General features: G+C 36.9%; 10 protein-coding genes, 4 long non-coding RNA genes and 1 pseudogene across 67 annotated transcripts; 10 read left to right on the forward strand and 5 right to left on the reverse strand.

Annotated features, from left to right (window-relative positions):
- Positions 1–9,181: 9,181 nt before the first annotated feature.
- Positions 9,182–9,595, reverse strand: LOC114286292 (cytidine deaminase 1 pseudogene; annotated as a pseudogene).
- Positions 9,596–10,029: 434 nt separating this feature from the next.
- LOC114323097 (protein SIEVE ELEMENT OCCLUSION B) lies at positions 10,030–18,161 on the forward strand. Its single transcript, XM_028270575.2, has 7 exons — positions 10,030–10,294; positions 10,410–10,508; positions 14,991–15,445; positions 15,528–15,637; positions 15,726–15,874; positions 16,137–16,655; positions 17,234–18,161. The coding sequence occupies exons 1-7, from the start codon at positions 10,100–10,102 to the stop codon at positions 17,891–17,893; spliced, it is 2,187 nt and encodes a 728-aa protein (XP_028126376.2). The 5' UTR covers positions 10,030–10,099; the 3' UTR covers positions 17,894–18,161.
- A 2,777-nt stretch (positions 18,162–20,938) lies between these two features.
- Positions 20,939–24,437, forward strand: LOC114323098 (protein SIEVE ELEMENT OCCLUSION B). The gene is made up of 7 exons (XM_028270576.2): positions 20,939–21,371; positions 21,481–21,591; positions 21,704–22,152; positions 22,250–22,359; positions 22,478–22,620; positions 22,712–23,203; positions 23,586–24,437. Exons 1-7 carry the CDS (start codon positions 21,159–21,161, stop codon positions 24,234–24,236), a joined length of 2,169 nt encoding a protein of 722 aa, XP_028126377.2. The 5' UTR covers positions 20,939–21,158; the 3' UTR covers positions 24,237–24,437.
- A 2,576-nt stretch (positions 24,438–27,013) lies between these two features.
- Positions 27,014–47,861, reverse strand: LOC114323099 (TATA-binding protein-associated factor BTAF1). Of its 19 annotated transcripts, XM_082901238.1 has the most exons (6): positions 47,497–47,787; positions 47,206–47,355; positions 46,541–46,585; positions 46,390–46,458; positions 45,103–45,207; positions 44,486–45,005 (listed from the first exon to the last, which is right to left on the reverse strand). In XM_082901238.1, the coding sequence occupies exons 2-6, from the start codon at positions 47,206–47,208 to the stop codon at positions 44,823–44,825; spliced, it is 405 nt and encodes a 134-aa protein (XP_082757364.1). In that variant the 5' UTR covers positions 47,209–47,355; positions 47,497–47,787; the 3' UTR covers positions 44,486–44,822. The 19 variants fall into 19 exon arrangements, 6 of the variants coding, with proteins under 6 accessions (XP_082757364.1, XP_082757374.1, XP_082757389.1 ...); XM_082901248.1 differs by having other exon boundaries at positions 46,390–46,889; positions 47,223–47,355; positions 47,497–47,785; XM_082901263.1 differs by having other exon boundaries at positions 47,223–47,785.
- LOC145805888 (protein SIEVE ELEMENT OCCLUSION B-like) lies at positions 38,529–41,909 on the forward strand. The gene is made up of 7 exons (XM_082901227.1): positions 38,529–38,861; positions 38,961–39,071; positions 39,184–39,632; positions 39,730–39,839; positions 39,958–40,100; positions 40,192–40,683; positions 41,055–41,909. The coding sequence occupies exons 1-7, from the start codon at positions 38,649–38,651 to the stop codon at positions 41,703–41,705; spliced, it is 2,169 nt and encodes a 722-aa protein (XP_082757353.1). The 5' UTR covers positions 38,529–38,648; the 3' UTR covers positions 41,706–41,909.
- Positions 47,862–50,692: 2,831 nt separating the features above from the next.
- Positions 50,693–54,049, forward strand: LOC114323100 (protein SIEVE ELEMENT OCCLUSION B). Its single transcript, XM_082901301.1, has 7 exons — positions 50,693–50,977; positions 51,077–51,187; positions 51,300–51,748; positions 51,846–51,955; positions 52,074–52,216; positions 52,308–52,799; positions 53,171–54,049. Exons 1-7 carry the CDS (start codon positions 50,765–50,767, stop codon positions 53,819–53,821), a joined length of 2,169 nt encoding a protein of 722 aa, XP_082757427.1. The 5' UTR covers positions 50,693–50,764; the 3' UTR covers positions 53,822–54,049.
- Positions 54,050–69,338: 15,289 nt separating this feature from the next.
- Positions 69,339–70,222, forward strand: LOC114323101 (uncharacterized). Its single transcript, XR_014348171.1, has 2 exons — positions 69,339–69,620; positions 69,839–70,222. It is a non-coding gene; the product is annotated as an uncharacterized LOC114323101 (long non-coding RNA).
- A 1,441-nt stretch (positions 70,223–71,663) lies between these two features.
- Positions 71,664–72,881, reverse strand: LOC114298399 (retrovirus-related Pol polyprotein from transposon TNT 1-94). The gene has a single exon (XM_082922130.1). The coding sequence runs from the start codon at positions 72,879–72,881 to the stop codon at positions 71,664–71,666; it is 1,218 nt and encodes a 405-aa protein (XP_082778256.1).
- A 3,983-nt stretch (positions 72,882–76,864) lies between these two features.
- Positions 76,865–78,444, forward strand: LOC114323102 (protein SIEVE ELEMENT OCCLUSION B; the record flags this gene model as incomplete). Its single annotated transcript, XM_028270583.2, is given in 3 exon segments — positions 76,865–77,222; positions 77,225–77,355; positions 77,620–78,444. Coding segments are annotated over 3 exon segments (1,137 nt in total), but the record flags the coding sequence as incomplete, so codon positions are not given.
- Positions 78,445–79,514: 1,070 nt separating this feature from the next.
- LOC145805906 (uncharacterized) lies at positions 79,515–83,681 on the forward strand. The gene is made up of 2 exons (XR_014348186.1): positions 79,515–80,021; positions 83,396–83,681. It is a non-coding gene; the product is annotated as an uncharacterized LOC145805906 (long non-coding RNA).
- A 1,700-nt stretch (positions 83,682–85,381) lies between these two features.
- Positions 85,382–89,581, forward strand: LOC114323104 (uncharacterized). The gene is made up of 5 exons (XM_028270588.2): positions 85,382–86,062; positions 87,540–87,576; positions 87,692–87,928; positions 88,034–88,081; positions 88,868–89,581. The coding sequence occupies exons 1-5, from the start codon at positions 85,761–85,763 to the stop codon at positions 89,348–89,350; spliced, it is 1,107 nt and encodes a 368-aa protein (XP_028126389.1). The 5' UTR covers positions 85,382–85,760; the 3' UTR covers positions 89,351–89,581.
- A 251-nt stretch (positions 89,582–89,832) lies between these two features.
- On the reverse strand, positions 89,833–93,321 carry LOC114323103 (glycerol-3-phosphate dehydrogenase [NAD(+)]). Of its 2 annotated transcripts, none has more exons than XM_028270585.2 (11): positions 92,907–93,321; positions 92,720–92,796; positions 92,550–92,622; positions 91,946–92,163; positions 91,744–91,851; positions 91,432–91,495; positions 91,305–91,342; positions 91,082–91,202; positions 90,914–90,968; positions 90,774–90,822; positions 89,833–90,308 (listed from the first exon to the last, which is right to left on the reverse strand). In XM_028270585.2, the coding sequence occupies exons 1-11, from the start codon at positions 93,094–93,096 to the stop codon at positions 90,168–90,170; spliced, it is 1,134 nt and encodes a 377-aa protein (XP_028126386.2). In that variant the 5' UTR covers positions 93,097–93,321; the 3' UTR covers positions 89,833–90,167. The 2 variants fall into 2 exon arrangements, with proteins under 2 accessions (XP_028126386.2, XP_028126387.2); XM_028270586.2 differs by having other exon boundaries at positions 91,946–92,112; positions 92,907–93,232.
- Positions 93,322–94,797: 1,476 nt separating this feature from the next.
- On the reverse strand, positions 94,798–98,725 carry LOC114323105 (mitochondrial inner membrane protease ATP23). Of its 2 annotated transcripts, none has more exons than XM_028270589.2 (5): positions 98,482–98,725; positions 98,238–98,359; positions 97,304–97,441; positions 97,120–97,203; positions 94,798–95,261 (listed from the first exon to the last, which is right to left on the reverse strand). In XM_028270589.2, the coding sequence occupies exons 1-5, from the start codon at positions 98,588–98,590 to the stop codon at positions 95,127–95,129; spliced, it is 588 nt and encodes a 195-aa protein (XP_028126390.1). In that variant the 5' UTR covers positions 98,591–98,725; the 3' UTR covers positions 94,798–95,126. The 2 variants fall into 2 exon arrangements, with proteins under 2 accessions (XP_028126390.1, XP_028126391.1); XM_028270590.2 differs by having other exon boundaries at positions 98,268–98,359; positions 98,482–98,706.
- A 7,678-nt stretch (positions 98,726–106,403) lies between these two features.
- LOC114323106 (uncharacterized) lies at positions 106,404–119,721 on the forward strand. Of its 33 annotated transcripts, none has more exons than XR_014348274.1 (14): positions 106,404–106,589; positions 109,686–109,734; positions 111,570–111,756; positions 111,879–111,947; positions 113,512–113,575; positions 113,686–113,760; positions 113,887–113,944; positions 114,035–114,133; positions 114,223–114,329; positions 115,625–115,762; positions 116,884–117,277; positions 118,200–118,295; positions 118,798–118,949; positions 119,405–119,721. It is a non-coding gene; the product is annotated as an uncharacterized LOC114323106 (long non-coding RNA). The 33 variants fall into 33 exon arrangements; XR_014348200.1 differs by lacking the exon at positions 114,223–114,329 and having other exon boundaries at positions 116,884–116,963; positions 117,056–117,277; XR_014348295.1 differs by lacking the exon at positions 118,798–118,949 and having other exon boundaries at positions 115,625–116,963; positions 117,056–117,277; positions 118,190–118,295.
- Positions 119,722–125,235: 5,514 nt separating this feature from the next.
- LOC114280924 (uncharacterized) lies at positions 125,236–133,930 on the forward strand. Of its 2 annotated transcripts, XR_014348068.1 has the most exons (6): positions 125,236–125,290; positions 125,433–125,646; positions 126,776–126,840; positions 132,622–132,667; positions 132,812–132,865; positions 133,548–133,930. It is a non-coding gene; the product is annotated as an uncharacterized LOC114280924 (long non-coding RNA). The 2 variants fall into 2 exon arrangements; XR_014348069.1 differs by lacking the exons at positions 125,236–125,290; positions 126,776–126,840 and having other exon boundaries at positions 125,480–125,646.
- Positions 133,931–142,721: the final 8,791 nt, after the last annotated feature.

Here is a 142,721-nt window from a genome sequence, read left to right on the forward strand (position 1 = left end):
AGAACTTCATGTGTCATTCAAATGAAATGCAGTCATATTGGTCAGATAAATTCTCATTCTTCATTATTGGATGGACACGTGATCATATGGTATTTTTTAAATATTTCAAAATTTCTTGTGTCTCACTTTCTATTATCTATTTAGCATAGAACAAAAGAATGACTTATTTGGATCTATCTAAACAGAGTTATAAATGTGGATTGTACAAAAATATCATGTGCATAAAATCAAAACACAAATAAAAATTCAAGAAATGCATCGTGTGATCAAAATATATTCTAAACACATGATCATGTGGAATATTTTTGAGATAGTTAAATAACTTCTTGTATCTTACTTTATGTTACAAAGGGGTGCGAATTGTATAAAAGTATCATACACATAGAATCAGAACAAAGAAAAAAATATAAGAAATGCATTGCGTGATCAAAATATATTCTGAACACATGTGACACTTAATGACTTTTTGTATCTCATTTTATGTTACATAGAGGTGTGAATTGCACAAAAATATCAATCAAAACAAAGAAAAGAGTGCAAGAAATGCATTGTGTGATCAAAATATGTTTTGAAATCATATGATTTATTTTTGAGACATGAAATAACTTCTTATATCTCACTTTATGTTATCTATAAATGGCATTGAATAAAATAGTAACTTATTTGGGCCAGGGCCGGTCCTGAGATTTAGGGAGCCCAAGGCGAATTTTGGAAATGGGATCCTCTTACATTGAAAAAAAATTAAAAAATTTATAGATAAAACGATAAATTACAATTTTTTATTTGTTTGCAGCCACAAAAAAAATTTCTTGCACATATAATCATTAAAATTATAAATAAAAATTTACTTTTATATATTAAGATATGAAGCAATTATTACAAATACTTAAAAAAAATAAAAATCTAGTCTTGTTGCTTTTTTTTGAGCTCCATGTTCAATTTGTTGGGATCTGGGATCCCGCCCAAGACCTTATAGAAATCATTGCAAGCAGAAAAACACACCCACACACAAGGAGACACAATATTTTACGTGGTTCGGCCCAATGCCTACGTCCACGGGAGAGTAACCGGTTATCACTATACCAATGGGGAGATTACAGAAAGATTACAATAGAGGAGGAGCTCACACTCTCCTCACTCAGCCACTCACCCGTCTCCCTCGCTCACACCGAGGGAGACGGTCTCTCCGCCTCACATCTCTCACTCTCTTTGTTGTCTCACGGTTTGCTCACATTTTGCTCTCTCCTCTCAACCTCCATTTATAGGTGAGGGAGTAGGTGGGAGAGCCTTTGGGTAGCCTCCATTCTTGACCCTTGACATGGTTGGTGGCCACCAAGCTTGACTTGGTTGGTTGCCTTCCATTGTTGACCAAGGTGTGTTCCCATGGAAGAGCATCACCTCCTTCACATGGGGTGAATTCAACAAATCACCCCCTCAACCCATGTGAGGTGATCTACTGCACATACTGCTGTTAATCTTGTCACGCCCAAATTCAACATAGTTTGCATCTCCTCACTGAGACGCTGCATCCCCTGAAGCTAGAGATAAAACACCAGAGATACAAGAGGAGGAGGGAATCCGACATCCTCAACTCAACTCACACCACTCTCTGATTTGGAGAGAGCCACTGCTCCTATCTCCCACAGATCTCTTCCATGCTTCCTGTCTTGGATGTCTATACCTGCTATGCTTGAACTTGCGCAACCAAGATATCCGACACCCCCTGATTGGATGTCCTGCACCCCCTGCTTGGATGCCCTTGACTATCATGCAACTCCTTGCATGATGAACACTGGAGCAACTAGAAAACTTCAGAGTTTGACACATCAACATCCTCAAGTTTCCTTGCTCGGAGCTTATTTCTGAACAACCAGCCTTTGCCCTTCTGCACTTCTGAACAACCTCCTGGCGTTTCCACATACGCTTGTTGTCTGTGCTGCAATCCCTGATGTTCGGTTCTGTCTCACTTGTCAGTACTGATGTTTGACAGTTAGCCCTTCTGTCAAGACAACTTCCACCGGTCTGTACAAGTTACCACTATGCAACTCCGTGCATAGTGCTCGCACCCATGGCTTCTGGTCTCCCTGCGTCAAGCTTGCTTGAGAGATCTGCATCAACTCTATCATCTGCTGCCATGGAACTAAAGAAACCACCATAGAGAAATAAGACTTGCCACTCATTGGCACGCACTCTTGCGTTTTACCTGTCTCAATTTCTCTGTCTGGAAGTTCCTGTGAACTGTCAACAACCCGCTGCTGCACACTCTTCTCGCGCCTCTGTACGACACTCTAGCGTACCCTTGCACTGTTGCACGTCTGCAATTGTACTTCTGCGCTTAGTATGCTCCTCTGCAACTATTGTTCTACATGTCCACATACCATTAGTACCTTCTCGTATACAGTAGCTCCAACAGCCACAGTATTTCCTTGAGCCTGTACTGGTTGCCAAATCATCTATCCGTCGATGAATGGTCTTCTCTTTTGATTGAACCAGATCCTCCGATCACCTCAACAACCAGGAAAGTTCCCAGGAAAGACTGGTGGGGTCACAACCGGTCCCACTTAAGAACCAGTCTCCTTAGACAGTGTCTTTTTGACAGAACTTTCCTAGACCTTTGATCTTGAGATAATCATGTCTGCAATCCTCTGATCGCCCCTGACCAATCCTGATCTCCCTCGATCTGCCATTTGATCAAGCCTGATCTCCTCTGGTCTTCAATGATCTATCTCAATCTGTATCTGGTTGTCCAATCTGGTCAGAATCTGCCCATTCTAACCTCTTCAGTGAATCCGCAGCGTTCCACAATATCCGGCAACCTTCCTTCGAGTATTGAAGATGACAAACTCCCATGTTTTGACAATCTTTCCAAACCGTTCAGAATTTCACTATTCTGACCTCGCGGTTGCGTCCGGAGCGGTCCGTTTAGCTAGGACCAACCTTCGCTGCACTTCCAAGGACCTCACTGAAAACTTTCCCCGAAAGCTGGGCCACACCACAATTTTCTGAAAATGTTGGGCCAAATTGCAATTTTCAGAAGTTCAGGGAATATTTCGTGTTCCAACAGAATATTCCGTCCACTGTCCCTAACGCCGTCTGCCACTTTAATCTGCCTTCCTTTTACAGAAACACCGTCTCCAAAATCTGACCATACAGATGTGTCCGGAATACTCCAAATAGTCGGAAACCACTATTGGATCACCAAAAACGGACTCCAAATGGCTCTGATCTAGCCAAAACATTTTGTACGCCTCAGATCTGCGGCTGTACCTTCGCCGCGAAACACAGGATTCTTCCTCCTGCGGATGACGTGGCAGCTGACGTGGCTGCTGACGTGGCACGCGCGTGCCATACACGCGCCTCTCCCCACTTGCCTTCTTCCTTCAGCCGCGCGTGGAGCGCGTGCTTGAGACTGGGACCACGCGCCGGTTGCCTGAACGGCGCGTGTCGGCGCGTGCGGCGACTGGGCCTCACTCTCCTTCTTCAGGTAGCGCGTGTGGGCGCGTGGGACCTCCTCTGGGTGTCTGCTTTATATGGTTGGACTCCTCTTCTCGAGCCCTTGCTCCTGGTATGCTCAAAACCTGATTTCGAGCAACTTGATTTCTGGGCAGTTTCGAACACCACGCTGTTTTTGTTCCGAAACGCCACCGACGAGGCTCTGATACCACTTGTTGGGATCTGGGATCCCGCCCAAGACCTTATAGAAATCATTGCAAGCAGAAAAACACACCCACACACAAGGAGACACAATATTTTACGTGGTTCGGCCCAATGCCTACGTCCACGGGAGAGTAACCGGTTATCACTATACCAATGAGGAGATTACAGAAAGATTACAATAGAGGAGGAGCTCACACTCTCCTCACTCAGCCACTCACCCGTCTCCCTCGCTCACACCGAGGGAGACGGTCTCTCCGCCTCACATCTCTCACTCTCTTTGTTGTCTCACGGTTTGCTCACATTTTGCTCTCTCCTCTCAACCTCCATTTATAGGTGAGGGAGTAGGTGGGAGAGCCTTTGGGTAGCCTCCATTCTTGACCCTTGACATGGTTGGTGGCCACCAAGCTTGACTTGGTTGGTTGCCTTCCATTGTTGACCAAGGTGTGTTCCCATGGAAGAGCATCACCTCCTTCACATGGGGTGAATTCAACACAATTGGGCCTATAGTATTTGGGCATTTTTTTTTAATATTTAAAATACAAAATTATATTTGAGACCCCTTATTTTCAACCCAATTTTGGGCGCCCAAGGTGCAAGCCTCTCTTGCCTGCCCTCCAGGCCGGCCTTGATTTGGGCATATCTAAAGAGAGTTATAAAGAGGTGCAAATTCCACAAAAATATCAATAGTACAGAATCAGAATGGAGAAAAGAGCACAAGAAATGCATTGCGTGATCAAAATATATTCTGAACACATAATCATGTAATACATTTTTGAGACATTTAGGTAACGTTTGATAACGTTTATTGTTTTTTTGTTTATCTTTATGAAAATTTTGTAAATTGATTTTTGTTTATTTTTAGAAAAAACAAAAATTACAAATACCTTGGGTTTGAACAAAATATTTAAAAATTTAAAAAATAAAAAATGAAAAAAACATGTTTAGCTTAAAATATTTGTATTTTTTTTTATATTATCTATGACAATAAGGATCATACAAATCATAAGATTAATAGCCCCATGACTCTTCCAGTCTGTTGATTATAACTAATTATGGTATCTTATTTAGATAAGAAAAATAAAGAAAATAATTGTGTTTTGTCACTAATATATTTGGATAAGTAAAGAAGCAAAATATGTGATATATAAAAAATTATTTAATAGGTCACGAAGACCACGTGTTAATATACCCAACCAATGAAATGTTATAGTTTGCCCACAATTTCTTTTTTATTAAGGCCATATAATCATTTAGCCCCTTACTATTGGTTGGGCATACAGTTGACATGGAATTTTTGAAAGATATGATAATTACTTGTGATATAAAAGTACGGGTGGGATTTTTTTTTTTCCTTTGTATTTTAATAGGCAATCTTGTTATTATGAAAACTATATAACTAATCAGCTTGTTTCTTACTTAAATCTCATTGTTTTTGGTTATAATAACATAGTTTTATTTCTCATCATTTCATATTATTTCTCACCTAATTTATAAATTAAATAAAAAAAATAAAAAATAAAAAAGTTCACAAAATGTTAGTCTCGTTTTGTTGGACTTATGAATTACCAATCCAATCTCACGAGGGATGAACTAAACAAACATGGGCATGGAGATGAAAATAAATATAAGAGTAAGGTATAAAAATATCAATTGAAGATCGGTTCCCAGCAGGTTCGAACCTTGGCCAAAACGTCTGCATAACTTCCGCATTATTTGGGGTACACTATTTCAACACATTTTTTAATTTTATTTGAGCTGTATCACCTCTTATTTAGATTATATCATCTCTCTACCACATTTACATTGTACATCTTTTCATAAAAAATTAAAAAATATATTTATTTAGATTATCCTATACAAACTTACTGTTGCTCCACACTTCTTCTTCCATTTTATGTTTATAAACTAATGTAAACAACATTTTTGAGTCTACATTTTTTAGCTCAATTTAAAAAGAGTAATGCTATGTATCATGAAAAAGTTTTATTAAACTAATTTAAGAGTGATTGCATAACATACAATAAAATATTACAAAAATATCATGAAAAACTTTATGAAACTAATCCAAGAGTGATTGCATAACAAACAATAATAAATACTACAAACTAATTCAAGGGTGAAGAATCTTCAAGCCTAACAATGTTGATCTAAAAATTGAGAACACCAATTTACAAACACAAAAATTTACCGAATAAGTTTTTATGATAGATGTTTAAATTTTTGTAAATATAAACTGAAAACTGTAAACATAATGGTTACCAAACGTATCCTTAACTTTTTCTTTTTTTGAACTCCACATTTAGCGTAGAATAAAAGGAGAAAGATTCCCTACAGTCTAAATTTTGGCCCGTGAGGCTCACTACGGGTCATATTTCGATGATTCGAATCGTTTATTTTGTCGGACACTTCGTATATTTTATTCACAAAAAAAAAGAGATTAGGTCGATTTGATATTTATAACTTATTAAATTTATTACATTTGTCACTAAAAAAATGTATAATTTATTTTTAAAAACACAATTATTATCTATTTTTTTAGTGCAAAATTGAATAAGTTACTCTTATAGGATCGACCTAATTTTTTTTGTAGATGAAATACACGAAGTACTCGATAAAATAAATAATTTAAATTATCAAAACAGGATTCATGTAGACTTTATGATCCAAACAACGTGTTTTGGACTGGAGAATAATAACTTATTTGGTCCGACCTTGGAGAGTGAGAAAGGGGTGAATTGCACGCCAAAAAAAAAGAAGAGAAAAAAGGGGTGAATTGTACAAAAATAATCAAAACAGATGTAAAATAAATTGATGTATTTCTGTATTGTATGTGATACTTTCAAAGAGGAATGAACTCTCTCTTTATAGAGAGAAGAATGGTTACATTGGATACCAAAGTGCTCCACTATCACCGAAAGCAAAAAGGAAAGCATAAACCTATACAATTAATAATTATACTAAAGCTAAAGATTCAATTAACAATTTAACAATTATATTAACAGCCCCCCTCAAACTCAAGGAGGATAGGTACTAGCCAACTTGAGTTTGGAGAGAGTAACAAAACAGAAAAATAAGCTGACAATTAAAAATGGGATAGGAGACACTGTATGGTCGTGTCGGACCGTTGTAGCAGACAGTTTACGGGGTCATGTCGGACCATTGTAGCAGACAGTTTACGGGGTCATGTCGGACCGTTGTAGCAGACACTGTGTGGTCGTGTCAGACCGATGTAGAAGACAGTTTATGGGGTCATGTCGGACCGTTGGAGAAGACAGTTTATGGGGTCATGTCGGACCGATGTAGAAGCTGACCGGAATCAATGTCGGGACAGTTTATGGGGTCATGTCGGACCGTTGTAGAAGATTGTGGTGGTGCACCAAGGGGGCGACTTAGGGAGTGCGCCATGAGGTGGCTTGAACATGATACTGTGTATAACCCCCCCTCAAACTCAAATAGGTGTGAAGATAGAAACCTATTTGAGGTTGAAACAAAGGGATTGATAAAGCTGACTGGTGTAGAAGACACTGTATGAGTGTGTAGATAGGCTGCCCAAAAGAGATACATGGATGTAGATATCGAGCCCTCAAAAGTCGTGCCCTCAAAAGGTGTGCCCGCACCCTCAAAAGGCGTGTCATCAAAAGGCGTGCCCGAGTCATCAAAAGGCGTGCCATGAAAAGGCGTGCCAGGTTGTCGGCGTCAAGAGGCGCGCGATGCGCGTGGCTGCCTCGGCTATATAACCAAGACTGAACCTGAGGCTGAGGCAGAGGCTGAGACAAAAAACCTGCGAATTTCTCTGAAAAACTCTTCGTTGTGCTGAGAGAGAGAGTCTGGAACACTCTGTTGCGAGAGATAGTCTGTAATACTCTGTTGCCCAGAAAATGGCTTCGTCTTCCCGCGGGCTGCTTACCCTCTTTCCCGACCTCAACGAGTCCACAGGAGAGAGAACTGGTGCGGTGGCCAGTGAACCTCAACCAAACACCGCTGGGTGTGCTCCGCTGAACTTTCCGATGCGGTCTGTGGAGCAAAAAATGGCTGTGCAGTCGGATGTGGAGGCCAATCAGTATACTTTGAAGTCATGTGTGGAAACCATGACTGCGGTGACAAACTTGTCGAACAGGCTGCAGAGTAGGGCAAATGAGGTGCAGCAGTTAAACGCCCAGCTGGCTCTGCTCCAACGCATGTATAAGGATGCGCGAGCAGAGATAAGCGTGCTAAGGGCAGAAAACAAGGAGCTGAAGCGGAAGGCCACCGTGATGTTCCGATTTGGAGGGCCGCCATATGCTGCAGTGGAGGAGCAGGGAGTAGTGATCGTGCCCAGTGGAATGGGAAACACGGAGGCAACACTGTCAAGGCCCGCTCAGGACGGAGGCAAGAAGAAGAGACCGGCGGCAGAGTAGAGATAAAAAAAAAAAAAAAAAATCTCACTGTGGGGTGGTTGTTTTGTTTGTGTGTTGGTTTTGTTTTTTTTTTTTGTTTTTTTGTTTTTTTTTTTTTTTTTGTTTGATGTAAAAATGGTGAACGGGGTGAGCCCCGACATGAATAAAAGGAGTTTGGTGTGCAGGTCATCTTCGTCTGCTTCTTCTCTCTTTTTTTGTTTTTGTTTTTTTTTTTTTTTAATAATAATAAAAAATAAGAATAGATTAATGGGGAAAGCATGTGCGCAGATGGGTTGGAAAGTGAAAAAAAAAAAAAAATGAGAGAGAGAGAGCGTGGGGTACATGATGATAATGTTGGGTCATGGAGAGAGAGAGAGAGAGAATGAGTTGTGGGATTAGGAGAGTGTCAGTCCATTGAGAAAAAAAATAAAAAAGAATGAGTTGTGGGATTAGGAGAGTGTCAGTCCATTGAGGAAAAAATAAAAAAGAAAGGTGTATTTTAAAAAGAGAGTTGATGGGTGGTTAGTCTCGTGGGTCAGAAGAAAAAGAGGGAGTGGGTGATAAAAAAAAAAAAAAGAAAGTGAAAGTGAGTGAGAATATATTGATAATGAAAAGTGGGAAAGGTGACAAAGTGAGGGATGTCCGTGAGTGGAGAGAAAAGAATAAGAATTATGATTATTATTATAAAATAATCAAAGTTTGCTTCTGGGTCTTTGTGGTGGGTCTGTGAAGATTTCCATTGGGTGCTTTGAGACTGCCTCTGTAATGCAGTGTGGTAATTTCACTCGAGAAGCAACAATAGAGGAGAGAACGATGATGGAACACAGATAGAGCCCCTGCGGTGTGTATTCAACACACACTGGTGTTGTGCTTTCTTCTGAATCTTCTCAACTACACAGGAGGAATGTTAGAGAAAGAAAAACCCTTGGAACCCTTGTACGCATAGTACGCAATCCGCGTATAATAGAACCCCGGAATGAACAGAACCGAACCCAGAATCGCAAAGAAAATCCCGTGAGCAGTGTCGCCGCCGACTCGATGGAAGGCCATGATGGGGCTGAGAACGATGCCTAGGGTTCCGAAAACGAGGAGAGAGACAGCGAGAGCGATCTCTTTGATCGGAGGGCGGTTGTTGTAAGAGGAGTCCGTCATGATGTCTTCGTCGGAAATGGAGAAAGCTGGAGCTCCTCCATCTGTCTGTCTGATGTGATGAAGAGTTGGAGGTCGGAGGCGTGGCGGAGCTCCTGCAGGAACTGGCGGAAATGGCCGCAGGGGGCGGCGGAGACGGCGAGGGCGAGTAGGCGGGTTCGGCCGTGTACGACGAGGTCGGTCACGAGAAATTGCTCGGCGTGGACGGAGTGGTGGAGGGGGAGACCAGGGAACTCAAGGTTGACGCCGACGCAGATCCGACGGCGCCGACGTGGTAGTCGGAGAGAGGAGGGCGAGCTAGGGTTTGAGCTGATTTGACGAAGGTAGGGAGGAGTTGGAGGAGAGAGAGGCCTGAGTTTAGTCGCCATTGATGAGGCCTCTGATGCTTCAATTACAAATCTGGGTCCATCCATTTCCAGCGGGCAGCGAAGGCAAGATTGCCGGCCGGCTGCCCGCCGGTGAGAAAAAAAAATACAAGCGTAAATCTTATAGCTCTGATACCATGTAAAATAAATTGATGTATTTCTGTATTGTATGTGATACTTTCAAAGAGGAATGAACTCTCTCTTTATAGAGAGAAGAATGGTTACATTGGATACCAAATTGCTCCACTATCACCGAAAGCAAAAAGGAAAGCATAAACCTATATAATTAATAATTATACTAAAGCTAAAGATTCAATTAACAATTTAACAATTATATTAACAACAGAAAAGGCAGCAAAAGAAAGAAATGCATTCCGTGATAATAAAAAAAAAAAAAGAGAATAGAATAAAGCAATAACCACAACTAGAAGCAACATAGTTTGATTCAAGTGAACTCTATTCTGTTTTTATGACTATAAATAGATGGGCCACATCAAACCTTCATTAAACTAGCCAAGTTTTTCATTTTGTCCATCTCTAGAGCACACAAAAATGGCGAAGCAATTAACAACAACTGGTAACCGATTCAAGTTGACAATCTCCGATGAGAATGTCACCTTAAAGAAAATCCAGGAAACCCATTCTCCCGATGGCCGAGTCTTTGATGTCAAAACTCTTCTTCAAGTCGTTGAGGACATCTTTAATCGCGCTGAAGTCACAAGCACGGATGACACTCTAGTACTGCGGGTATAAATAAATATAAATATGCAAATTCTATTTGTATAACATTATTTCCTTTCTCGTTCACATATTTTTTCTTTGATTGTTAGAGTTTTCTAATCAACTTTTACTTGCATTGCAGAGCTCTAAACATATTGTTGAAACTTCGGAGACTCCGTCAGCAAGCTTCGATGACATGCCCGAGCCTTTAGCTTACGCCATTGATAAAATTTCCACCGAGGCATTGAAATATACAACCCCTCTCTCTCTCTCTCTCTCTCTCTCTCTCTCTCTCTCTCTCTCTCTCTCTCTCTCTCTCTCTCTCTATATATATATATATATATATTAGTGAGTCGCACATGTAATGTGTTTGTAATTCAAAGAACCTAAGCCCCGTTTGTTTGGGATTATGGGGAGGGAATTGGGTTTGATAGTGAGGAGGGGATTGAAAATGGAGTGTTTGTTTTGAGAGATAGGGAGGAGATTAGTAATCCCTTGGTATTAGTAAGGAGGAGGAAGGGGGATTGGTAAGGAGGAGGTAGAGATGACATTAGAAAAATAGTGAGGGGATTAGAAATTTTTTTATTTATTTTTATTTTTATATATTGAGAATTTTTTTAAAAAAATATATTGTTTATTTTTTTATATTTTTTTATTTGTTTTATTATTTTATATAAAAATAATTTAACAATTCCTCACTATCAATCCCCTCACTATTAATCTCCTCACTAACAATCCCCTCATTATCAATCCCCTCCATTCTATCTCCCAAAACAAACGGGGCCTTAAGGGATTGGGATTCATAGTGAGGTAGAACCTACTAATATCATGTTTGTTTTGAGAGATGGAGAGGGGATTCGTAATCCCCTCCGGACTACGAATCCCCTTGGGAAGGGGATTAGGATAGACCTGTAGGACTTGGTATTAGAGAAATAGTCCGGCAGACTAAATTTTTTTTATTTTTATTTATTTTTTATTTTATTTTTTACATGTCGGGTATTTTTTTTTGAACATTAATGTTTAATTTTTTGTATTTTTTGTTAAGTAAAAATCATTATTTTATTTATTTTATTTTTTTTGAAATTTTTTTGTTTTATTTTTATTTCTTTAAATTTTTTTACATGTTGGGTATTTTTTTTAAAACATTAATGTTTAATATTTTTGTATTTTTTTATTTGTTTTTTTATTTTATATTTATTTTATATAAAAATAATTTAATAATCCCCACACTAACAACTATCATAAAAACAAATACAATTTTACTTAATCCCCACACTAACAATTCCCTCCATTTTATCTCTGAAAACAAACAAGGCCTAATAGTATAAGAATAATGATAAAAAAATATGCAAATATATTGTGTGTTGCTCAAATAATAATAATTTATTTTGTCAAACTAATGATCTTTGTTTCGAGTCTTGTCTCTTCTTTTTTATATATCAAATTCCATCTTTTTTCAAAAGTTTTAGTTTAGTTTAACCTTCGTTGCCAAACTGTAAAATCAGCTATTGATTGGTTCATATATTTCTCTTGCAATACCTTCATGTTGTATTTGACTGTAAGATTTGTGAATGGATTTGGAAAAAGAAAGGAAAAATGTGTGGAAAACTAAATGAAATATTTTATTCACATTTCTTTTTCAAATTCTTTCTCAAATCTCCCAACCAAACACAACGTCAATGTGCTTGATAAATGTTCCCATTCTCCCACCCACTTCCAGTCCTCCCACCCCCAACCCAACTGCTCTCCATTATTTTGTATTGTGGATATGCTGATTTGGGGTTTTTTTGGGGTTTTGATTTTATGTGTGCGTGTGTATTGGTTTGGGTGCTTTTTGTGTGTTGATTATGCAACCATTATTTTGTATTGTGGATATGTTGATTTGGGGATTTTTTGGGGGGTTCTAATTTTATGTGTGTGTGGGTTGGTTTGGGTGCTTTTTGTGTATTGATTATCCAACGAAGAGGAATTGGTGGCTGATGGGTAGGAGTAAGAGTGTAAAAATGGCCCGTGGCCCATGGGCGGCCCGACTCGATTAGGTCCAGTTAGGCTCAAGCCAAGCTCGAGACCTTAGGCCTGGGCCAATGGGCCATCATTTATTAAAGCCTGCTCAGCCGGTGGGCCCAGCTCGTGGCCCGACCCATTGACCTACATAAGGCCCACTAAAAACTCGTCCCGACTGAGGCCCAGTGCCATTTCTTGTAGGAAAAAATAAATTTTAGTGAAAAAAATAGAAAAAAATGTTCAAACCTTGTCCGAGCCCAGGCCCAAACCTGAGGCCTGACCCGCTGGCCCAAATACCCCATAGGCTTGGGCCTAATTTTCTAGCTCGTGGGTTCAGTCGATCTGAATTTTGGTGGAAGCCATGAGCCTGGGTGGGCCAGGCCGAGCCAAATTTACACCCCCAGGTAGGAGGTGCCAATGGTTGGTGGTTTTAGTGGGTGGTAACTAATGGAGGTTGGTGGTGGGTGGTGGTTTTGGGTTGTTTTAACAGGGAGAGAAAGGAAAAAGAATTGAGATGTAAAGGGTAATAAAGCAATTCATCATTGTAAGTAAGGGTATTAAGGTCATTATCTATTTTTTGTTACATCTATTAAGATGCAAAAGTCTGATAGGGGGTGCAGTGTAATTTTTCAAACATGGAGGAGGAATCTGTATTAAAGTTAAACCTCAAGAGGTGTCAGTATAATTTATCCATATATTATATATATAATTTTTGGATATTACTAGTTTAATGTAAAAGTTACTTTTTAAACCCAGTAATATAATAATCAATTAAAATATTTAGGTCAACCTTCTTTTATATTTTCTCTAATAATTATCTAATTATCTCTTACATATCATTCAATTTAAAAAGTTAGCTTATATATTATTTTTCATATTAAACAGAGTAATAATAGTTTCACACGCCAACTTTGGACCAATTTGGGAATATGGTTAAAAGTCAATTTTTGGCTTTTAACCTATTTTGGATCACATTATTTCTCTCTACTTTTTTTTTATATGTTTTTTCAAAAAAAAAAAAAAAAAACCCAGCTTTTAACCAACTTTCCAAAACAACAGATCCAAAATAATTGCAAATAATACTGTTATTAGCATCCGATCAATTATTTTGGCCTCTCCATTTCTTTAGATCCCTATTTATAAATTTTAAAACCCTTAAAATTTCTTTTCTTTTCCTAAATAATACCAAAATTATCCTTGTGAAAACATTCAACCCATTTAATTGAATGCACACCCCCACACCAAAAAAAATCTCTCCCAAAAATCGTAGCAAAACTCACGAAGGTGATTATTATTTCATCTCCACTTACTTGATCATGACCTTACTGTAAGAAAATAAATATAGGGTTTTTAATCTTCAATCCTTAGAATTTATCAGTAAGAAATTGTTTTGGGATTTTTGTACTTGAGAAAGAAGAAGAAGAGCCAAGTGTGATTACTGTCAATTGCCCTGATAAGACTGGCTTAGGTTGTGATCTCTGCCGCCTCATTCTTTTTTTCGGTTTGACCATTGTTAGAGTTAGTTATTTGTTCTCGAACAAATAAGAAATGTTCGATTATCTGTTTCTGAACAAATAAACAATGCTCGGGCCTATGTTCCTGAATTTCAGTCTTATGTTTAGGAGTTCAGTCCTGAAGAAATAGCGAACAGTTTTTATTATTTTTGTTATTTTTTTTCAAGAAACTTATCTTTATAAGGCTAATCTCTTCTGAGCTAAGAAGACCATCAAAGTTATGAACCTTTTCTGAGCTTTTCTTGTTGTACTCCTCTCATTTTATGGAGTTGTGGTTGCCAGAAAAACTTCTATTTATTGTCATTGCCGAATAAATGGTTGCCAAGGGTTTTTAAGATTTTGAGAGTGAGTAGGTTTTGAAGGTTGGATTTGGGGAAGATGGATAGATGGTGATGGAGGTGGGTGCTCTCACAAACCCTAATTCACGATGTAGTGGGTGTGTGGGCTTAATTGTGAGATGGAGTTTTTCAAAATTATTGATGTCCTTTTTAATAATTTTATTTGAGATTATTATTATAAAAAAAAATAAAACAAAAAATGAGATATCCAAAATAGTTGATGGGATACTAATAGCAACATTCAATGGGTAAAAATGACGTACCCTTTTACATATTTCTTTCTAATCTCTTCTTCATTCTCTCTCTTCTGTAAACCTTAACCCACTTGCAAACCCTATACCACTATTGGTTAGCTCCAAAATCTAGCATCGATAGCTCTTCTCTCACCCCTTCACGCTGTTGTTAGCCTCTACCCTCTTTTGTCCTCCGTTACCTCTTACAGTTCATCTCCACCCTCTCCAATCCCCAATTCGAAGCCCTTATTGCCTTGCCTTCCCCTACATTTGTCCTTCTCTGCATGGTGTGACTCTAGCTCTCGCAATGACAACCAGTTATGACGTTGGCACTAGATCACGAAGAAGACCAAATTGCCAAAACCCTAAACCAAATCATAATCACAATCATAATCATAATCATAATCATAATCACATGGAAAGGAGAAAAGGTTGAAGGGTATTTTTATAATTTCATATATTTTCATGGCCATTTTGCAATTACTTTGAATCCAACTTTGTTTTTGCAATTGTTTTTTGGTCTTCCCATTTTTGTTTCCCCCAAGTCTCCCTTGTGATGATATCTTAAACCTTTCTCAGAAGGAAAAAGGTCATTAAGTGCAATATATTTATATTTATAATTATTGCATGACAGTTCTCGTGCAAGTGTCATGATGGGGTAGATACACATGCAACAACAATGTCAGTGTTGAAAATGTTAACGAGCTATTCATGGGAGGCCAAAATGGTGCTAGCCTTGGCTGCATTCGCGGTGAGTTACGGAGAATTCTGGCTTGTTGCTCAGTTCCAAACCTCGAGCCAACTTGCCAAATCGGTGGGAGTCCTCAAGCAAGTGCATTTCATCTTGGAGAAATCAAACATATCGAAACCCCAATTTGATGAAATCAAAAGTCTTCTAAAAGACTTGCTAGCCATTACCAAGTGCGTCGTTGAGTTTACGGACCTTTCATCTCGGTACACGACCACCACGACAGATCTACTAGATATGTCCACTGTCGTTTCCCAGATCGCCACTGCTACCTATTGGACTATCAGAAGTGCTGTAGCTTGTGCTTTTCAAATTGCTAGCCTTATGGGGATTGACCATGAGTACGTTTCATTTTCATTTGAAAAAAAATAAAATAATAATAATTAATTTATTTTTTTGACTTATAATCGAGTAATATTTCAGGCACAGAGTAGGAGCTATGGAGGGTTGGGAACTACCACACTTGGCTCGTAAAATCAGCATCGTACACAACCTCCTCTCTGTTCGTCTGTCTACCTTCAACCAACGCATCGGTGAGAGAGAGCATATAATGTTTTTTTTTTACTTTTTGATTCTTTATATATGGGCCGATCGAAGAACACTAATTAATTTTTAATGCAGAGGAAAAGGAGCAAAAGGATATGTATGAATTGCTTGTAGAATTGTTTAAAACGACTCAACTTGAAAACATGACGGTTTTCAAGGTATTTTTTAGTACTAGGGACGGTTTAATAAAACTTCTCGATGGTTCTGATGCTAGAAAGATAAGGGTATGTGCTCTTGATCTTTTCTTTTTTTTTTTTTTTTGTAATTTTTTATTGTAGCATCATCATCATTATTATTAGGAAATTCTCAAAAACTCTTAAATGAATTTCTTAAACCATTACGTGTAAGTCGGTTTGTGTGTAGATCATATGTATGCATGACAATCTTAAAGTTCAATTGTAATGCTGCTCATTAATAATGCTGCAAAGCAAAGTGTTGTCTCAATCTCAATATTTTGCCTTTTGTTTTGAAAATTGAGGGAGACAGGTAAACATTGAGGTGCTGAGAGCAAAGCATGTACTGCTGCTGATATCAAACCTAGAATTCCCAAATGATGAATTGGTGATACTGGAACACATATACACACAGTCGAAGCAGCATCAATATGAAATTGTGTGGGTACCGATAATTCGCCAAGATGATAATTATTCAATTAGTTGGAGTGACATGGAGCTAAAGCTATTTCAGCAATTTAGGGGTAAAATGCCATGGTACAGTGTGGAGGATCCTTCATTGATACAGAGGGCAGTGGTGAGGTACACCAGGGAGGTTTGGCACTTTGGAAAGAACCCTATTCTTGTGGTTGTCGATACAAAAGGCAAAGTTACATGCCCAAATGCACTCCATAGGATGTGGATTTGGGGGTGGATTTGGGGGAGTAACGCTTTCCTCTTTCCAAATGGAGACGATGATCCCTCTCCAAATGGAGACAATGATCTCTGGATTAAGCAGCCTTGGAACCTCGAGTTTTTGGTTGCAGATGTCGATCCAACAATTAGTTCTTGGGTATAAAATTTGTTTCATATGCACATTTACTCTACTTATATGATTGTCATATCTTAATCATATTCATTTTATATATGTTTATTATACTTATACTCATTGCACATCCCAAACATATATATATATATATATATATATATATATATTTTGTTCTAAAATATGATTACACACTTTCATCTTTGTTCTAAAATATGGTGATTATTATCGTAAAGTCTCCTTGAAGAATCGAAAAAAAAAAAAAAAAAAATCAAATATATATGTAATGTAATGAACTAAAAATTTAGAGAAAAGAAAACAAAGTTTTCAATAATATTAATTCTCTTAGAAATTTTGTTCTTACATTATTAATTTGAATAGAATAGATTACATTTTATTAAATGTCTAATTATTAAAAAAATGATAGAGAAATGTAACCTGTATAAGACTACTTTTATATGATTACCACATTCGGTTACCATTCCCATTCAACGTACCGTAATTTCCAATAGTAACTTAAATTTTTTTCATAGGAAGATATTATTGTCATGTGTTTTTAATATCATTCAATTATTGGGGGGACTTAAATTTGATGTGATGATCAGATTACACAAGGAAAATACATATGTCTGTATGGAGGAGATGACATGGATTGGATCAAGCAATTTACAACCACGGCGCGAGATGTAGCACAAAAAGCAGGCATTTCCTTGGAGATGGTTTATGTGGGAAAGAGGAATTCAAAGGAAAAATTTCTTCGGACGATCATAGCAACCATCAATGATGGAAAACTGAGTCACTTCTTGCCAGAGCCGAGTTCAATTTGGTACTTTTGGGTGAGAATAGAGAGCATGTGGCACTCCCAGAATCAGCTCGGAAAATCAGCTGACATTGACCATGTAATGCATGAAATCGAGAAAATGATGATTTTCGGTAGCAGTGAAGGTGGATGGGCTCTGCTCAGTAAAGGAGGCGCATCGGCAGCAGAAGAGATGATCACAGAAAAAGGATTTTTTATTCAACATTGCTTTTCGAAGTATGAGATGTGGAAGGACAATGTTGAGCCTTTGGGTTTTATGGAAGCACTACGAATATTCATCCAACAAAATCGCCTCCCCCCCTCACCCTTACGCAACTGCAGCATACTACTGTTTCCAGGTCCCGGCACTAATTCTTATAGGCTTCCAAACAAAGTGGAATGCACCGATTGTGGGCATGATATGGAGAAATTCATCATGTATCGTTGTTGTCATGACTACCTGTGACAACATATATATTACTATTACTATTACTATTATGATTACTATGTATGTGTGTTTGCCTACTAAATAAAAAATTACAAAATAAATGAAGTGTAATGTAACTCTCTAGCTCCATAGCTGGATTGAAAGCCAATAATAAGAAGAAAAAAAAAAGTGTGCCTTGTGTGTAAGAGAGAGGAGATGTGATTCCTCTCGTACTTTGAACTTTCTGTACTGTTGTTGAACATCACATTGTAATAAAATGACAACTCATGTCATGTCTTTATTATTATTATCGTTATTTTGGTCTTTTGAATGAATGAATTGTTTTCTTTGCTTACGTATATGTATAAATAAATTTCTGGAATAGGAAGTGCCCATACAATCTGAAATAATAGTTTGAGAAAGTGAGAGAGGATAGAGAGAGAGAGAGAGAGAGACAATATATTGTTTGTCTGTCAATAATGTATGTATTACAAAGAGAATGCACTCTGTTTATAGAGAGAATTATGGTGCATTGGATGCCGATGCCCACCGAAAGCATAAACATAAAGAATAAAGTGCTAAAGTTATTAATAATTAAAGCTATTAACAATTATACACTAACATAACAATTATACACTAACACAATCATTGAACAAAACAGGATTCAAAACAGCTGAGGACATGGTTCTTGTGCAAACAAAACTAGCCCAGATGACAAAGACCACAGCTGGCGCTTTCTCTTCGGCCCAAGGAAACCAAAATAAAATTGGCTTCTCTGTAGCAAAATATTTGTGCGAAGAGTTTTGTCTGTAGAAAACTCAATCACACCAACATTGACAATGAATATTGAGAACAAGAACCAAAATAAATACAAGCAAAAAATATAGAGAACAAAAGAGAAAGAGACAATCACACACAAGACGTGAGCAATCAATTAATTATGTGGTTCGATTATGTGGAAAATATATGATTTTCCACAAATAAATCAATCCATGAAAATAAAAACTAAAACAGAAAAATTAAATCAATAATGACACAAAATTTTTTGCATGGTTCCCTTAATGTAAAGTACGCTCACGGGATCGAAATTCGATTCTACTATTAATCATAAAGTTTTTAACATTCTAAATAATCACAAATAATTAAGAGGAAATGTCTCACTAAATAGACGAATAAAAGTTTTCAAAACAGATTATAGAAGACCCAAAATAATAGACCCAAATCAGCTTCACCAACCAAAGATTCACCCAAATAGAGAAGCAGGGAATTTCCTCTTAGACATGCACTGCCAAATCGCTTCTTTGTGCAACCAAGCAAAATACCACCGAATTAATCAAAAAGCTGCTGCTCCTCTCCACCAAGTCAAACGGCTGCCATTTTGTTTCGGAAAAAACAAAACAATCCCAAATATATTGTAAATTTTGGGGTTTTTTTAGTCAAAACTCTGACGGTTATCAAACTGATTATAAAAATTAGATATAATATATTAAAAATATATTATAATTAATACCAAATTAAATTAATAAAGTGGTATACCCAACACTATCTTCACCGAAAATCACACAAACACTCTAAATAACTACAATATTGAGAGAAACAAACTAAAATTTTGTTTTATTTTTTGTTGTTGAACGTAATAATTAATCTTCAGATTAGGAAAATAGAAGCAAGGAACCAAATCTTTCTCTTTTTTTTGGGCTTCTTTTCACTTTTAGTTTTTGTTAGAACCAAAAAGAAAAAGCAGGAAAACATTCTCGATAATGTTACTACATAAAAGAAAAGCGGAGCTGTTGCAGAGCTCTAATTAGAGCTTCTGGAGTACAGCTCTAATGAGCTGTCCAGCAATTAAAAAAAAAAAAAAACAGTGAAGTAAAAAACAAAAAAAAGAGAAGAAAAAGACAAATTAGAACTCTATTAGAGGTCTTTTTTTAGAGGTGTATATCATTTTTCAAAAGAAAAGCATAGGCACTGCCATCCCACATGATTTGTGTTGCTGACATTCCACGTCAAAGACATGGAATCAATTCATACAGTAAAGTTTCTCTTTATTGCTAACTCTTTAACTTGAAATGCTTTGCACCAAGGATTTGTTTTTTTATTTGTTGATCCTTGGATTTGCTGATTTATGATAATTTTAAGAAGGAAAAAAAAAGACCACAAACATGTTGGGAAAATAGGCACAAATTATATAATTATATATATATTATATATCTGAATATTTCTAAAGTTTCTTATAAAAAAAAGAATATTTTAATTAATGTTAACAAAAATGTACAATTTATAAAGTTAAAGAATGATAGATTAATATGTAAGAATCTACATTTATTTATGGGCAAATTTCCTTGGTAGTCCTTATATTTCGATCATTGTGTCATTTTGATTCATGTAATTTTAATTGACTCGATTTTGATTCTAAATTTATAATTTTATCTCAATTTGATCCAGTTGATTAAAATGTTAGTGTTTTTTAAATGAAAATGAGCACATGAGCGGTATTTGTCATACTTTCATAAGTGAAATTGTAAATTTCTTCAATTCGATAACTAAGCTTCATCCAACTCAGCTACTATTTTCCTTCAAAAATCCTAATCGGCGCTATCAATCAAAACTAAATTGATACAAATCTAAAATTCAAAGTTAAAATCGAGCGAATTAAAATTAAATAGACCGAAGTGACGCAAGAGCAAAATATAAGGATTACTGATATAATTTGTCCTATATTTATTTATTATTATCATCTTCTAAATTATTTTGTTTAGATTTGGAAATGCATTCCATACGTCGTGTTACCCTTACCTGACCGAAAGTGTTTAAATCTAAAATAAATAAATTCCATGACGTGTTTAGCTGTCAACATATATCTAATTATCAAAAAATATCCACCAAGTGTTGGTGTCAAATACCAACACATCATATTCTTAAAAATATCTGTACTTCTTAGGTTATTACTGTTTTGTAAATGGGTCGAATTCTGAGAGCCAAACAAATAATTTATCATATGTTAACCTTCACAATACAAGTCACAGTCGATTCACTATTGAAAAGTGAAGATGTAGGGTGGGGTAGAGGGACCAACAAAAATTTGAAAAAAGCCCAGGCAGTCTTCAACTTAACGTTGGGGAATTTTATTTTCATTGTTAGCAAGCAAGGAAGTTGATTCAGCATCTGCTTTTCTTTTTGTTTTTTATTCCATTTCTGATAGCTATATAAAGGGCAAGTCAGATTGCAAGAAGAACACACAACACAAGCCTTCCTATTTTTCTCCTCTCTCTTAAGAGTTTTTGCATTGTCTTTCTTTAACAACATGGCCATGAGCAAGATGACACCAGGTTCCATGCAGCAACTGATCAAAGGCGACCGAAGCATGCTCATGTCGTCCGACGACAATGTTCTGATGAAGCAAATTCAGGGTACCCATAACCCAGATGGCCGTGAAATCGATGTCAAACCTATTCTCGATATCGTCGAGGACATCCTCAGCCGCTCCACCATTCAAGTCGAAACCAGCATTGTCCCGGTATAACAAATTCTACCTTATAATCATCCTCGATCCTGTCCCCAAATCTTTCTGTTTTCTAAGTTTTTTTGTTGATAAAATTAATTTAGTTGCGATTTGAATACTGTAGAGAAAGGGAGTCCAAGGACACATGGAGACTTTGGAAGAGAAAGGCCAACAAGCTGGCGTCATTAACATGCTTGAGGCACTGTCCTTCATAATTGATCGACTTTCCAGCGAGGTTATTACTTTAAGCACATACATAACTACTATATTTTGTAACACATTTTATCCAATTCATTGCATCTAGTGACTTTTAATTTTAAAAATCTAATTATAATTTACATTATCAGATAGCATACAAGTGTCTGGGTGGCATGGACGGCCATCAAATAACAGTCTCTCTGTTCACCGTGCTATCAAACTATTCATGGGAAGCCAAGCTGGTGCTTGCACTAGCAGCTTTCGCTTTGAACTACGGAGAATTCTGGCTCCTGGCTCAGATCTACACATCAAACCAACTCGCAAAATCAATGGCGCTCCTGAAGCAATTACCGGTCATCATGGAACACTCTGGCCCACTGAAATCCCGGTTTGATGCACTGAACACTCTGATCACGGCCATGTTGGATTTGACCAGGTGCATTGTGCAATTGAAGGATATACCCTCTTCATATGTCACACAGGAGGTGCCTGCCTTGTCCGCGGCCATAGCCACTATCCCGACTGCTGTCTACTGGACTGTTAGAGGCATCGTTGCTTGCGCTACCCAGATCACTAGCCTCACTAGCATGGGCTTTGAGTACGTTTAATGATTTGTTACAATGTTAACTCATTTAAGTATCAAGTCTTTATGTATGAATATCTAGTTTTCCTGATAATAATATCAATGTTTGCAGATTCGTAACATCTGCTACAGAGGCATGGGAGCTATCGACCTTGGCCCACAAGATCAACAGCATACATGACCATCTTAAGAAGCAACTCGAGCTCTGCTTCCAACTCATAGGTAATTAAGCTCTAACCATTTCAAAAAAGTTTAAATCTACACCATCCACTTCACTTTCGCCATAAAAATTCATGATACATAACTATTGTAAACTAAACATTACGATTGTTTGATGCAGAGGAGAAAAGGAGCCTTGAAGCTTATGAGACACTGGTGCGTCTCATGGAAATGATACACTTAGACAACATGAAAGTTCTCAGGGCGCTGATTTATGCCAAGGATGATCTGCTGCCGCTCTTTGATGGTTCTGCTAAGAGAAGGGTACGTTTTAACATGGACTCTAATGGTTTTGAACATTTGTAGCTATTATTGCATGTTTATTAATTTCTTTCATCTCCATGGCCGAAAACAGGTTAGTCTGGAAGTTCTGAGGAGGAAGAATGTTTTACTGCTGATATCGGACCTCGACATCTCTATGGATGAGCTTTCAATTCTGGAACAGATTTATAACGATTCTCGTCATCAAGGAACAAGGTTGGATCACCTGTACGAGATGGTGTGGATCCCAGTTGTGGATCGGTCGGTGCAATGGACTGATCCAATGCAAAAGCAGTTTGAGAGCTTGCAATCCACTATGCCATGGTACACGGTGCACCACCCTTCGTTGATTGATCGAGTGGTGATTAGGTTCATCAGGGAGAAGTGGCACTTCAGGAACAAGCCAATCCTAGTGGTGCTGGACCCACAAGGTAAGGTTGTGAGCCCCAATGCCATCCACATGATGTGGATATGGGGAAGCAATGCATTCCCTTTTACTAGCGCGAGAGAGGAAGCTCTTTGGAGGGAAGAGACTTGGAAGCTTGAGTTGCTCGTGAATGGTATCGACCAAACAATTCTCAATTGGGTAAACTTCATCTTCCTATATCTTAATAATCATTGTTACACAAAAATGATGAGGCATCAATTTTTTTTATTTTTTATAATTAAATGTCATTTAAATAAATATTTTATTTTAAAATGATAGGTCATTGACATCATTGAACATGCAAATTTTATATATTTCATGACTCATAAATTAAACATACATATATATAATTCCCTCATATAGTGGTTGTATTATAATAATGAAATTGATATTAATACACACGTATTGGAATTTGGCTTGATTTTGACTTTATTAGTAATACCCCTACTTCATGATTTTTTTATTATTTATCGACTCTTACATATCGAAATTTTAGACTTTCAATTGTTATTCATCAATACATCGATGTCTTTTATTACAGGTTAGAGATGGAAAATACATATTTTTGTATGGAGGGGATGACCTTGAGTGGATACGAAGATTCACAACCAGAGCAACTGCGGTTGCACGTGACGCGCGCATCCCTCTGGAGATGGTCTATGTGGGAAAGAGTAGCAAAAGGGAGCAAGTTAGGAGAGTCATTCAAACCGTCAACAACGATAAAATGGGGGTTGCCTGGCAAGAGCCTATGATATGGTTCTTCTGGACTCGGCTAGAGAGCATGCTCTTCTCCAAGATTCAACTTGGCAGGGTTGATGATTACGACCCCATGATGCAAGAAATCAAGAAACTGCTTAGCTACGACAAGAGTGGAGGATGGGCAGTGCTTTGCAGAGGATCAGAAGTAGTGGTCAATGGGCACGGGACCACGGTGTTGCCTACCTTGGTGGAGTACGAGGACATATGGAAAATAAATGTGCCCACCAATGGGTTCGATAAATCGTTTAAGGATCACCATGACAAGCTTCATGGGATTACGCACCCGTGTTGTCGATTTGAGTTCCCGAGCGTGGCAGGAAGGATCCCAGAGAGCATGAAATGCCCGGAGTGTCTCCGTGTCATGGAGAAGCACATCACCTTCATATGCTGCCATGATGATAGTGCTACCACCAACACCAACGTACTCTACTGAAATAAGATTCAACCATGTTGAATAATAATGCTATGAATAATACTGTGTGTGTTTTATATATCTACTTTTGTTTTTTCTTCTTTCTTGTGTAATAAGATTTAAGTGTCAAATGTAATTGTCAAGGTCACTCATGTGGGTGGGCCTTCATGTAATCGGTTGTCTAATATTGTTAAATAAGAGATACTTCCATGTTTTATGGTATAATATTAGTGATAACATATGGGATAACATTTCTCCACTTAAAATTGCTCATGATAGTATTTTCTTTTTTAATCATTCTTTCACTAAATCAAAAGAGAATTTATTTGGACATTGCAACAAGAGTAATGCTATAATTGTTACTTTATTATATCACTTTTAATGTGCCATATATCTCATGTATTATTAGCATATTATTTGATATTAATACCAGTGACGAGACCCATTGAACTAATAATGGATTGACACATGAGATGATATATTGAAAACAATATAAAAAGGTGATAAATATAACATTATTGTTGCAACAATACCTACTATATACCTTTTTCATCCACTCGATGTGTGGAGGAGATAAGAAGGGTTTATGTTTCAATAAATGGTTAAAAGTTCATTAACTTTTGATTTGAAGATTGGAGATTAGTTATTAGGGATTTATGAGTTTTTAAAAATAGTTTTATGGGGGAATTACTTACTAGTTAAACAAATAAAATAAAAAAAATTCTAAATATGGAGGGGTGTAAGTTTTACTTGTACCCTCCACAGTTTTTTATTTGTACCCCATCACATAATCACTTGTACCCTTAATGTTTTTGTAATTTTTTGTTTGGATAAATTATCAATAGGTCATAATAGTTGGACTTAATTCCCATCAAGTCTTATTGAAAATAAATTCTTGTAAAATTGTCGTTAAAAATAATTTTCTATGACTATTTTTTGCATATATCGCTAAAAATTGACAATTAGTAACTTTTTTTTGTCATGATTTTTATAAATTGATGCTAACATTTATAATTAGTGACGTTTTCTACGATGAATTTTTCAAACTATCGCTAAAAGTTAAAAATTAATGATTTTTTTGTGATAATTTTTTTATACTATCGCTAAAACTTATCATTAGTGACATTTTTTGTGACAATTTTCGAACTATCGTTAAAACTTAACAATTAGTAATTTTTTTTTAATAGTGTTTGATAAAAAATGTCATTAATTATTATAAAACCTATTGGACAATAAATCCACCTATTAGGACTTATACGTATGTCCTTTTTTTTTCTTTTTCTTTTTCTTTTTTCCTATCCCACTAATAACTAATTCTCCCTAATTTTATTGGTTAAGGTTTTATCCTTAATTACCATCCTTCTTTGTTCGATTAAATGATGATGTGTATATTGTCATGAAAATCATTTGAAAAATTGTAGAAATATATAAATTTAATTATAAAATTAGGCATAATCATCTTGAATTTATCATAGAATAGAAGACAATCCTGTTACATAAAATAAACTATGTGAGAAAATTATATCTATGATTAACTCATTTAAATGAAGCATGAATTGGGTGTGTACTTAGAATTTTTTAGGAGAAAGGTTATGGATAAATCCACCTAAAAAATTCTGAGTAAATGGCTAGATGGCAGAGATTAATTTATGTAATATAAAGTCTATATTTAAAATAAATCTAAATTATAAGATATAAATTTTAAATAATTTTTGAATTAATAAGGATAAGTTCATAATATTACTTATTTTTTTACATCTACTCAGGAGTAGTATTAAAATGGGTGTACTTTTTTTGGGGCAGATAAAACAGACAGATTTATTTGCGGTAATTTTTTCTAAGCTTAATCTTATATATTTTGTGGTCTCGAGTAAATGATAGAGGATAATATTTGAGATTTAAAAAAAAAAATTCTACAGTAATGCAGTATAACATCGGTTAAGTTTTGATTTATTAGACACTGAACAATATATAGATCCAAGTTTTACTACAAAAAAATTGACTTTTTGCGACGGTAAAATACCGTTGATAATACTCCTAATGCCGTCGCAAAAATTTTTTACGACGGCAAAAATGACTTTTTGTGACGGCAAGAGGGGGTCACAAATGGAGGGGTTGCAAAAGAGTTTTTGCGACGGCACAATGCCGTTGCTAATGTTTTTGCGATGGCATTTGTGTCTTTTGCGACGGCACTGTGCAGTCGCTAATAATGTTTGAAATTTCTTGACTTTTTGCGACGGCACTATTTTACTGTCGCTAAAAATGTTATTTGAGACAGCAAAAAATACCATCGCTAATAGTCTTTTTTTTGCAACGACAAAAACACTGTTTTTGCAACGGTGTGGTGCCGTCGCAAAAAGTATTAAAAATATGAAAATTTTTATTTTTTGCGACAATGTAATGCCGTCGCAAAAAGTATTAAAAAAATAATAAAATTTCTATTTTAAATAATAAAATTTCTACTTTTTGAGACAGTTTAGCGTCGTCGCAAAAAGTAAAACCTGTAACCAAATCAATAAAAAGAATAAAATTTTCTGTTTTTTGCGACAATGTAGTGCCGTCACAAAAAAGAAAAAAAAATCCTCCGATAAAATTATTAAAAATATTAAAATTTCTCCATAATAATTACATAATAATATAAAAATTCCTGTATAAAAATAACAATTTTTTCATAATAAAATATTCTTTCATTCATAATTACACATCAACAAAATTATCCCACTACATAATGTTCCATAATTATCCTCCGATAAAATTTTAAAATATAAAAGAAATGAAAAAAATAAACACAATATAAATGAACATAAATTACTTTTTTCTCCATTTATAAATTCACGATTCAAACAAAGTAAGAGTTCACAAAGGTAATTTGTCAAAGAAAATAAGACTCGCATAAAAAAGTTTGTCAAAGGCAAAGTAAAGATTACTTTGTGTTAGGCAAATATCAAAACTCTGTGCTGGCCAACACTAACACAGCCTTCAGAAGATGAGGCATCAACACTTATTCCACACTCTTCCAGAATCTCCTGAAGAGCAACTAATTTTGGAGAGTGGTGGAGTTTATGTTCTGAAATAATGTCAGAATTCGCAGGGAAAAGTTCTGACAAAACGCATGAGAATGTAGCGGAAATCTTTTCACCAATGACAAGCAATGGATGACCACAAAGTTTCAGCAAGTATTGAAGTGCCTGAACCAGAAAACCGCTCATAAAGTTTTAATTGGACAGGACTCAGGTCACAATATCTATCCTGAATAATTTTCTCTGGCAGATTAGACAAGACCTCATCTTTTGTTCGGCGGAGGAGAAAAGGCATGACCTGATTCATACAAAATCTTTCAGCCAGAAGTGAAAGCATGGAACTATTTGATTCTTAAAAGTTATCACCAGCTTAAAAAAGTGTAAAGAGAAGGCATCTGCTTGTGTAATGCTTCCATGGCAAGTGCCCCTGCTTCAGCATCCTTGGTTGAACATTTAGAATCCCTAGCTGCCAGCAGTGGTTTTCCATAAGTGGCTTGGAACTGTCAAAGTGGTCCAATGAATTATCCTCAGTCTCATAACATAACTAGAAATTAAATTTAAACCAATGGCACATGGAGATAGAATCACTGCATATATAGGGATTTCTACACCTATATATATCTATCTTTATTATGGGAGCTAGCAATCCCCTACAAATACACATCTACATATCTATCTATCAATCTATATATACACACATATATAGTCTAATATTTCAGTTCTTGCCAATAGCTTCCTTAAATGTATCATGCAACTCAACCTGGAAATGAACGTCTTATGAAGGTGGCTAATTTATTGAGCAAACTTACCTGCAACAAGACATTTTTGGTATATAATGACACTTCTACATGTTATTCCATGACGCAATGAGGCCATAAGAGCCATAGAGCAATGATATGCACCAGTTACAAGTGATCCAAAACCAGTATGTTAATCAACCATTTACAGTAGTACTTGACTGACTGGAAGAAATAATTTTAAGAACATGCAAAAATCAAACAAGTTAATTCCACAAAAAATCCAATGGCTTTACCCACAAAATAAAAATGTAAGTATACAACAGAATGCGTGGATGGCAAATGCAGTCATATTCAATCTAGATCAATTTCCATATATTTGTTCTTCTAAAAATCTACATGCAAAACAAACAAAGGCAAATTTGTAAGGGATAATAACTGATATGTTGCCCACAACCTTCTGTGGCAAGGTGAAGACACATATATGCACTGTACGATATCCAATGATCAATTCGCAGATAATGTGGTGCATAACACAAATAATTTCCTGACATCATTCAATATATATACAAAAATTTGTCTTAGCTAATGCAATATTTACTATCATGCTAATTTATCAGGATAAGTTTTAAGTTTGAGAAACATAATACAGGTCTGAGAGTTCAATGTACACTCATAGTTCAAATCCGTATTGCAGTCCATAATGGAGGTGAAATTTCACATACACCAGGCCCAGCTTCTTAGCCATGTGGTCATTAAAATATCTTATTTACATCCTTCCTATACATTTATGTATTGCTTTATAACATTCACATTCTTCATGACTAAGACATCCAACAAACAACAAATGAAACTAGGAACAGATACCTCATGCACTAAATGTTCAATAAAAACTTACTTCAGGATAACTACATAGAAACATAACACAGATGGAAAAAAACATGCCTGTCTCTCAGTTCCAAGAAATCCTGGCATTAGAAAGTCAAATAGGGACCACAAATCCAAGACATTATTCTGCAACACGAGGCAAATCATTTGTCAGGAAAACTTTAAAACTATTTTTCAATGCTCACCAAGTATTTACACTAGCAACAACCTGTATTGGTGTTCCACTCAATACGAGGCGGTGTTAGGCCTTCAACTGTTTCACAGCACAAGTGATTTTAGACTTAGAATTCTTGATGATATGACCCTCATCTAAAATACAATAGTTCCAGAAAAGCTGTCCAAGATAATCAATGTCTTTGCGGACCACATCATATGATGTTATAATGACATTATGCTTATCAAATTGACTTCGAAGTAAAATTCGCTCTTGAGCAGAACCGGCATATTGAAGTGTGGTTATTAAAGACGCATCAATGAACTTCTCTATCTCATAGACCCAGTGTCCAACAAGCGTTGATGGGCAAACAATTAGTGATGATGGAGGATCCTTGGATTGTCTTACCAACATCAGGAGATAGTGAGAAAGATAGAATTAGAGAAGAATTTCCACACAAAAAAAAGGAGGAGAAAAAGGAAATAAGAACGAAAAGAAAATAGAAGAAAGAACAACATAGAAGTAGTGTAGGAGATTTAAGCAGAGTATTTAGGGGAAAAGAGAACCTCCGGGGATTAGTATAAGAAGGGCATCACGAAATCACGGCCCTTGTACATAGGATATATACAAAAAAGACCCAAGTGTGTCAACTGGAGCATATAAATCTCCCAAAAGTTCCACAAAATGAATAAAGAAAAAGAAAAGGTGAAGAAATTGTACCATGTCTCAGTGCTCACTGTTAAAATAGATTGAGATGTATATTATTGATTGATGTGTATTGATTGATGTGTATTTACAATGTTTACAATTCCTATATATAGAAGAGAGGGTGGTAGTAGGTGTAGGTGGGTGGTAGTTTACATTTTACAATTTACATTTTACATTAATAGCCCCCCTCAAACTCAAGGAGGATAGGTACTTACCATATCATTGTAAAAAAATGTGATTACGTGGCATTGCTATAATAGAATTTTTCTAAATAAAAACAAGAAACAAATATGGGACTCTGGGCTTCTTCCAAAAAAAAAATCTTTATAAAGTGTTTGATTTGATTTTTAAAATATGATTTGAATGAAAAAATTAAAAAAATTTGTTTAATTAACTAATTTTTTACCCATTTAAAAAAAAAATAGTTTTTAAACTTTAATTTCATCTCTCCTATCTCCTTTTATTATTATTATTATTGACAAATCAACCCATCAATTTTTCTACCTCCACTCCCACTCTCTCACATTTTATATATAAATTAATCAAATTTTTTCTTATACCTATATTTAACTAAAAATAAATAAATAAACAATTATAAATGATTCAAAAAATATTTTCAAAATTTAAAGCCAAATAAATTTTTCATTTTCAAAACCATTTTAACAACTCATTTATCAAATCACAACTCAAAACTCATCCTAAAAAAAAAAAAAAAAATTGTAGCCCTTGTTTCGAAATTTCAATTCATGACCTTTGCGTATGAACTCGTTGGGTTCTTTCCAGCTTCAATGGCCTCTCTTCTCCAGAAAATACTGACAGAGCAATCTGCCAAATATGTAAATCTCGGCCCTTTTTCTGGTCTGGTCTTCCTAAACCATAGGGGATTCGATTTCTCGTCCTTCCCAATCTTTCCAAATCGGGTTTCTTTCTTTAAACCTTGTTCTTTCGACTGGGTTACACCGACAATCCGACGATGAAGAAAAGAGAGAGGTTCGTTTAATCTTGTTTGTTGTTCTGATTAACCTGGGGTTTTGTATCATATTTAATATTGATTCAAATTCAATGAAAATGAGTAATTTAGGGCCTCTCGTTTTCAGTTTATATTTATGAAAATTTTATAAATTGGTTTTTGTTTATTTTTGAAAAACATAAACTACAAACGCGTTTTGTTTAGACAAAATGTTTAAAAAAATTTAAAAATATAAAAAAGAGTGAGAAATGACAAGTACTGGTGGGTGGCGGGTGGAGACGAGTTGTGGCGGTGGAAGACGGTAGTGGAAAATGATAACGGGTGGTGGTGGTGGTGGTGGAAGACGGTGGTGGAAAATGGTTGGGTGGGTGACGGTGGCGGGTGGTGGGTAGTAGCGAGTGGGTGGTGGTGGCGGTGGCGGTGGCGGCAGGTGGGTGGGTGGCGGAGGGCGGGTGGTGGTGGGTGGGTGGTGGTGGCAGGTGGGTGGGTGACGGTGAAGGGTGGTGGGTGGTAGCGAGTGGGTGGTGGTGGTGGTGGTGGTAGCAGGTGGTGGGTGGTGGCGGTAGGCGGATGGCGGGTGGTGGCGGGTAGGTGGCGAGTGGTGGTGGTGGGTGGGTGGGTGACGGTGGTGGTGGTGGCAGGTGGTAGTGGGTAGGTGGCGGGTGGTGGGTGGGTGGGTGCTGGTGGCGGGTGGTAACAAGTGGGTGGTGGTGGTGGTGGTGATGGTGATGGTGGTGGGTTGTGGTGGCAGGTGGGTGACGGATGGCGGGTGGTAGCGGCGGTGGTGGGTGGGTGACGGTGGCGGGTGGTAGTGGCAGGTGGGTGGTGGGTGATGCTGGTGGTGGTGGTGGTGGTGGGTGGCGGGTGGGTGGCTGGTGGTAACGGGTGGTGGATGGTGGTGGCAAGTGGGTGGTGAGTGGTGGTGGCAGGTAGGTGGCGGGCGGTGGTGGTGGTGGTGGTAGCGGCGGCGGCGGCGAGGGGTGGGTGGCAGGTGGGGGGTGGTGGTGGTGGTAGCGGTGGCGAGGGGTGGGTGGTGGCAGGTGGTGAGTGGTGGTGGCGGAAGACGGTGGTGGAAAATGGTGGCGGGTGATAGCTAGTGTTGGGCGGTAAAAAAAAAAAAACTTAAGACTCAAAACGTAAACTCATTTTTTGAGTTTATATTTTTTGGCCAAATTTTATAAACTGAGACCATTAATTTATAAATCAAAAATTTACCAAACAAGTTTTTATTTGAGTTTTAAAATTTTTTGTAAATATAAATTGAAAATTAAAAACGTAAGCGTTACCAAACGGCACCTTAGTATCTTTTATTATCTGTCAGTTTTATTGTTCATTTTGCTGTCACGAATGTTGGATTTCTATAATGTTTTAACAAAATGTAGTTTGAGGCAGTTCCTGTAAATTGATGTGGCACTAGAATAGAATTTGACTCATCTTCCTACTATTTAAAAGGAAAGCAATTAATAATTGTCAAATTAGTTTGTCAAAAAAAATTGGAAGTTTTATTAGTTTGTATATATATATATATATATCGTCGTAACAATATGCAAATGTAATAAATTATTTTTATTTGCAAATTTGGTATTCAATATAAGAAATCAGGTTCCGAAGTTGTTTGGCAAAGAGTATTAGAAGGAAACACAACAGAAGTCTCTCTCTCTCCTGAATATTATGAGGTCAAGACATTTTGTTGGGATTTGTTAAAGACCCCTAGAATGTTTTATATCAAGCTGAATCTTGTGAAAATGAAATGTATGTTCATTAGTACATGCTTTTGTTGTGAAGATTGAGAGTACAAATACTCATTTGTGCTTTTTTTTAACAAAATTCCATTAAATTTTATACATTGTTATTTTGTTTTCTTTTTTAAACCATTAAATATTGAACTTCAGATGAGGTTGTGGATTGCTCTCATGTCATGGTAAGCAACTCTGGGAACTGTGTAAAGAGAAATACAAACCACTTTGGCTTAAAGCGATTTAAAGCTATATCCAGAGTGTATAAGGCATATGAAGAAGTTCATATCAACTGTGGAGAAATCACCTTCCCAGAGATACAGTTCTAGGAAGAGCACAGACCAGTTTGAGCAGCCTCGGAGGAGCACAGATGTTTTCGAGGCTTCAAGGAAAAGCACTGACCGGAGAGAGAAACCAAGACACAGCACCAAGTGTTGGTGTCTAATACAAACACATCACATTCTTAAAAATATCTGTACTTCCTAAATTATTACTGTTTTGTAAATGGGTCAAATTGTCAGAGCCAAACAAATTGTTAATACTATGCCTATAATATGTTAATAAATACTATATTAATCTGTATAGATCTATAGCTGAGTTGTTGCTAGCCTAGCACAGATAGACACCTTCTTTTTCTTTTGCTTTCAGCCATCTTTCAGTGGCCTTTCATTTGTATATTTCCTTTGTTCATCATTTTGTCTTGTAAAACATCTCCTATATAATGGAGGTTCCATTTGGTTGCAATACACATCAAAAACATAGAGCTAATATTTGCTCTCTCAATCTCTCTCAATTTCTTATATGGTATCAGAGCACAGGTTTTCTGCCTAGCCTCTTCTTCCAACATATTTTTTCTGCAGATTGCATTTCATCTGTATCCCTTTTTCGTCCATCTCTGAAATACAGTTTTCACCACACCAGATCTGTATCCCTTTTTCGTCCATCTCTGAAATACAGTTTTCACCACACCAGAGCCTTCGTCTCCTCCGGACGATTCCAACGCCACCAATTTCAGCCCAATACGACGTTACACGCGCTCTCACGCGCCACTTCTGTGAACGGCGCGTCGCCTGCCTCCGCCTTCCGCCTCACACGCGCTCCACGCGTCCTCCACACTGTCCCGTGCTAACGTGCACCGCGCACTACCTTGCTAACGTGCGCCGCGTGTTTCTGACGTCAGCACACGTCAGCACTCTCTGCTACCGTGCACTGCCTGGCCTGTTTTGTTAACGTGCGCCGCGCCCTTTGCCTCTCATTTCTGTGCCTCTGTGGTCATATTTTGGGTCGTTTCACTCCTTTTCCCACTAATTTCGGCCTTCTGAATTCACTGGTAACCTCGGTTTTTTCAGATTCTACCTCCATTGTGCTATTTTTCCCTCATGGATCGCCCGGATTCCTCTAATCACCCTATTTCCGTTATTCTTGACGGGACTAATTATGTCCTTTGGGCACAAGCCATGTCTGGCTTCCTCAAAGGCAAGAAACTTTGGCGTATCATTACTGGGGATGTGTGCAAACCAGTCCCAGCAACCACGGAATCCGCTGCCACGGACTCCGCTGCCAAATATATCGACCGACTAGAAGATTGGGATAGTAAAAACTATCAGATCATCACCTGGCTTCGCAATACTTCTATTACATCCATCAGCCTTCAATTTGGTAGGTTCCAACTTGAGTCTGCTTCCTCTCCAGCCAAGGCCATCTGGGATTTTTTGCAAGAACGCTATCAGACTACCGGTCTTGCTCACCAATATCAGCTTCTGAGTCATCTTCACCGTATGCGCCAAGAAAACACTCAGACCATTAATGATTTCCTCTCCCAAATATATTATGTTTGGGATCAACTCGCTCTTTCTGAGCCTCCATGGCCTCATACTGAGGATGCTACCTTGTTTACTACCTACCGTGACCAACAGCGCTTGGTTCAGTTTCTCATGGCTCTCACTCCTCGTTTTGAGCCCGTCCGCGCATCTCTCCTACATCGCACTCCTTTACCCACTCTTGAGCAAGCCGTTTCTGAACTCCTGTCCGAGGAAACCAAGTTTGGTACTCTCCATCCACACCCTGTGGACTCTGTTCTTGCTACTCCCCAGATTCGGAGTTCTCCTTCACCACAGCGGTCCACTACCTGCAACTATTGTCACAACCGCAATCTTCCATCGACTCATCTTCTGGTTCATTGTCCCGTTCGTCTTTGTCGATTTTGCAACAAGACTGGCCCCGGTCATCTCCAACAAGATTGCTTCCGCAATCCTACCCGTGCCTCTCGCCATGGTCCTTCCACCGGGAATTTTTCCTGCAGCAACTCTCACCGTTCTGGGACTCCATTTAAAAACATGCCTGCTCCACGCACTGCTGCTGCCGCCTCCGAAGCTTCACCTTCTTCTGTCCCTGTAGATCCTTCCACTCCGGTCTTCTCTCATACCGATGTTGAAGCCATGTTTCAACATTTTTGGCAGCATTCCGGTACTCCTCCATCTCCTGCTTTGTCTACCACCGCAGGTAACACTTCCTGGTACTTTGACTCTGCTTGTTGTAATCACATGACCTTTGATCCTACTATTTTTACTCCTCTCTCTTCGACTCCTCATGTTCCTTCTATCCATACTGCTGATGGGTCTCTTCTGTCTGTAAGTCATGTTGGGTCTGTTTCCACCTCTCACTTATCTTTATCCCATGTATATCTTATGCCTGCTCTCACTTTAAATCTTATCTCCATTAGTCAATTATGTGAGCATGGTCTAACTGTTACCTTTTCCCATACTGGTTGTTTGGTGCAGGACCCTCGGACCAGGCAAACTCTTGGGATAGGCCGTAAGCAAGGACGTCTCTACGAACTTATCCATCTTCATGTTCCGGATTCCTCTCAAATCACTGCTCCTACCACTGCTACCACTGCTCCTCCTTTATCTCATTTTCAGCTTTGGCACTATCGTTTGGGCCATCTTTCTGTTGGTCGTTTGAAGTCTTTAATTTCTAGTGGTCATTTGGGTACTGTAAGTTCTGATGCTTTCAATTGTGTGTCCTGTCAACTTGCAAAACAACCTGCTTTGTCGTTTAATAAAAGTGATTCTGTTTCTCTTGCGCTCTTTGATCTCATTCATTCTGATATTTGGGGACCCTCTCCTACTCCTACTATGGGAGGCGCACGTTATTTTGTTGTTTTTATAGATGATTTTTCTCATTTTACATGGTTGTTTCTTATGAAAAATCGCTCTGAACTCAAACAACTTTATTACAATTTTGCTGCAATGGTTAAAACCCAATTTTCTAAAACTATCAAGATTTTTCGCTCCGACAATGCCATGGAATATAAAGATTTTGACTTTCTTTCCTTCCTTAGGAGTCATGGTACTCAACCTCATCGTTCCTGTCCAGGTACGTCCCAACAAAATGGCCGTGCTGAACGAAAACATCGGCATCTACTTGACACTACTCGAGCCCTCCTTCTCTCTTCCTCTTGTCCAGAAAATTTTTGGGGTGAAGCCGCTCTCACTGCTGCTTACACTATCAATTGTATCCCTACACCGGTCATTCATAATCACACTCCATATGAGCGTTTACATGGCACCCGTCCCCCTTACGACACCCTTAGGGTTTTTGGCTCTGCCTGTTTTGTTCTTCTCCAACCTCATGAACGTACCAAACTTGAACCTCGTTCTCGCCTTTGTTGCTTCTTGGGGTATGGTATTGAACATAAAGGGTATCGCTGTTAGGATCCTCTCTCCCAGTGTCTCCGTATCTCTCGTCATGTGGTCTTTTGGGAACACACAATGTTTTCCTCCCTCTCTCAATTCCGTTTATCCGTTCCCTCACCCTCTCTGTGTTTTACTAACCCTTCTGCAGATCTGTTTTCTGATGAGCTTCCTCCACTGCCCATGCCTGACTCTCTTGAGACTGCCTTGCCTACTGGTCTTTCTTAAGCACCTGCCAGCTCTGATGGTCTTGATCTTGCTCCCTCGGACTCCTCACCCTCTGTTGAGTCTCTTCCTCTGGCTCCTCCTCCTCCTGCTCGACCACACCGGGTAATCCAACCTTCTACTCGTCTTCGTGACTTTATTGTTGGTTCTACTGCTTTTTCTACTTATGAACCCACCTCCTATCGGGAGGCTCGCTCTAATCCTCTTTGGCAGCAAGCTATGACTGATGAATTACAGGCTTTAGACAAAACTCACACTTGGGACATTGTTGATCTTCCTCTTGGCAAGACTGCCATTGGCTGTAAATGGGTATACAAAATCAAAACCTGTTCTGATGGCTCTATTGAGCGCTATAAAGCTCGCCTTGTTGCTAAAGGCTTCAATCAAGAATATGGGATTGACTATGAGGAGACCTTTGCTCCTGTTGCTCGTCTCACCTCTGTTCGCAGCCTCATTGCAGTTGCTACTACCCGACACTGGGATCTTTATCAAATGGATGTGAAAAATGCCTTTCTTAATGGTGTTCTTCTTGAGGAGGTCTACATGCAACCTCCCCCTGGGTCTACTTATCCACCTCATAAAGTCTGCAAACTTCAACGTGCTTTATATGGTCTCAAACAAGCTCCCCGCGCTTGGTTTGCCAAGTTCAGCTCTACTATTCATGACTGTGGTTTCACCTCCAGCTCTTATGATACTGCACTTTTTATCCGCAAAACTGCTCAGGGGACCACCTTGCTTCTTCTTTATGTGGATGATATGATTATCACCGGTGATGATGTCAATGGTATTCTTCATCTTAAACAATTTCTTAGCCATCATTTCGAGATGAAAGACCTTGGTCCTCTCAGCTATTTCTTGGGTCTTGAAATCTTCCATGATTCCACGGGTTCTTTTCTCTCTCAGGCTAAGTACACATCTGATCTTCTCACCCGTGCTGGTCTTACCGATTGCCAGACTGCCTCAACTCCCCTGGAGCCTCAGAGTCGTCTCACACCTCTTGATGGCACTCTTCTCTCTGATGCTACTCTATATCGTCAGCTGGTTGGCAGTCTTGTCTATCTCACTGTTACTCGTCCTGATATTGCCTATGCCGTCCATATTGTCAGCCAGTTTATGTCGGCTCCTCGTACCACACATTATGCTGCATTACTTCGTATCATTCACTATCTCAAAGGCACCATGTTTCATGGTCTTCATTATTCCGCCCGCTCCTCTCTCCAGCTTCGTGCTTTCTCTGATGTTGATTGGGCTGGCGATCCTACTGACCGCCGCTCTACTACTGGGTTTTGCTTTTTTCTGGGTGATTCTCTTATTTCTTGGCGCAGTAAGAAACAATCTCTTACTGCTCATTCTAGTACCGAAGCCGAATACCGTGCCCTTGCTGATACTACTCAGGAGCTTCTCTGGCTTCGTTGGCTTCTTGCTGACATGGGTGTTACTCCCTCTGGCGCTACTGCTCTCTTTTGTGACAATCACAGTGCTCTTCAAATTGCTCACAATGATGTTTTTCATGATCGCACCAAGCACATTGAGATTGACTGCCATTTTATTCGGCAACACGTTACTCATGGTACTGTCCATCTCCATCCGATCTCTTCTGTTGATCAACCTGCTGATATCTTCACCAAAGCTCATTCTCCTGGCCGCTTCGTTGACCTTGTCTCCAAACTCAAGTTGGTTGATGTTTGTCCTCCTTGAGTTTGAGGGGGGATGTTAATACTATACCTATAATATGTTAATAAATACTATATTAATCTGTATAGATCTATAGCTGAGTTGTTGCTAGCCTAGCACAGATAGACACCTTCTTTTTCTTTTGCTTTCAGCCATCTTTCGGTGGCCTTTCATTTGTATATTTCCTTTGTTCATCATTTTGTCTTGTAAAACATCTCCTATATAATGGAGGTTCCATTTGGTTGCAATACACATCAAAAACATAGAGCTAATATTTGCTCTCTCAATCTCTCTCAATTTCTTATACAAATAATTTATCATATATTAACCTTCACAATACAAGTCACAGTCAATTCACTATTGAAAAGTGAAGATGTAGGGTAGGGTAGAGTGACCAACAAAAAATTGAAAAAAGCCTAGGCAGACTTCAACTTAACGTTGGGGAATTTTAATTTCATTGATAGCAAGCAAGGAAGTTGATTCAGCATCTGCTTTGCTTTTTGTCTTTTGTTCCATTTCTGATAGCTATATAAAGGGCAAGTCAGATTGCAAGAAGAACACACAACACAAGCCTTCCTATTTTTCTCCTCTCTTAAAGAGTCTTTGCATTGTCTTTCTTTGACAACATGGCCATGAGCAAGATGACACCAGGTTCCATGCAGCAACTGATCAAAGGCGACCGAAGCATGCTCATGTCGTCTGACGACAATGTTCTGATGAAGCAAATTCAGGGTACCCATAACCCAGATGGCCGCGAAATCGATGTCAAACCTATTCTCGATATTGTAGAGGACATCCTCAGCCGCTCCACCATGCAAGTCGAAACCAGCATTGTCCCGGTATAACAAATTCTACCTTATAATCATCCTCGATCCTGTCCCCAAATCTCTGTTTTCTTTGTTGATAAAATTAATTTAGTTGCGATTTGAATACTGTAGGGCATGGGAGTCCAAGGACACATGGAGACTTTGGAAGAGAAAGGCCAACAAGCGGGTGTCATTAACATGCTTGAGGCACTGTCCTTCATAATTGATCGACTTTCCAGCGAGGTTATTACTTTAAGCACATCCATAACTACTATATTTTGTAACACATTTTATCCAATTCATTGCATCTAGTGACTTTTAATTTTAAAAATCTAATTATAATTTACATTATCAGATAGCATACAAGTGTCTGGGTGGCATGGACGGCCATCAAATAACAGTCTCTCTGTTCACCGTGCTATCAAACTATTCATGGGAAGCCAAGCTGGTGCTTGCACTAGCAGCTTTCGCTTTGAACTACGGAGAATTCTGGCTCCTGGCTCAGATCTACACATCAAACCAACTCGCAAAATCAATGGCGCTCCTGAAGCAATTACCGGTCATCATGGAACACTCTGGCCCACTGAAATCCCGGTTTGATGCACTTAACACTCTGATCAAGGCCATGTTGGATTTGACCAGGTGCATTGTGCAATTGAAGGGTCTACCCTCTTCATATGTCACACAGGAGGTGCCTGCCTTGTCCGCGGCCATAGCCACTATCCCAACTGCTGTCTACTGGACTGTTAGAGGCATCATCGCTTGCGCTACCCAGATCACTAGCCTCACTAGCATGGGCTTTGAGTACGTTTAATGATTTGTTACAATGTTAACTCATTTAAGTATCAAGTCTTTATGTATGAATATCTAGTTTGCCTGATAATAATATCGATGTTTGCAGATTCGTAACATCTGCTACAGAGGCATGGGAGCTATCGACCTTGGCTCACAAGATCAACAGCATACATGACCATCTTAAGAAGCAACTCGAGCTCTGCTTCCAACTCATAGGTAATTAAGCTCTAACCCTTTCAAAAAAGTTTAAATCTACACCATCCACTTCACTTTTGCCATAAAAATTCATGATGCATAACAATTGTAAACTAAACATTACGATTGTTTGATGCAGAGGAGAAAAGGAGCCTTGAAGCTTATGAGACACTGGTGCGTCTCATGGAAATGATACACTTAGACAACATGAAAGTTCTCAGGGCGCTGATTTATGCCAAGGATGATCTGCTGCCGCTCTTTGATGGTTCTGCTAAGAGAAGGGTACGTTTTAACATGGACTCTAATGGTTTTGAACATTTGTAGCTATTATTGCATGTTTATTAATTTCTTTCATCTCCATGGCCGAAAACAGGTTAGTCTGGAAGTTCTGAGGAGGAAGAATGTTTTACTGTTGATATCGGGCCTCGACATCTCTATGGATGAGCTTTCAATTTTGGAACAGATTTATAACGATTCTCGTCATCAAGGAACAAGGTTGGATCACCTGTACGAGATGGTGTGGATCCCAGTTGTGGATCGGTCGGTGCAATGGACTGATCCAATGCAAAAGCAGTTTGAGAGCTTGCAATCCACTATGCCATGGTACATGGTGCACCACCCTTCGTTGATTGATCGAGTGGTGATTAGGTTCATCAGGGAGAAGTGGCACTTCAGGAACAAGCCAATCCTAGTGGTGCTGGACCCACAAGGTAAGGTTGTGAGCCCCAATGCCATCCACATGATGTGGATATGGGGAAGCAATGCATTCCCTTTTACTAGCGCGAGAGAGGAAGCTCTCTGGAGGGAAGAGACTTGGAAGATTGAGTTGCTTGTGAATGGTATCGACCAAACAATTCTCAATTGGGTAAACTTCAGCTTCCTATATCTTAATAATCATTCCCACACAAAAATGATGTGGCAGTAATTTTTTTTATAATTAAATGTCATTTAAATAAATATTTTGTTTTAAAATGATAAATTGTCCCAAGAAATGACATCATTGAATATGCAAATTTTATATATTTCACGACTCATAAATTAATCATGCATATATATAATTCCCTCACATAGTGATTGTATTGTAATAATGAAAATGATATTGCTATACATGTACTAGAATTTGGCTTGATTTAATGTCCTCACTTCATGATTTTTTTACTATTTATCGACTCTTACATATCGAAATTTTAGACTTTCAATTGTTATTCATCAATACATCGATGTCTTTTATTATAGGTTAGAGATGGAAAATACATATTCTTGTACGGAGGGGATGACCTTGAGTGGATACGAAGATTCACAACCAGAGCAACAGCGGTTGCACGTGACGCGCGCATCTCTCTGGAGATGGTCTATGTGGGAAAGAGTAGCAAAAGGGAACAAGTTAGGAGAGTCATTCAAACCGTCAACAACGATAAAATGGGGGTTGCCTGGCAAGAGCCTATGATATGGTTCTTTTGGACTCGGCTAGAGAGCATGCTCTTCTCCAAGATTCAACTCGGCAGGGTTGACGATTACGACCCCATGATGCAAGAAATCAAGAAACTACTTAGCTACGACAAGAGTGGAGGATGGGCAGTGCTTTGCAGAGGATCAGAAGTAGTGGTCAATGGGCACGGGACCACGGTGTTGCCTACCTTGGTGGAGTACGAGGACATATGGAAAATAAATGTGCCCACCAATGGGTTCGATAAATCGTTTAAGGATCACCATGACAAGCTTCATGGGATTACGCACCCGTGTTGTCGATTTGAGTTCCCGAGCGTGGCAGGAAGGATCCCAGAGAGCATGAAATGCCCGGAGTGTCTCCGTGTCATGGAGAAGCACATCACCTTCATATGCTGCCATGATGATAGTGCTACCACCAACACCAACGTACTCTACTGAAATAAGATTCAACCATGTTGAATAATAATGCTATGAATAATACTTTGTGTGTTTTATATATCTACTTTTGTTTTTTCTTCTTTCTTGTGTAATAAGATTTAAGTGTCAAATGTAATTGTCAAGGTCACTCATGTGGGTGGGCCTTCATGTAATCGGTTGTCTAATATTGTTAAATAAGAGATACTTCCATGTTTTATGGTATAATATTAGTGATAACATATGGGATAACATTTCTCCACTTAAAATTGCTCATGATAGTATTTTCTTTTTTAATCATTCTTTCACTAAATCAAAAGAGAATTTATTTGGACATTGCAACAAGAGTAATGCTATAACTGTTACTTTATTAAATCACTTTTAATGTGCCATATATCTCATGTATTATTAGCATATTATTTGATATTAATACGAGTGACGAGACCCATTGAACTAATAATGGATTGACACATGAGATGATATATTGAAAACAATATAAAAAGGTGATAAATATAACATTATTATTGCAACAATACCTACTATATACCTTTTTCATCCACTCGATGTGTGGAGGAGATAAGAAGGGTTTATGTTTCAATAAATGGTTAAAAGTTCATTAACTTATGATTTGAAGATTGGAGATTAGGTATTAGGGATTTATGAGTTTTTAAAAATAGTTTTATGGGGGAATTACTTACTAGTTAAACAAATAAAATAAAAAAAATTCTAAATATGGAGGGGTGTAAGTTTTACTTGTACCCTCCACAGTTTTTTATTTGTACCCCATCACATAATCACTTGTACCCTTAATGTTTTTGTAATTTTTTGTTTGGATAAATTATCAATAGGTCATAATAGTTGGACTTAATTCCCATCAAGTCTTATTGAAAATAAATTCTAGTAAAATTGTCGTAAAAAATAATTTTCTATGACTATTTTTTGCATATATCGCTAAAAATTGACAATTAGTAACTTTTTTTTGTCATGATTTTTATAAATTGATGCTAACATTTATAATTAGTGACGTTTTCTACGATGAATTTTTCAAACTATCGCTAAAAATTAAAAATTAATGATTTTTTTTGTGATAATTTTTTTATACTATCGCTAAAACTTATCATTAGTGACATTTTTTGTGACAATTTTCGAACTATCGTTAAAACTTAACAATTAGTAATTTTTTTTTAATAGTGTTTGATAAAAAATGTCATTAATTATTATAAAACCTATTGGACAATAAATCCACCTATTAGGACTTATACGTATGTCCTTTTTTTTTTCTTTTTCTTTTTTCCTATCCCACTAATAACTAATTCTCCCTAATTTTATTGGTTAAGGTTTTATCCTTAATTACCATTCTTCTTTGTTCGATTAAATGATGATGTGTATATTGTCATGAAAATCATTTGAAAAATTGTAGAAATATATAAATTTAATTATAAAATTAGGCATAATCATCTTGAATTTATCATAGAATAGAAGACAATCCTGTTACATAAAATAAACTATGTGAGAAAATTATATCTAATCTTATGATTAACTCATTTAAATGAAGCATGAATTGGGTGTGTACTTAGAATTTTTTTAGGAGAAAGGTTATGGATAAATCCACCTAAAAAATTCTGAGTAAATGACTAGATGGCAGAGATTAATTTATGTAATATAAAGTCTATATTTAAAATAAATCTAAATTATAAGATATAAATTTTAAATAATTTTTGAATTAATAAGGATAAGTTCATAATATTACTTATTTTTTTACATCTACTCAGGAGTAGTATTAAAATGGGTGTACTTTTTTTGGGGCAGATAAAACAGACAGATTTATTTGCGGTAATTTTTTCTAAGCTTAATCTTATATATTTTGTGGTCTCGAGTAAATGATAGAGGATAATATTTGAGATTTAAAAAAAAAATTCTACAGTAATGCAGTATAACATCAGTTAAGTTTTGATTTATTAGACACTGAACAATATATAGATCCAAGTTTTACTACAAAAAAAATTGACTTTTTGCGACGGTAAAATACCGTTGCTAATACTCCTAATGCCGTCGCAAAAATTTTTTGCGACGGCAAAAATGACTTTTTGTGACGGCAAGAGGGGGTCACAAATGGAGGGGTTGCAAAAGAGTTTTTGCGACGGCACAGTGCCGTTGCTAATGTTTTTGCGATGGCATTTGTGTCTTTTGCGACGGCACTGTGCAGTCGCTAATAATGTTTGAATTTTCTTGACTTTTTGTGACGGCACTATTTTACTGTCGCTAAAAATGTTATTTGAGACAGCAAAAAATACCATCGCTAATAGTCTTTTTTTTGCAACGGCAAAAACACTGTTTTTGCGACGGTGTGGTGCCGTCGCAAAAAGTATTAAAAATATGAAAATTTTTATTTTTTGTGATAGTGTAATGCCGTCGCAAAAAGTATTAAAAAAATAATAAAATTTCTATTTTAAATAATAAAATTTCTACTTTTTGAGACAGTTTAGCGTCGTCGCAAAAAGTAAAACCTGTAACCAAATCAATAAAAAGAATAAAATTTTCTATTTTTTGCGACAATGTAGTGCCGTCACAAAAAAGAAAAAAAAATCCTCCGATAAAATTATTAAAAATATTAAAATTTCTCCATAATAATTACATAATAATATAAAAATTCCTGTATAAAAATAACAATTTTTTCATAATAAAATATTCTTTCATTCATAATTACACATCAACAAAATTATCCCACTACATAATGTTCCATAATTATCCTCCGATAAAATTTTAAAATATAAAAGAAATGAAAAAAATAAACACGATATAAATGAACATAAATTACTTTTTTCTCCATTTATAAATTCACGATTCAAACAAAGTAAGAGTTCACAAAGGTAATTTGTCAAAGAAAATAAGACTCGCATAAAAAAGTTTGTCAAAGGCAAAGTAAAGATTACTTTGTGTTAGGCAAATATCAAAACTCTGTGCTGGCCAACACTAACACAGCCTTCAGAAGATGAGGCATCAACACTTATTCCACACTCTTCCAGAATCTCCTGAAGAGCAACTAATTTTGGAGAGTGGTGGAGTTTATGTTCTGAAATAATGTCAGAATTCGCAGGGAAAAGTTCTGACAAAACGCATGAGAATGTAGCGGAAATCTTTTCACCAATGACAAGCAATGGATGACCACAAAGTTTCAGCAAGTATTGAAGTGCCTGAACCAGAAAACCGCTCATAAAGTTTTAATTGGACAGGACTCAGGTCACAATATCTATCCTGAATAATTTTCTCTGGCAGATTAGACAAGACCTCATCTTTTGTTCGGCGGAGGAGAAAAGGCATGACCTGATTCATACAAAATCTTTCAGCCAGAAGTGAAAGCATGGAACTATTTGATTCTTAAAAGTTATCACCAGCTTAAAAAAGTGTAAAGAGAAGGCACCTGCTTGTGTAATGCTTCCATGGCAAGTGCCCCTGCTTCAGCATCCTTGGTTGAACATTTAGAATCCCTAGCTGCCAGCAGTGGTTTTCCATAAGTGGCTTGGAACTGTCAAAGTGGTCCAATGAATTGTCCTCAGTCTCATAACATAACTAGAAATTAAATTTAAACCAATGGCACATGGAGATAGAATCACTGCATATATAGGGATTTCTACACCTATATATATCTATCTTTATTATGGGAGCTAGCAATCCCCTACAAATACACATCTACATATCTATCTATCAATCTATATATACACACATATATAGTCTAATATTTCAGTTCTTGCCAATAGCTTCCTTAAATGTATCATGCAACTCAACCTGGAAATGAACGTCTTATGAAGGTGGCTAATTTATTGAGCAAACTTACCTGCAACAAGACATTTTTGGTATATAATGACACTTCTACATGTTATTCGATGACGCAATGAGGCCATAAGAGCCATAGAGCAATGATATGCACCAGTTACAAGTGATCCAAAACCAGTATGTTAATCAACCATTTACAGTAGTACTTGACTGACTGGAAGAAATAATTTTAAGAACATGCAAAAATCAAACAAGTTAATTCCACAAAAAATTCAATGGCTTTACCCACAAAATAAAAATGTAAGTATACAACAGAATGCGTGGATGGCAAATGCAGTCATATTCAATCTAGATCAATTTCCATATATTTGTTCTTCTAAAAATCTACATGCAAAACAAACAAAGGCAAATTTGTAAGGGATAATAACTGATATGTTGCCCACAACCTTCTGTGGCAAGGTGAAGACACATATATGCACTGTACGATATCCAATGATCAATTCGCAGATAATGTGGTGCATAACACAAATAATTTCCTGACATCATTCAATATATATACAAAAATTTGTCTTAGCTAATGCAATATTTACTATCATGCTAATTTATCAGGATAAGTTTTAAGTTTGAGAAACATAATACAGGTCTGAGAGTTCAATGTACACTCATAGTTCAAATCCGTATTGCAGTCCATAATGGAGGTGAAATTTCACATACACCAGGCCCAGCTTCTTAGCCATGTGGTCATTAAAATATCTTATTTACATCCTTCCTATACATTTATGTATTGCTTTATAACATTCACATTCTTCATGACTAAGACATCCAACAAACAACAAATGAAACTAGGAACAGATACCTCATGCACTAAATGTTCAATAAAAACTTACTTCAGGATAACTACATAGAAACATAACACAGATGGAAAAAAACATGCCTGTCTCTCAGTTCCAAGAAATCCTGGCATTAGAAAGTCAAATAGGGACCACAAATCCAAGACATTATTTTGCAACACGAGGCAAATCATTTGTCAGGAAAACTTTAAAACTATTTTTCAATGCTCACCAAGTATTTACACTAGCAACAACCTGTATTGGTGTTCCACTCAATACGAGGCGGTGTTGGGCCTTCAACTGTTTCACAGCACAAGTGATTTTAGACTTAGAATTCTTGATGATATGACCCTCATCTAAAATACAATAGTTCCAGAAAAGCTGTCCAAGATAACCAATGTCTTTGCGGACCACATCATATGATGTTATAATGACATTATGCTTATCAAATTGACTTCGAAGTAAAATTCGCTCTTGAGCAGAACCGGCATATTAAAGTGTGGTTATTAAAGACGCATCAATGAACTTCTCTATCTCATAGACCCAGTGTCCAACAAGCGTTGATGGGCAAACAATTAGTGATGATGGAGGATCCTTGGATTGTCTTACCAACATCAGGAGATAGTGAGAAAGATAGAATTAGAGAAGAATTTCCACACAAAAAAAGGAGGAGAAAAAGGAAATAAGAACGAAAAGAAAATAGAAGAAAGAACAACATAGAAGTAGTGTAGGAGATTTAAGCAGAGTATTTAGGGGAAAAGAGAACCTCCGGGGATTAGTATAAGAAGGGCACCACGAAATCACGGCCCTTGTACATAGGATATATACAAAAAAGACCCAAGTGTGTCAACTGGAGCATATAAATCTCCCAAAAGTTCCACAAAATGAATAAAGAAAAAGAAAAGGTGAAGAAATTGTACCATGTCTCAGTGCTCACCTACGGAAGCTGACTCATGTTGCTCAAAATCACGAGGAACGAACCCAAACCCTGGGATTCTCGCAAATATGTCATGTACATCAGGTTCAACAACAACATTCATTTTCTCTTGGAGATACAAGAAAAAGGCAACCTGCACTTTGGACACAGAGCATACTCTTAAAATGGCCACACATGAAACATATGAATAACTATACAACTACACATAATTTTTGATGAAGGAATCAACATAATCTCAGAATATCCTCCAAACTTTCAAGGATTCAAAACCAACATCACCGACTGATTCCGATTTCCTACTTCTACGCCTAGAACTCCTGCTCTTCCTCTTCCTCCTCGACCGTGAATCATCCGAATCAACGTCTGAAACAAATTGAGACGGAGAGAGAGAGAGAGACGTAAGAAGAGATTAGGGATTTTGAGATTGGGGATTTTGGTTCAAGAGATTGGGGATTTTGGGTTTGGGTTTGGGTTTGGGGTGGGGGGAAACCCGAGCGGGAATGGAAAAGAGGAGGGGGGAAGAGATTACGGATTTTTGAGATTGGGGATTTTGGGTTTGGGTTGGGGGGAACCGAGCGGGAATGGAAAATGAAGGGGGGAGAATGGAAATTTTTTTGATTTTTTTTTCTGATTTTCATTACAAATGAATATTTAAAAAATAAAATGATTCCTTTTTTTTTTTTTTTTTGCAACGGAGGATGTCATTGTTAAAAAAAATTATTTTTTATTAAAATAATTTGTTTATAGTTAATGAATTTTTATTTTTATTTTTTCATTTAGTAAGGTTGAAAATTTATTTGTTTCATATTTATTTTAATGAATACAAAATTATTATTTTTTTTTTATTTGGTAGAAGTAGGGATAATATTTTCTATTAAAATAAAATTAATTTTTTGTGGCCAATGAAAAATATTTTTTTGCGACCCTTTTTTTTTTTGTTAAGTAATGGTGAAAGAGATAAGTGGTGAAGTTGTGGTAATGGTAGAGGAAATAGAATAGCGATGGTAGAAGAGAGGTAATGGTAATAGTAGAGAGAGAGAGAAGAGCGAGAGACAGACAAACAGACACAAAGAGAGAAAGAGGGAGAGAAGAGTGATAAGTGAGAGAGAAACAAAGAGAGAAAGAGATATATAGAGAGAGAGATAGGAAGACAGAGAGCGAAAGAGATAGAGAGAGAGAGACATATAAAAAAATAGAGAGAAATAAGAGATGAGCGAGAAATAGACAAAGAGAGAGAGAGAAATAGAAAGAAAAGAGATGATCGAGAGAAAGACATAGAAAAAGAGAGAGATGAAGAGAGAAGAAAGATAAGTGAGAGAGACAGAGAGAGAAGAAAGATGAGAGAGAGAGGGAGATAGAGAGAAGATAAATGAGCGAGAGAGAAGAGAGATGAGAGAGATAGAGAGAAGAGAGATGAGCGAGAGACAAAGAGAGAAAGAGAAAGAGACAGAGACAAAGACTGACAAACAGAGAAGAGTGATAAGTGATAGAGAGAAGAAAGGTAATATTTTGTGGTAGAGGAGAGGAAGCGGCAGTAGTGGTGAAGGTGGTGGATAAGAGACGATGGTGGTGGTGGTGATGGCGAAGGAGATTAGTGGTGAAGTTGTAGTAGTGGTAGAGTAGATGGAGTGGTAGGGGTGAAAGAGAGGTAATGGTAGTAGTAGTAGTGGCAATAGTGGTAGTGGAGTGGTGACGATAGTAGTAGTAATGGTAGTCGTAGAGGTGAAATGGCGACCGTGGTAGTAGGCTCAAAGGCGGACTAAGCTCAAGATGACCTCGGCTAAGCTCAAGATGACATCGGCTACGCACACACATACACTAAGCAAAGAACAAAATCATGCAAGCAACTTTAAGCAAATCAAGACAAGGCAAAACCTTCAAAACAAAATAACAAGGCAGGTTCATGCAGGAATGTATGCAAGTATGACAAGAATAAGGTGAGGGTTGTTACAGTGGTGGTGGTGGTGGTGGTGGTAGCGGTTGCGAGGGGTGGGTGGTGGCGGGTGGTGAGTGGTGGTGGCAGAAGACGGTGGTGGAAAATGGTGGCGGGTGATAGCCAGTGTTGGGTGGTAAAAAAAAAAAACTTAAGACTCAAAACGTAAACTCATTTTTTGAGTTTATATTTTTTGGCCAAATTTTATAAACTGAGACCATTAATTTATAAATCAAAAATTTACCAAAGAAGTTTTTATTTGAGTTTTAAAAATTTTTGTAAATATAAACTAAAAATTAAAAACGTAAGTGTTACCAAACGGCACCTTAGTATCTATTATTATCTGTCAGTTTTATTGTTCATTTTGCTGTCACGAATGTTGGATTTCTATAATGTTTTAACAAAATGTAGTTTGAGGCAGTTCCTGTAAATTGATGTGGCACTAGAATAGAATTTGACTCATCTTCCTACTATTTAAAAGGAAAGCAATTAATAATTGTCAAATTAGTTTGTCAAAAAAAATTGGAAGTTTTATTAGTTTGTATATATATATATATCGTCGTAACAATATGCAAATGTAATAAATTATTTTTACTTGCAAATTTGGTATTCAATATAAGAAATCAGGTTCCGAAGTTGTTTGGCAAAGAGTATTAGAAGGAAACACAACAGAAGTCTCTCTCTCTCCTGAATATTATGAGGTCAAGACATTTTGTTGGGATTTGTTAAAGACCCCTAGAATGTTTTATATCAAGCTGAATCTTGTGAAAATGAAATGTATGTTCATTAGTACATGCTTTTGTTGTGAAGATTGAGAGTACAAATACTCATTTGTGCTTTTTTTTAACAAAATTCCATTAAATTTTATACATTGTTATTTTGTTTTCTTTTTTAAACCATTAAATATTGAACTTCAGATGAGGTTGTGGATTGCTCTCATGTCATGGTAAGCAACTCTGGGAACTGTGTAAAGAGAAATACAAACCACTTTGGCTTAAAGCGATTTAAAGCTATATCCAGAGTGTATAAGGCATATGAAGAAGTTCATATCAACTGTGGAGAAATCACCTTCCCAGAGATACAGTTCTAGGAAGGGCACAGACCAGTTTGAGCAGCCTCGGAGGAGCACAGATGTTTTCGAGGCTTCAAGGAAAAGCACTGACCGGAGAGAGAAACCAAGACACAGCACCAAGTGTTGGTGTCTAATACAAACACATCACATTCTTAAAAATATCTGTACTTCCTAAATTATTACTGTTTTGTAAATGGGTCAAATTCTCAGAGCCAAACAAATAATTTATCATATATTAACCTTCACAATACAAGTCACAGTCAATTCACTAATGAAAAGTGAAGATGTAGGGTAGGGTAGAGTGACCAACAAAAAATTGAAAAAAGCCTAGGCAGACTTCAACTTAACGTTGGGGAATTTTAATTTCATTGGTAGCAAGCAAGGAAGTTGATTCAGCATCTGCTTTGCTTTTTGTCTTTTGTTCCATTTCTGATAGCTATATAAAGGGCAAGTCAGATTGCAAGAAGAACACACAACACAAGCCTTCCTATTTTTCTCCTCTCTTAAAGAGTCTTCGCATTGTCTTTCTTTGACAACATGGCCATGAGCAAGATGACACCAGGTTCCATGCAGCAACTGATCAAAGGCGACCGAAGCATGCTCATGTCGTCTGACGACAATGTTCTGATGAAGCAAATTCAGGGTACCCATAACCCAGATGGCCGCGAAATCGATGTCAAACCTATTCTCGATATTGTCGAGGACATCCTCAGCCGCTCCACCATGCAAGTCGAAACCAGCATTGTCCCGGTATAACAAATTCTACCTTATAATCATCCTCGATCCTGTCCCCAAATCTCTGTTTTCTTTGTTGATAAAATTAATTTAGTTGCGATTTGAATACTGTAGGGCATGGGAGTCCAAGGACACATGGAGACTTTGGAAGAGAAAGGCCAACAAGCGGGTGTCATTAACATGCTTGAGGCACTGTCCTTCATAATTGATCGACTTTCCAGCGAGGTTATTACTTTAAGCACATCCATAACTACTATATTTTGTAACACATTTTATCCAATTCATTGCATCTAGTGATTTTTAATTTTAAAAATCTAATTATAAGTTACATTATCAGATAGCATACAAGTGTCTGGGTGGCATGGACGGCCATCAAATAACAGTCTCTCTGTTCACCGTGCTATCAAACTATTCTTGGGATGCCAAGCTGGTGCTAGCACTAGCAGCTTTCGCTTTGAACTACGGAGAATTCTGGCTCCTGGCTCAGATCTACACATCAAACCAACTTGCAAAATCAATGGCGCTCCTGAAGCAATTACCGGTCATCATGGAACACTCTGGCCCACTGAAATCCCGGTTTGATGCACTTAACACTCTGATCAAGGCCATGTTGGATTTGACCAGGTGCATTGTGCAATTGAAGGGTCTACCCTCTTCATATGTCACACAGGAGGTGCCTGCCTTGTCCGCGGCCATGGCCACTATACCAACTGCTGTCTACTGGACTGTTAGAGGCATCATTGCTTGCGCTACCCAGATCACTAGCCTCACTAGCATGGGCTTTGAGTACGTTTAATGATTTGTTACAATGTTAACTCATTTAAGTATCAAGTCTTTATGTATGAGTATCTAGTTTGCCTGATAATAATATCGATGTTTGCAGATTTGTAACATCTGCTACAGAGGCATGGGAGCTATCGACCTTGGCTCACAAGATCAACAGCATACATGACCATCTTAAGAAGCAACTAGAGCTCTGCTTCCAACTCATAGGTAATTAAGCTCTAACCATTTCAAAAAAGTTTAAATCTACACCATCCACTTCACTTTCGCCATAAAAATTCATGATGCATAACAATTGTAAACTAAACATTACGATTGTTTGATGCAGAGGAGAAAAGGAGCCTTGAAGCTTATGAGACACTGGTGCGTCTCATGGAAATGATACACTTAGACAACATGAAAGTTCTCAGGGCGCTGATTGATGCCAAGGATGATCTGCTGCCGCTCTTTGATGGTTCTGCTAAGAGAAGGGTACGTTTTAACATGGACTCTAATGGTTTTGAACATTTGTAGCTATTATTGCATGTTTATCAATTTCTTTCATCTCCATGGCCGAAAACAGGTTAGTCTGGAAGTTCTGAGGAGGAAGAATGTTTTACTGCTGATATCGGGCCTCGACATCTCTATGGATGAGCTTTCAATTTTGGAACAGATTTATAACGATTCTCGTCATCAAGGAACAAGGTTGGATCACCTGTACGAGATGGTGTGGATCCCAGTTGTGGATCGGTCGGTGCAATGGACTGATCCAATGCAAAAGCAGTTTGAGAGCTTGCAATCCACTATGCCATGGTACATGGTGCACCACCCTTCGTTGATTGATCGAGTGGTGATTAGGTTCATCAGGGAGAAGTGGCACTTCAGGAACAAGCCAATCCTAGTGGTGCTGGACCCACAAGGTAAGGTTGTGAGCCCCAATGCCATCCACATGATGTGGATATGGGGAAGCAATGCATTCCCTTTTACTAGCGCGAGAGAGGAAGCTCTCTGGAGGGAAGAGACTTGGAAGATTGAGTTGCTTGTGAATGGTATCGACCAAACAATTCTCAATTGGGTAAACTTCAGCTTCCTATATCTTAATAATCATTCCCACACAAAAATGATGTGGCAGTAATTTTTTTTATAATTAAATGTCATTTAAATAAATATTTTGTTTTAAAATGATAAATTGTCCCAAGAAATGACATCATTGAATATGCAAATTTTATATATTTCACGACTCATAAATTAATCATGCATATATATAATTCCCTCACATAGTGATTGTATTGTAATAATGAAAATGATATTGCTATACATGTACTAGAATTTGGCTTGATTTAATGTCCTCACTTCATGATTTTTTTACTATTTATCGACTCTTACATATCGAAATTTTAGACTTTCAATTGTTATTCATCAATACATCGATGTCTTTTATTATAGGTTAGAGATGGAAAATACATATTCTTGTACGGAGGGGATGACCTTGAGTGGATACGAAGATTCACAACCAGAGCAACAGCGGTTGCACGTGACGCGCGCATCTCTCTGGAGATGGTCTATGTGGGAAAGAGTAGCAAAAGGGAACAAGTTAGGAGAGTCATTCAAACCGTCAACAACGATAAAATGGGGGTTGCCTGGCAAGAGCCTATGATATGGTTCTTTTGGACTCGGCTAGAGAGCATGCTCTTCTCCAAGATTCAACTCGGCAGGGTTGACGATTACGACCCCATGATGCAAGAAATCAAGAAACTACTTAGCTACGACAAGAGTGGAGGATGGGCAGTGCTTTGCAGAGGATCAGAAGTAGTGGTCAATGGGCACGGGACCACGGTGTTGCCTGCCTTGGTAGAGTACGAGGACATATGGAAAATAAATGTGCCCACCAATGGGTTCGATAAATCATTCAAGGATCACCATGACAAGCTTCATGGGATTGCGCACCCGTGTTGTCGATTTGAGTTCCCGAGCGTGGCAGGAAGGATCCCGGAGAGCATGAAATGCCCGGAGTGTCTCCGTGTCATGGAGAAGCACATCACCTTCATATGCTGCCATGATGAGAATGCTACCACCGACACTAACGTACTCTACTGAAATAAGAATCAACCATGTTGAATAATGATGCTATGAATAATGCTTTGTGTGTTTTATATATTTTGTTTTTTTCTTCTTTCTTGTGTAATAAGATTTAAGTGTCAAATGTAATTGTCAAGGTCACTCATGTGGGCCTTGATATAATCGGTTGTCTAATATTGTTAAATAAGAGATATTTCCATGTTTTATGGTAGAATATTAATGATAACATATGTATTATTTCGTTTACATTTCTTCGCTTAAAATTGCTGATGATAGTGTTTTCTTTTTTAATCATTCTTTCACTAATCAAAAGAGATTTTTTTCGAGTATTGTAACAAGAGTAATGTTATACTTGTCACCTTGTTATGCATATCATTTTCAATGTACTATCTCATGTATTAGCACATCATTTGATATTAACATGAGTGGTGGGATTTATTGAATCAATAATATTAGCATATCATTTGATATTAACATGAGTGGCGGGATTCATTGAATCAATAATTGATTAACACATGAGATGATACATTAAAAATAATATAAAAAGATGATAAGTATAATATTATTGTTGCAATTATACATCCTGTATACCTTTTTTATCAACTCTATGTGTGGAGAGGATAAGAAGGGTTTATATTTCAATAAATGGTTAAAAGTTCATTAACTTATGATTTGAAGATGGGGGAGTAGGTTTTAGGGATTTATGAGTTTCTCATAATAGTTTTATGAAGGAATTACTTACCAGTTGGATAGAAGAAAAAATTAAAAAAAAAAAAAAAATCCAAATATACTCGCTTGCACCATCTATAATTTTTCACTTGCACCTTATCATAGAATCACTTACACCCTCAGGTTCGTTTGAGAAATGGGTTAACTTTTTAGCTTTTTGACTTTTTAGACTTTTTGTGAGAGAAAGAATGTAATGATTATGAGTTGGATGTGATGATGTTTTGTCTTATTGGGCTAAAAACCCTATTTTGTCTTTTTGTGATTATTTTAGCCAAAAAAGCCCAACCCTCTAGTATTTTTGTAATTTTTTTTGGATAAGCTACCAATAGGTCCTAATAGTTTGACTTAATTTACATCAAATTCTATTAAAAATAAGTTATAGTTAAATTGTCGATAAAAATAATTTTTTGTGATGATATTTTACATATGTTGCTAAAGATTGACAATTAGTAATTTTTTTTTGTCACGATTTTTATAAATTGTCACTAAAATTTATAATTAGTGACGTTTTTCTATAACGAATTTCTCAAATTGTCACCGAAAGTTGAAAATTAGTGATTTTTGTGACATTTTTTGAACTCTCGCTAAAACTTATAATTAGTGACATTTTTTATGATAAATTTTTTGAACTATCATTAAAAATAAACAATTAATGATGTCTTTTAGTAGTATTGATGAAAAATGCCATTAATTATTATAGGACCTATTGGACAATAAGTGCACCTATTAAAATCTATACGTAAGTGCTCCTTATTTATTTATTTTATCCCATTATTAAGTAATTCTCCCTAGTTTTATTGGTTAAGCTTGTATCCTTAATTACCATTATTCTTTGTTCAATTAAATGATCGTGTGTAAGCATATATTGTCATAAAAAGTATTTGAAAATTGTAGAAATATATAAATTTAATTACAAAATTAGGCGTAATCATCTTTAAATTATCATAGAATAGAATACAATCCTTTTACATAAAATAAAATATGTGAGAAAATTTTATCTAATTTTATGATTAATTTATGTATTCTAAAAAAAATTATTTTTTATTTTTATCCAAATTAAGTCTGAATTGGGGGTGTACTTAGATTTTTTTGGGAGAAAAGCTATAGATTTAGATTAATCCACTTAGAAAATTAAGGATGGATAATTATGTGATGGAAATTAATTTATGTAGTATGAAATTTATGTAAAATAAATCTAAATTATAAAATAAAAATTTAAATAATTTCTAAATTAATAAGGATAAGTTCCTAATATTACTCTTTTTTCTAGATGAACCTAAAGTAGTATTAAGATGGGTGTACTTGGGATTGGGCAAATAACTTTTTGGGGCAGATAAAACAGAGAGATTTGTTTGTGGTAATTTTTTGGATATTTTTTTTAAAGTCTCTAGTATTAAGATTTTATATCATAAAGGACACTCAATATTTTCATAATGTCTAAGGTCCCTTAACATCTATCCAGAGAAAATTCGATCCAGAGAATTTCTGTAGACATATCGCAGAGAAAATTCCAAATTTCTCTGAACAACAATGAGGACTAGTGCTCTGCTTTAGAGAAAATTGAGTTGGTCCAGAAAAATTATTTGGTTTAGACTGAATTTTCTTTGGGTTGAACTCAATTTTCTCTGGGTTGGTCCAGAGAAATTATCTGGTTTGGACTAAATTTTCTCTAGTTTAGTCCAGAGAAATTCTTTGGATTGATTTAAGGGACCTTAGACATTCTCTCATTGACATTTCATCAAACACCTTTTTTGCTAAATCCATGTCCCTACTCGTGTAAGGTGGTCTCCTTTTTTTAGTCTCCTTTTTTTAGTTGCCATTATGATATTTTCAATCATTACTTAAAGACAGAAGTAGAGAAAAATCTTGTAATTGAAAAAGAATAGAGCCACAATCACACTAAGACCCAGAAATTGTCAAACATTAAACATAAACTAGTGTAATGGAAACCCAATTCCAATGTATACCTTCGACAGGTCTGGAAGAAGCCTCCCCACTATATGACTATGATGATAATGGAGACGGACCACCACTATCACAACTCTGAATTCGATTTAGAAGTTTTCGGCGAGAAAAGCAGGGATCGGAGACGAGCATGGGCATGGCGGTGGTAGTGGGAATAGGGACGATCTAGAAGTCTTCGTGGTGGGAATGTGGACAATCTGGAAGACGCGGAGATGAGAGAGAGAGGAGAAAATGTGAATTTAGCAGAGGAAGAGAGTTTAGAGAGAGTGAGAAAAAAAATGAGGTTTGATTTGAGAAATTTCTCTTTAATATATGAGTGTAGGGGTTAAGAGATTTTAGACATCATAAAATAATGGGCAAATTACAAACACCCCCCTCGAGATTTGGTGAAAATACAGATTCTCCCCTGAGGTTTGAGAAATTACAAATTGCCCCCTGATGATCAAATTTGCATAACAAATTAGGGGGAAATCTGTATGAAAATAAAAACCTCAGGGGGTAATTTGTTATGGAAATATAAACCTCAGAGGGTGGGATGTAATTTCTCAAACCTCATGGGGGAATTTGTATTTTCACCAAACCTCGAGAGAGGTGTTTGTAATTTACCCTAAAATAATATTGTGGATCTCTTCTATTACTAAATATGAGAGAGGAACCTTCGACTAATTTTCTCTAATTTTTTCTAAAATTAATCTTATATATTTTGTGGTCTCCAGAAAATGATAACAGATAATGGTTGAGATACTACAATAATGGGTTGTTTGGAGTGTCCTAAATAAGTGTTTTTTTTGTCTTTTCAGACTAAAAAGTTGAGAAAAAAAATATGTTTGTTTGGGTTAACTTTTTGACTTTTTATGAAAAAATGTGTATTAAAAAATTATATAAATTAGTGTGTAGGAGAAAATTAAGATTGGGAGTTGTGCAGTCGTAATTTTTGACTTTTGGTGAATAGTGATAACTTTTTAACTTTTTGAGTAACTTTTTGACTTTTTGGCAACTTCTCAAACTTGGCCTAATATATTATGACTAGTAGTTGACCGTAATATTTTATAAAATTAAATTAAATTATTTATATATATCTATATATAAATTAGTTTTAGAAATATGTTGTAATGTATGTATTACGAAAGAATAATATATATCTATGTATATATATAAAATTATTGTAAAAAATATATTACGAAATATACAGTGCAATTTTCATTTTATTAAACTATGAAAGTGTAGTTTAAATATATATATATATATATATATGATACTTTTGTATTTAATTTCAATGTAATAAAATAAATATTCATTTTTTTTGGGTGGTGTACGGGGAGGAAATAATTCTCCTCGTATAATCCTGTTGACCAAGTCCACGCTCCTCCGTACGACGTCGCTTTGTCACCTGAAAACACAAACGTGAGCTAGCCGACGGGTGTGTGCCGGAAACCTCTCCAATGCCTAAGTCAGAAAACTTGACAAATAGACAAAGCTCTAAGTTCTCAGGAAAATTGTGTTCAATTACCTCCTCCAAGGTGATGTTTATAGGCTTTTATAAGTTTCCCGTGGCACAATCCTGGTAGGACTTGTATTTCTCCATGCAGAGTCCTCCTAGGATTCATACTCAAAAGGATAATGCTTATCCTTTTACACCCTCCCCCACTGCTTAAACCAAGTGGGATGGTTTTCTCCACGGCCGAACTTCCATGTGACCGAAGTAAAATTGGCTATGCCGAGCCACAAAGGGCCGAACTGTCCTTACCTCGGTCTTCTCCTTTATCTTCTTACCTCGGCTGCCCCTGTTCAACCTATGGTGTGTGTGGACCGAACCAACGACTCTTGACCGGTATAACTCCCACACCGGTATACCTCTAAGGTCGATATAACTTCAAGGCCGGTCTAACTTCAAGTTGCTCCCAGGCCGAAGTACATTTACAATCCTCTAACCGAAGTAACTTTATCATTTGTGAGCCGAAGTAATTTCACCTCCTTGGGCCGGAGTAACTTTGTCTCCCCAAGGCCGGAGTAACCTTGCTCTCCTGGGCCGGAGTATCCTTTACGGCCTTTTTACTTAGTCCTTCGCGTTTTGGGCCTCAAAGCCCAACTCGCGGCTCGACCCAATTTTTTCCCAAAAATTACCCTCTCAATTGCCCCTTAATTCCATCTGCGCAACATGATTGGGATTATCAGTCTACTGGCCGAGCTAGAGTTTATTAAGCCTTTCCAGCCGAGCTAAAAACCCTTTAGCCTCTCCGGCCGAGCGAAAAACCCTTGGGCTCTCCAACCGAGCTAATTTTACTTCGGGCTTCACTATGTCCGGTCAAAACGTCTCTTCAATCACAGCGACTGTAACGCTTCCCCTTCCAATGACACGTGGCAGATTCTGATGGGCTGAGGACGGCTGTCACGCCGTCTTTCGTACTTCGTGAATTTTGAACAGTCCCCGCCACTTTTTGCCGCTCGTCCTTTTCACAAAACATCCCTTCATCTCGAATCATTCATTCACACTTTTCGTATTCTTCTCTCTTCGTGCCTCTGCCTTTTCAACCTGCGTTTTTGTTCTTCTCTTGCAGCCACTGTCTTCATTTCTAGTCCCCTTCTCTCCAACCGGAGCAAACTGACCGAGCCGAATCTCCGAAGTGGGCTCCGCCGCTGACCTTTAACGACCGAGACATCAAAGCTACTGACTCGGTCGTGGCTAAAAAAGACCACCAATTGGCCTTTAACCTGGCCAAAAGTGTGTGCCTCCCCAAGGACATGGAGCACCACTTGAAGCAACTGAACACCGAAATGAAGTCAATTCGGTCTGCTTCCAAGTCCATGATTTTGGTAAGCATCTCTGTCCATTTTTTCTTGTTTGAAGTTTCTAACCTTTACTTCGGCTTAAGAGAAGTCTTCGTTTTGTCAGGCCTTGCAGAAGAACAATATCACTTATAAGAAAGTCCAAGAACTCCGCAAAACCACAAGGCAGGCGATGGTGGAAGCCAAAGCAAAGGCGGCCGAGCTAGAGGAGGCCGAAAGGAAAATGACCGAGCTTCAAGCAGAGAACGGTCGGCTTGCCGATCTGGTTAGCTCGGCTGAAGCGGAGAAGCAGAAAGCAGCCATCGTTATGAAGGACAAGTATCTGCGGGAGTTGTTGAAGCTTGAGAAAAGAAAAGACGCCGAAATAAGCGAACTAAAAGAGAGCGTGGAGGCGGCCGAAAAGGAGGGGTACAAGCGAGGTTACAAGGAGGCAGAAGATGCCTATGTCAAACAATGCGACGCTGCCAAGGAGTTTTTCTTCAAGTGCGGCTGGAGGGCGGCTGTGGAGAAGCTCGGTCATGATCAACAGACCGAGGTCTTCGACCCTCCAGCATACTTTATACCGAAATCCCTTGCGGCGTATGCAGACGCCTTGCAACAAGAGTTTCTGGATGACTCAGACACTGATGACTCCTCTGCTCCTGAAGACATTCCGGTTGTTGGTGCAAGCCCGTCACTTCGGTTGGAGCCCATGGTAGAGGACCCACCTATTGAACAACCAAGTGACACCATGGTTCCAACCGAAACTAACCCGGCGACCGAGCGTGATCTTCCCCTTGAAACCGGTTTTCAAGTTGATGGTGATGCGGCCTTTGACGCTGAAATACAAGAACTCTTTTCTTGACTTTGTACTTTTTCTTTTTTTGTTTCGTCTTTGTAACCGGGCTTCAATCCTTGCTTTGTACTTATTTTGATCTTTAATGAAATGGAAATTTGCTTGAACTCTAACTTCGGTTTTGATATGTATGTCTGTACTTTGTAATGCCTTTTATTGCTCCAACTTCTATTTCGATTTTGGCTTTTTAAACTATGCTTACCAGCCAACCACTCCTTAGCCGATATACTTACTTCGGCTAAGGAGTACAAAGTGTTGGTTTATTCCAGCCAACCACTCTTCAGCCATGCACTTATTTCGGCTGAAGAGTAACACGAGTTGGTTTATTCCAGCCAACCACTCTTCAGCCTTGCACTTACTTCGGCTGAAGAGTAACAAGAGTTGGTTTATTCCAGCCAACCACTCTTCAGCCTTGCACTTACTTCGGCTGAAGAGTAACAAGAGTTGGTTTATTCCAGCCAACCACTCTTCAGCCTTGCACTTACTTCGGCTGAAGAGTAACAAGAGTTGGTTTATTCTAGCCAACCACTCTTCAGCCATGCACTTACTTCGGCTGAAGAGTAACAAGAGTTGGTTTATTCCAGCCAACCACTCTTCAGCCTTGCACTTACATCGGCTGAAGAGTAACAAGAGTTGGTTTATTCCAGCCAACCACTCTTCAGCCTTGCACTTACTTCGGCTGAAGAGTAACAAGAGTTGGTTTATTCCAGCCAACCGCTCTTCAGCCATGCACTTACTTCGGCTGAAGAGTAACAAGAGTTGGTTTATTCCAGCCAACCATCGAAGTTAGTTTTTCCAGCTAACTTATAGTATTTGGTTATTCCGACCAAATGTCTTGCAGCCTGGATCCTTATCCTGGGCTTAGGAAGGGTGTTGGTTTATTCCAGCCAACCTCTGAGTTAGTTTTTCCGGCTAACTTAGAATGAAAAAATGCTTGCAATGCGCCTAATCTTTACTAAAGCTAACTTTTACAAGGAACAACTTGTGCTAAAAAGAATTTCTCATTTTATTGAAGGAAGAGAAAATTACATATGTTTGAAAAAAGAAAAGCTAAAAGTAAAATAACTTGAGATTGGCCGTATTCCATGGCCTAGGGATTGCCTTGCCATCCTTGTCTTCTAGGTGGTATGCCCCTTTGCCTGCTAACCCAACCACCTTATAAGGACCTTCCCAATTTGGGCCTAACTTGCCGTCTCCTGGGATCAAGGTGTTTCCCATTACTTTGCGTAGTACCCAATCCCCAATTTTGAATTGTCTTGGATGAACCTTTTTGCTGTATTTTCTGATTAACTCTCGTTGGTATGAGGCGATGTGGACTAGTGCTCTTTCTCTTCTTTCTTCTGCAAGGTCGAGTTCTAAGGCTATGGCTTCTCCATTTAAGTCTGGATCAAAATTTTCGCTTCGAATTGTGGGGAGGCCAACTTCTAGTGGGATCACTGCTTCCATTCCATAGGCTAAGGAGAATGGTGTTTCTCCAGTTGATCGCCGAGGCGTGGTGCGGTAAGCCCATAAGACGTGAGGAAGTTCATCTGCCCATTTGCCTTTTCCTTTCTCTAGCCTTTTCTTTAGTCCATCCAAGACGACTTTATTTGAAGCTTCAGCCTGCCCATTAGCTTGAGGATATGCCGGTGTGGAATTGTAGAACTCTATCTTGTATTTTTCACAAAAGCTTCTAAAGATTCTGCCGTCGAACTGAGTTCCATTGTCTGAGATCAGTGCTTTTGGTATACCGAACCGAGTGATGATATTCTGCCAAACAAACTTCTTCACGTCTTTTTCTTTGATTGACGCCAATGCTTCTGCTTCCACCCACTTTGTGAAGTAGTCTGTTGCTGCGAGAAAGAATTTTCTGCCGCCGGGTGCTGTTGGAAGTGGTCCTACTATGTCCAAGCCCCACATTGCGAAAGGCCATGGGCTAGTTAAGGGTAGGAGTTCTCTTGCTGGTTGATGTATTTGGTGTGCGAATTTCTGGCATTTTTCACACTTCTTCACATATTTCTCTGAGTCTGCTTGCATATATGGCCACCAATATCCTTGTGAAATAGCCCTGTAAGCGAGCGACCTTCCCCCTTGATGACTTCCACACACCCCTTCGTGTATTTCGAACAGGAATGCTTCTACTTTGCTGGGATGAACGCACTTGAGGTAAGGCCCAGAGAACGACTTCTTGTATAATGCCAAAGATGGAGATAGCCAAAATCGCTGCGACTTTGCCCTTATTCTGTTGGCTTCTTTTTTCTCTTCTGGTAGGACGCCGTCTTTCAGGAACAGGATGATGGGATCCATCCAAGAAGGGCCTAATTCTGCGCAACATACTTCTTCTGCTTCGGGGTCTTCTATGCTTGGTCTTGGTAAGAAGTCGACGAGTAATGGATGAGGGATTGATGTATCTGCCATTGAGGCAAGGCCTGCTAGCTCGTCCGCTCGGCTGTTTTCCTCCCTGCCAATTTGTTCTATCCTTACCACATCAAACTTCTTGATCTCTGTTCTGACTAACTCTTGGTACTTGGCCATTCTGTCGTCCTTTGCTTCGTATTCGCCAGAAATTTGGTTTACCACCAGCAGAGAGTCACTGTATACCATTAGTTCGGTTGCTTTCATGAAGTGTGCCGACTTGAGTCCTGCGAGAAGCGCTTCATACTCCGCTTCATTGTTGGATGCTGGGAAGCCAAGGTTGATTGCTTGCTCTATAACCAGGCCGTTTGGAGAGATGAGGACTATGCCAAGCCCTGCACCATGTCGGTTGGATGCTCCATCCACAAAGAGTTTCCACATCTCTCCAACGAATAGTTTCCAGCAAGTGGAAGGATCAGACGATGTCGTGAGGTCGAGAATGGTGTTTTCTTCAAGGTCCATGTTGGCTGTCTGTCCTTCGTCCTCTGTTTGAACTGCTGGTGAGCCTTGGTTTGTCTCTTCCTTGTTGTCCTTAGTATGGTCTGCCTTAGTGCTTGATTGACTACCTTCAACTAGGGGTTGCGTTATTCCGGCGTCAACTTCCGTCCCTAGTTCGGTTGTGTTAGTTAGGTCGACTAGGCAGATATGATGACTTCCAGGAGTAAACTCTGCGACGAAGTCTGCCAAAGATTGGGCTTTTATTGCGGTTTTGGGTTGGAATTTGATGTCGAATTGTCCCAACTCTACTGCCCACTTCAAAATTCGCCCACTAAAGTTGGCCCTTTCGAACAGAGCTTTTAGTGGAAAGGCTGTGAGGATGACTATGGTGTGGGCGTGAAAGTAGTACGCCAATTTTTTGGATGCCATCATTAATGCTAATGCTAGTTTCTCCAAGGGCAAGTACCTTGTTTCGGCTCCCAACAGTGTCTTGCTGACATAAAAGATGGGCAGGTGTTGTATTCCTTCTGCACGAACCAACACTGCGCTGACTGCGTGCTGAGAGACTGCCAGGTACAAAAAGAGTTCTTCACCAGGTACTGGTGTAACAAGTAGTGGTGGGGAAGACATGTACTCCTTCAAGCTTTCCAGAGCTCAGTCGCATTCTTCATCCCACTCAAACTTGGTTTTTAAAGCTTGGAAGAATGGTCGTAGTCTGTCTGACGACCTGCTTATGAACCGGTTGAGTGCAGCCGCCATACCAGTGAGATGCTGTACTTCTTTGACTGAGTTTGGTCTCTCCAACTCCTGGATTGCTTTGATCTAAGTGGGGTCTGCTTCTATACCTCGGTTGGTCTCCAGGAAGCCCAAGAATTTGCCAGATCCAACTCCGAATGCACATTTGGATGCATTGAGGCGCAGCTTGTGTTTCTTCAGGATCTGGAACATCTCGCCTAGATCTTTAAGATGGTCATTCTCATCCTTGCTTTTGACCACCATGTCGTCGATGTAAGCCTCCATTGTTCTGCCTAACAATGGTTCAAACATCTTGGTGACCATCCTTTGGAATGTCGCCCCTGCGTTCTTTAGGCCAAAGGGCATGACCTTGTAGCAATATAACCCCCTTGGTGTTGTGAAGGATGTGACCTCCTGGTCCGGTTCGTGCATGGCGATCTGGTGGTAGCCTCTGTATGCATCCAGAAAGCTAAGTCGGTTATGCCCTGCCGTTAAGTCCACCAGTTGATCTATCCTTGGTAGAGGAAAGCTATCTTTCGGGCACGCCTTGTTGACTGTTTTGTAGTCGACGCAGACACGCCATTTACCATTCTTTTTTGGCACTACAACTGTGTTGGAGATCCATCTTGGGTAGTGCACTTCTCTTATTGCTCCTGCCTCCAGCAGGTTGCCTACCTCTTTTGCCACTATTTCGGCGTGGTGGAGTGCCGATCTGCACGTGCGTTGGATGACTGGCCTGGCGGATGGGTGGATATTGAGTTGGTGACTGATGAAGTTTGGATCAATGCCTGGCATGTCGTAGGGCGTCCAGGCAAACACTTCAATATTAGAGGTCAAGAATTCCAAGACCTCTAATCTCTCTGTGCTGGACAATGATGAGCCAAGCAAGAAGAACTTATCCGGGTTCCTCTCATCTATTTTTACCTCCACCAAGTCCTCCACCGCTTTCTGATCAGCCTCTTTGCCGACGTCCGCGAATAGTTCATTACTTTCTGGCTCTTCCACCGAATGAACGTATCCTTTGGCCGCTCGGCTTCCATTCGCTGTGGCGAAGCATTGTTTTGACATGATCTGATCGCCATAGACTTCTTCAATTATGCCGGTGTCGTTGGGGAACCGCATTACCTGATGGTATGATGACGCTACCGAACGCATGGCATGCAGCCATGTTCTGCCCAAGATGATGTTGTATGTGGAGGGGACCTTCAATACCCAGAACTCCACTTGTTTTGTTACACTTCCTGCTCTGACCGGAAGGATTATTTTGCCGACAGGCCACTCTGGCATGGAGTTGAATCCAATCAGGGGAGAAACTGCAGGCGCCAAGTCTTTGTCTTGCAGCTTTAGTTGCTTGAATGTGTCGTAATACATGATCTCACATGAACTACCCTGGTCAATCAGAATCCGCTTGACGTCAAAATCCTTGACTCGGAGAGTGACAACCAGGGCATCATTATGTGGGTAGTAAATTCGTTCCAAGTCCTTATCCGAAAAGGACATGACGTTTGTTGCCTCTGTCCTCCCCTTCTTGATGGTAGGTTGGGCACTTAATACTTCCCTAAAGTGCTCAGCCTTCTTGATTGAACCTCTGAGCTCGCATACGCGCTCAGGTTCAAAAACTCCATGAATTACATTGATAGTGCCTTGAGGTGGTGCATCAATTGGCATTCTATTGGGATGGTCATTATGATCTTGGGGGGCCGGTTGCGCTCCTCCTTCAATGTATTTGTCCAAGTGGCCTGCTGCCACCAATTCTTCCAAGTGCTGTCTCAGTGGCGTGCAATTCTCAGTTCGGTGCCCCTTTTCTTTGTGGAAGGTGCACCGTGATCTGTCATCGTAATTCTTCTGAGCTTTCCCAAGCTTGGCTGGCCACTTGACAAATGGCTCGTCTTTTATTTCGTTCAGAATCCGATATATTGGTTTTTTGAACACCGTTGTTATGGCAGTGCGGATTCTCAACCATCTTTTGTCTGGGTCTTCTCCGTTATCTCGTCTGCCACGCTCGTTTTTATTCTGCCGATCTACTGTATTGACCTTTGCTGAGGTCTTCTTTTCTGGTACTACGGTTGCACTAGATTTTGCTTTTGCACGTGCGCCATCCTCTTCTACCCTGATGTGCTGATGCACTCTCTCCATTAGGGCCTCCATGGTGAGTGGTGGCGTCATGGTAATTGAATCCCTTAGTCGGTTCCCTACTGGTAGGCCTCTTTTATATTGCGCAATGGCTAGATTGGTGGGGCAGTCTCCAATCTGGTTGAATGTCTTCCAGTAGCGACTGTTGTAAGATCTGAGGGTCTCTTTTTCACCCATGTCGATGGAGAGTAACTGGTCTATCTCCACCGGTGTTTTAGTATTTGTTCGAAACCTCGTTACGAACGCTTCCGCCAGTTGAGCCCAGGAGGCTATGCTGCCTTCTGGGAGTTTCTCGAACCAAGTCAAGCCCAAGTCGCCAAGGCTCGATGGGAAGAGTATACACATTAAGGCCTCGTTTCGTTTGTACACAGCCATGACTTGGCGAAAGTGGCTCAGGTGTGAATACGGGTCCGTCTTCCCTTTATATGTATTGAATTTCGGCTGAAGGAAGCCTGATGGTAGGGGTGCGTTTTCGATCGCCGGGACAAACGGCGAAGTCTGTAGTCTTGCCAATGCCTTGTCTGTTGGTTCGTAGGCCGGCCGCGGTATTGGCATTCCAACCTCGACGCTTCCATGCGTCCGAGGAGCTAACCGTTGTAAGGCCGAAACTCGGTGTGGATCCCTTGCCCTGGCATCCTCCTTGCATCGTGCTTTTTCTTCTAGCACGGTTCGTAAGTCGGATGACCTGGGCAGCTCTGTTTGTCTGGATCTGGTTTGGTGTGAATGTGAAGGCCAATACGTGCTTCCTTCAGTGTATGATCTTTCGGATCTCGTCCTCTCAGACCTAGAGTGACGAGTCCTTGAAGATAAGGAGTGAGTGTCGCCTGTCCTGAGGCTTCTGCTCTCTCCTTGGGAGGGTGTAGTATTCCTACTACGATTCTCTGAGTGGCGAGGGGGCGTCTTGTGCTTGCGCCCCTCTCCTGTCGCCACATCTTTAGTCTTCATCTGGCGTTTTAATGCTTCCATGTCCGCCGCCATCTTCCGAATTAGTTCATCTTGTTCCTTTACGCGATCTTCCAGGGCTTGAGGATCAATCCTCCTCCTTTGCCTGTCAGGACTTTGAGAGTGACGAGGGTTGCTGTTCCGTCTTCCCCTGCCACTCCTCCTGGAGTTATGTTGTTGGGGCTCCAGATCTGCCATAGGAGGGACAGAGGGTAATCCTTCACGCCTTGCGCCCCCGTCTGGAGTTAGTCCGTCGACGGCAGACTGCGGTAGTTCTTCAATGTGTGCCATTGATTTGAGAGAAAGGAGAAGCTTAGTCAAGAGGTTTTTGTTCTTGTCTGTACTTCCCACAGACGGCGCCAATTGTACGGGGAGGAAATAATTCTCCTCGTATAATCCTGTTGACCAAGTCCACGCTCCTCCGTACGACGTCGCTTTGTCACCTGAAAACACAAACGTGAGCTAGCCGGCGGGTGTGTGCCGGAAACCTCTCCGATGCCTAAGTCAGAAAACTTGACAAATAAACAAAGCTCTAAGTTCTCAGGAAAATTGTGTTCAATTACCTCCTCCAAGGTGATGTTTATAGGCTTTTATAAGTTTCCCGTGGCACAATCCTGGTAGGACTTGTATTTCTCCATGCAGAGTCCTCCTAGGATTCATACTCAAAAGGATAATGCTTATCCTTTTACACCCTCCCCCACTGCTTAAACCAAGTGGGATGGTTTTCTCCACGGCCGAACTTCCATGTGACCGAAGTAAAATTGGCTATGCCGAGCCACAAAGGGCCGAACTGTCCTTACCTCGGTCTTCTCCTTTATCTTCTTACCTCGGCTGCCCCTGTTCAACCTATGGTGTGTTTGGACCGAACCAACGACTCTTGACCGGTATAACTCCCACACCGGTATACCTCTAAGGTCGATATAACTTCAAGGCCGGTCTAACTTCAAGTTGCTCCCAGGCCGGAGTACATTTACAATCTTCTAACCGAAGTAACTTTATCATTTGTGAGCCGAAGTAATTTCACCTCCTTGGGCCGGAGTAACTTTGTCTCCCCAAGGCCGGAGTAACCTTGCTCTCTTGGGCCGGAGTATCCTTTACGGCCTTTTTACTTAGTCCTTCGCGTTTTGGGCCTCAAAGCCCAACTCGTGGCTCGGCCCAATTTTTTCCCAAAAATTACCCTCTCAGGTGGTATAAATATTCATTTTAATATTAAAAATAATGATTAAATTGGAGAAAAAAATCATTTAAAATTAAAGAATAATTTTAATTATTTATTTTGATAAAGTTTTATTAGTTTGTATATATATATATATATATATATATCACCGTAACAATATGCAAATCTAATAAATTATTTTTACTTGCAAATTTGTCATCTAGCAACTTATCCCAAAAAAAACATGTGTAATAAAAATTTGATATTTGAAAGTTATTTTATTTTTGGGGGGTGTTGAACATTAATCTTCAGAATATGGAAGTAGAAGCAAGGAACCAAATCTTTCTTTTTGCTTCTTTCACTTTAGTTTATATTATTAAAACCAAAAAAGCAAAAGAAGAAACAAATTTTCAATGATGAAAGGGTAGCAAATTAGTAGCCATCCAACACTATTTTTGTTGTCGATATTCCATATTAGAGACATGGAATCAGTTTATACATGTAAAATTTCTCTTTAAGATCATATATAACTTCATTTAGTTGAATTAAAAAAAATATATATGTTCATATCTCTTATATAACTTCATTTAGTTGAATTAAAAATATATATATATATATATGTAAAATAAATATAGTCATTTTGTTTTTCATTTGAGATAATTTGATTTTTCATCTACTATTTTGGAGTTAATCTAGTAATAAATAATAAGTTTTAAAATTTTGAAATTGGAGAAATAAAATTGAGTTGAAATTAAACACATTTTATGAATAATCTCATATTAGTAGAGATTAGTTTCATAAAATTTAAACTGCAAAAAAAATTAATATTTGTATACATTTGATATTTTTAATTAAGTGTAAATTTTTTTTGATGACACATTAATATGACAATAACCTAAAATGAGACGACACGATAATACAGTAAAATAAATGGGTTAGGTTAGTATTGAAGAAATTCTGACACGAACATTTGTTGTCATTCATGTGTATTTGTTGATTCTTGGACACGGTGATATAATAGTTTTGAAAAAGAACAAGACACGTTTATGTGAAAAGATACCCATAAATATATGATTATATATATCATTTATATGAATATTTTATTCAAAGTTACTTTAAAAAATGAATATTTTATTACTATGAATAACTTTGAGAATATTTTTCATATACACGTAGTACTCAACATACAAATCACAGTGAATTCACTGGCCAAAGATTCTTGGACACCCACGTTGAAAGTTAAAGATGTGGGGGTAGAGTGATTGAAAAAAGCCTAGGCTTCAACTTTATTGTTGGGGAATTTTAATTTCACTGTAAGCAAGCAAGTAAGCTGATATAGCAGATGCCTTTTTTTTTAAAAAAAAAAAAAAAAAAATCATTTCTGAGTTCTATATAAAGGGCAAGTCAGATTGCAAGAAGACACACACAACACAAGCCTTCCTATTCTCTTTTTAGAAAGAGTTTTTGCACTTGTCTTGCTTTTGTCTACGTAGCCTAACATGGCCAAGGTGACACCAGGTTCCATGCAGGAACTGATCAAAAGTGACCGAAGTATGTTGATGGGCTCCGACGACTCTGTGCTGATGAAGCAAATTCAGGCAACTCATGCTCCAGATGGCCATGAAATCAACGTCAGACTTATTTTTCAAATCGTTGAGGATATCCTCACCCGTTCCGGCATGCATGCTCTAAGCTCCGTGACGGTACAAATATAAATTCTACATTAATCCTCCTCTTCCTTAAACAAAATGAAGTTTATGTTCCACTCATGTCAACATCAAGTGCTGCAAAAATGAATGTCATCATTAATTATTATTATCATTTGGTTTAAGCAAAAGAGATGCAATGCAGCAAATTATATTAAATCTGCAATTTTTTTCCGTTGTCGTTGCTGATTAATTCATTTGTGATTTGACTCTAGAGCATGGGCATCGAAGCACACGTGGAACAGATGGATGACAAAGGCCGCCGATACTCACTCGAGTCAGTGCTTCGTATAATTGATCGACTTACCAGCGAGGTGATCATAAATTTAGGAAAATGCTACATATAATCTAATTTCTTATCCTATTTTCTCACATCTGGACACAAAGTGAATGGATCTCTAGTAAATTTATTAATGTGAGTCCCATTGCTTTGTATTTGGTAGGGAGAAAAATGAGGTTAAAAAATGGGATTAACTTTGCTCATAAATTTATTTTAACACATACAAAATTACAGTAGTTTCATATTTCTTATTTTGTACAATACAATACATGATACAAAAATGCATGCATGTCCTTTTATAGTATTTATGCAATATGTAAGAAATGCTCCAATCATGAGATAAAGACTAGGGTAAGAGGCGTTTATTGGATCCCCTATATCATTCCTATAACTTGTATCATTTTTTAAAATTTTTATTTTAACCAATTCATTGGCATCTAGAGATTTATTTATTTTAGTTTTTGTTAATTATCTAATTAACTATTTGCATTACTATTTATCAATTTTAATATGTATTAACAGATACAATTCAAGTGTATTGGTGGCACAGATGTGCATCTAGTGACAGTCTCAATGTTTAACATGCTATCAAGCTATTCGTGGGATGCTAAGCTGGTGTTAACATTATCAGCTTTGGCATTGTACTATGGACACTTCTGGCTCCTCCTTCAGATTCATACATCAAACCCACTTGCAAAATCAATGGCAATGCTTAAGCAATTGCCACTCATCATAGAGCACTATGGCTCTGGCCCACTGAAATCCCGGTTTGATGCACTAAGCAATCTAATCACGGCCATGTTGGATTTGAGCCGGTGCATAGTGGCGTTGACGGAGCTACCCTCTTCATATGTCACACAGGATACGACTGCCTTGTCAGCAGCCACGGCCACTATCCCAATTGCTGTCTATTGGACCGTCAGAGGCATGCTTGCTTGCGCAACTCAGATCACTTGCCTTGCTTGCTTTGGCCATGAGTATGTTTTTGCCGTTAATGAATGCAGTTGATATAAAATGCGTCATCAAATGTTTATTTGATAAACAAAAATTAATTATGCATTACCTTATTCAAAATATCAATTTAGGGGTACAAAAATTATAGCAATTGATCACATGTAATGGTGGCGTTTCAACTTCAATAACAGTCTATGATTTTGAGAATTAACCTTGGTGGAATTTAATGGATATATGATGTCAAAAATTATCACTGAAACAATGTTACATGACCTATATACATATGTAGTTTCTTTCTTGACACTACATGTACATATAATTTCAGATATGCAGCATCTACTACAGAGGCATGGGAGCTATCCACCTTGGCTCACAAGATCAACAGCATACATGACCATCTTAAGAAGCAACTCGATCTCTGCTACAAACTCATAGGTAATTAAACGCTATGTCAATTGTGTGGATATATATAACTAGGAGGACTCAATTTGATACGAAATTGGGAGAAAAAACTGATGGAAAAATTAAAGTACTTTATTCACTGTAATCAGCTACTTAAATAGTAGAGTACATGAACTAACACAGCAACAAATAAGGAACTAACTGACTGTGAAAAAACAAATTTAGGAACTGACTAACCACAGTTGTAACAGACTCTTATGGACTTGGTAAACTAACAGACTCCTAAAAATTTGGACAAGCAAAGACTTAATCAAATTAAACTTTTAACACCCTTCCTTAAACTGAGTGCTCTTTTGACATTCAGTTTATTTAGAGAACTTCACCAGCTTATTTAGTTGCCTCCCTCAAATTGTATTCTCCATTGAACAAACACCAAGCAATCTCCGCAGCTTCACGAAAATGGCCAATTTGAGGGGTTTGGTTAGAATATCAGCAACTTGATCTTCACTTCTGCAGTAGATCAGATCAATGGTTTCATCCTTTGTGAGATCCCGTAAGAAATGATACCGTACATCAATATGTTTGCTTCTCCCATGTAGAATAGGATCTTTTGACAGTTTGATTGCTGAACTACTATCACAATACACTGGAGTGGGACCTTGTTGATGATAATGTAATTCTTCAAGTAGTTTCCTCAACCAAATTGCTTGACAAGCACACGACGCAGCAGCAACAAACTCTGCTTCGGTAGTGGACAAAGTAACAATTTGTTGTTTCTTTGATGACCAAGAAACAGCACCTGAGCCCATCATAAAGACATAACCTGAGGTGCTTCTTCTATCATCTGGATCACCTGCATAGTCACTATCAGTGAAGCCAAGTAACCCAAAATTTCCTTCCTTTCTATAAAGAATACCAAAATTAATGGTCCCAACCAAGTATCTGAAAATTCTTTTGGCAGGAAGGAGATGCAACTGCGTAGGATTTTCCATGTATCTGCTGATAAGACTAACTGCATGCATAATGTCTGGCCTGGTTGTAGTCAAATACATAAGACTTCCGACGATTTGCTTGTAAAGAGTGCTGTCTACTTTCCTTCCTTTATGGTCTTTGATTAGCTTAAGACCATGTTCAACTGGTGCAGTAACTGAATTACAATTCACCATTTGAAACTTGTCCAGCATTTCTCGAACATATTTCTTCTGTGAAATAAAGATTCCAGCAGAAGATTGTGCTACTTCAATGCCAAGAAAGTAGTGCATCAGTCCAAGATCAGACATTTCAAACTCAATCATCATTGATTGCTTGAAATCATCAAACATAACACTATTGTTTCCAGTGTAGATTATATCGTCCACATATAAACACACAATTAAAATCTCACCAGTAGATTTAGATTTGATAAACAAAGTATGCTCATATGGACATTGTTGAAAGCCTGATTTGGAAAAATATGTAGCTATGCGACTATACCAAGCTCGAGGAGCTTGTTTTAGCCCATACAGGGCTTTTTTTAGCTTGTATACCTTTTTCACATTCCCTTGTTGCACATACCCCGGAGGCTGATCAACATATACTTGCTCTTGCAAATCACCGTGTAGGAACGCAGATTTTACATCCATCTGAAAGATTGGCCATGAGTTTTTTGCTGCCAATGCAAGTACCAATCGAATGGTATCATGCCTCGCAACTGGAGCAAAAACCTCTTTGTAGTCGATGCCAAATTCTTGCTTATAACCTTTTACCACTAGGCGAGCTTTGTACTTGTCAACTTCTCCTCATTGATTCAGCTTTGTTTTGTAGACCCACTTCACACCAATTGATTTTTGTCCTTTAGGAAGATCTGTCAATTCCCAAGTGTTGTTTTTCTCAATAGCTGCAATTTTTTCATCCATGGCTTTCTGCCATTTTTGATCTTTAACAGCATCTTGGAAAGTAACAGGATCACAATCTGAGAATAGAGCAAAATGTACAAGTGGGTCATCAGATTGATCAACACCACTTACCTCATAATCTTGCATCCATGCTGGTCTCTTTTTGGTACGTTTAGGCCGGATTATGGTTGAAGTTTCAGAGTGATCTTCTTCAAGTGTTGCTGTTGGTTGACTTGAAGAGCTAGAATGCACTGGTTGTTGTTCACCAACCGTAGGCTGCGGATGTCTTTCTTCATCATCATCATCATCATCAAAGCTTATAGGAATGTTCTGGCTTGAACTATTGACAACATTTGTCAATGTTTTCTCTTCATCAAAGATCACATCTCGACTAATGACGATTTTCTTGGTGATGGGATTATACAATTTATAAGCCTTTGAGTGCTTACTAACCCCTAGAAAAATACACTTTTCTTCTTTATCATCAAGTTTCTTCCTCTTCTCATCTGGAACGTGTGCATATGCAATGCACCCAAAAATCCGTAAGTGGTCGACACTCGATTTTCTACCACTCCAAGCTTCTTCAAGAGTCCAATTACGAACTGCCATGGTTGGACTTCTGTTTAGGAGATGTATACTCCACAAGACTGCCTCAGGCCAGAAACTCTTCGAAAGAGGACTTCTATTCAGCATACTCCGCACCATATTTAAGATTGTACGATTTTTTCTCTCCGCAACACCGTTTTGTTGTGGTGTGTAGGATGTTGTAAGTTGTCTTTTGATTCCATGCATCTCACAAAAATTTGCAAATTCCCGTGAGTTGTATTCCCCAACACGATCAGTTCGAAGAGTTTTGATATATTTCCCAACATCTTTCTCAACAAGAGCTTTGTAATTTTTGAATGCCAAGAAAGCTTCAGATTTTTCCTGCAAGAAATAGACCCATGTTTTTCTATTGCAGTCGTCAATAAAGGTAATAAAGTACCTTTTGTTACCATTGGATGGTGGATTAATAGGCCCACAAATATCATAATGAACCAATTCCAGCACCATCTTGGCTCTCCATGCTTGTCCTTTTGGGAAATGTTCACGATGCTGTTTGTCGATGATACACTTTTCACAAACTTGCTGAGGATGATCAATCTGTGGAAGACCAGTCACCATATTCTTTTGATGGAGCAACTTTAAACCAGAGAAGTTCAGATGCCCATAGCGAAAATGCCATAGCCAAGCTAAATCTTTCACCATAGCAGAAAAGCAAGGAAGGATATCATTCTGGATGTATAGAGGAAACATCCGATTTGCTGTCATATTCACTTGAGTGATCAGACCCATCTTTGGATCATGAATTCTGCAGGTTCCTTCTTTAATGGTGATCTCATATCCCTTTTCTTGAAGTTGACCTACACTCAACAGATTAGTTTTCAAACCTGGTACATAAAACACATTTGAAATAGTCTGTTTAGCACTTTTGGAAGTCTGAATTTGAATGGTGCCCTTCCCCATAACAGAGATAGTAGAATCATCTCCAAATTTGACAGTGGAATGGAATGACTCATCTAATTCAGAGAATATAGACTTGTTTCCACACATATGATTACTAGTTCCTGTGTCCAAGTACCACATTCTTTTATGGGTATCTTCAGTTATGTTGTAAGCCATAAGAAGAGAAACCTCTTCTTCCTTCTCCGCAAAATTTGATTTTGCTCCCATTTCTTGATACAATTTAGTCCTACATTCAGAACAATAATGACCATACCTTTGACATCTGTAGCATTTGACTTTGGATTTGTCAAATGGTTTTGATTCCTGGTTTCCACTTTGATGATTATCTCGTCCTTTACCTCTACCTTTAGGGTCATGAACTTTGTGGAGTGATCATTGTTACTGTTGCTGCTTCTTCCCATTCCTTGACCGTATCCCTTCTTTTGGAAAGATTGGTTGTTGGATGAGTATTGTAGCTGCAATGCTTGTTCCACTGCTACATGCTGATTAATCCGTTGCTCGTGGACTCTAAGCGAACTCATCAATTCTTCAATGGAAAGGGCATCAAGATCCTTTGATTCCTCAATCGAGCAGACCACGTGTTCAAACTTCAAGGTCATCGATCGAAGAATCTTCTCGATTATGGTAATGTTTTCCATCTTGTCTCCGTTGGTTCTCATCTTGTTTGCGATGGACATGGTTCTGGAGAAGTATTCCTCAATTGACTCTGTCGGTTGCATGCGAAGAGTCTCAAACTCCACACGAAGTGCTTGAAGGTGTGCTCGTTTCACCTTTGCAGTACCTTGATACTTCTGCCTCATTGCGTCCCATATTTGTTTTGAAGTATCTTTGGTGAGAATCGTCTCCAAGATTGTTCGATCAATTGCTTGGAACAAGTAATTCTTTACCTTCAAGTCCTTCAATCTCTGTTCCTCCAGCTTCGTTTTCTGAGTATCCGTCAAGGTGCTAGACTCTGTTTCTAGAAGACCAGTTTCAACGAGATGCCAATATTCTTTGGATCTCAAGAAATTTTCCATCAGCATGCTCCAATGGTCATAGTGACCATCAAATCTAGGTATAGCAGGTTGCACAAAAGTCTCTAATGCCATTAAGAGAGATTGACTGCTATTGCTCAGAAATAAAATAAAAAAAACACACCAGAGAGTAGACAAGAGCTTCAGCTCTGAGTACACTGTCTACTTTCCAATTCAGAGTATTTGGCTCTGATACCACTGATACGAAATTGGGAGAAAAAACTAATGGAAAAATTAAAGTACTTTATTCACTGTAATCAGCTACTTAAATAGTAGAGTACATGAACTAACACAGCAACAAATAAGGAACTAACTGACTGTGGAAAAACAAATTTAGGAACTGACTAACCACAGTTGTAACAGACTCCTATGGACTTGGTAAACTAACAGACTCCTAAAAATTTGGACAAGCAAAGACTTAATCAAATTAAACTTTTAACACAATTGCTCATTGTAATGTCCTACATGTGGATGAACTAATTCTAACTAAATATTATTGTTTGATGCCAGAGGAGAAAAAGAATGTTGAAGCTTATGAGGCACTGCTGCATATCTTTGAAATGGTCTACATAGACAACATGAAAGTTCTCAGGATGCTGATTTATCCCAAGGATGATCTGCAGCCACTCTTTGATGGTTCTACTAAGAGAAGGGTTTGAACATTGACTCTACTAGTAGTATAGTAACTACCATTAGTCTGATGAATCTATCAATGACACATGTTAAGATTATGAGTAGACTAAGGTGGTTGTATTTGTTTGTGGGATTAGTCCATTGGACTATGTATCTTTAGTCAATCTCGAATCTCATATTTGGATACAAAAGTGAATTTTTGGATTGATAGGCCCTTATATCTCCCCATATGAGGAACTAGGGTAATGGGATACAAAACGGGGGATTATAGGGTGTCCAGATTAGGGGGCTGAAAGGCAAAAATATCTTCAAATTACAGTCATTACACCATGATGTAATTTATGTCTAGTGATTCCAACCCCCCCCCCCCCCAAAAAAAAAAGAAAGAGGGATAGAATAGGATTCTACTAATCCCCCTCCCTAATCTAAACATTCCAAATGTGGGATAGGATACATAATCGTAATTCGTAAGGGATTAATATTCCCAGGACTATTAATCCAACCAAACAAACACTGCCTACTTGTTTTCAACATTTGTAGCCGTTGCATGTTTATTGATTTCTTTGCCTGTATGGCCAAAAACTGGATAATCTGAAAGTTTTGAGGAGGAAGAATGTATTATTGCTGATATCAAGCCTAGACATCTCTCCGGATGAGCTTTCAATTCTTGAACAGATTTATAATGATTCTCGTCAATATGGAACAAGGTTAGATAATCTGTTTGAGATGGTCTGGATCCCAATTGTGAACCAATCAGTGCAGTGGACAGAGCCCATGCAAAGGCAGTTTGAGAGCATGCAATCCACGATGACATGGTACACGGTGCACCACCCCTCATTGATTGATCGATTGGTGATTAGGTTCATCAAGGAGAGGTGGCATTTCAAGAACAAGCCCATCATTGTGGTGCTGGACCCACAAGATAAGGTGGTGAGCCCATCCACATGATGTGGATATGGGGAAGCAATGCGTTTCCTTTTACCAGCTTGAGAGAGGAAGCCCTTTGGAAGGAAGAGGCTTGGAAGGTTGAGTTGCTGGTGAATGGTATCGACCAAACGATACTCAATTGGGTAAACATAAAAAAAAACATAAAAACTTACTATTTTATTTTGTCTAGCTAGATAACTATTGTTACATTAATTTGGTCCAATTGATGACATCTATTAAGAAATATAATAAAACTCAAAAGGCAAAATAATTTATTCAACAGTAAATTGACTATTTCAAATTGGATGTCATCTCTATATAATACTTTTTACCTTTTAAACTGATATGATCAAATTATTGGGTTTGATAACTAACATGTGATTCGAATCGACTTCTTTTTATTATAGATTAGAGAGGGAAAATACATTTTCTTGTATGGAGGGGATGACATTGAGTGGATACGAAGATTCACAACCATGGCGGACTCTGTTGCGCGGGACGCACACATCCCTCTGGAGATGGTCTATGTCGGAAAGAGTAGCAGAAGGGAACAAGTCAGGCGAGCCATTCAAGCCATCAATACTGGTAAAATGGGGACTGCCTGGCAAGAGCCTATGATATGGTTTTTCTGGACTCGGCTAGAGAGCATGCTCTTCTCCAAGATTCAACTTGGCAAGGCTGATGATTACGACCCCATGATGCAAGAAATCAAAAAACTGCTTAGCTATGACAAGAGCAGAGGAGGATGGGCTGTGTTCTGCAAGGGATCGGAGGTGGTGGTCAATGGGCATGGGACCACAGTGTTACCTACTTTGGTGGAGTACACTGATATATGGAAACAAAATGTGGTCACCATAGGGTTCGATAAATCGTTCAAAGATCACCATGAGAGGCTTCATGGGATTGAGCACCTGTGTTGTCGCTTCGAATTCCCAAGCATGGTGGGAAGGATACCGGAGAGCATGAAATGCCCAGAGTGCTTGCGTAGCATGGAGAAGCACATCACCTTCATATGCTGCCACGATGAGAATCCTGCTACCAACATACTTGACTGAAATATCCCGATGTTGAATGATTATTATTACACTACTGCGATTGAAATATGAATAATGCTTTTTGTGTTTTATACGTATATCTTTTTGCTCTCGTGTAATAAGATTCCAGTGTGATGAAATGTAATTGTCAAGCTCACTCATATGGGCTTTGATATAAAAGAGACAATTTGATGTTCATTGGATAATGTTTTTCCTCCTTGGAAAGTAGTTGTTTTTGTTGGTTTTTTTTTCTTTTTCTTTTTTTCCCACTCATTCTTTCACCAATCCATAGGGAAAAATTCAAATTACTTTTTTAAGTTTGATAAATAACATTGATTAAGTTTTGTGAAATCTATTTTTAGGTATTGTAGCTTCTCCACTAGGGAAAAGAAATAGGGAAAAATTCAAATTACTTTTTTAAGTTTGATAAATAACATTGATTAAGTTTTGTGAAATCTGGTTTTAGGTATTGTAGCTTCTCCACTAGGGAAAAGAAAGAAAAGGAAAATGATTGGTGGCCCTAAAAAAATTGCCCCTAATACCCCTAATTTCCAATTTTGGAAACTGTTTTTTTTTTCTTTCTTTTTTCCTTTTTTTTTTTTTTTTTTTTTTTACCTAAAATGGACTTTCGGGGCATTCGAGCCCCGAAGTCTCGGGCCCTCAATCAGCGTTGGAAAGAAAAATAGTGAAGAGGAAAAAATGAAAGCAAGTGCAATAACAAAGGAAGTGTCGGAGGATAATAAAATGATTGAAAATCTTGTATTTTTTCTTTTTTCCCCAATAGATCTGATGAAAATATTTATTTATTTTTTAAAATGAAGATTTAAATTAAAATTAAAAATTATTTAATTTTTAAACTCTATTTTAAATATGAAAAAAAAATGTGTGGTGTATGTGTTTCAAATGCTAACGGTCATTAAAAGTATTTTAGTATAAAAAAAAATTAGGGCAAATATATTTTTTGTAAAACTAATTATGGCAAATACTTGAAGGATTTCTTGTGAGGGAACTCAAAAAACAAAGGAAAATATGAAAAATTCTATATATCCCTTGTGTACTATATATATTTTTAATTATGTTATTTAAAAAAAAAATTGATTAATTTTTTTAATTATAATTAATGAGATTTTTTATTATGTTTGATTATGATTTTTTTTAAAATTTTATTTCTCTAATTATATAACTCATAAAATATAAAATTATGTTAATTTTTAAAATTTTAAATTATGAAGTGAATATGATATGCACTCTAAAATTGTTTGAGAGATGTGAGAGACACAACAAAACAAAACAAAACCCTCGTGTCGTCAGTAAAATTTCAATTTGTGAGTTAGTTTGTATATGAAGTTGTTGTTCAGTTCTTCCCGAGTCTTCAATGGCGTCTCTTGTCCAGAAACTACTCACAAAGCAATCTGTCAAATATATTATCCCTACTTTTAATAAACTACATCCCCCAAATCTCATATCTCCTCTCTTCACTCTTCCCCATCTCACCGAACCCAAACCACTCCATCCCCACAACCACAATGTAAATCTCGATTCGGATTCGGATTCGGCGGTTTCTTCTCTTTCGACCCCGATCTTTCCAAGCTTTCCATTTGGGTTTTCTCTAAACCCTATTTCTTCAACTGGGTTTGTGCCTTTCATGGCTAGCGACACTCCGATGATGATCTGGGCTGATAGCGTGAAGAAGAAGAGAAAAAGGAAGATGAACAAGCACAAGTACAGGAAGCTCAGGAAGCGTCTCAGCAGACAGACTTAGCTTCATTTTGGTGGTGAGAATATCGAATGTTTTCGGAATTTCGGCGATGCGTTTAATCTTGTTTGTTTATTGTTCTGATTAACCTAGGGTTTCACATTTTTTAAATTTCTTTGGTTTTACTCTGAAGAATCAATGAATTTAGTAATTTACTCATCGAAGTTTTATTCTTCATGTTTGTTGGACTCCCCTTGATTTGTTGAGCATATCCACTGCATTTTTGTCTATTTTGATAAATATATTTTAACATGCTTCTGTTCTGTCCAGGAAGAATGAGTGTAGAGACTACAGCATTACTTTTACTCAATTGTATGAATGATTTGATTTGATTAAATTAATATTCTGAGATGGAATCATTCTACTTGGAAGCTAGAGTTTTGTGTGTATAGAGACCTAGCAACTAGATGTGACAACTAAATTTGATTTGCCCTTATAGAAGATTGATGGTACTATCTTTTCACCTTTGGCTATCAGTTCTATTCTATGATATATGTTGATGAACTTAACAATGATTCTTAATGGGACAAGGGGTAACAAGTAATTAAATGAAACAGGTGACCATGGATCAATTTGGTTATGTGGCCTACATGAAGATGGGCTTACTATTCTCACAAATGGGTGTAGTTTATTAATTGCATGGAGAGGGATATCATTACAGTTCCCATGCTCTTACAAACCTGCTTAATTCCAAAGATTTTTGGGGTGCTTTCTCATAATTTGCTTTTTAAAGATTTTTGTGCTAAATATGTTTTATTCTTTCATGATAGTTTATATTCTTTTCGGCTAAAATCAAAGCATGTGCCATGAATCATTTGTGTACAAGGCGTACTCATTAGGATTAGAATATTTGATGGGATCATTCTCTTAGAAAAGTTATATGGATTTAGACGGAAAGGATTTTGTTATCCTGGATTTAGATAATCAAGAAGAATTTGGGGGTATATAGAATTTTAAAATTATTTGTAAGTTGTGGTACATGTGATTTTATGATTTTATTTTGACTTAATCTTTTGGCATGCTTGAGGTTGGCTTACGATGTTGAAGTTTCAATGAAAAATCTTGAAGATAAAACAATGTCTGATGAGGTTCAGAGAGTGAAGCATTGGTTTTTAAACAAAAAATGCTGTCTGCTTTTAGATAGAAGTGACCATGTTTACTTTTAACTACTATTTGTTGCTGATCAAAACCAAAAGAAAAATAAAAAAAAGAGAGAGACAGATTAAATTTATAACGGTTACCTTCTTTGCATAATCAATGACTTAGTGTGGATGCAAAACCCCATCTCTCTAACCTATTTTAAAATTTTAAATGCTTAATCTTATAAAACTACCTAAACTTTTGAGTATCTCACAATCTTGGTTATCAAGGTCTGTATAAGTTAATGCATCATGATTTATCATGCGATTCAAACCTAAGAAATTAGACAACACTTCGGTTGTGTTTGTTTCATAGAAAGGATTGGAAGGTTTGAATGTCCTGAGATCATTTTTCCTGAGACATCCAATTCCAAGACTATTTTCTACTTCTATCCAGTCCCATCTTGTGTTTGGGTTGTGTGCGATAATGGATGGGATCATACATTATTGCCATTGGCTCATGTACCAGTTTATCCCACGATCCATCTTGTTCCGGTATTTTTATCCAATATTCAATGGATATAAAGTCGAGGCTGGAGAAATTATCCAGTCACTTTATGATCACCCAAAAATGGGGTATGTGGCCTACCTAAAAAATACATGGGCTTTGTGGGCCCCCAAAGATTATTTATCTAATCCCACACTTTTTTTTCCCCACAAACAAATGAAGCCTTAGCGTATGATGTAGAACCTTTGGATCTTGGAAATGGCCTTTTGGTTTAAAAGAAAATTTTGCCGTAACAGATCGAAATACTTAAAAAATTCAGTAGTTTTTGTTTTATTTAGTGATTTTAAGACAGTTTATGGTTTTTAAGTGTAGTTCATTCTATATCAGTAAAGCCTGGGAAAACCTAATGATATGTTTCACTGAGAAGCCGTAAAGTTGAAGTCTATAGCCTTGTTACATTATAAAATTGGAATAAAATAAAACGAAGAATGGACTGAAATGGAAGTTAAAATGCAAATATATATATATAATTTTTCATTTCCAAGGTGTTGTTTGTTACTGCCTGGTTGACAAAAAAACAAAACCATTCTTGTAAAGCTCACTTTAGGGATCATTTAGAGCCATAAACAAATGATCTGAAGTGTTTCCATTCGTTGGAATGAAGTCTAGCCCCCATCTCTGTTCCAGGGTCTTTGTGACTTATCTACCAGAAAGTTGCTAACTGATAAAAATGAGGCATTCTTTTGTAGAAAGAGAATGGCTTTCTTAATTTGGTTAATATTCGGGACTTATCACATAACTTATTTAGTCAATTATTGGGCAGAATTTTGGGGATGGTGCTGTAGTTCTGGATTTTTTGGTTATCGTGAGTTTATTGTAAAAGACAGTACAATTATGAGTTGATTGGGAGATCTGTTGATACTTAGCCACCGCGTTTTCAGTAAGTACTAGTTGCAAAAGACATATTAGAAGTCAAATGTTGTTGTGGGTTCAATTTTTTGAGATAATTGGTGTAGGCCTATAGTTCCTTGCTCTGTTTGCTCTCTTCATTGATTGTGTGATGCCTTGTGTGGAACCAGTTTTCATCTTGTCAATCGGCTGAAATGATGGCCGATGATTAAAAATACCTCATTCACATATAGTCTTGTCAAAACAGGATATCACATTGTTTTGGATCTCTCTCATTCACTAGTTCGTTCTCATAAAAAAAGCATTTTCTACCCTCAGCCTTCACTTTAGAAATTTTTTTTTTTTTTTCTCTCTTTTGGTGCTGCTGTGTGGAACGAACTATATGGTAGATAAGTAATTGCAATTAAACTTTGAGAAAGAGACATATATGATCACAGATGCTAACCATGATCCTGACTTTGAGGATACTTCTCTCCCTGCTGAAGTTATTTGGCATAACAATTATTGTAACCATGTCATGCATCTTTATGTTTGGATGATCTGAACACAGGCATTTGTGTGTTTTTAAGCGGTGGGTATACCTACACTGCTCTAGATTAGGGGGACAATACTTCCTAATTTTGATACTCAATGTTCTTGATGGAGGGGACAACTTCACTTACACCTTACACAATCTTAAAACCCCGAGTATCCATTGCTGCCTTAAAATAATCAAGTGGGGTTGCCATTTTAATACGAATTCTGGTGGCCATAGTGTCAGAATTCCAATCCTTAAGTTTGAAGCTGTCATTGAATGTTTTACAGAGTCACGTCCCTTGCAATCTCAGATGAGATGAATCTAAAGATCACCTCAGTTTCACTCTCACCCATTGTACTAACCTTGTTTTGTCAATATAGGGAGACTGATAAGGGTCATTGGATCGGATAGGAGTGATAAGCGTTTTCGGGTTCTCTTGCTGCAGAAGAGTTCAGATATGGTCAATTGCAGTGAGGTCCCCCACAGTTTGTCTTTAACCTTATGGACCATCCCAATTTTATGACACGAAACATATGTATGCTGGTTCAGTCTTTTCTGACTTTATTTCAATTGTTATTTAGTCAGTTTCTCTCTGTTTTACTGTGATTTTGGTTATTATTCCCGACAATAAGGTCCTTGGAGTCTATGGTAGGGGGCTGGTTTTTACATGGGTCACCATTGCAATTGATTATGATAAATCATTACTATAATGCACACTGACATGTGTTGTCAACCCAACACAGTAATGTACAATTACAAGGAAACTCCCCCAAAAAAAAAAAAAAAAAAAGAGAGAGAGAGGGAGAGAGGAGAGAGGAGAGAGAAGCCCTTGAGTAGTGGAAAAGAAATAATTAATCTATGTTAAGGTAAGAGAAGCCCTTGAGTAGTGGAAAAGAAATAATTAACCTATGTTAAGGTAAGAGAAGCCCTTGAGTAGTGGAAAAGAAATAATTAACCTATGTTAAGGTAAATGATTAATTGTGTTGTAATATTCTATTATTTTGTGGCATTTTATTTATCATGTGGTGTGGGAGATCTATTAAATTAATATAATAATTATATATTATGAGAAAAATATAAATTATGATATGATAATGTAATCATCGTATTGTTATTAAACAAAGATTTAACCCTCCTTGAAACATGCCGCAAAATCAGTAATGCTAGAGATTAAAACCCAAATTCAAAATATATATATATATATATATATAAAATTAGTATGATTTAAATTTATTTTAAATATGATCACACTTGAAATGAATTTGAATTATATATTATTTTTTTAGGATTTTTTGGGTTATTCTTAGTCATCCTCCAATTGAGCTATTGTTAATAAATAAATAAAATAAAATAATTCGACAATAGTTATATGAAGAAGGGAGGAGAAAGTCCAAGAAATGAAATACAAAATATATGTTACTTTTTTGTTTTTGGTTTTGGACCAATGATAACTGGAAGAGATGTTAAAAAAGAGAAAAAGAAAAGTTAAACAGTAAAAATGGAAAGCGATTGAGAAATGAAAGGCAGAATGAAGTAATGTTAGAGATTATGAAAAAAAATATCGTAAAAGATTATTTATTTTTGGATTATAAATATAATAAAATATTATACACTAATTAAAGATAAAAAAGTTTTATGAAAATTTTTTATAAAATATTTTATGATATTTTTTTCATAATGCACCGTTGTCCTGCCTGAATTTGCCCTTCACGTACTTTTGTTTGTCGGTAATTAGCTGTTTTTTGGTTTACATGGTTGAGGGTTGGAGGCTCACATTACATTAAAGACAAGTTGTCTTAAAAACTCAAAACAATCATCCCAAATTTTCAAAAAGTGTTTTGACAACACCTAAAAGAGGAAAATTAATTAAATAAATAAATAAAAATCAAATGTGGCATTTTTTTTGTTTTGTTTTGTTTTTTTTTTTGTTGTTGGTTGAATTAAGTTCTCTCTCCCGTTAGTCAATGTTTGCTCTTTTTAACACCTTATCAATAAAAAATTATTTTGCTTGTTGGATACTAAAATTCTATATTTGGCACTATCCAATCCAGTTAAAAAAAGAATTAATAAATAGAAAGTAAATGATTCTCTCCAATCTTGAATGCAAATAAAAATATTCTATCATGAATTTTATTTTATTTTATTTTTGTTGTACTTTAAAATATTCTTACTTTATTTTCTACCTTAACATACATTAATAAAATATATAATTATTTGTATGTTTTTTTAATAAATTAATTTTTTTATAATATACAAATTAATGAAGACAAAATTAAGACAGAAGGAATATATAATTTTAAAATCATACTTCGTAAAGTAGCAATAGTATCATATTATTTCAAATTATTGCATAGAAATTCAGACGGTGGTCATATATTTCACTCTCGACAATAATAATGTAAAGGACCATGCGTCAATGACTCATGTCATGACCCCCTAAAAGTAAAAAATTACAGTATTGTGTGCACAACGCTCTCTCTCTCTCTCTCACACACACTCTCTTTCTCTCTCTAATAATAAGTTCATTCTTCTGGAATTTTTTTTTTTTTTTTCAAAAAAAAAAAAGGAATGTCGATCTGATTTCAATATCTCAGTCCTTACAGGAAAGAATATTACGCATGAGAGAGAGAGAGAGAGAGGGAGAGAGAGGGTACTAGTAGTAGAGAAGGGTAGTCGAATTCAAAAGAAAGAAAAAAGAGAACGAACACACAAGAGAGAGAGAGAGAGAGAGAGAGAGAGAGAGAGATGGGTGGGATGACGTCATCAATGGCGGCGAAGTTCGCGTTCTTTCCGCCAAACCCGGCATCGTACAAGATGGTGAGGGACGGAATGACGGGGCTGTTGGTGATGAGTCCGTTCCCACACAGGGAAAATGTGGAAGTGTTGAAATTGCCGACTAGGAAGGGGACGGAGGTAGTTGCACTCTACATTCGACACCCCATGGCTACCTCCACTCTTCTCTACTCTCACGGTAACGCCGCCGATCTCGGTCAGATGTATGACCTCTTCATCGAATTGAGCATCCACTTAAAAGTTAATCTCATGGGGTACTACTACTACTACTACTACTACTCTCTCTCTCTCTCCCCCAACATGTAGATTTCATATTCCTATGGTATATTCATGTGCGTCTATCTGCAGCTTTCTAACTTTTTCTTTTTTAATTTATGCAATTCCTTCATTCTTCCATCTGGGTTTTGTTTTCTTTTTAAGCTTTTTTCTTCTACTACTTTTTTTCTTCTTTTCTTTTAGTTTTGCCGTCATATTCCTGATTATATTGATTGGTCTTGGGAGCTAGAGAGAGATTGTGTGTGTGTGTGTGTGTGTGAGAGAGAGAGAGAGAGAGAGAGAGAGAGAGAGAGAGATGAACTCATCTCTACTGGTTTTTGAGGGTGTGTGTGATTTCGGTTGTCATTAATTATGGGCTTTCAATTTACAGGAAATGGAATTTTTTGAGTATCTTTGATCCGTTGATTTAATGGAATTGATGATGGAAGTTAGATGAAAATGGAGAATTGGGTTGATTTATGTCGCAATTTATCCTTTCTAGCATTAGGGTTTTATAGGAATGTATTCAATTTTTCTGCAAAATTATTTATTTCAGATTTTTCTTTATTTGGTAAGTTATTTGCAATTATCAAGTTCGTCATTGATCTGTCATTTCAGGGATCTTAATTCCAAAGTTAATGTTGTCTTCACATGTTTACAACATTCTATTTAGGGATTATGTTTATAGCAAAGGTTCAATTTTCTTCTTCCCTCCCTCCCTCCCCTTCCTCTTCTCTCCCCAACAAACCAGACTGTAAGAGTTGAGGAGCATTTTTTTTTTTCCACTCAATTAATGTCCAATGAAGATCCACCCTTCATTTAAGAAGTAACATGGGCACAGGACATTGATACGACATGATACGTGCACGTTGACACAATACTTTCTTAAAAGTCAGGACACAACACTATAGAGCTGCGACAACAACCGAACATAAATATTTTTATATATATACATGAAAATAAGAACGCCATTTTATATTTACTATATTAACATAGTCAGAAATATTAGTCATGACATTGAAAACTGAAAAGCTAAAAAAAGATTTTTGATTGGAAACAGTTTGTGATTGGATGGAACTGTTTAAGATTTTTGATTTCCCAAATTGAAAACTGATAAGCTAAAAAAAGAGGAGGGATAAACAGCTATAAATTCACATTGTTTTGGTAATCTTCAACTTGTAATGTGTTTCAATAGTGTCTTTGCTATATCTTCTTGCTTTCTTCACAACCATTGAATAGTGATTTCTACCTTTAAATTGTATCACAACCACTCATTGTCATCTCTCTATTTGAAAGAATTGGCAATATTACCTATAGCTATTTACCTTTATAGCGATGGCTTTACCTTTCCATTGAAGAGGTGGTTTTGGGGCTTCTTGATCTGCTAATCTTATTTCAAGAATCAGGATATATGTTTTTTTTAACAATTTAAGCAAAGTAATGGCACTTTGCTTATACATATTTGACTTTGTGCAGGTATGACTATTCCGGGTACGGACAGTCTTCCGGGAAGGTGTGTGACAATTGAATTTTTTTCTACATAACAGTTTCTTGTTAATTAAGTTATATGGTGCGACTTGTAGTGCCTAAAAGTGTCATCTACAGCTCATACCTTCCCTGTGTTGCAGCCAAGTGAGCAAAATACCTACGCAGATATTGAGGCTGTATATAAATGTCTTGAGGAAAGCTATGGCGCAAAGCAGGAGAATATCATCCTTTACGGTCAATCCGTTGGCAGTGGCCCCACTTTGGATCTTGCAGCTCGTCTGCCTCTGTTGAGGGCTGTCGTTCTGCATAGTCCTATACTTTCAGGCTTAAGAGTCATGTATCCTGTGAAGCGTTCTTATTGGTTTGACATATATAAGGTAACATTGATCTTCTTCAGAGCATCTGTCTATCTTAGTATTATGTTCACACGAAAGGTCTTGCATTTTGTCTAATTAAAAAGTGTTTGTGTTGACTGGGTGCAGAACATTGACAAAATCACATTGGTTAATTGCCCCGTACTGATCATTCATGTAAGTATGCAATTTTCAACATTTTGAATTTTAGAATTGCATATGATAATTGAAGAATCACACTTATTTGGCTTTCAGATGTAGCCGTGGCATAACTAGCATGAAGTTAGATGATATTTGTTTTTTGAAGTTGCACCATAGATGACTAGATTCATAGTCTGGAAATATTAATTTGTTAGCAAGCTCTTGGTTAGAAGTCATTCCTTCTTCTTCTTCTTCCCCTTTCCTTATTGTGTCATGTCATATGAAACAATGGATGTCAGTTTGACTGTTTCCCAGGTCCCCCCTACACTTGTGGCATCGCTTATATGCGACCATGGTTAACACTAACTTAGTTATTTTGTATTCAATATAAGAAATCAGGTTCCGAAGTTTTTGGCAAAGAGTATTAGAAGGAAACACACAGAGACCCCTGTCTACACTTGTGGCATCGCTTATATGTGACCATGGTTAATATTAACTTACTTATTTGGTATTCAATATAAGAAATCAGGTTCCGAAGTTTTTGGCAAAGAGTATTAGAAGGAAACACATAGAACTCTCTCTCTCTCCCCCGAACATTATGAGGTCAAGACATTTTGTTGGGATTTGTTAGACCCTAGAGTGTTTTATATCAAGCTAAATTTTGTGAAAATGAAATGTATGTTCATTAGTACATGCTTTTGTTGTGAAGATTGAGAGTACAAATACTCATTCGTGCATTTTTTTTTATTTTTTCATTTTTTACAAAATTCCATTAAAATTTATATATTCTTATTTTGTTTTCTTTTTTAAACCATTAAATAGGGAACTTCAGATGAGGTTGTGGATTGCTCTCATGGTAAGCAGCTCTGGGAACTGTGTAAAGAGAAATACGAACCACTATGGCTTAAAGGAGGGAACCATTGTGATTTAGAGCTATATCCAGACTATATAAGGCATCTGAAGAAGTTCATATCAACTGTGGAGAAATCACCTTCCCAGAGATACAGTTCCAGGAAGAGCACAGACCAGTTTGAGCAGCCTCGGAGGAGCACAGATGTTTTCGAGGCTTCAAGGAAGAGCACTGACCGGAGAGAGAAACCAAGGCACAGCACCGACAGGCCAGAAAAATTGAAAAATCAGTCCAATAATGCCGACAAGCTAGAAAAACTGAAAATCTCTTTTGACCAACTGGAAAGGTCCAGGAGAAGTGTGGATTGCATAGAGAAATCCCGGAAAAGCATTGACCACCAACTGGAAAGAGCTCGGAAGAGTGTTGATCGGTTGGATAGAATAAGAACTGGGTAATTTTTCCTACAGCAATTCTAAAATTCATGCTTGGGTTTGGTGATTCGTGCCTTTTTTTCTTTTTCTTTTTTTCTTTTTTTAATTTATGGTCTTCCAGCATTTTAGTTGGTTTGTGGAAGCTCTATAATGGCAAAAAATGAAATAGGGTGTGGTGTCAAAATGGGATTGTATCGAATGTATCCTTGCTCTTTTGCTTTTCTGACTTTAGATATCATCCTGTTTCCATGTTAATGCCTTTTTTTTCCCCACCTATTTTCGCTGAGTGCGCTGCTTGTACAATCACCATGGGAGATGTATAAATTTCCATTTTGGCCATGGAGGGAACAAAAATAAGATCGTACCGCTGGTCCTTTAAAATTTCGACACTAGGCACAAGATTTTCTGCAGACACTCCATGATTACTAATAATATGGTTCAGCACTTGCACATGATAGGTACTCCAAATTTGTCCAATGCCATATACAATAGGCAAACAAATCACATTTAATAGAACTGAAACACAAGATAAAAGGAACTTTTATAGGTTGATACTGTTGTCATTACACAAAAGAGAAGCATTAAACATGCTATCATGCTACATTTCGAACCTATAACTCACCGAGAGACCACCAAATGGTATATGAATCAAACAAGACAAATATAGCCGTAAAGTTCATACTTTGTAGCACAGGCCAACAAAGCTGACTACAACAAAGCTGACTACAACTACAAGTAGTTTAGTTTGAAATATGCTGTATGAATAAATATATAGTATCAATGGAAGAATCAGTAAAAGTGAGCAAAGCCTTCTAATAGGAAGAATTTGTGCTCACTGTTTTCAACTTTGGCTGTATTCGACTATGGATGTTGGTGGAAGACTACCGATGCAGATCTCATGCACTGTTGCGAATAGTGGGAACAACTCTAACCATCCCCGGTGGCTTAACACCTCGTAAACCTCTTTTGCTGTTGAGACACCCTTCACGAAAGGAAAAAAAAATGACAAGATCAGATAAACTAGGACACAACAATTAGCAGAACTACTAAAAGTACTGGTTGTCAAGAAAAAATTCGAAGCTCAACAAATAACTTGTTTATGGTTCAACTTCTTAAAATAATAGTTATTCACGGAAGATGTAGTATGCAAAACCCTGTGATTTCATCTATGAATATGAAGATGAAATTAGTTTTTGGAAGATTTTGGTAGAATATCCCTAGACACTGACACCACCAATCTTGTTTTCAAGATTCTGAATGTACACATTTTTCAAAACAATCTCGTTTTCAGCTAGAAGTGTTTCAGTCATCTCATAAACCTTGTTTGTACACATTTACTTTGATATGAATTCAAGCACAAGACATTAACCCTAGCAGTCTGCTATTATTTATTTATTCTTTAACTAATAGCAGTGCTGCTCTTCACTATAACTATTTTTGTATTTACCTGTAATTTCTGCCCCTGCAACATCTCTGCTTCAAGCTCATCAAAAGACCTGCAGATGAAGACCAACGAGGCCAAACATGATTAGTGATTAATCTCTACTAAAAGTTTTTGAGCACTAAATGGATCTAACAGATGCATACCTTTTCCCGCCATTCCTAGCAAAAGCCTCCGCACATTTCCTGTTTCTTCCCCCTACTGCCATATCAAAACAACATAACAAGGTTGCATGTTTCTATCATGAGCAACCGATGTTATGAAGGCAAAATTTGTAGAACTAGGAAAGCAAAGAAATCTATCTGGCTACTTACAGCAGGTTGTTATAAGGTCAGCCACACCACAGCTTTCGAAAAAGGTGCTATCCTTAACAGATGAGAACAGCAGCTTGGAAAAGGCCTTCATTTCTCTCAAACCAATTCTCATTATTGCAGCCTAGTAATCATAAAAACAGTCAAAATGCAAAATTTTCCGAAGGTAATGTGTTTGGACTTGGAACAATGAGTTTAAAGCACCTATGATTTTTTTTTGCCTTACCTTTGTGTTATTTCCCATCTCCAAACCATCCACAAAACCTGTTCAATTTTACATCAAATCGTTTCATTAACTCATAAAACATAGTAAAGAATACTTGAAAGCAAAACAAACAGTGGACTGCCAAAACCTGCTGCCAACGCCACAACATTTTTCAGGGTCCCGCATAGTTCAACTCCTGCCACATCTTGTACCTGTTTTCCCCCCCAATAAAACACACAAGTCAAAAAGTGCTAGTTTTTATTAGTGATACTGTGAACTTGTTTTGTTGCATTTTGACCAGTTATATATATACATTTTTTTGATAAATATTTTGACCAGTAATATTTTTATGGTATTGAGTTGAATAATAGTTTGCAGATTGTTAGGGATGTTAATGTTCTCTATACAATTCGGATACCTAGGGCCTACCAATTGAGGAACAAGGAGTTTTTGTACTCACAGCTGAGACCATGAAATAAGGAGTATTGAATAGCCGAACCCATTTCTCTGCTATCTCTCTGTTCTCTTTGTATCCAACTGTGGCTTCACTGAATTTCTCCACTGCAATCTGCATTAACAGTGTCTAATCTTTAGCAACTGATGTTCCAAATGGCCTGAGCAAGAATCAAGGTAAAACCAAAACAATAATCGGGCTCAATTACCTCGTTGGCAATATTTGCCCCCATCAAAACACAACAATTAACCCCAAGGTGTTCTGTTATGAGGGAAGAGATCATACATGGGCCTTCCCTCTTGACCTCCATTCCTTTGATGAGGGAAATTGCTTCTACATCTTCCCTTATCTTTCCAGATATCCTTTTGCATATACCTTCCATGAATTGATGTGGGGTCACAAAAACTAACATGTTTGCATCCCTGACTGCAAATTCTCCAATTAAAAGTCGTGACAAAAATATCATATATTCACCATGTTCTAAACTCTTATTTAGCTAAATAAAAATGGATAGGAGGGGACAATCAGCGCATGGAAACGCTCCCTAGGCGAGACCATAGGAGCCCCTACACAATGATAACCAACCAAAAACGGCCTAGATGGGCCCGGGCTACTCCATCATGGGATCGATGGTACTCTTTCAAGGCAGTCTTAAACCATAGACTCACCCCACCACCCTCGGGCGGTGCCACATGTTGTTATGAACTGAATTAATTTCTTAATAACCTCATTAATGAAGTGATGATAAATTAATAATTAAAAAAAAAAAAAAAAAAAAACAGTAATTGCAGAGACTAGGAAGAGTTTAGTACCTGCATGTTCAAGGTCTGGGACTGCAACAACATTGTTGCCAAGTTTTATACCAGGAAGATATTTAACATTCTCCTACGTGTGTAAATTAGAATAGTGATTATTACATATTAATATAAACATTAGCACATGAATAGGGTAAGAAATTGAGTAATTGGCAATGCATTATTACATTGGTTTGGTTGATGACCTCTGAGAGTTTGTCGCCGCTGGCCAAAACCTCCTCGTATACCCACATCCTCACTTCATCTAAATTTCAAATCCAAATTCAAACCAAAAAAAAAAAAAAAAAAAGTTTCAATACAATCATATTGATATGCGACATGAATGCGCAAGTGTAAGAATAAGATGAGAATGACCATGGAAGTTGGCTAGTTTAAGGGTGTTGGAGGCGATGAGCTTGGCGGCGACACTGCCCCAATTGCCACTACCGACGACTGTGACTCTAGATTTGTTGATGGGCACTTCATCTTGGGTTATAATAATATTGCTATCGTTGTTGTTAGATGAAGTTTCTCCGGCAAGGAGGGGTTCGTAGGCAGGAGCCATGACGAGAGAGTGAGAGACGGTGGTGGTGGTGGTGGTGGCGGCGGCGGCGCCGATGGGGATGAAACAGGAGGGAGCAGGGCGGAATGAAAGGAAGAGGAGAGAGAGGAATATAAGGAGGAGGAGGAGGGAGGTTCATTTGGGCGGAGAAGGCAGACATGCTTCGTTGGAATCAAGGTGTGTGATGTTAAATCTGGCGATCTACTCTACGAAAATATTATCAACACCCTGCAAATTGCAAACGACTTTTAACACAACAAAATGCTTCGGTAATTTTAAATGGGAAAAAATTACAAATCATTTTCAAGAATAATTTCAAATTAATAGTTTATTTTATCAAATTTAATAATTAAAGTTATAAGAGCATCTCCATATCTTCAAATATGGAGGACTCTCTCCAAAAAACAACTCCAATTGATCCTCCAAATATAAAGGGAGGATGAAAAAATGAAGGATCACTCTAAAACACTATTCACTCTTTTTTGATCTTTAATTTTGTCTTTATAACTTAATATGCATATTCAATATTTATAAAATTAGTTTCATTAAAAAGATGTTAACATTACCTTTAAAATGAGACCAATATTAATTATATTTAACAAAAAATTAAATAAAATAATTTAAATTTTGGAGAAAAATTGGGTAAAATTTGAAAGAAAAGTGAGAAAATGTTCAAATTTTTGAAGAAATAGAGATGTATGATTGGAGTTGTCATAAATAATAAGATCCTCTTAACTCACTTTTTGAATAAAAAATATTATTTTGTTCCTCTATATTAGAGAAATAGAGATGTATGGGTTAGAGATGCTCTAATTTTTATGAATTTACAATATTTTATGGAGTTATACCACTGATTTGTAATTTTTTTTATTTTAAATTCACAATTCCAATTTAAATAGTTTTATAGATAAAATTAGATTACGGTAAATATCTTAACTAAATATTTTTCAGTCATAAGAAAAATAAGTTAAAACAGTATAACAAATATATTCTCAATCATAATCAAATAATGTCTTTACCAACATCATAATGAGTCACGCTTAACATCACAAAAAGCATAAATGAAGCATATTACAAGATTATATGTATATTACTATAATATGAAAACTTCTTCAATCCACTCCTAAAATAATTAATAAGATAAAAAACGAAAACCAAGATCTAAAAAAAAGTAATAAAAAAATTAATTTTCTTAATAACAATTCTTCAATACATTAAATTTTTTTTAAAAAAAATTAAACTCCACGATAATAAAGAATAAATCACATACAAGTGCCTCTCGTGTCAAAATTTGATTCTTGTCAATTAAATCCTTTCGATAAAGATCATCAAAAATTTTAACAAAAATTAATTAGGTACAGCTCATGCAATCATTTTCAAAAGCACAGTAGTAAACCATTCGGTTTTTTGTCACTCTCTAGCCACCCACAAATGTCATATCCTCTCTCTACTCTCTAACAATAATTGCCATCGCCACCACTGACTGCCACAAAATTTTCAAGTGCAGACAACGGGCACATTTCTATCCTTGACGAACTAGGCAATTCAAGAAATTATTCCAGGATAATATTTCCCAGCTGGGAGTTATACCTTGCTAAAAAGAGACCTGCAATCTCAACAATAATATACCAACAATACCTACTACTACAAAAACAACAACAATAATAATATATTGATATTTGTGGAAATCTTATCAATATGCACTTGGTCCAAAAGATGCAATTTATTTTCAGAAAATGAATAATCAGAGTGAAAAAGATAGAATACATTTTAAATGTCAATCCAATAAATTGTTTGTATACACTCTGGTATAGAATTCAAAAAAAGTTGGTCAGATCCTCCCTTCAACTTGATGAGAAAAATGAAGGGTAAATCTGAAAGAAATGATCAGTGTCACATGGAACTCAAATAATAAAAGTGGATAGAAAATTTATTATCTTGCTTTCAGCCAGGACGGGCCATGTATCATATCGATTCAGTAATTGGAACAACGGCTGATTGGGCACTGACAGAGATGCAGAAATTCCCATTTTTTAAGGAGCTCTGTCAAAGGGTTTTGTATCATTGTAACAGACGTCCCAAACAGCTTCCATAGCATCTTTTGCTGCTGTTTCCGAGCAGTAAGGGTTACCAATCAGTGATTTCATAACTCTTCTTCTCACACAGTCCTACAAATGTCAGAATAAAGCAGGCAAAAGATATTAAAAAGAGTTCAAAGAAACTCTCTTGTAAATTTAATAGTTAGGTAACCATTGTAGACTTTGATTACAATATCTGCCTGTTTTTAGAACTCATCTCATAGTAAAGATTTCCACAAACATCAATATTCAGCAGAAGAGTTTTTATTTTTTTCCTTCATGATGCGTAAAACTCCTAATTTTTCTTGTATTACTGTTCATTTGGAATGGATTTGTTTCCCTACTGTGAAGCCTAACTTTGGAGAGTGTTTTATTTTAGTTAAGGGATTCCTTAGCATTAGACTACATTGAACTAGATTTGTCGCAAAGGGGTAGGGGGAGAGGGTGTGTTTAGTACGAAACCACATGTTGAAAAGATGGCAAGCAGTTATGAATTAACAAGTCACAGAACAAGCAATGCGAATGTGCAGAATGGAAAACAAGATATGTAATAATGGGTGTGAAACTCAAATGCAGGATACCTGAGAAGCTAATATTGAAGTTAGTTTTATTTACAAGTTCTGCAACCATTTGATTTGGTTTTCAAAGGCAACCTAGCTATGGCTGCAATTACCACTACTGGAACCACTCTTGGCTTCCAAAAAGTATCATTTCAACCCTCATTAGTTAATAGTTGCAAAAAAAAAGTACAAACATACTTTCTTAAAGTTAACTGTACCTTAACAAAATGCAGATCAAACCCAGTCCCTGAACAGTTTATCTTTATCCTAAAAGAATTATGAATTAAGCTGCTGCTTTTGAAACTCTCTCTCATTAGCAGACACATTGGTCCGATAACCAACTCGACCAGGACTAATTGCTCAACAGACCTTCTTAGAGAATCAACTCAAACATAGAAGGATAATAATACTTTTGTCTCTATTTCTCAAAATCTCTCCCATTAATTATGCAGGAGAACTTATTTGAGTGATGTAAGAATTTGCTTTCTTATCTTGAGGCCTTTATGCTGTGCATGTGCTATTGCTTTGATACTACCCTCGGGGTGAATCCTTGAGAAGCAAGTGATTTATATACTTGCTTTGAAAATTGCAAGGGAAACTCACCCTTCTCAAACACCAAGTTTTTTAACTTTCTTTCCTGGAAAGGGAACCTCTAAAAATAGTGCAACCATCCCATACAAATCAAAGATACAAAAAACACATGCTGGTTTGCATATGTATGCCTGGTATCATCAAATTCAAATAAATCTTACACAAAAATAAATGCAAAATAAACCAGTTGCTTTATTATTCAAGGGCTTCCATACTGTACACCATTGTGAAATTCTGTACAATCATGCCCTATAAAGTGGATAGGTGGTATCCTACTTGTAGCTATCTATCTTAACATGGGCATGTATTGTTCCACTTGGCCCGGCTTACAAGAAAAAAGAAGTAAAACACACATATAATTAGCTCAACAGTATAAAATCCATGATTTCCAACAAAAATTTTCACAACAAACAGATGTACCATTAAAAGGTACAGGGAAAGGATTTAGATTTTTAATGCAAAGATTGTCAAATGAGATGAAGCCAGCATGAAAACCTTAGAGATAAAATAATATGAACATCAAATGAAGAGAAAAATGAAAGGCGAAATATGAAATCTCAGACAGACCATTAAAGATTAAACTTCTTCCTCCCTTAAAAATTTCTCCCACTACCTTAAAAAAAGGGAAACATGTGTAGTTTTTTAAGAAGCTTTATAACCATAGACTGTCAAGGTGTATGGAATAAATAACAGGCATAGATTATTAAATATTGCAAGTTTAGTAAGGTAGACTGTAGAGATAAGTGAAATAGTATCGGAATCAAAAGTTTAATGTTTAAAGAATAGAATAAACTCACTTGCTCATGTCCTCGAATCTTCATAAAACCACGCAGTAATTCTCGCTTGTAGTGGCAATCACCACTTAAATGACCAGCCCGAATCTATTTCACATAGAAATGAGAATAATGAAAAGGATCTTATGATTTAAGAAACTCCAACAAACAAAATACGTGAGGAAAGAGTAGGCATAGTGATGCAAACCTCACTACAAGCATGATGGGCACAATTAGACCAGTCCAAGTTTGCAGCACGACAATCGTCATATGCATGAATGAGCTCATGGATAACTACTTGGTTCACGTCATCTTGGATGTTCATGTGATTGCTACATACCATTATCTAAGCACAAAAACATGAAAACAAAGGGTACTTGCAAATAAGATTGTCATTCAGCAAAAAGAGGATAAATACAGATCCTGTACAAAAGTTTTACAAATGCAGAGACAAAGCAAAAAATAAAAACTAAAAAAAAAAATTACATAAAGATATTAAATTCAAGATCAAGTACGCACTAATAGAAGATAGCATAGTCTGACATGATGACCCTATACATATATACTAAATTTTCAATTAGAAGATAGTTTTATCGGTTGAAAATTCAATTGCAGTACCCCACATTCCTTGACCTTGTGTGAGTGGTTTGTTCTCACACGGTCACAACTAACCATGGACTGCTATAAGGGGGCAGGCAAAAGATATTTTTACAGTTTTTTAACCTAATTATCCAGAACAAATTAGAGCGAATAACGTAGTATACTGAATTGCACAAATGTAGATTTGGTTGGCAAAATTTAGAGGTGTAGTTTCAGAAAATAATGCAAACTAAGTGAAATGAGGCAGAACGATAAATGCCATGAAAATTATGTTTTGTATCAGGTTGATGCCAAAGAATTCAAAAGTGCAGGTCAATTAACAAACCAGAAAGCATGGTCTCCACAATCCATAATATTGCACAAACAAGAGAACTAAAATCAAGACAAAATTATTAACAAAGAACGATCTGAAATCGATTTAGACAAGAAACTAAAAGCAAGTTTAACAAATTAAGATCAAATTTTGAAGCAAAAGATGTATTCAACCTGCACATGTAAATACATTTAACGGTATAAGGAAAGGAAGAAAGGCTTATGATTACCCCTTCGCCGGGGACGTAACCGCCACTGACCTCCTTATCGCAGTGGACGGCCGCGATGAACTTGTCCCCAAAACTGCATCCAGCTTTCTCCAAATGTTCCCTCAAAAATTTCACCATTGGAGCTGCAACAAAGTGAAGCAAGTATTTAAATTAGAAATGAAGTTGGTGAAAATTCAGACTCAAAACAAGCTGCAAAACCCTAAACCCTAGATGGATCAACTAGAAAGATAAACGGTGTGTGTACTTCTGAGACTTCTCCGGATCATGTCTTGGCACTCTTTCACCGTTCTTCCGCCGTTCACGGTGGATGAGTTTCCACCGGAAGCAGGTTTCCGGTCCGACTCTGCCGCCATTTGTTTTGTGTCTTGCAGCGTCTGGGAGTAGTAGTGTCCGGGTCAACGGCGGACCGGATTCTTAATGGATCCAACCGAAAAAAACACACCAGTCTAGGGAAAGCCCAATTCAGACCTAGATAATCCAATGGACTCATTTTCTGCATTTATAAAAAAAATTATTAATTTATATAAAATTACTCAAAAATAAAAATCTCATCAGTTATAACACATGAGTACACATAAGATTTGAAATAAGATTAAAAATATATAAATATATACACGCATATTAAATACTTAATTAAAAATAAAAATCTCATCAATTTTAATATATATATGGATATACATAAGATTTGAAATAAGATTTAAAATATATAAATATACACACGTATATTAAATAATTATCTCAAACTTAGGCCAAGTTTGGCATCTTAAAAAAATTCAAAAAGTCAAAAAGTCACTATCCTATTTAAGTCACATCACCTTATTTAAGTCATATCACCTCTCTGTCACATCATTTCAAACCCAACTCATACCCAACTCATATTTTATAAAAAGTCAAAAAGTGTACTTATTTAGAACACCCCAAACAACCCCTTAAATTTCTAGTACTTACTGTAAAGCTAAATGCTCATAAGAATGTACTATTTTTACTAACTTAATCTTATTACTTAAATGGTATTCCAATGGTAATATACCCATTTGAAGGGAGGGTCCTAATTAAGGGTGAGAAATTTCAAAACAATTCAAATCCTATTTAGTAGATTAAATTATGAACATAGATACAACCCAATCCATTAATATGCACATCACGTAATTAATACAAATAACTCATTTATTAAATAATTAATTATACTTTTTATTATTATTTTTCTAAAAGGGTGTCTTGACATTTTATAATGTCTTCTGTAATTATATTTAATTGAGAGTGAAAATAATAATAACATAGACATAACAACACGCGCACGTGCACACACAAAAAAAAAAAAAATTAAAATTAATATTGAGATAATTCATACATAAATTAAAATGACACGACTAATACAACGAACATAACATTCATCCGTAATCTTTAAATAACACAAAAGGTGGCATGTCACTCAACAAATCAATGAAAAAGAAAATAAGTAATTACTAAAATGTGAAAGAATTTATGGAGTGCAACTCAACTTTTATGTTATTTATAATTATTTTTGATGAAGCTCTGATCTAGTTTGGCCGATAATTTTTGGTGCCACATGAGAATGCATGAGTAAGACAAATCCATGGAATGCAGTTTGACTAACGCAACCATGCAATCACCAATGACTCGGTCAAAAATAATAGTACGAAAAAACCTTCACCCTCCATCGGTTGCTTAGTTAGCTCATCACCACCACCTTGTCTCCCCTTAAAAAAAGAAGCAAACCTAAAGCTTAAAAGAAAGTGAAACTTTTCTATCATGTCCTCCATACATTCCCGCGTTATTTCCGCAGCATGTCCTTCTCTCTCTCTTACCTTCTTTTATTACATATAAAACCCTGTCAAACCTCTTATCCTCCACAATTCCTTCCGTCTTCTTTGATTTCGCAGTGTTTCTCTAAGCACATTTAGAGAATTACTACTGCCTTTTCAAAACCTCCCTCATTCTCATTCTCATTCTCATTCTCATTCTCGTTCTCATTCTCATTCTCATTTCCTTTCCATTTCTTTTTATCAATCACATTCCTCTAACTCATAACCAATATCACTATCACAAAAATGGCTCGCCAATTAGTTGTCCTCGCACTCGTCTTCGTCGCCATTGTCAGCACTGCCTCGGCCGAGGCACCTAAAACCTCTCCATCCGCATCCCCATCCCCCAAGGCCTCAGCTTCATCCCCCGCCGCCGCAGCCTCCCCCAAGGAAAGCAAAGCCACCCCAGCTGCCTCCCCTAGGGCATCCTCCCCCAAGGCCTCATCACCTGCTGCAGCCTCAACCCCCAAAGCTTCTTCCCCTGACGCCTCCGCCTCAACTCCTGAAGCCTCCACCCCCACCGCCTCCGCTCCCACCACCTCTTCTCCCACTCCTTCCACCGCCAATGCACCCGAGGCCGACCTCTCTTCTCCACCCGCTCCCGCCACCGAATCTACCACCCCTGTCTCCGGACCCACCGCTGCCGACGCTTCTCCCGCTGAGGCTCCCACCCCCAGCGCCGCCGCTGCTTTGAAGGTCACTTCCGTCGTTGCTGCTGCCGCTGCCGGCGGTTTCTTCTTCTTCTAAGCTGGGAAATATTTATAAATTGTTTTTAAATTTTTTTTTCTTCATACAAAAAATGGAATGATTCCATTAATTGTATTTGATTGAATTCAATAAAATAACTGTGTTTCAATAGCACATGTAAGAATCTGTTTTACATACATGTTTTTTCGTTGTATGGATCTAGGGTTAAAAAAACATTGAATTCTTTAAAACACATGAATATTTCTATCTAAAAATTCTTGAAACACATAAATCAAACTGTTAGTAAAATTTTAATTGTTAGGCTTAGATTGACAAACCCTTAACCATAATGTCACCAAACAACACAATAATCAAGCAATTGTATTGAAGTTTTATGCCTTGAAAATTTCAAGGACTTCTTTGAAGTAAAAATGATGACAAAACAAACAAGAAAAAAGAGGGAAAGAAGAAGAAGATAATGATGGAAAATGATTAAATGAACAATTAAATACAAGTGAAGTGCATTAAGACTATTCATTCTACGTAGATTAGATCTATTCTTAGGATATAAAAGAAATGAAAATCAAGTCATGTATTGATTTTTTGTTGATCTTTACAATAGAACCATCAATGACAATTTATACCCAAAAAAAATGTAAGAAAAAACATTTATTAACCATCCTCTAACCACCCATATAGCTTTCATCTTTTTACATTACCACTTGTCCTTCATCCCTTAAATATTCAAAATTGGCTTAACTTTTCTTTACTTTCAAGATTTTCCTGCATAATAATAATAATAATAATAATAAGTAATAGAAAATTTAAACCTAGTTATAATCGATAGAAATTTTATTTATGGTACAAATACAAACACAGAAATTGTTCACTGGTCGTCTGCCCAGACGATCGCTCGAATGACCTCTCAAACGATCGGACAGAACTTGTCGACCGCAGCTGTTAGGGTGTCAATCGCGGCCATCATGGTGTTTTCTGATCGTCCGAGCAGATGACTAATGAACAATTTTCTATGTTTGGCTTCTGTGTTCCACCTTTTGTGTGCGTAACATTACTGTATTTCTATTACACCGTGCAACTATAAGTGCTTAAAAAATAGAAATAAATAAAAGTTGCTTACGGATTATGAAACAGAAATCATGAAATATTTTATGAAAATTCTCTACTCTTAAATTACATACTTAATAAAACACAACATTAATAAAAAAAACAAAAAATCTTCATAAAGTATGTTCTAATATCTTTTTCTTAAATCCTAATCAGCTTGTTTGGTTTTAGTTTTCAGAAAATAATTTTTAAAAAATTCTACATTTTTATTTTTTCATATTTTAATGTTTCAACGAATTTTTTTAATATTTTAAGCAATTTTTTTTTTAATTTTAGACACACCCAACATAAATATACTTAAAAAGTATAATATTTGTGAAAAAAATCTTTAAAAAATATACTAAATACCAAAAAATAAGAAAATTCAGTACATTTTTTGTGTTTTTGTGTATTTATTAATTTTTTAAAATATTTTTTCACAAATATTTTACTATTTAGATACATCTAAGTAAGGTGCATTTAAAAAAAATAAAAAAAATTACTTAAAATTTGAAAAATATTTACTAAAAACAAAAAAATACGAAAACACACAAAATAAAATTTTCAAAAAACTGAAATCAAATCTACTGAATATTACTCTATTAGAAAATTTCATCATAGAATACTTGGCTTTCTATGCATAATAATCTATTAAAAACGTGAACAATATATAAAATAAAGATAGGCCCGTTGTGGGTCCATTATAAATCACAGTAAGGTCTGTTGGATCAAAATGTGGTGAACCCAATTCAACAAAATTTTTAAAATTAAAAAAAAAAAATTTGTTAGACAAATTATTAAATTTTTAATGATTTTTTTCTATGGCTAAAATGATTTTTCTTCTTTTTTTTTTTTGGCGAGAAAGGGATTTGCCAAAACAACTAAGGCTAATTGAGTTTAGTTTCATGAAATGTTTTACTAGTTTTTTTTTTTTGTTTTGTTTTTCTGCTTATGAATTTAGCATTGAGCTTATTTAAATATTGTCTAATTGGGCTTGAAACTATTTAAGATCTAATAGGCCTACAAACAAGTTCGAGAGTCCAAGAAGTAGCCAAATTTTGAAGGCCTGCTATTTCCAGTTCAATCACAAGCTTTACAGTTCAATTCAAGATTCTATTTCATCCCTGTCACTAAATTATTATGGAAACTTACTGATAAGTCCCATGTACCAAGTTCAAGATCCAGCTAATCTCAAAACAAAACACTTGCACCAATTAGTCCAATACATTTTTAATTGTTACCAAAAAATCCTTTTTTTTTTTTTTTAATTTACTGACACTGTTCACATCTTACTACCGTCGGATTTCCATTTAACGGTCGTCGAAGACTCACCGGAATGTCTAGAATATTGCCGAAAAAAAAAAATTAAAAAACATGTTATGAAACTGTAAAATTTTACAGTTTTAAATCATGATTCATTCCAGCACCAAAAAAAATTTTGAAACTGCAAAATTTTACAGTTTTCACCGCCTGTAACTAAAACTCGAAAACTACTTGTTCAGAATTCGAAAATTTTCTCTATTAGAACAGAAAAACAGAAGTGTATAGCAGAGAAAAAAAAAAAAGATCGAAGGAGAAAGGCGGATGTAGAGAGAGGATTATACTCCGACAACTATTTTTTGTTTAGATCTAGCCAAATCTGATGTAGATCTACTCAGATCTGATAGATCTGAGTAGATCTACATCAGATCTAAGTAGATCCACTCATCTTCTTCGTCGGAAATATATATCTTCGCCGTCGGTGAGAGTGAAATCACGAGTTGATTTCGATGGTTGGCGGTTATCAGTAAACCCTGATCAATGGAGAAAGACATTAACACTTGCACCATCGTCTATGACGAAGACAATGAGAGAAAAATGTAGAAAAAAAGATAAAGAAGAAAATGTAAAAAGGGAGGAAAAAACCAGAGAGATGGAGGAAAGGACTTTTGGGTGTACCCAAAAAATTATGGGATTAAATGGTGTCCACATGTTCCACATGGGACCTGTGGGTAATTTCCCCAATTATTATTATTATTATTATTATTATTATTATTATTATTATTATTTAGGATAAAGTTGTTTAAAAATGTGATTTTGACAAATGTTAAAAATTAATTAATTTTTTGGTATGGAAAAAAGTTTGGGTGAGTCAATGTGTATTTTTTTTTGTATCTTTATACTGTGTTTAGTTGGGAAATTTGGGGAGAAATTTGGAAAACGAAAGAGAAAATGGGCATGAAATTAGGTGGAATATAGGTATATTTTATTCATATTTCACTTATTTTTTTCCCATTTTCTTTTCCAAATCCCTTCTCAAATCCCTTAACCAAACACAACATTAGTTAATTTTTAAATTTTTATTTTTTTTTTTACTTTTAAAATCTTTCTAGACTTGAAGAGCATCCAAAGTAAATAATTCTAATGCAATTTTTTTTTATATAAAAAAAAAACACTAAATACAAACCCAAAAAAAATTGTTTGAAATTTATTTATTTATTTATTTTGGTGCATTTGCCAAATAGATATGAATCTTGTTTAAAAAGTTTTTTCCCCACAGCTTTCAGTTAAAAAAATAGTAACTGAATATCTAGCCCTTTTTTAAACGTCCATAAAGTAGCTAAAAAAATCATACCCAAACAGGCCCTAAATAAATTCCAAAAAGATAAAAAGAGAAGAATTTGAATTTATGGTAAATTTGAACCCTAAAAATCAATTGGGAAATGTTTTAATGTTATCCATACAGCTACTTTGGTATTTTTTTTTTGGGTACATCGGAAAGTAGAAAGACAAACAGAGGAAACAAAAAACAACACAAAACAGAACAGCTTAAGGAATAGAAGAGCTCTGCCTACGGGAGCTGCACCCAATCATGTCCGCCACAACTTGACTATGGATGCCATCCGGCGCATCGTCCATAACAACAAGTGGTTCATCTTGATCAGCACCCATCTTAGCTAGACCATCAGCACTCAGATTGCCCTCCCTCAAAACGTGTTGGAGAGTGTAGCCACATCTGCAGATAAGAAACTTTGAGTTCTCCACCAGGCTGCGCAAAGAAGAAATAACCTCTACTTTCTCCTTCAGCATGTCAATGGCATCCATGGAGTCAGTTTCTATGATCAAATCCTTGTAACCCTTTTCAAAAGCTATTGTCAAACCACGATATATGGCCCAAATTTCTGCCTCAATGCACAAGCAGTTCGTAAGCTTCCCCGTAGAAACCGTAAATCCAGATTCCTTTCTCATCGCGGATCAAACCACCAAAGCCACCATCTCCTGTGTCACCTCGGACGCTTCCATCCGTGTTCATTTTTAAATTTCTTGAAACAGGGGGAGTCCACACAACCAGTCTATCATATAAAGGAAGAGCCAAAGAATGTTTAAGAGCATCTTTTATATCAGAAGCATATCTCAAGATAGAAAAGATGCTGTGTTGCCAAGGAGTGTGAAAATGTTCAAAAATAAACTGATTTCGGTTTTTCCAAATTTGCCACAAAATAACAACAAAGGTTGTATGGCCAATAACAGGTGAATGCTTAGCCTTCAAAATTGATTCTAGCCAAGCATTAAAGGAGAGATGTATGTAGTTAAACAGCCAACTTGCACAGTTTAAATTAACCCAAATATGACGAGCTTGGGGACAGTTTCTGAAAATATGATCAACATCCTCTTGTTGATCACCACAACTCACACAAACAGCATAGTCAGACAGCCCCCTTCGGACTCTTAATTCATTAGTCAACAATCTATGGTGCAAAGCTAACCAAAGAAATCCCTTGAGTTTTTGAGGAAGCTTCAATTTCCAAAACCAAAGCCAATTAATAGACTCCACCTCAGATCACAAATCAAATCATAAGCTGAAGCAGTAGTAAAAATACCACAACTAGAGCCTTTCCAATGTGGTAAATCAAGAAAGGTAACAAACCTGGGAAAGTGAACCTTGAAAACAAGGTCCAAAGCCTCCCTAGGCAAAGTGGTAGAGATTTTATCAATATCCCACCTTCCAACCTCATCCAAGATAGTTTCCACCTTACACTACAAGAATTTACACATTTTGCGACCATTTTTGCCGACCAAATATTAATTAGTCGCGAATGATCATTATTTTTGGCGACCAAATATTATTGGTCGCAGAAGGTTATATTTTGGCGACCAAAAAATAAGTTGGTCGCAGAAAGTGGTATACTTTTGCCAACCAACTACAAATTCGGTCGCGGAAGGTCACATATTTTTTGGCGACCAAAAATTTGGTCGCGAAAAATTTATTTTCAGCAACCAAAAAAAAGTAGTCACCAAATTACTACTTTTAGCGACTAATATTTTAGTCGCCGTTGATTGAGATTTGGCGACTAAAAAAATTTGTCGGCGAAGGTACCTTTTCTGCGACTAATTTGGTCATTTGGTCGCGAAAAGTTTGGGAGGAAAATTTGAAACATGGAGAGGGAAAATGAAAATTTTTTGCGACAAAAAAAAATTTGGTCGCCATTTATAAAACGACGTCGTTTTGTACCCACTCTCTCTAAAAATTTGGTCGCCATTTATAATCCCGTCTCTCCTCTCTGTCTCCAGCTCGCTCTCTGTGTCTCTATATGTTGATCCGCCCTCTCCCTCTTTCTGTATTCTCTCTCTCAATCGGTGCCCACTCTCTCTAGCTCACCGAAGTCCCTCACCACCATTGCTCACGTCCGTCGCACATCGCCATCGCCATGGACCAAAGCAAATGAGAAGTTCCCTTTTCATCCATTTATATCTGGTAACATTCACAGAAAGGTTATTTACAGATCTAGGGTTTTGGTAACTTCAGGATTTAGGGTTTTATTTTCGATCTCAGAAATCTCAGAAATCGTTTTCTACCCGAGAATTCCTTTACATTGATGTATCACACTACTCTTCAACTTTATTGACTTCCCATTCTTCGCCTCTGAACTTTATGTTTATCCCTTTTAGGGTTTATTTGACTCTGCTATCACAGTACAAATATCTATTTGGGTTACTTCTCCAATCAAGTTGCAGTGTTAAGAAGATTATTATGTTTGATTTTGAACTCCTCATGAACAGTAGTTAGGTGGATTTTACTCTGATACTCTGTTTTGTGTTTGATATTAGGTGGGTTTTACTCTGATACTCTGTTTTATGTTTGATATTTGGTGGGTTTTACTCTGATCCTCTGTTTTGTTACTGAGAATTATCAAAGGAAAAACAAACCCAGATTAAACTCTACTTAATTGCTTTTTTCACAGACTTGGGAGTATTGTTTTCTTCACTTTGATGTTCCTTGTGAATTGCTTTTGTTTCCACATCTTGTTACCCTTTTAACTGTGGAATATGGATATATAGATGCAGATGATACATGTTTAGCACTTTACATGATGTTAACCTATTCAAAGAATTTCCCTATTTTCTTTTTACTTTTTGGCTATTGAAGTAATTGGATTTCACTTTAATATAGGATGATAGATAACCGTATGGAATAATTTCCTTCTCATCATCATTTAATTTGTAGGAAAATGGATACGAGGATTTGAATTTAATATAGGATGATAGATGACCATATGGAATAAATTTCCTTTTCATCATTGTTTGTAGCAAAATAGATATGTAGCTACAGATGATAATACATATTGGTAGATACACATTTAGTAGCACTTTACATGATGACCTATTAGTCCTATTTTCTTTTCACTTTTTGGCTCACTACAAGAAATATGAGTTTTGACGACGTTCATTTAACGGCGTTTTATTAAATGCCATATTTTATAATATTCGACGGCGTTTTTTAAACGTCACTCTTTTAAAATATTAAAACGGTACCGTTTCAATAACAGAAGGCGTCTTAAAGCGCCTTCAAATGTCCTCTCTCTTTCTCCCTTAAATGGGCGAGCCTCTGAAGCCCTAATCTCTCACTCACTCATTTTGTAGCCCTAATCTTTTACTCACTCACTCTCACGTTTGCTCTCTCTCTCAACCATAGTTCTAAATATCGGCCGGTACGTACCGGAAAATTGGATCGCCGATTCGGATATGGACCGGTATACCGGTGGGAGTGAAATTCACAGCCGTATCATTCGATTCCCGATACGTATCGGCCTGAATCCGATACATGGAGCGATACAGTTCCGATACAGCCGGTACGGATGAAATTGTGCTCTGTTTTATGCTCTGTTTCTGTTTTGTTGCTTCTGGTTCTGTTTGTTGTTGTTGTTCTGTTGTTCACCTTGAGTTGTTGGCTCTTATTCGAAGTCCAAAACCAGACCAACCTCTCTTGTCAACGCATCAATATTTCTTCAATTCTTTTGGATTCTTTGTATGCTGGTTTTTCTTCTTCTACTGGACTATTTACTAGTAACCAACCACTATATTCTTGGGTGGAGCTTTAACAATAGTGGGCAACCATAGAACTTATGCAACTTGCAAGTTTCTTTCTATGCTCAGTTTGTGTTTTGCATTTCATATATATATATATATATTTTTTTTTTCTTTTGTTTCGTAATTGCCTTTGTAAGCCACCGTTCTGCATTTTTTAGAGATAGAGAAAGAGGGAGAGAGAGTGAGGATAGATTTTTTTAAAGCCAGTGTCTTAAGTTTTTTTTAAGCCACTGTGTTATACCTTTTTAAGCCATTGTTTAGTTTTATTTATTTTTTATTCATTTGTAGCTGCTTCAGTTCAGCCCTTGGAAAGCTCAGCCATTGTTTAGTTTTAAGCCATTTTTATTAAAATATTAATATAAACAAGGGAAAAAAGGCATTCATGAGGTGTGGCAAAAGGCATTATATTATATATATATATATATAAAGGCAAAAAGACAGTGGCTTTAAAAAAATCTATCACTTTTAAGGGAAAAAAGACATTCAGCAAACAGAGCATAGAAAGAAACTTGCAAGTTGCATAATTTATCATTTAAAATATATATTTTTAAAGGCAAAAAGACATTCAGCAACTATATCTCTGTTTATATTAATATATATATATATATATATATATATTTTTTTTCTCAGTTGAGCAAGGAAAAAAAGGCAAGAAAAATAAATATTGAAATCAAAATCAAGGTTAAAAGTGCTCTTACATAACAAAATTTTGATAAAAATGTGATAAATTAAGTCTGAAAAAGTTAAAAAATGCATAAAATTGAGTTTTAGAGAGATTGTTAATGATTTTTAAAATTTCACGGCCTCGACACCCGATTCCCGATACGTACCGGTCGATACTATCGATACCGATACTCCGCGACCGACACCGTTACGTTACCCGATACCGCGATTTAAAACTATGCTCTCAACCCTCTCAATGGATCGATTCATCTCAATGGATCGATTCATCACAGAATGATACAATCTCGGTGATTCATCTTGGCTATTTCGATTTTGATTTCGAAGTTCATCTTATTTGGAATCCTCACGGCTTCAAATCTCGCCTCTCTCAACCCTCTCTAAGCCCTTATCATTCTCACAGATTCATCTTTGAGATTCAGAGCGATTTCGATTTCGAATCTCCAACGCCAGCACCGTCTGCACCGGCTCGATTTCTCTGATTTCGACTTCGATTTCGATTTTGAAGCTCCACCGCCACCACCATCTACACCAGCAAGGCATCGATTTCTCTGTCTCTCACAAGCTCTTCCTCCCGTCTCTCTCGATTTGGTTATTGAAATTGAAATTGTAACAAAGAACTATGAAATTGAAATTGATCGATCTGTGATTCCAGTTAAAAGAAAAAATCGATACGTGACTCAAGATTATAATTTTTATTTTTTTATTTATTTTTTCAATTGTTGTTTCTTCTTTTGTTTTCTTTCTCGTTTCTTTTTTGGGGGGTTGGCGTTTTGATGTTTTTGTGGATTTTGTTCTTTAGGGTTTTCAATCTCTGTGAGAAGATAAGCATCATAATTTTGAATAAAGAGGTACCCTCTCTCTCTCTGTCTCTCTCTCTGCCATGATTATCAGTGTTTTGTATGTATTTTGTTTGTGCATGTGAAATTTGTGTGTATATGTCAAGGATTGGATACATTTTTTTCTGCTGTACGTTTGATTTAGTGAACATTCAATATTTGAAGCATGTAATTTTGGTTAAAGATTGGCTATTCCTTATCTTTTTTATCTTTTTTTTTTCCCTTTTCTTGGTGTTCTTGAATTGTCTCAAAGAGAGCCATTTGCAGATTTAATGGCTTAAATTGATGCCCCTTCCATCTTCGAAGTTTTTTTTTGGATTGGCCCTCCATTTTTGAAGTTGATGAAACAGTTCAGTAGTAGGCTCCTTTTATAAAAGTTTAGTAGCTTGGTATGTTCAACAAGAAATTTGGTTTCATAAATGAAGCTTTGCATTGTTTCTTTTTGTTTTTTTGTTTTTAAATTTTTTTTTTTTATTAAGCAGGCAACAAGTTTTGCTGCATCTTTGGGAGAGCATCAAATTATGCACGAGTCTTTAGGTTTTGATACTGCAAATTCTCTTTTCTCAACACTTAAATGGGAAACAAGGGTTATTATGGGCTTTGTATTTGTTGGAGTTTTTGAAAATAGTTTTCTGTTCTAGGAGTCACGTAAAACAGAAAATAGAATTGAAAATTTGTTAAGTTCATTGTTCTCAGGAACTATTTTCAGGAAAAAAAAAAAAGGAGTTAAAAAAGAATCAGTTTTCAGAGAAACACCAAAATTCTGTTCTGTTTTTTTTTTTTTTTTGCGAGTTTCTTTTTGTAATTCAATCTACAGTGCATAGAATGCCCTTGATTTGAGTCTAAATTTCTACCCCTCACCCTTTGTTCTTCTTGATGAGATATTTGAGGAAAATGATAGGAAAAATAGAGTTTGAATGCTACATTCTTTCCACACAAAAAAAGAAAAAAAGAAAAAATAAATAAAAAGAAGAAGATTATTTGGCGATCTATCCTATAACAACTTAAGCTCATCAGTTGATTCAGTCGATTCATTTTGCCGAAGCCGACAAACTAAATTGTAAGAATGCTTTTGTCCTACTTAATAACTACTACCATAATCTCTCAAAAAATTTCTGTGTATCCAGCTCAACTTTTCACTCTCTATTTTCTACAGGAACTTGTTTGGAAGCTCTTCAGAGGACAATGCTTCGTAAATTTCTGAAACTTTCATAATATTTTTTTGTTGTTTTCATAAATTATTTGGGCACTGTTTCAGTTTATTTCTTTCTTATCTAACCTAAATTCTAATATAATATGTTGCTGACTGGTTCATGATCTCATGTTGTTCTGTCAGTGAAATTCTTGCTTGCCGTGGTTGTGTAATTCTTTCCTAGATCTCTTTGTTTGCTATCTTTCTTTTTATTTCAAAGGTAAATAATCTAGTTATGTTTTTGTCTCAGATGTCTCTTCTTTCCATATAAATTGTGATGGAAGTGAAGTAGCTGTTGATGGAAAAACATATGAAAAAGATACAGATTCAGCTGGGTCTTCATGGCTTTTCTTAAACCCAACTAGTTGGGCATTTAGCAGCACTGGTGACTTTGTGGAAGATAATTGCCCTTCAAAGACATACCATTGAACTTTAATGTCCTGTGGTCCTTCCCATCCTGATCCTGTTTGATTCAATGAATCTTTATGTAGGAATTGGTTGTATACTGTCATTAGTGCGCTTGTCAAAGTGAATTTTGTAGTTTGTTATCTTCTTTGTCAACTGTAGTTCCCATTAACTATTTTTTATTTTATTTAACATCCTATTGATTTGTTGAGAACTTCAATTTATGGGACCTGATGTTGATGGCATTCAGATAAAACCCAAGTCAAAGCACATATGGATAGACCATTGCAGCCTCTGTGATTATGATGATGGACTGATAGATATCACCCGAGAGAGCACAGATATTACAATTTCTAGGTTTGGGAAAGTACATTTATATAATAATTACACCAGAAACTAGGGGCATTTATGCTGTATGTGCCAGTGTAGAATCACAGGTAAAGATGCTTTCAGCTGCTGCTTTCTTCATCATCTGCCTCCTCTTTTCTTTTTTGTTGGTTTGAATTTTAAGGTGTTAAAACACTTCCTATGAACATGTTTATGGTTTTTTTGGCTTCAGATATATTCACAATGCAATATATATGAAGCAGGACAGAAGAAGGTGGCTTTCAAATATCTAACAGAGAAGGTAATTTGTTTTATCTTGGCATTCTATCAATGATATCTGAAACTTCATATGAAGACATTAGTGACTTCAAGAAATTGTTTCTTTAATGGCACGAGTTTCTTTATGTTGCTTCAAGAAACAGTTCGAATGCATGCTTTGGACGGTAAAATTTCATCCCATGATAGGGAACTCCTCACTTTAGGCAGGGAATTTTTACTTCCATCAGTAAGTGAAATCTCTGTTTTTTGCTTTTAAAGGTTAGGTGTGTACTCAATCTTTCGACTCCCAAACACACATTAATGTGTACTATTTGGGCATTGTTTTGGGTACTTGTTTGGTTCTTTGTCATTTTATATTTGACATAGTTTCAAATCACTCCTGATCTATGATTAATCCGTGTCAAAAGTTCAGTGGGAATGATGTTGTCCATTAACGCCCACTCCATGATATAAGAATGTAAAAAAATAATAGAACCCTTTCAAATCTGGTAATGGAAAAATGAGCTGTACTGTATGCAAAATAGAAGTTAATAGGGTTTTGATCTTGTTTAGATGTAATTAATGTAGTTTTGAAAACAAGTTTTCAAACATCAGTTTAAATAAGTAATGATAAAATGTAGAAACATTAAAGATCCACTATAGCGAGACCTCCTCTTTCTATTTCTCGCTCTTTTCATATCTTTGAAATGGTGGTACATATCTCTAAATAACTAGAAGAGCCTTAGGAGCTGAGACATCAGGATTCTTTTGACAAGTGCATGATGCCTTGATTTTGTGATCCTTTGGACATCCATGTTTGATAGATGTATTTGTTTTTTGGCACTGTTTGGGACTGGTAATACCATTGGACTAAGGTCAGAATTTGTAATACCAAGGATAAGGGATCATATATACAGTTAGAATACTTGTATTATTTTTTATTTGGGTAAGATATAGCATGAAATAAGAAGAGGATGATTGTTTTTTACCATGGGATGGGGTAACAGGGCCTTAGACCTAAGTAAGTTTGTCTTTGAGACACAAAGTTGTATTGAAAATCTAAGCCTGCCCAAATCTTCTCTAGACACCAAACAGACTTTTATTTATAGTTTTCAAAATTTTGATAAATAAATAAAAAGGTGAAAATGTTACCAAATAGGATAAACTTCTAAAGATGAGAAATATATCATAAATACATGTGATTTATGCATTTTAGTTATGCAAAAAAGAAAAAAGAGAAATTGTTGCATTCCTTTACGTTTGTTTATGGTATTAATGTTTGCTTGTCGGATTATTTTATGGGGGATTGGATATAATAGAATTAGAAGGGGATAAGTAATACTATGGAATAATTGTACCAAAACACATGAAATAAAATAATGAATGAGATCATATTAATTATATGTAATTGGTTATTCACTGCAGGAAATATAGAATTTAACGGCGTTTATTTAGTGACGTTTTTTTAAACACCACTGTTTCTAACCTTTAATGACGTTTTATAAACGTCGCCTTTTATTTTAATTAAAACGGTACTGTGAAGTAGTGATTAAGATGAAACCAAGTTTGGGGATTACATGAATTACGATAGAAATTTTTATTTGTAGGTATGGGAAGGTGTTCAAGTCACATTTATTTGGAAGTCCTACAATTGTGTCCACAGATGCAGAAGTGAGTAGATTTGTTTTGCAAAGTGATGGCAAGGCTTTTGTGCCTTCTTACCCCAAATCTCTCACTGAGTTGATGGGTAAGTCTTCTATGGTTTTTAATCCCTATTGCAGGTTGAGAGTATGATTTGTGGAAGGGAAGTCAATCCTGACCTTGTTCAAGTGGAGAAGGCGAAGGCAATCCTTATGGTACTTTCTGCTCCCACTTCCGTAGCATTGCTTATACTACATTGTTCTTGGCAAAGTTACAACAGTTCATGTCTGGATTGTCATATATTAATGGTAGAACTGCTTTGTGAACTTCTAATTTACTAGGAGCATGAGGTAGCAATCCCTGAAGTGCTTGCAAAACTTGCTAATGTGTCAGATGGGGGTGAGTCGAGTCAATTCTTTGTATCAATCTTGCTTCCTTTTTGAATTGTTTATCAATGCAACATGTGGACTCTTATTTGCAATCTCTCAGATGATTCTCCCAAACAATTTCAATATCATGACTCCCAGAAGGAGCTCCAGAGAATTGGAAGAGGGATGGCAACACAAAAGGACTTGTATGTATGGTCAGGTTGATAACAGACTGAGACTCCATTGATGGGTTTAGATGTATATATATATATATATATACAATATGGGTAGCTTGTTACCACTGTACAGGCTCTCAGCATATCAGCACCTTGTTTTAGGCGTTAGTTTGTGATAGGATACTGGTTGTTGTAGGACGGTCACATTTGGGCTCAAACCTTCTGCCTACCCTAACACAGGTGAGACCTAGAATTCCCTCAATCACACACATTTTAAGTGTCAATTCAGTGCAGAGAACAATATGGTAATAGAAAGGCTACTGTGTGTTATGGTCGTAGTGAGTATCTGTGTTGTTCTTGGTTGTGGCCAGTGTAGGCATATCGAAATCATGTACTGTGTTTGTAGCTAATAGCAAGCATATTTACATGATTCATTTGTGACCTCCTAAACTTCATATAAATCGTATATCACTTTACAACATGTTTGCACCATTGAGGAACTTTTTTATGTCATGTTAGTTGAATCGATTGATTCTAACATTAGAACAAAACATCAGAAACATCAAGCCGGTGCCGTAATTTTTTTAGTGTGTGTTAATGGCGCTAGTTGACCCCCATAGGGTTGAAAGGGTTAAGGGTTCTTCTACAATTAGTTCCTGAGAAAAGATGTAAAATACAAAATGGTATGGCTTTAAAGGTTCTTAATGTTGTGTTTGGCTGTTGAGAAATTGTACAGGAAGAAGTTGTGTCCCATCAACACTCTGAGAGTGTTAACCATGTCCTATGCTCTTCAAATATTTGTTCTCTTTATTCTCATCCCCTGAATGTTTTGTTCTCATCATACATGAATTTGATTTATTTTGTTCTCTGTTTTCTCTCTCGTTTTTTTATGGAACAAGGAAGTTTCCTCAAAGGTTCCAACTGTGCTATAAGACTAAACAGATGAAGGATGATAATGCCCATTGAAAACTCAAGGAACAAAAACTCAGCTGTGACAAATTGTTCTGACTTGATCTTGAGAATTCTTTATTTATTTTTATCATCAATTATTAGTTCTTAATAATTGTTTGATAGGTATTTTTTTGGTTCAACCATATAAAATTAACAAAATTTAAAAATTAAAAAAAAAGACTATGGCGGCATTTAGAAAACGTCACTATATCCCACTCCAACGGCTAGATTTTTAAAATGTATAAATGTCTATGACGGCGTTTTCAAAAACGTCGCTAAATGTTATACTGACGTTATAGTACTGTTAGTAGGACATTTGGCGGCATTTTTTAAAGCGCCGCCTATACTAATATAACGATGTTTTTCAAACGTCATAAAGTTATAGCGACGGCCGTGTCATCGGCGTTTGGTACTAAACGTCATAAGAAGAATTAGCGACGTTTTTAGTACTTTTAGTGGCGTTTTCTAAACGCCGCTAAAATTGAATTTTCCAGCAGTGGCTATTGAAGTAATTGGTTTTGAATTTAATACGGAATGATAGATGACCATATGGAATGATTTTCTTTTTATTGTTTAATTTGTAGGGCATCATGATGATGGGACTGAGAGTTTGTGAATTACTTTCTGTGGTGTTGTTCTGTTGCTTCATGCTCCTTGGGAGATGATTAACTACATGGGTTTGGAAGAGGCAATGCCTTTCAAAGGGATGTAGGCTAACTCTGGTTTGTTTTTGCTTGTTTTTTTTTCCATTTGGGACTTCTTGATCCAGTTCACTTTCACTCAGTTCTTCAAAGATAGTGAGTGTTCAGGATAATATTTCTATGCTACAAATAAGTCCACCATTCCCAACCGTTACAGGATAATGATATATATTTCTATTGTACAATTCAAGCTGTTTAGATTTTTTTTTTTTTCAATCCAGAGGAGGAAAGAAAATGAACAAATGGATTTTATTTCATTCCCACAACTCACAATTATACTTCACATTGTCTATGCATCATATACTTAGATATTGATTACAAAGCAACTAAATTAATGGCTATATTTTTTAATTATGCAGGTGTGTAATTGGCTTTTCACATTTATTATGTAAATGTTGGTAATTATGTCTTCTCTGCATGTATGTATGTTAGTAATTATACAGGCGTGTTCAATTATTTTTGAATCTGAATCAAATCTTTTCAGCTGAATGAGTCGGCTAGGATAGACTTGGATATGGCGAAAGCGGTTGGAGAGGGGCATGCCATTGAAGGGAGGGGATGAGATTGGAGTACAGCTCTAGATTGTTTTAGTAATCTAAATTGTCTTATGTTGCTCTGCCATGTGTTCTGAATTTTATGCTTGCCGTCCTTGTACATCCTTCTTCGAATAAGAAAAGATAGTGAAGAATACACAGGAGTCCTTCCAAATCCATAATGGGCTGGTGCTTATTTTGTTTGCATGGATTGATAGAATATCTAATTGCCTTGTACTTTATCTTTTAAAATTTTGTCTGTTAATGTTTGTTGAAGTTTCCTATGATTATCGTTTATTTCAAACTGGGATGGTCAACATAGATCAGCAGGTTATAGATAAATATTAGAACAATGTTTTTCCTTGATAATAAAGTCCACAAAAACCCTATTCATCTAAGCAGACTATAACAACTATCTATCCATCTCAGCCTGTTAATCTCCAAGGGAACATAGGGTTAATCAATTCTTGTGTATGCCATTTTGCACTGATATTGATATTATTAGCTTCCCTATGCAGTTTTTCAGGCATCCTACTTTTCTTTTGCTGCTTTATTTTTTCATTTTTTGATTTTTGCTTTTAAAAATCAGATTACTTCTCTGATTCGCAGATTGCTATGACCCCTTGGATCCAAATGGTAATGTGACAGCTACCTTCGACATTCTCCAATGGACGGTTGATGGCTGCGTGGTTAGTATCAAAATTAATAATCTGCTTAGGACTGCTTTAGGATGTTATTTGGGTCAACCATGCTGTCAATTATTTTATGAAATATCTTGCAGCTGTTTTACATTAAAAATTGGTAAGTGTATGTGCATCATGGGTGTGTTCCATGGAGACTTGGACAGATCAGCAGGAGTACAAGTTGCTAGTAGTGCTACTACATCAAAGAGAAGATGAAATGACCTTAATGACAATGACTATGATGCAGCAGAAAGACCCAGTGGAAGTCCTGGAATTGATGATCAAGAGGACCTCCTCCACCTCAACAGCAAAAGGCTTAGGTAAGTATCTCGTATAACTCAGTTACAGTTTACTCCAAATAAAAATGTCTTCAACTCCCACTCCCACTCCCACTCCCACTGCAAATTATAAAATAAAATTAGAATAGACATAACCCATTTCAAATGAGTCAAAATTGGTCTAATTTCAAATGTACTGTCTAATTCGTTTACACAATAGTAGTAAACTGTACTTGTGGTTTTCTAAAATATGTGCACTCCCTATCACCTCTTTCTTCAGTTTTTAGTTTTATCTCTTTGGTCCCTAAGCATATAATATATATGATGAAGATGAAGCATGGTCTTATAGTGTTTAGCAGTGAAACTAATAAAATTGAAATTTGGGATCAAAATGACACATAATGCATACTTTAGGGTAAATTTGTGTATTTTATAATTATTCGGTTAATTATTTAGAGGACCGTTTGAAAGTAGACCAATTTGACTTGGATTGAAAATTTAATAAATGAAATTGGCAAAATTGAAATTTGAAGGACTAAAGAAACATGGTAAACATACATTAAGGACTACAACATATATTTGTCCTTTTTATTTATCTCATTGTAATTGAGAATTTCCCATTTCTCAACCAACAATTTTTCTTCAATGCTAAACTTTAGGTTATGTTTGGATGACATTGCTAGGAATAAAATCACGTGTCGATGTTATTCAAGTGTTTTGTTTGACTAGGAATTCTCTACAAGAAGATTATGAAATTTTAATTATTATGGCCCCATTTATTTATTTTACTCTTATTGAGGTTATGGATTCGAACTTGAAGGCAACCACTTTATACAATTATTCCTAAAAGTAAATGTAGTTCTTTACCTAATTACGCATTGCTTATATATATATATATATATATGGGTAAATTACACTGACACCCCTTGACATTTATTCCTAAAAGTAAAGTAGTTCAATGTAGCCCCAGATGTATTTGGCATTGAGGAAGATTTGGAAGAGCCAGAGCATATAGTCAGTGTGGGAAACCTGAATTAGTTCAACAAGCAATAGATAGTTGGTAAGTTCCTGATCAATGGTTATGGCTGTGATACACTAATTATTGTTTGCTCAGGCGTACTGTAAGAAAGTGAAAAAGTTGCAGGCATTTTACTTCAATCATCGAGTATTAACTTTATCTAGCCTGGCAAAAAATGAATCAAACCCTTTTTGCACTATTGTATAGCTCTTAAGTTGTTACTTTTATTTGTCATTTAGTGACATAGATTAGAGACACAAAGCATTGTTATTTTAACAAGACGTCATTTTTGAAGATTTTTTATTTTTTATTTTTTGTGTTCAAGGAATGAATCTGATATTTCTATCTTACGTTTTTCTCTGTATTTTGCCAATTATCGTTAGGTAATATACTTATTTTTCTTTTACACATTTCTCTTAACATTCAAACACCTTTTAACAAATAGACCAAAGAATCTTTGTCGTTTAACACTTTATGTGAATATTTTAATAGATGGTGTCACTTTTGGACAGCTCTAACTAAGTTTTGAACTAATGTGAAGTAGTTGCTAGATGAACCTACCTGGACTTTGGTTTTTGGCAAGACCTCTCGATATTTTAGCTCCTGAAACCTAGTACATTAGACTGCAGCCATTGGACTTCTTTTGCACAACTATCTTTGCTTGAAGACGAAATGCGGAGGGTAGAAAGAGTAAATGTAAGGTACACGCTTAAAGTTTCATTGCTTCGCAGTTTATTTTACAATAATTTATGTGTATCCGATATCAGTATGTTGAATCTCTTTATAGTTTACAGAATTTGTGACTTTTTGGCTTGTTGTTGTCTATTTTCAAGTTTAAATATTATCTTTATTGCAGATCCAAGGGATTTAACATCATTTTCAAAATGGGTTCAGGCCCAAAAATCACCCCAAAAATCTGAATATCTGGGCATGACTTGCATTTTAGACATGATGTTACTTGGGTTTCACTGGTTTCTTAACATAGAATTCATAATTTCTTTTATGAGTTACATCTTTTGATATTAGAGACTAGTTTTTATTGCTTGATATTCTCTGTTAAGGCACGAAAAGGACAAATCACAGCTCATTTATATGACAGTGCTTATTGAATTTTGTTCACAAATAGTATATAATTTTTGATCATCATGCAGGTGGATTCTGTAGTTTATCTTGTTGACGCGTACGACAAAGAGAGATTTGCAGAGGCCAAAAAGGAGCTGGATGCCCTACATAAAAAACAACAACAATACTGAACAATACTCAACCTTGTTAACACCAGATGTTCTTTTTTTTTGAAATTGATGCTAATTATGTTAAATTTTTGTTGGAATGAATTGTTTTTTATTTTTTGGGGTTTAGAATAGGGTTTTGTGAATTGTTCTTTATTTTTGGAATCAATGTTGCTGCTGCTGAGTTATGTGTTGAAACTTGGATATAGAAAATTTTATAATAAGACCTGTTTTGATAATGAATTCGTCCTATTTTGATTATGAATTCGCTAAATATTACAGGTGTATTATTTTCTTACTTTGGCGACCAATTTATTAGTCGCGACAAATAAATTATTTTTTTTCGCAAAAAATGACAATTGCCGACCAAGAGTTTTGGTCGCAAAAAATACATCTATTACCGACCAAAAATTTTGTTGGTCGTGGAAACTCACTTTTGCCGACCAACAGTTTTGGTCGCGAAAAGTAACAATTGGCGATCAAACTAATTTTGGTTGCGAAATGTGTCAATTGGCGACTAAGAAATTTGGTCGGCAAAAGGCGTTTTTTTGCGACCAAAGTGTTTTAGCGACAAAATGAATTAGTCGCGGTAATTAAATATTTAGCGACCAAAAAATTAGTCGGCAAAACCCAACTTTAGCCGACCAACGAAAATTTTGGTCGCGAATTACTTTTGCCGACCCTCAATTGGCGACCAAACTAGCGACCAAAAAAATTGGTCGCGAATAACTTTTGCCGACCAAAAATAGACTTTTAGCGACCAATTTTTTTGTTGCTAAAAGTGTTAATTGTTGTAGTGTTATCTGAATTGATGAGGTGAGATTGAAGAAAAAGAGACGCCAAAGGACCCTCACCACACCACCAATCAAACCAAATAGAGGCCTTAGACCCATCACCAATGCTCCGCATACAGCCTTTCAAAATAGTAACACGGGTTTTAAGAATACCCCTCCAAGTGTGAGAGGCCCTTCTCTTACTAGAATAGTTAAGAAGAGATTCCCCATTAGGGTATTTAGCTTTCAAAACAGTGCCCCAAAAACACGGCTCACCATTAATAAGTTTCCAACCCAGCTTGGACAGTAAGGCAATATTGTTGTTCTTGGTTTTTATAATACCAAGACCACCCACTTTTTTGCTCTTACAGACCAAATCCCACTTAACCAAATGGACTTTCTTAGTGGTGCCCACATCACCCCAAAGAAAGTTCCTATTCAGTTGATCCAGGTCTTTGCACACCTTCGAGGGTACATCCATAGTTTGCATCATATAAGCGGGGAGAGTAGAATTAACAGACTTAATAAGAGTAGCCCTCCCAGCAACTGAAAGCGTACTAGCTTTCCAACCCGTCAGCCTTTTTTGGAGCTTCTCAAAAATAGATGAGAAGTGGGCTCTGCTCACCCTATTATGTAGAAAGTGGGATACCAAGGTATTTACCCAAATCTTGAGTAAGGGGGATACCACACTCATTGCTCAAAAACCTAGCCTTAGCAGGAGGCAAGTTTGGAGAAACAAAAATTGTGGATTTAGCAAGGTTGACTTTTAAACCCGAGCAATCACTGAAGTGATTTAACACTTCCAAAATGGTTTCACAATTACTATTATTAGCCTTAGCAAAAAGAAGGAGATTATCGGCAAAAAACAAATGTGAGATAGCAGGGCCTCTAGAAGATGCTTTGACACTCTTCCACTCACCACTACTAACTTTAGTAGTTATCAAGTTAGAGAGCCTTTCCACACAAAGGACAAAGAGATATGGGGAGAGGGGATCACCTTGACGGAGTCCCCTCTTAGGATGGAACTCACGTACCCGTTCGCCATTCCACAGAACTGAAGATCTAACCTTGGTCACACAATTCATAATAAGATCAATCCACTGTTGATTTAAATTAAAATCAACCAGCGTGTCATGCAGAAAGGACCAAGAAACATTGTCATATGCTTTTTCAAGATCAATTTTAAAAATCATGTCACCCTGCTTGCCCTTTTTGAATCTGAGTGTATGGATGATTTCTTGAGCAATAATAATGTTATCATTGGTGGTTCGACCAGGGATAAAGCTGCTCTGATTAGGGTTGACCACTCTAACCAGGAGATTTCTAAGTCTGCTAACCAAAGTCTTGGTAAGAGTTTTGTAAAGGACATTACAGAGACTGATGAGTCTGAATCGGTTGATAGATTCAGGGTTGTCAACCTTGGGAATGAGAGTGATGAGTGTAGTATTAACGCTAGGGGGAAGATCTCTAAGAGAGAAACAAGTCCTAACAAAGTTGCAAACAGAGGAACCCACAATATCCCAATAGGCGTGATAAAAAAGAGATTGAATACCATCAGAACCTGGGCCCTTAAAGGCTTTGATAAACTCCATAGCTTTCCAGATTTCATTGTTGGAGATAGGTTTACACAGCTCAATATTCTCATCCAACGTGAACTTGGATAGCATCCCATGAACCCAATTAGGCTCAGAAGATGCTAAGGTGGAGGAAAACATCTCCTCAAAGTAACTCCCAACATGATTTTTCAAAATAAAAGGATCAGAGATCCAATTGCCACCACCATCTTTCAAAGTGTTAACTCGTGAATTCCTTCTATGAGTCAAAGTGGCCATATGAAAAAATCTAGTATAATGTTCTCCCATGGTAATCCAATTACTGCAGGATTTTTGAAACCAAATTAATTCCTCTTGGAAAAGAATTTTATTATAGTCGTGAATCAGCTCTTTTTCAAGAAGAAACAAGTTATGAGAAAACTTAGCAGATTGAGCTTTCTGGATGCCCTCAATTCTACCAAGAAGCCATCGTTTGTTTCAAAAAATATTACCAAAAATATTTTTATTCCAAAATAAAGCTTTAGAAGTAATCAAGGGGATGGTTTCTAGGACGAAGTTATCAACAGCCGTCCAAGACTCCTCAACTAAACTTCTAAAACTAGGATTAGTGAACCAAGCAGCCTCCATTCTAAAAGGTCTAAAAAGAGGTGTAGGATTAATAATACCTTCGGTGTAGACGATCAAAGGAGAATGGTCGGAGTATGTCCTTGGAAGGTTCCTCACTTCTCCTTCTTGGAATTGAAGTCTCCATTCAGTATTACAAACAGCACGGTCCAATCTTTCCAGCTACTCTGGTATGCTTAATCCCATTAGTCAAATGTAAATAAAAATGTGAGATTGATCAATAAGTCTTTGTAATTTATATAGTTTTATATTTTTTTTTGTGATTTATTTAGTCTTTTTGGATATGTAATGATTCATTTGTCAGCCACATTTGAATACATTAAGGAGTTTTTTAATGTCACATCATATCTATCATGTTGGAGTGTCACATTTGGGAAAAGTTTATTAAAGAGTTTTTACTTTTTTTAGAGTGTTACATTATACATGCTACGTTGGAGTACCACATGTTACGTTTGTAAAAAGTACACTAAGGAGTTTTTAATTTTTTTTAAAGTATCACATCATACCCGCTACGTTGTCACATTTAGAAAAAATACACTAAGAAATTTTTTATTTTATTTTTATTATCGCATTATACTTGTCATGTTGTCACATTTGAGAAAAGTACATTATGGAGTTTTTAGTTTTTTTTGAGTAAAAGTTTTGGAGTATCAAGTTATACCCACCACGCTGTCACATTTGAAAAAAGTATACTGAGAAATTTTTAATTTTTTTGTAATGTCACATCGTTAGAGTGTCACATTAATACTTGTCATATTGGAGTATCACATCACACATGTCACATTAATAAAAGAGTATAGTTGTCCACCCACTACAAGAAAATACACATTTGCCGACCACTTTTGCCGGCTAAAAATATTTTGGTCGCAAAAAATTGACATTTGCCGACCAAAAAAAATTTCGTTGCTAAAACTTGATACTATTACCGACTAAAAATATTTTGTTGCCAAAAAGTGATTTTTAGCGACCAATTTACTATTTTAGTCGCAAAATTTTTTCATTTGGTGACTAAATAAAAATTTGGTCGGCAAAGGTTTGGAGTTTTGCTGACAAATATTTTTTTAGTTGTCAAAATATAATTTTCTGCAACCAAAATTGAAATTTGGTGGGCAAAAGTCGAAGAAAAACTTTTAGCGACTAAAATATTTTGGTCGCAAATAATATTATTTGCCGACCAAAAACCAATTTTGTTGCCAAAGGTGTGAAAATTTTAGAGGGAAACCATTTAATTGCCTGCCTGTTCTCTGTTTAAACCAATCAGATTGTTCTCTCATACAGATTCACCTTCACCACCAAACCTCATCCCACCTCACCATCAACGTTGCCGTCCGCCGTTCTCGTCTGTCCACTGTCACCATCGTACGTTGCACTCTAGGCCCTTTTCTTATATGCAAGCCCTAGCCCCTTTTCTTATGCTTTGTTCCTTCAATGTTGTCTCTCTCGACATCATTCTCTCTGTTTCAAGCTCTCTCTATTGCCATGGTGATATGAAGAACAAGAGCAGTATGAATCTCTCTCTCTCTCTCACACACAATCTCTTTCTCTCTCTCAATCTATCTGTAAATACTTATTTAGTTTTCTCACTTTTCTCTTGCAATCTCTCTCTCTCTCTCTCTCTCTCTCTCTCTGTGGTCTCTGGAATTGCCTCTCTCTCTCTCTCGAATCGGCTCTGTCCCTCTTCTCATCTAGTTCAGATTGTCCCTCTTCGATATGTTGAACGCTCTCAAGTTCGAAGAAGAATCGATTTTGAAGACTATCAAGTTTCGATATGCGTTTCTCTCTGTTTGATGTAGGGCTTTTAGATCTGGGTGAGTTTAATTTGGATTTGATCGATTGTGATCTGGATCTAGGGTTCTTCTACCAGGTATGGGGTTCTAATTTGGATTTCAAGTTCGTTCAAATCACTAGCACTATTGTTTATGGTTTCAATTTAATTGATTTAGGCTCCTAGATCCTGACTAATTTTCATTTGGATCTAAAATATGTGTATGAGAGAGAAAAGAGGAGAGAGAAAGATGTTAGAAAGTTGATGTTGATGAACCAACACAATTATAGTTGGGAAGTTGCTCAAAGTGAACCATTGCTTGCAAGACTCAAGCCCTAAGAACTGCTGGTAGAAATATATTTATTTAGCTTTAAGTGAGTAGGTTCAATTTCAATATGTATATATATATATATATAGCCCACTTGAGGTACAAATGGATTACCTGGTCTGAAAATTTCATTTCATAACCTAGGTTTATTTTTTTTAATTTTCTTATTAAGAATTGGGGAACCCTAACCAAATACAAGGTCTAAAAACTATAAAATTGTATTAAAGTAAAAAAAATAAAAGATCAAAGATAATTATAAGAATTGCATGATTTATTTAAAATTGGGTTAGTACACCTAAAGAAAGAATAAGTGTAAAGAGAAATTTTCTGAGTATATTTAAAAGCTCATCCTGAAAGACTGCTTAATTCCACAAAACATTTTTATTAATCTTGATTTGCATAGTTAATCAATGCATAATCCTAGTGACAAACATTATGTCATAGTTTAGTAAAGTCATCTTGCATAAGATGAGTTCTTGAAGGGGATACCTTCCCATAGATCCTATTACTAATGATGTCTCTGAAATTGCAAAAGATGGAGTTCTTCTCTGGTAATCATCAGTAGTTGGTGCTTAACGTAGTGACTAGATAAAATCATACGTAGATACGAGGAAAACATGTGTCCTTAGTCTGTTATTTGGTGTTCTAGTATTCAATAATGAGAAGCATTTAATTTCATGCAACAAGCTTATTAATCTGGCAGTTCCCGATGGCAGTTCCTGCAGTGTTGTTGCTATTCAATTGTGACATTCTTACATCAATTAGGTAAGAAAAGTTTTTCAATTATATATGTGAGTTTACATCCCTTTCTAATATTGTGTTTTAAAGTTGAGACTCGTATGAAAATTTGACTGTTTTAGGTATGCAAATTTGCATTATCTTTCCTTATTCATTTTGGTATTTACAGATTCTACAAACTTTAACGTTTCTTTGTTAAAATATTTAACCTCATGCGGTTTGAGCCCTGGACAAGTCGCTACATGACAATGCTTCCGATGTACCCCAAACTTGGAAAGATGCTCATACTTGGTGCTGCATTCAATTGCCTGGACCCAGTGTTGACTATCGTTACTGGTCTTAGTGTCCGAGATCCATTCTTAACACCAATGGACAAGAAGGATGTAAGTCAAGTTTCCCATATTTGTATGATTAGATGAGGGTCACATACTTTTTTTTGGATAGGCTCAGGTTTAATGATTCATTCTCTTATTTAGATGTTCTTCATAGCTTGCAATTGTAGCTACACTATTGTGTTTCATGCTTTTTGTTCAATGATTCACATACTTTTTCTTGGATAGGCTCAGGTTCAATGATGCAAGGCAAATAATCCTCGAACTCTGTGTTTCATGCTTTTTCTTCATATGCTTTTGGACCATAAAATTTTCATCATTTAAATTTTGATTTATTATTTAATAGATTGGCTTACAAGGAAGTTCATCCAATGAATTTTGGGTGTATGTGGCTTTTGTTTTTTATTTCTGCGCTTTGTATTCTTCAGAGCCTGGAAACTGAACTTTTGTAATTAGTTTTCATTTTCTTCTGCTTAGGAAGCTCTCTGTTTAGCTTATGTTGTGATTCTTAATTTTTTCAGCTAACTGCATACTATACTAAGAAGATCACATTGGAGACCGACAATTCCATTGTTGATATCTTGAAAAGAATCATATTTGTTAACCTTTCAGCATTTTGAATATTTTATAAATAACTAAATTAAAAAGTCATCTTGTGGCTTCTCACTCACAGTGCTGGTGTTCATATTCAACTAGTAGTGTCTTCACATTGAATCAAGCTACTCCTCATTAGTGAGTATTCTGTGTTGTGTCACACAACCTTGAGAACTGTTCTTATTTGATCTTTGTTTATTGTTGCCTCATAACTCTTGTAAACGCATTCATCGAATTATTTTTTTATGCTACTGTTATCATCCTCAAGGTAGTTTACCTCTCCTCCCTATGAACATCATTGTTCAAGTTATTTTCATTTCTTTGCACATTCTTCCTCTGACGCACAAAAGATGTACTTGAGGCTGAACCATGGTGTAAGCCTCTTGAGATTGTTAACTTTTGATGCCTGATCTGCTTGATTCATCTCCTGGAATCATTTTGTACTATGCAAGAAAGTGTGCATTTGTTTTGTTAATTTAGTAAATGAAAGATAAATAGGGAATTAACTATAGTTTTCATAACTTGATGGAATGATTAGGCAAGATTTATGTGTCTAATTTTTGTTCCTTCATGTAATCTATGCAAGTGCTGACATATATGCATTGGCAATGACAACACTGCATCTGTGCTGAAATCACACATTCCTTACAGGTGAGATGATTTTGATTAGTTTATTATTTAATGGATCCTGGCTGCCATCTGTGCTCTCATGAACACATAAACACACTACACGTTAGCTCTGTTCTTTTTCAGATACTCTTTGGTTGATGTAGGGTCAACAATTGATATACAAATAAGTTTAGGAATACAAAAATTGATATATGAATAAGTTTTGGTGTGAGTGCAATGCTTGCCAATATAATGGGTCAACGGGTTACATTTGTTGGGACTTACAACTACATGTCGGTAAGTGGAGTTATTGTCCTTGTATTTGCAGCAGAATTCAGCTGGTCTAGTTATTTAGGTGGTTGTCATTCTTCTCTTGTTTTGTAGTTTAAGAATATTTTGATTTTCTCCAAACTTTTTATTTTTGGTCAGCCGACCACACAACTGGTCTCCAAGGCAAGAAACTGGTCGGTCAGCCACTTTTGGTGGTCGGCCATGGAGGAAAGCTGGTTTTTGGTCTTTTCCTGGTCTCTAGAAGAGAGCTCCTAGCCTTTCCATGTGTTGGGAATGTTGAAGGTCCGAGTTTACCTCTGTTTCGAATGCATTCCGTTGCCCGGTTTGTCCGAAATGCATTTGCTTATCGAGTTGTTGTTAAGTTTGTTTATCGTGTTGTTAAGTTTGCTTATCGAGTTGTCGAGTTTTGTGCATCGAGTTGTTACTCTTTGTTTAATCAACATTGTCGGGATTTGTTTATCGAGTTGTAAACTTGCTAAGGTTTTGTTGTTTCTTAGTAAGTTAAGTTTAATTTGTTGCGTCGGTTCACTACTTGACTTGGCAATGTACAACGCTCGATTTTCATTCAATCTCATTTTTGTGCAAAATGATGCAATGCGATGCTAAGAAAACAAAATACAACACTTTTTGAACAAAAAGCTGTTTCATTCCATCATGATCCTTTTGTTACAACATTTTACAACAAGGGTACAAAGTTTTAAAGAAAATGAAACTGCCTAACACTGTACAATGTGCTATAACTACTAGTAGAAAAGGAAAATAAAACGAGAACATCTGCATTAGTGCTATCAAGCGCAAGACTAAAAGGCCCTCTTCATCCTCTATGCCTGAGCAACCTCTGCGCCATCGCCATCTGAATCGGAGCTGCCATCCTCGGAACCCTCCCCAGCATCACCTCCACTCTCAGAACCGGAGCCAAAGTCCTCCTCTCTGCCTGCGGATGTCTCCGACTGAGGATGCGCAGACTCCTCCTCCTCGCTAGACTCCTCATCATCTCTGATAGGTTCTTTATGCCTGCCTCGATTGTGAGTTGAGCCCCCTCTCCCAGCTCCTCGAGAAGGCCTGGATGGCCCAGCCTGTAGTGGTGGCATCTAAAAAAGAGATAGTTTGAATACATCAGCTAAAGTATGTGTATCAGATGCAGATGCAAGAATGTTGCGTAGAGTGTGTGCTAGCAGATATAGTATGTGAATGTGGTGTGTCAGATGTGCTCTACAGATGCAGTCAACCAATGTAATGAAATGTTCAATTGCAGTATGTCATCAGAAGTATGCTAAGTGCAAGGAAAATTGAAAAATACCGAGACGCTGGCGATGAACAGCTGTGTCTCCCTCCGCAGAACCATGCCTTCAAGCGAGGCCACCGCTCCGAGCAGCCCATCAATGTACTCTCTGGGAGGCTGTAGATGTAAGTGCAAGTCATCAGTGAATGAATGAATGTCTAAATATCTGAGTTGGTAGATCAAAACTGTAAAACATACCAATGGCGAGTCAGGGTCATTGACGTATCGATGATCAGGCAATGGAGGCTCCAGCAGAATCTGGTAGGATGTCCCATTCTGCCAGCCTGTCAGCTCGGTCAGAAGATCCGGCCATCCAGCATGATGATAAGTCGGGGGGATCTCTCTAGCCCTACCCCTCGATGTGCCGGCCCTGCTAGTCAAAGGGGTATCTGCAGCCCGGACTCGACTCGATGATGGCATGCTAACAGCCCTCCTCGTGGGGGTACGGATACCTGTCAATGGGGGCATCAAGTACATATGGCGGTAGGTCACGTTTTCCCCCTCCTCCAAGAGCAGAACTACATCAGTGCCCATCATAGCCTCCTCGACCTCCCGGGGAGTGAGTCTCTCAATAGACCGCATATCCTCTAGAGGTGCTGTCGGGATACCCTGATCGGGGACGCCCATCGTCTGACGCATGAAGCGATCCCCCAGAAACCGGGCCCTGCCCACTGGCCCCTCAAATAAAATACGGTATCGAGAAGAGGCCCACGCCCTAGGGAATTGGAAACGGGTATCTCCTCCTAAAGGTATTCAGGGCTCCCAAGTGATCTGCGGATAACAAATACACAAACTGATTAGATGTCATAAATATGCAAGATGAACCAAAGCATTGCTGAAGAACTGAGAGTTCTAGATTACCTCGGTCGCCTGCACAGTATCAAAGAACTGCCGAAGGAAGGGCAGAGTCTCCCGAGTCCTCGGCTGGCACCGATCCTCGAATCTGCGAGAGTAGGAGATCTTAAGAGGTGCCTCCACCTCGAGCTCTGGGGCCAACATCGGGAAGTATGCATAAACCCATAGCTGTGAAAAATAGAACAATGGCCATCAGAATACAGAATGTATACAAAATACAGAGTGTTGAGTGCATAATGTGAATATAGAATATACGGAAAATACAGAACGCTGAGTGCAGAATGTAGAGTATAGAATGAAAAGTGTGTCGTATGTGCAGTGTATAGATAATGAAAAGCAGGAGTGTAAATCAAGAGGATAGAAAGTACCTCCCAGGCTCTCCAGTAGCCACCGACTATGTTCCCCTGCCCGCGGGAGGTCGCACTAATATAACAGTAAAGGGTAGCGAGGCCGGCGCCGCCCCAATCATACTGGCTGACCTAGGATAAGTCTACTAAAGCACTGAGCAGATAAAGTCCAACTGTGTTCCCCCTGTCGGAGAATAAAGTGGTCCCGAGGAGGAACATCGAAAACCCCGAGCATACTGCTCTATCTTCTCGACGGTCTCGGGCATAGTCCCCCTGTATTGCATGGGAAACCAGGTGTATCTAACTCTACTCGATGATCTGTCGATCGGCGGGCGGACTCCCAACATATAAATCCAAGTCGCCTCCCACTCGCCCATATCTGCGTCATAAGGGACCGGTCGGCTGACCATGTCAAGGCCAGTCAGCATGGCAAAGTCAAATGAGGTCATCATCATGTCCCCAGTAGCTGAAAAGTGGAACGAGTTGGTGGTGTCCCACCATCTCTCCACAAGTGCCCCCATCAGGGTCCTGCTCGTCGGATAACGAGATAGCCCTGCACAGAAAGCTCCAAATCCTGCCTCATCCACGATATGGCGAACAGTATTTGGGAGCTCCGCGTACCACTTTCTAGCAAGGATCGATCCGTAGCCCTGTGTGGAACGGGAAGATACCTGCATTCAAAACGAACATATGTATTCAGTTTCGGAATGAAACATATGAGCCGCATGCAAATGAAGTAACTGGACTGTGTGTTCAGTATGAGTTGCGTACAAATGAAGTAACTGGACTGTGTGTTCAGTATGAGCTGCGTGCAAATGAAGTAAGTAGACTGTGTGTTCAGAATGAGCTGCGTGCAAATGAAAATGTATGAGCTGCGTGTTCAGAATTGAAATGTGTGAGCTGCGTGTTCAAAATGAAGTGAATGAGCTGTGTGTTTAGAAATGAAAATTTATGAGCTGCGTGTTCAGAATTAAGAATGAGCCACGTGCAAATGAAAATGTTTGAGCCGTGTGTTCAAAGTGAGCTGTGTGCCTGAGAAATAAGCTACGTGCCTGGAAATGAGCTGCGTTCCCGAGAAATGAGCTGCGTGCCCGAGAAATGAGCTGCGTGCCCGAAAGTGAGCTATGTGCCCGAGAAATGAGCTGTGTGCCCGAGAAATGAGCTGTGTGCCTGAAGAATGAGCTGTGTGCCCAGAAGACAAGCTGTGTGCCCGAAAAACGAGTTGTGTGCCTGAAAATGTGCTGTGTGCTCGAGACGAGACAAATTGTGTGATAAGAATGAACCGCGCGTTCAGAACAAGCTGCGTGCCCAAATGGACAGAATACTGTGTTGTGCATTGCGTAATTTGAAGAATGCCACTAGTGATAATGTTTTTCCTATCTTTTGTCAGCCCGAAAGAATTAGTGGAAGAACTTATGACTATAAGAGTAATATTTGGAGTTTGGGCATGGTAATTCTAGAGTGTGCTATAGGATGTTTTCCTTACATACAATCCGAAGAACAGTAAGCTTGGCCAAGCTTTTATGAACTTTTGGAGGCCATTGTGGGAAGCCCACCACCTTTTGCTCCACTAGACCAGTTCTCCCCTGAGTTCTGTTCATTTGTATCTGCCTGGTAATGGGTACAATGTTCTCATCTTGCGTTCGTATTATTTTACTGCATTGTGAATATACTATGTTATCAATTATCATCTTCTAGCAATTGCAGTTGGGCATTGTCTTTGTTATTTTTTCATCAGTTAAGGCAACTAGTTGTCTGTTAATGTGTTACTAGAGGGGAACATGCACTATGCATGTGTTCCTCATCTCATTGTAATTCTTCTTAAACGAAGTCATTTTCCACTCACTCTCCTCTGTCATAGATTTTCATATGAAACTTTCTCAGATTTGCCAAGTGGCAGCTATTTAAAGAAGCCAAATCAAAAATATTCTTCCACCAAAACCACATGTGTGACAAACTCTGTTGTTGGATTTATATATAATTTTTATCTTTTAAAGAATTTCTCAAGCAAAATGGGTGCATAAAAGATTAATGAACTAGATTATACTTTCACAGTGATTGAAATCGAGCCCTATTCCAAAATGTTAAGCCTCGTAAACCTGTTGGGGGTAAGGTGAGCCCTAATAACACCTATAGTTGAGGTAGGTCATAGGTCCAAAACTAGGACATGAAATCTAAGGGGTTAGAGGTCAGGTTACCTACATTATTTGGCTGGGGGGTAAGGGAGAAGAAATTGCAAGTCTGAGATGGCATTTTGACTTAAACTTCCATCAACTTTGATAACTACATTTTGGCTTCTGTCTCTTGAGTTGCCTATACCTTTTCCAGTATGATGTCGAGTGATCAATTTCATAAAATCAGTTATAGTTCCATTTTTCTATTCCTTGTGAACCTTGGCATTGTGGCAAGATTAGCAATTGATCAGTTTTCTCATTATTTTTTAGTACAAACTAATTTTGAATTTGGACCAAGATGAATGTAGATATATATATATATATATTTTAATCTTTTAAACATGAGTTCTTGCTACTAGACGAGGAGTTTGTGTTGCTTAATGACATTTAGTTGTAAATTGCAATATTTAGGCCATTAACCATGCATTTCATTAGAATTTCAATAATAAAATTGGACCTACTGCAACTGGGAAAGCACCTTGTACCTACTCCTAGGGATCATTTCACTGTTTGTTGATTGAAAAAGTATTAAATGCCAACAACATGATCATCTCAAGAGTTACTCCAAGCATGATCTAGATTTTGTTTGTGGAATATTTTCTGCTCAGAGCAATGTTCCTACGCATTTTTTCTCCCTCCTTGCTTTGTTGTCCACAATTCACATTGCTGCTGTGAATGTAGAGAATCTCAAGTTTAATCATCTGCAAAGTTTGTTTTTAAAGTAGCATTGACATTTTAAAGTAGCTTGAGTTGTTTTTGAAGTAGCAATGATATTTTGAAGTAGCCTGAGTTGCTTGACATATCTTCTCCCCTTATAACATGACAATTTTGTTCAAATTGGTATCTTGACTGTATTGTTTTTATGCATGTGCAGCATACAAAAGGACCCTCGAGACAAATTGTTAGCTTTGGACCTTCTGGTTAGTATATTGCTTAATGAGAATGTAGACTTGTTGGGCTTGTTTGGTTTTGTTTTTGTTTTCATTTTCTGTTTTTATTTTCTGGGAAAACACGGATGTTTTGTCTTTCAGTACTTGACTGCTGAACCTCTTTCATTCATGCAGAGTCACCCATTCATCAAGAAGTTTGAAGATAAAGACATTGACTTAGGGATTCTGGTAGGTAGCTTGGAACCTCTTGTAAATTTTCCGAGATGATCTGTCTTGTAATGATGTTAGGAGTGTAGGAATTTTTCTCCCCTATGTGTATTGGTTAACAATTTACTAGAACATTACCTAAAGCATATAGCTGCAATTAAGCAAATGTTTCCCTCACTTTGTTTTTCTATTCCTAAGCATATTGCAGTTTGATGTATGAATCAAATTTGCATGCAAAAAATAAATAAATAAATAAATAAAAAAGAAACCCAGTACTTGTGTATGCTTTTATGAGATTTAAGAATCGACTGCAGTATTTTTGTCGAGCAGTGGCATTTCTTTGAAGGGTTGTTTTGAGGTTATGACACCAAATGTTAAGCCCCATCAACATGGAAATCTATCAATATTATTAATCAATTGTTTTTTTTCCCTCTTTTTTTTTTCAAAAAAATAATAAATAGATAAATGTGATTGCATGCCCATGGGGAAGCTTTTGCTCAGTTGCCTGCAGGGAAATCTCAGTTAAAACAACTGTGTCAGTAAGAGGTGGAATGGTTTTGAACATTGGCCTATGTGTATCTAGTTTTTATCTTGTAACTCTTGTCTAGATTATTCAGAGTGACGTATAACAAGGCATTGTGGTTTCACTAATAGATAGCTTTTGCTAGAAAATTGAGTATCTTGTGTGTCTTTCTCTTTGCAGCTAGCAGAAGCAACAAAGCACAATTTTCATGCGATTACAGTGATCACCTTGCTCTTGTCTGGGCTTATGAGGGCTAGAAAGAAGCTGAGACATAGTTGGATATGAATACTGCTAGAAGAATTTTCGTTCTGCTCAATCAATGAAAGCTATTAATGCTCTGCGAAGGGAGTTCTACTCTTCACTTCAAGAATATGTTTTAAATTTTAATGCTAGATGGATGTGAATTGGATGATTATATAGATTACAAGCGGATTTTTAATTGAAGGAATATGTACTTTGGAATTACTTGTGGAAGAAAACTTGTACTAGTTGTTGACTTTAATTAAACATGTTCAGAATTTAATGATTTATATATTTTGTTGAATGTTCATGATTCAGGTGAATTGTTGGTTTTCAAAACTTAATGATTTATATATTTTGTTGAACGTTTATAATTCAGGTGAATTGTTCGTTTGATTGATTATTGTAGATTACAGATTGTATTGAATGGATTGGATAGATTATTATGAATTTCAGGTTTATTTTGTTGTATGTTTGGCGCAAACATTCCTTTTGGCGACCAAACTTGTAACGCCCTCAAAATAATAACATTAAACCCATCAATATAGACATGCATTGATATATAAAAGTTCCACATTTTTCTATTCATCAGAGTTCCATTACCAAAAAGTATTACATGTTAACGACAAAAGCAAATGCCCTAAAGGGTTACAGCTTTCCAAGTTAACACTTAGTTACAACAAAAGAGTGCTAACTCATTTACACATTAAGCCCTTGGCTTAAATATACATGTAATACAACAAAGAAAATAAACAACAAAAATCTGCCCGCCTCTAGCCTCCCAAGCTACGTCCTTGGAGGTGGCATGCTACCTGTACCTGAAAATGATGTTCCCATATAGGGTGAGCTACAGCCCAGCAGAAATATATTAAACCAACTATGAACAATGACTAAAAGATTAGCAATTGATAGATGGCCAACACTGATACATCCACATATATCACATCATAATTTCATAACATACAAGTCTATGTCACATTTCATTCCCCACCTTTGTTCAATAGATAAGCATATTAACTATATCAACACATCAACAGATAAGCCTATTAGCCGTATCCACACTTCACTAGACAAGCATATGAGCTGTATCTACACTTCACTAGACAAGCATATGAGCTGTGTCTACGGAGTTCATCCCCTATCTCCTCCCAATCCTATCTGGTTTAGAGGTTCATCCCCCATCTTTCCCTAAACCGCGGAGTTCATCCCCCATCTCCTCCTCTACACATAATGCATATAAACTCAAAGGTTCTATACACAATCAGTGAATACATAAAATAAAAGTATTCTATCCACCGTCATATTCTATGACACATTCGATCGATTAGTTTTAGTTTGCCTAATCATCATGCATTGTCTACAACAATCAAGACTATCCTCTACCGATAGCCCAAAGCAGTTATTTCTAAACAGAAAATAAATGCACAAAAAGGATATTAAATCAACATTTCAATTAGGCGAGCGATAAATGATCCAACTACACCCTCTAATCCCTTCCCTTTCCACTTTCCACATTTTCGATTCAATCTCTCATTTCCGACAATTAATTATACAAATTAATCAATCAATGTAATTAGGGCATTTTCCATAATTAACATTTCAACTCCCACGGTTTCAATTTCATCAATGTTTCAACATTAATTTCATTCCTTCATGCCAAACATGCATTTAGGTTTTGTATATTTAAAAACCCCAACTTTTGTACAATTTCACAAAGGCCCAAACTCTCTAGAAATTACCCAACAATCCCCCAGCATATCGAAATGTCAAAATTTAAAGACAAAACTCATAGAAAGGAGTAGGATATCCCTACCTCGAAGTTAGAGCTCGGATGGAGAAGAGACCAAAACCAAAGTACTCCAAAGACCAAGATTTTCGGATCAAAATGAGGCCCTCGACGATCAACACAACTTTTACAAAGACCGAAGAGAAGGAGGACACTCTAACTAGATCAAACCCTAGAGAGAAGGGAGTTTCTAGAGAGAGGGGCTCTCAAAATGGGTTTTAGAAAAAGTAGGAGAGAGAAAGAAAAGTAAAAAGTGATTTAAAATCACCCAGCGGATAACTCATATATGACATACCCGCTCGAGCGGAGAACACAACGCTCGAGCGTCGAGAACAAAAATCTGGACACGCTCGAGCGCAATAAGGCCCGCTCGAGCGCCAAGACACAACATTAAAGCACTTCCGCTCGAGCGCGAAAACCAGTCCGCTCGAGCGTAGATTTCCCTCTCCCAGAACTTATATCCAGAAAGTGCTACCCGCTCGAGCGCCGACAAACCCGCTCGAGCGCTACCGCTCGAGCGTAAACAAACCTGCTCGAGCGTAAAAATCACACCTGCAGAAGTTTTGCAGGGACACGAAATACTAGGGGTGTGCAATCCCCGCTCGAGCGCAAGGAGACCCGCTCGAGCGCAAGGAGACCCGCTCGAGTAGAACGCCTAAAAACTGGGCAACAAGGAATTGAAACCAAGGCCTAACCAACCTGTAACAACCCTGTCCAAAACATCCTAAAACTCAATCAAGTGGAATTAAAGGACGACAACAAGATAGGTACCACTACCAACTTCACGGAACCGAGTCCGGAATACGACAGAACAGTAAAGGGACAACCGGGATCGCTATAAAACTTTTTGGTCGTGAAATGTGACAATTGGCGACCAAAATTTTTGATCGTGGAATGTCACAATTGGCGATGAAACTTTTTGATCGTGGAATGTGATAATTGGCGACAAAACTTTTTGGTCGTGGAATGTGACAATTGGTGACTAATATGTTTGGTCGGGAATTTGTCACTTTTCACGACTAGAGTGTTTTAGCGACTAAATGGATTAGTCGCGGTGATGATATATTTAGCAACCAAAAATTTAGTTGGCAAATCTAACTTTTTCCCGACTAAAAAAAGTTTTGGTCGCTAATTACTTTTGCCGACCCTCAATTGGCGACCAAAGTAGCGACAAAAAAAATTAGCCGCGAATAGTTTTTGCCGACTAAAAATGGACTTTTGCCGACCAAATTTTTAGTCGGCAAAAATGTAATTTCCTGTAGTGACCAAAACAATACCACAATAACAGATAGGATCACATGGAAAGAAACTTTCTACTAAGAAAATTTAATAGATCAATAGAAAAAATTTGGAATTAATTGAAATACTGATTTATAAGATGAAATTTATTTATAAATATTCCAAAGTTGAAGCACAAGAATATAGGTCTCTTTTGAGAAGTGGATTAAAAGCTCCTTCTCAGCTTTTAACCCATTTTAAATTACATTATCTCTTACATTTTTTTATATATATATATATTTTTTTTAAGAAAAGTTAAAAAAAAAAAAAAAAACCAAAACACTAATTTTTAATCGTCTTTTACATAGTAATTCCCAAATCACCATTGCATTTGAAGCGCCATCTACAAAGTTGAGTTCTGGTGCAGCTTTTTTTTTATAGTTTTTTTTTTTTTTCTTTTCTTTTTTTGTATAGAGTTTCTCGGATTGATTTGGTGTAATTTTTATTTATTACTTAATAGCCAAAATAAAAACTTAAATAAATTAAAGAAAAAAAGTAAATTAATTAAAAATTGATTAATAAATTATTGGGTGAAGTACCAATAAGTCTCAAAATATGATCTTGTGAACTGTTTAGCCTTCTATTTTTTCTTATAAACCCAAAAGTCTCATGAAAGTGAAAATTATATAAAAAGGTAGTCACTGATATGTTTGGGTTTAATTTTTTAAGGATAAAGGTGATTTTCTCAAAATGTAAAATTACACATTTAGGCAATTTACATTATAGAAGTTTTGGATTTTTTCCTAATTCTAGAACAAATTCTGTATTACGAACAAAAACGTAACACTCCAATGTAACACTCCAATAACGTAACACTTTAATGTAACACACTAAAAAACTTATTAGGATATTGCACTAAGATTTTGTTTTTAGTGTTACATTAAAATGTTGCGTTTGAATATCATATTGAAGTATTACACTTTTTAGTGGGTTAATATGCTTTGTGGATGTGAAACCTACTATTTTTTACCAATTAAAACTTATGTAATCATTTTAGGCTTACACCAAGTAGGTAACATAAACAATCCCCACAATTAGATCTTATTTGTCATAACCTAAAAGAGTTAAAAAGTTAAAAACTCACTATCCTATTTAAGTTACATCATTTTATTTAAGTTACATCACATCTCTATCACATCACTTCATACTCAACCTATACCTAGCCTATATTTGATAAAAAATCAAAAAGTGAACTTATTTAGATCATCTCAAACCACCACTTACTCTATGAAATCTCTAAAAAAATGAAAATATTAAATCATACCTTATCCACATACAACCAAATCTCCAAAAAAAAAAATTTAAAATCAAATCTCAAATAAGGACAAATAAGTAAACTCTAATATTACTAAATCAAATTAATAATACATACCATAAATAAAAAGAACTAATTAACTTATAAAAAAATATATAAAACTAAATAAATTAATATTTTTTAAATAAGATTTATTAGTAATTTTTTTTAAATTGTTTTAATTTTGGACTTCAAATAAATTGTATGCATACCTGCATTGCACGGAAGTCTTAAAAAAGCGAAGGATCAATAGGGAGGGAGGGCCCAATTTTTTCAATTTCTCGTGTAAAGTTGTGTGAACTAGCTGAGTGCTGGGCTGTGTCTCTCTGGTGTGATGATGGTCCCCCTAACCATTACTGGACACTCCTTATAAAAACACTTGTGAGAAAGTTGGTTGCTAAATTATTATGCATATCCTCAACTCATCCTTTCTCTTTTCACCCTTATATAGTAGATAGTAGAGGTGTGCGTAATACGATTCGGATGATTTAAAAGTAAAATTATAAATTAAATGGTATTTTAGTGAATTAGTGGATTGACAAATTTTGATTTAGACAATTTTAAGCAGATTGAAGAATAATATTCCAACCCATTATTAAGTATTTACATGATATATAACACTAATTTGTATAATATTTTTCATATATATAATACAAATAAATTTTATATAATATTTTTCATATATATAACTATTAATTTGTAACAAATTTCGCATTTTAAATCTCTTTCACATTCATTTTTAATTTGATATTTTATTAGAGATTAAAAAATATATATGTGTTAATTATAGCGAATCAGAATGGTTTTGAAAGCGAATTATAAATTTTAAAATTTAATTTGCGATTAACAGATAGAACGGTGTAAATTGATGCGGATCAATATTGAAAACTCTAGAAATCCCCTAGATGTTGATTTGTGATTATGTATCAATTTTAAGCAGTATATAACAATCCCAATCAAACAATCAAGACAAATCGACACAACGATTTTACGTGGAAAAACCACAATTGGACACCTCCAATTGTGATAAAAAACCACGGACAACAACCACAAAACAATCCACTAAGAAGATATAAAGGAATTACACAGGTATACTCTTAATTACATAGTGAATCCACGCCCGAATTGAACCAACCTCTATGTGCCTCTTCCAACCCCGTCTTCACCTCGGAATTGTCTTGACGATGAGCCACTCCAGAATCCACCAAAGCTTCAGGCTCAAATTCTTCAGAATCTACCGAAGAACAACTCTCTCTTTTGTATGGAATGAACAAACAATCCTTTGATGTATTCTCTTTAAACCATGAGTTGAATACTCAATAAGACATCAAAGAAAACTAGCAAAATATCCCCAGATATAAACCTTAGAACCCAAGAAGATCTGGAGAAGTAATCCTAGATTTGGCCCGACACGCGAATTTATAGAATCTGAGATCGCGCGGTCCGCTCGAGCGTGGGATTTCCCGCTCGAGCGGAGACAGCATATTCTGCGATTCATACAAGGTCCACGCTCGAGCGTCAGTTTCCACGCTCGAGCGTGGAATCACAACATTCAGTATATTTTGCAGGCATAGCAGAGATGCTGTGAGGGTCAAAACCCCGCTCGAGCGTCACTTTTCCCGCTCGAGCGGGAAGACAATTTTAAATACATTTTTGCATTTTGCTTTGGCCGTGAGCTGACCGGGCAACTTGAAACCCGTCATAATTAGCGAAGTGGCAATCTTGAAAGCATTAAACACCACAAACTTCTCTGCAAGGCACGATTCGGGTTGGATTCGCATCTAATAAACTCATAGCCTCACTGAAATAAAAGTGTGAAAACAAATACAACTCAAAGGAGTTTTGTCAAACGGGGTTGCCAAGAATAAAAACCTAACAATCTCCCCCTTTGGCAATGCTGTGACAAAACACACCTAACAAATAAAATCCTAAACACCCCAACTCTTACAGCCAATAAAAACAAACTTCTTTCTCAAGGTCATGATCTGCAAAACAACTATTAGTGCCACAATCTCCAAAACAACTATTAGTCCCACAAGAGTATATGAAAAAGTAATAGACATATGACACGATTATCTTGAAACATGAGATGGAAAACATGAATAGATGAAAACTAAGACTCATGAAAAACAACTCTTAAACAACAAAAGTAAGATCATAAACCACACAAGCAATGATATGACGATGTAAATACCAGGAGCATGTAAGACAGTGCATAGTGCAAAACAACTAAAGCCAATCTCCCTTACCAAACAAATTAAAGTGATCATGCTAACAAACTCTTGTAAAGATAAACCAAACTCCCCTTCATTAAAAACAAAGAACAAGAAGAAAACGACAAACAATAATATGGTGGAGCAAGCAAGGAATTTCAGATTAGTACCTTAAAACACACAAGACTATCCAAGAAACACAATTACTTGAAAACACAATATGCACAATCTATAGAAGATTCCTCATAAAAGAAAATGATGCATTAAGTGAAAAGCATAGATCTCATGAGAAAAGTGTGTGTGTGACTCTTGGAGTTCGACAAACACTAGATTCAAATCCTAGTAGTGATCTGAAAGTTGGACCTCCGACAAGAGAATCTAAGCACAACAAAGGAAAGTCAAACCACTAGGAATCAAGGGGTATTTGGTGAGTAAAAGCGGAGGCTCCCCCTCAATCAATAAATCATTTATTTTTTTCACATCTTTTTCTTTTCTTTCTTTTGCACATTTTTTTCTTTCTTTGGCACATCTTTTCTTTTCTTTCTTTTGCACACTCATTGGCGGCTGACACACTCAAGAGTATGGAAACCGAACCAGAGAAGCATGGATATCATAAGGATGGCCTGGTTGGTGACTCTGAGGTAGCCTTTTCCTCATGGCTGGACTGCAAATAATTAATGGGAAAGCCGTGGAGGTGAAAAAAGATAAAAGATGGTTAAGAGACTCAATATCACCCATGATATGCTAGTATAGGTCAATTTCTCTAGAAAAGCAAAAGATACAATGCCAGAAGTCCATAGAAAAAAAATAATCACTAAGGCGGAAGACTCCGATATTTTCTAATTCAAGAGTGTGTACAGAATGAGACATACTAATAAAAAAACACACGCTCTAAAATGAGTAATGACCACAGAAAGCACACGTATATTAACATGTAATGGATATTCTTATCAATTCCAATATGCACCAAGGACCACTCAAAAATTTTAAGCTTGCTAAACCATACAAAGAAAATCTTTTTGGGATTTTTTTTTTCATTTTTTTTTTCTTTTTCTAAACAAAGCAAGACAAAAAACGAATAAGCACACATTTTTTTTTTAAACAAAGCAAGACAGAAAACAAACATGCTCACATTAAAAGACTAAAAAAAAAAAAAACACACAGAAACCCACAAACTAAAACTAATAAACAAATTAATACAAGTTAAGTTTTCTCACCCAAACCGCTTTAGTATGAACAAAATTGTGAGAATTGTGGTTCTTGGGTGGTGTCTTGACGTTGTGGTTCCCTTCTCTTTCAATGAGAACCCATCTTGACATGGTTTCCAACTTCTTATTCCTAGAGCTAGGCAAATGCAAACTCGCTCCATTTTTGGTCTCAAGCACATCAAAATAACGAGGTCTAAAATGACTCTTAACCTCATTACCTCCAATGAAGTGTCTCCTACCCCACGAGATGTTGGAATTTCTTCCATCTCTATAAGACACTTTCACATGCAACTCATAACAATAAGGGCGAATATGACCATGCATACCACAATGATGACAAATAAAAACAGGGTGTACAGGGTATACCTTCTTTTCTTTTACCTTACCAACTCTAGGAAGTTTGAGAAGTCCATCCTTATGTTGAATTTTTTGTTCTCCCTTTCCTTGAGTTCTTGTATCATGAGATATAGGTGCACTCTGTTTTTTCTCTTTGTTATCACCAAAGCCAATGCCACTCTTGTCACAACACATTTGTTGAGACCCAATGATATCTTCTAAAGTCTTTGATCCTTTGTTCCAAAGACCAATGGTAGCCATAGCAACCTTGTGCTCTTCCTCTTGCTTGATGATTAGTTCTTCCAAGGCAAGTTGAGACATCTCGAGAGTTTCAATCTTTTCTTCATATGTTGCATAGATTTGCTGTAGCTCATTCCTCTCTGTCTCATAAGTGAAGAGTTTTGCACAAAGAGCTTGTCGATCATTAGCTATCTTGATTTCATCAATCCTAGCCTCGGAAATCTCCTCCTTTAGTTTGACATTCTCACTTTCACATGCTATGAGTTTCATAGTGAGTTTGTCATTTAATTTGGATAACTTAAGAGATTCCTTATACAACTTTTCATAAGCTTGCTCAAGCTCTTCATTATCACTTTCTGAGGATTCATCATCAGTGGCATTCTCAACCGGGCTCTTCGGATACTTTGTTCGTCCTTCAGTTTCGGACGCCGCCATGAAAGCAAGGAATTGTTTATGTCCCTCTTCGCCTTGATCTTTGTTGTTACTTTCATTTTCATCATATTCTGATTCATCATCCCAAGTGATGGCGAGGGCTTTCTTCTTCTTCAAACGAGTGGGGCATTTTGAAGCAAAGTGGCCATATCCTTGGCATTCATAGCATTGGACTCTTTCAGAGTTCCTTTGTATCTTTTCTTTCTCCTTCTTGGCTATAGAATTAATTTTGAGTTTATCTTTGTCTTTAGATTTATGAGTATGAGTAGATTCCAAAAGATTAGGATTTTTTTTCAAAAAAGATTTTTTAAATTGTTTTATAAAAGC

Source organism: Camellia sinensis, chromosome 1 (genome assembly GCF_055761805.1).
Source record: "Camellia sinensis isolate YWXY chromosome 1, ASM5576180v1, whole genome shotgun sequence".
Classification (NCBI taxonomy): domain Eukaryota; kingdom Viridiplantae; phylum Streptophyta; class Magnoliopsida; order Ericales; family Theaceae; genus Camellia; species Camellia sinensis.

What these genes read in the sequence shown, in the direction of transcription:
- LOC114323099 (XM_082901238.1), bottom strand. An exon ending in TTCTTGGAACTGAGAGACAG is followed by an intron (nt 45,208 to 46,389) that starts GCATGTTTTTTT and finishes CCACTTTGACAG; the next exon opens with TTCCAAGCCACTTATGGAAA. An exon ending in TGGAAGCATTACACAAGCAG is followed by an intron (nt 45,006 to 45,102) that starts GTGCCTTCTCTT and finishes TGTATGAATCAG; the next exon opens with GTCATGCCTTTTCTCCTCCG.
- LOC114298399 (XM_082922130.1), bottom strand. Translation starts at nt 72,881, where the DNA reads ATGGATGTAAAATCTGCGTTCCTACACGGTGATTTGCAAGAGCAAGTA.
- LOC114323105 (XM_028270589.2), bottom strand. Translation starts at nt 98,590, where the DNA reads ATGGCGGCAGAGTCGGACCGGAAACCTGCTTCCGGTGGAAACTCATCC. An exon ending in GTTACGTCCCCGGCGAAGGG is followed by an intron (nt 97,442 to 98,237) that starts GTAATCATAAGC and finishes TTTTGTGCTTAG; the next exon opens with ATAATGGTATGTAGCAATCA. An exon ending in CCCATCATGCTTGTAGTGAG is followed by an intron (nt 97,204 to 97,303) that starts GTTTGCATCACT and finishes TATGTGAAATAG; the next exon opens with ATTCGGGCTGGTCATTTAAG.
- LOC114323100 (XM_082901301.1), top strand. Translation starts at nt 50,765, where the DNA reads ATGGCCATGAGCAAGATGACACCAGGTTCCATGCAGCAACTGATCAAA. An exon ending in TCGAAACCAGCATTGTCCCG is followed by an intron (nt 50,978 to 51,076) that starts GTATAACAAATT and finishes TGAATACTGTAG; the next exon opens with GGCATGGGAGTCCAAGGACA. An exon ending in ACCAAACAATTCTCAATTGG is followed by an intron (nt 52,800 to 53,170) that starts GTAAACTTCAGC and finishes CTTTTATTATAG; the next exon opens with GTTAGAGATGGAAAATACAT.
- LOC114323104 (XM_028270588.2), top strand. Translation starts at nt 85,761, where the DNA reads ATGGGTGGGATGACGTCATCAATGGCGGCGAAGTTCGCGTTCTTTCCG. An exon ending in TTAAAAGTTAATCTCATGGG is followed by an intron (nt 86,063 to 87,539) that starts GTACTACTACTA and finishes GACTTTGTGCAG; the next exon opens with GTATGACTATTCCGGGTACG. An exon ending in GCCCCGTACTGATCATTCAT is followed by an intron (nt 88,082 to 88,867) that starts GTAAGTATGCAA and finishes ACCATTAAATAG; the next exon opens with GGAACTTCAGATGAGGTTGT.
- LOC114323097 (XM_028270575.2), top strand. Translation starts at nt 10,100, where the DNA reads ATGGCGAAGCAATTAACAACAACTGGTAACCGATTCAAGTTGACAATC. An exon ending in TTGATAAAATTTCCACCGAG is followed by an intron (nt 10,509 to 14,990) that starts GCATTGAAATAT and finishes ATTGCATGACAG; the next exon opens with TTCTCGTGCAAGTGTCATGA. An exon ending in CTTATGGGGATTGACCATGA is followed by an intron (nt 15,446 to 15,527) that starts GTACGTTTCATT and finishes GTAATATTTCAG; the next exon opens with GCACAGAGTAGGAGCTATGG.
- LOC145805888 (XM_082901227.1), top strand. Translation starts at nt 38,649, where the DNA reads ATGGCCATGAGCAAGATGACACCAGGTTCCATGCAGCAACTGATCAAA. An exon ending in TCGAAACCAGCATTGTCCCG is followed by an intron (nt 38,862 to 38,960) that starts GTATAACAAATT and finishes TGAATACTGTAG; the next exon opens with GGCATGGGAGTCCAAGGACA. An exon ending in TTGATCGACTTTCCAGCGAG is followed by an intron (nt 39,072 to 39,183) that starts GTTATTACTTTA and finishes TTACATTATCAG; the next exon opens with ATAGCATACAAGTGTCTGGG.
- LOC114323098 (XM_028270576.2), top strand. Translation starts at nt 21,159, where the DNA reads ATGGCCATGAGCAAGATGACACCAGGTTCCATGCAGCAACTGATCAAA. An exon ending in ATGGTTCTGCTAAGAGAAGG is followed by an intron (nt 22,621 to 22,711) that starts GTACGTTTTAAC and finishes GGCCGAAAACAG; the next exon opens with GTTAGTCTGGAAGTTCTGAG. An exon ending in ACCAAACAATTCTCAATTGG is followed by an intron (nt 23,204 to 23,585) that starts GTAAACTTCATC and finishes CTTTTATTACAG; the next exon opens with GTTAGAGATGGAAAATACAT.
- LOC114323103 (XM_028270585.2), bottom strand. Translation starts at nt 93,096, where the DNA reads ATGGCTCCTGCCTACGAACCCCTCCTTGCCGGAGAAACTTCATCTAAC. An exon ending in TAAACTAGCCAACTTCCATG is followed by an intron (nt 92,797 to 92,906) that starts GTCATTCTCATC and finishes TTTGAAATTTAG; the next exon opens with ATGAAGTGAGGATGTGGGTA. An exon ending in AGATGGGAAATAACACAAAG is followed by an intron (nt 91,203 to 91,304) that starts GTAAGGCAAAAA and finishes TATGATTACTAG; the next exon opens with GCTGCAATAATGAGAATTGG.